General features: G+C 39.6%; 3 protein-coding genes across 5 annotated transcripts; 2 read left to right on the plus strand and 1 right to left on the minus strand.

The window, feature by feature from the left end:
- The first annotated feature begins 3,085 nt into the window (after positions 1 to 3,085).
- On the plus strand, positions 3,086 to 62,940 carry TDRD9 (tudor domain containing 9). Of its 2 annotated transcripts, XM_048949494.1 has the most exons (36): positions 3,088 to 3,400; positions 19,344 to 19,450; positions 23,550 to 23,650; positions 24,121 to 24,342; positions 24,815 to 24,937; positions 26,260 to 26,340; positions 29,460 to 29,624; positions 33,345 to 33,448; positions 34,754 to 34,800; positions 37,053 to 37,107; positions 37,254 to 37,338; positions 37,972 to 38,029; positions 38,574 to 38,678; positions 39,520 to 39,617; positions 39,993 to 40,124; positions 40,779 to 40,941; positions 41,022 to 41,085; positions 41,598 to 41,661; positions 43,344 to 43,388; positions 44,236 to 44,289; positions 44,703 to 44,819; positions 45,773 to 45,880; positions 46,895 to 46,995; positions 47,789 to 47,962; positions 48,502 to 48,613; positions 49,825 to 50,037; positions 50,605 to 50,694; positions 52,417 to 52,677; positions 53,102 to 53,245; positions 54,295 to 54,365; positions 54,777 to 54,886; positions 55,040 to 55,136; positions 55,780 to 55,918; positions 57,470 to 57,579; positions 60,854 to 60,920; positions 62,178 to 62,939. In XM_048949494.1, exons 1-36 carry the CDS (start codon positions 3,246 to 3,248, stop codon positions 62,271 to 62,273), a joined length of 4,038 nt encoding a protein of 1,345 aa, XP_048805451.1. In that variant the 5' UTR covers positions 3,088 to 3,245; the 3' UTR covers positions 62,274 to 62,939. The 2 variants fall into 2 exon arrangements, with proteins under 2 accessions (XP_048805452.1, XP_048805451.1); XM_048949495.1 differs by lacking the exon at positions 52,417 to 52,677 and having other exon boundaries at positions 3,086 to 3,400; positions 62,178 to 62,940.
- Positions 6,639 to 8,087, minus strand: RD3L (RD3 like). The gene is made up of 2 exons (XM_048949516.1): positions 7,789 to 8,087; positions 6,639 to 6,936 (listed from the first exon to the last, which is right to left on the minus strand). The coding sequence occupies exons 1-2, from the start codon at positions 8,085 to 8,087 to the stop codon at positions 6,639 to 6,641; spliced, it is 597 nt and encodes a 198-aa protein (XP_048805473.1).
- Positions 62,941 to 69,259: 6,319 nt separating the features above from the next.
- ASPG (asparaginase) lies at positions 69,260 to 117,343 on the plus strand. 2 transcript variants are annotated; one of them, XM_048949087.1, is made up of 16 exons: positions 69,260 to 69,410; positions 77,780 to 77,909; positions 81,437 to 81,548; positions 84,818 to 84,943; positions 86,419 to 86,502; positions 87,551 to 87,677; positions 94,369 to 94,481; positions 95,952 to 96,137; positions 98,907 to 99,020; positions 101,929 to 102,048; positions 103,112 to 103,207; positions 104,080 to 104,243; positions 109,239 to 109,325; positions 114,764 to 114,863; positions 115,175 to 115,234; positions 116,945 to 117,343. In XM_048949087.1, the coding sequence occupies exons 1-16, from the start codon at positions 69,260 to 69,262 to the stop codon at positions 116,969 to 116,971; spliced, it is 1,797 nt and encodes a 598-aa protein (XP_048805044.1). In that variant the 3' UTR covers positions 116,972 to 117,343. The 2 variants fall into 2 exon arrangements, with proteins under 2 accessions (XP_048805044.1, XP_048805043.1); XM_048949086.1 differs by lacking the exon at positions 69,260 to 69,410 and adding an exon at positions 72,690 to 73,016.
- Positions 117,344 to 133,135: the final 15,792 nt, after the last annotated feature.

Genomic DNA, 133,135 nt, shown 5'->3' on the forward strand with positions numbered 1-133,135 from the left:
TTGAAGGTCCTTTCCAACCTTGGTGATCCTGTGATTCTGCGAACCCAAACTAGAAACAGTTTTGCTTTAACTTCTTTCATTTCAAGCAGAATTCAAAAATTAAATTATTGCTTTCTCTCCAGCTGTTCAGCTTCTTCCATTTACTTATGCTTTTAAGTTTAGTGCTACAGGTTTGGACATACCACAAGTTTTTTGGACAGAGAAATATTAAGGTAAGGTCACTCAGCCGTTCCAACAATGAAGGACTCCTTATCCCTATCAAGTTTGTCTACATTTTATAACATGAAATTCTTTAAGACAGCTAGTAGAGAGTTGGACTTGGCAATTTTTCAGTATAACCCGAGTTGAATAATAGGACCTTTAAAATACCATAATCTGTTGCCAACCTGCCCGACTCAAATTCACTAGCTTTACATTAGATGTTTTTTTCCTCTCAGAAAGTGATCCAGTATCATCAAATAAAATACAACTCAATGTTCAGAGACACGCCTCACATTTTGAGGCACATCAGCCCCAACTTACATTACTTTAATATAGTTCATACAGGAACAGCTTCTCAAAATTGTAATTTTTGCAGATATTAAGCAAAAACTCCATGAAAACAAAAGAACGAAAAAAAGACTCTCAAAGAAAACTTAATCAGAGAATCATAGAATGGCCTGGGTTGAAAAGAACCACAATGATCATCTAGTTTCAACCCCTGCTATGTGCAGAGTCGCCAACCACCAGACCAGGCTGCCCAGAGCCACATCCAGCCTGGCCTTGAACACCTCCAGGGATGGGGCATCTAGTTCAAAACAGCCTTGCACTCATTCAGAAAAAAGCTGAAGGAGAAACCTCTGGCTACACATTGCAAGTTAGATGTTTTTTAAAATGAGTATGAACATTATTTAATCTTCATAAAGCACATACACCAGTGCATGGGTGATTTTGTTAGTGCAGCCTTCTACACTAAAGATGCCAAACTTTTACATTTTTATAGTGAAAAATTGGCTTTGAGGAGAAGCATTAATTTCTTATTTGCTAGACATTTTTCAGGGGGCAGAGTTTGAACTGTGAAAGACATTCTTATCTATATACCAGGGTTTTAACAGCTAACAGAGATTGTAATGTTTAACTTACCACCGTATGAAATTCTGTAATAGGCATAAGCTGTTAATGCTAGACCAACCCATATTTCTTGGTAAACAGTAGTGAAGTAGAACTTCATGGCTCTCCATGACTTTGGAATCATATTTTGCATCATCTGAAAGTTACAAGAGGTACTCCAATGGTGAGTTGTGCAATTACATATTTACTTACATATGCATATATGCACTGCATGCTGTATATGTAACTTTTATAAGCATGTTAAACACGCACACTGTCACATACACACACAGAGATGCATGTATATATACACACACACCCATACCTCAGCAGCAGCACTCTATGAGTTCCATTAAAAAAAAAAAAAAAAAAAAAAGCAAATGTTGAAAAGTATTTATTCCAAAGCAAAGCACTACAAATTCAGAATATACCTTATGGACTAACACACAGATACATGCCTGCTGATAAAAGGATTCAAAGATGAATTAACAGGATTTGCAGTGTAGCAATAGCTGGGCTCCTCTCTACCAGTGATTTGTTTCTGAGTCTCTCAGGAGTAAAATCTTGTTCCAGGCAAACTAGAGAGGCTCCTATCATGCACCACACCAAATTAGTTTCTCTCCCTCACGTAACTTATACCTCTCAACATCATAATTTCTATGACAGCAAAATAGCAAAACATGTGATAAGCTATTTAATTCATGATTTATTATGAAAATACTACTTTTTAAATATGCTCCAGCAGCAGGAAGCCTATTGATGTGTTTTCCTCCCCTGTACCCAGCTTTGTTCATAAAACCATAGAATGGCCTGGGTTGAAAAGGGCCTCAAAGATCACTTGGATTTAACCCCCCTGCCACATGAGGTTATCCAAACAATGGTTGTTATTCAAACCAAACCAGAAAAGTATGTAAGATATGTGTTAAAATAAAACTTACTGCCATTCAACATCTTAGCACACATTTGCACCACACTACATAGCAATACTGCACATTCTATTGTTTTCTACCTGAAACACTTTGAGCACATCACCCAAATAATACAACCCATCAAACTCACCTGTACACTGACATGGACATTATATAATAACTCAGAGCCCCAGAATAGAAATCTTGGTACTTCTCCAAGGATAAAAGCATCTCTATGGAATTTAATGTCTTAATACAAATCCATATTTCTCTTCACCAGTATACCAGTTTACAGCAGTAATTACGGAGGTATTTCCTGAAAGGCTGTGCTTTCACCAGTGCTGTTGAGAACACCGAGACCCCCCCTGCTTCCCAGTGAGTTAATCCATGCTGAACGTGCCTTCTAATCCACCTTCCTCGCCCTTCTCCCAGAACCGCGGCCCGCTCACCCCTTGCAGCGGGTACCTGCCGCCCTCCCGCGGTCCCTTCTACACACGGAACAACGGCCACCAACTCACAAGGGTTGCTCCCCAGCCTCCTCCCCGAGCGACGGCACTACCTACCCAGGCCTGATCCGCAACCCACCGTTAGGCCGGGAGAGCGCGGCTGCCACCGAAGGTCACGGAACGGGAACGGCCTCCGCTGCCGCCACGGGGGATGCCGGGAAGGCACGCACCAACGAGGGAAGATCGCGAGCCAGAGAGGCGGCGGCGGCGCACAGCGCCCCCTGCAGCTGTGGAAGACCAGAGCACCAGCGCGGCCCGCTCTCGGTCAGCATCAGCCGTTCGAGGGCCGTGCTGCAACGTTCAAAGAACTGATTGCACTGAAAAAAATCCATGCTTAGGCCTGTTCGCACTCTGTACTGCCTAGGCATGGAGCGCGCACCGAGACAATACTGGGAAGGGCCGTCAAGGCTCCTGACGCCCGGGGGCAGCCTGTCGCCAGGAGGCAGCCGCCAGGGTGGCTTCTCATGGTGGGCTGAGGCTATACGCCTGCGGGCTGTTTTCTTAGTAAGAGGAACGACAGATTGATCGCGATCCCAGAAGGCCTTTCGGCCATTGTTCTAGGGCTGTAATACACAAGCTGACCGCGCTTCACTACGCCACAAACATGGCGCCGCACTCCCTTCAATGGGTCACGTGCTGTGGGCGGGGCTTTCCCTAGCGCGGGAAGAGAGCGTGGTGAGGGGACGCGGGCGGGCGCGCGCGCTTGCTGCGCGGTGCGAGGCGCTTGCCTGTTGTCGGCCTCATGCTGCGGAATCTCACTATCGAGCAGGTGAACGAGTGGTTCACCATTGGCAAAGATGTGACCGCCGTTGAGTTCTTAGGTGGTCGTGCGCAGGCTACAGCCTCGCGTGATTCATCCTGTCTCCCCAGTCCGTTTGCTGTGCAGGAGTCATTGAGGTGAGTGTGGTTGCTGCCCCTCAGCCTGATAGCGGGGTGTGGGGTTGTGTGTGGAGTGCCTCTCCTCTGTTTGCGCGTTTTTATACGTGTTTAGTGATGTATGCGTGCTGCTACAGAACAAACAGGGCCTCTGTAGGAAGGCCTCTTTTGGTAGGTGGGTTTTGTTTCCACTTGCGTTTCTATTTTACACTTCTGGGACTGTGCTTAGGGAGCTTGGGCATCGTTTGAGAAATTATGATGAGTTGTATGTTCAAGTGGAAGCACTTGGATTTGTATTTGTTGGCCTCTTGAAGGTTTTGGAGGGCTGAAAGCAAAAAACTTTCTCTTACCTTACTGATGTTGCTTGTACTGTAATTATTTCAATATTTTCTTCAAGGCATGTTAAAATTAAAGGCAAAATGATTGACGTTAAAGATGCTTGTTATATATATATAGTTTTAAGCCTCTTATATAACTGATGGTTGTTAAAATTATTTCCAAGTTCTTATCTAAATTGACATGCAAGAGCACGTAGGATTTATACCCAATCAATCATGGAAATAAGAAGTGTGTCATAATAATTACAGTGCTCTGTAATAAGAAATAATACTTAACAAAAGCTTTATGAAATACTTTTGCTAATTGAGTGTCAAGGCTTTGTGCCTTAAGAAGATAAGTAAGATGTTCTTTTTGGTTACCAATGATGCTTCATCTTCTGAGGCTAAGTTTATCATGTTGTCTGGACTGCCTCTAGAGTAACAATATTAGCAGTTGAGCTTAAGAAGAAATAATATTTCTCTGAGGTTATGGTTAGAGGTTTTATCCTTAAATGGCTTGTTAATTTTCTTCTTAATTCCTCTGATTGCATTTAACTGAATGAAATGAAATGACCCTTAAATCTTTCTTCTTACCAAAGCAATTGTGGTTCAGATTAAAACACTTAAAAAGCGCAAACATGGAAAAAGATCATTATTCTCTCTTTGATTTCTTGCATGTTGTAGGTGTAGCATTTGCTGAGTTAGGTTTTTTTTTTTTAAATAGCTACTTTATTTGGCTAAAAACATAGCAAGCTGTTCTGCCTGACACCTGTGCAGGTGGGAGGCTTGCTGCCCTTTGAAGTTGCTGTCACTCACCTTTCTGCCAGTGCAATGATGTGTGCCAGCTGCATGTGGTACCAAAATTACCAGTTCTTACCCTGTCTTTACTCTTTCTATGCTTTTCTTTTTTTTCTAAGTAAAGAATACATTGCACTTTGAAAATATTCTGTAAGGTTACCTCCCATGTTGGTGTTCGAAGGAAAAAGAAATGAAGGAAGGTCTCAGAGGATGGCATTTTCTCAGCCTTTGTATAATATTTTTTCTACCTATTCCCTCTCTACGTCCCAGTTTAGTTTTTTCCTTCCAGTTTCCACTCCAACTGTTAATGTTAGAACTGATTACATAGCCTAGTATCAGTAAAGTGTAAGAAGTATGTAAGCCTTTTTGTGCTTTTCCTATTCATTGTACATGGAATTACTGATTTAGTAGTGATGCCTACATATTTTAATTATTGGTTACAGACTGCCTTTTAGCATATGTTTCAGTTGATATTTCTGAAATGGAAAGACTTCATCTGAATTATAGAATCATTCAGATGATTCCGTAATCCAGCTCAAAAGGCCATCCAGTCCATTCCCCTGCAGTGAACAGGGATGCCCACAGCTCCATCAGGCGCTCAGAGCCCTGTCCAGCCTGACTTTGGCTGTTTCCAGGGATATCCCCCACCTCTCTGAGCAGTCTGTGCCAGTGCCTCACCGCACTTATTGGGAAAAAACTTCTTCCTTATCTGCCCCCATTTAGTTTGAAATCTTTCCCTCTTATCCTATCACAACAAAGCCTGCTAAAGAGGCTTCTTTACTGAAGCTTCTTTAAAAAATATTGATTTATAACCTCTTGTAGTTTTATGCCTTTTATAAAAAAATACATGCAATCTGTTTTACCCAACTGACATTACATTATAAGTAAATTCTGTGTTGGGTGAAAGATTCAAGTGGGGAAGAAGGGAAATATCTTTGAGTTGCATGTTACCAGATTGAGGAGCTCTGAATGAACGTGGTCTTCAGTATGCTTGAAAACAATATCATATGTGACATTTTTTCTCTTGAGATTGCAAAATAGTTCTTTTTGTGAATTGAGGAATAGGAGACTTGCCTGTTTCTATGATGTGACAGACTGATGGAGAGGAAATCTGGAGATGGAGAGTTTAAATAAAAGGTGTGTAAATGTTTGGAGCCTGATGGGAAATGCAGCACATGGCTACGGTGTATGTTTTCTCTGATTTTTTTGCTTTAATTGTCTGCTCTGACCATAACTGCTGTGTGTCCAATCAGTGCTTTAAAACTTTGTTATGAACTCAGTCACAGATAATAGCAACTGAGAAATGGCAAGTTTCCGAAAATTTGAAATGCTCACTTGCTTTTGAAGTGATTTGTTGACCCTCTTGCTACTCCAGAAAGTACTGCGACTTACCAAAATGCTGAAGTTTAGCGTCTGGTTTTCAGGGTAGCTTCAAACAACGGAAGAAGTGCAACCTTTTGAAATGAAATTACGTGAGAATTTCTTAGGGGATAGAGAGCTAATTGTTAAAAGTACTTAAATATCCAAAGGTTACATTTAGTTGTCAGATTTCACAGTATTTCCTCATGTGCAGTGCACAGTTCAGACAAATGAAGAAACTGTTCATGCAGTGAAATGTTATTTTACGTTGCTTTTGCTTTAGGACTTACTCTTGAAACTGAGAAATAAATATTCAGCTCCAAAAGGTACTTATCCATTTAATATAACATCAAATATACTTAAGAAATCTCACATTGTATAAATTCCCTATAAAGCTTAGAAGCTATGTAATAAATACAGCAGTTGTTGTCTAACAGTTTGTGGACTGATGCTACTCCAAAATACAGAAAGCAGTCTTTTCTTGTTTGATTCTATACCTACAGATATGCCAAAGATAAAATGCTTGTTTTATTAGCAGCATCTACGTTTTTGGTTAAAAGGTTCCTTCAAACACAGTAGCTTCAAGGAATGTGGAAGGTAAGAAAGGAGAGTTCATGCTACAAGTTCATATAATGCGTACTAGCTGTAATCAAGGATTTTAGTTTCTGAGCTCTTAAGGTGAAAAAGGGAACATGTCACATTTCTTATTGCTATGTTTCTGGATGGCAATCACAGTGAAGGAAGGCAGACAGCTACAGAGCTTTTTGAAAGCAACACAAAGCAACTTAACTTGATGGGTAGTAGTATGGTAGATTCCAGATCCTATCAGAGAAAGTGGGAAACATGCTTTGTGTGTTTTTGTCAACATAACTTGAGACTGTAGGGATTTCCTCTTTCTCCGATCTGTTAGAACTGTCTCCACGCAGGTTGAAATGTTCAGAGCAATTTGTATTCCACACATTTACCAGTTGCTCTTGTTGGTTTTCTCTCTCCATGGTAGTAAGAAAATCTTTTAAAACTTGCTTGAATATGTAGACTATTTCCCAAGGCAAAACATCATTTTCTGCCAAAACTTCACGAAATCTAGAAACAAACAAGCATTGAAATCTAATCACTGATGCTGACAATGCTCCTGTTTCCTTGCTAATCTGATGAGGAGAGGGAAAGGGGGAGGAAATGACTGTGCTCTTATGTCAGTTATTCCTTGCTGCCACATTTCCCCACACACCTCCCCCAGAAGATTGTAGAGGAAAAGAGCTCTAACAATACATTGGAGGCAATCCAGCTATTTTGAGGATTGTTGTTATTCAGTATTCTTTTGTTTTCCTTTGCCATCTGGGTAACTTGATTTAAACTGACTTTGCCCTTAGGTGTATTCTGGGCTTTAAAAGGCACATAGGATTCTTCTGTCATTTGTGTGCCCCTAGAAAGTGTATTTAAATAGGAGCATAGGAGAATTTTTGATGGTAATCCACTTTTTTTTTCCTTTTGCCCCAGAATGGAATTCTGTTTAACACTGTTTTTTCTAGGGTTACAGGCTTCAAATATTTTGTACAGCGAGGCTTAACGGTACACTGCATTAATTTGAGTTTTTGATTCTTGGATGCAATTTAATAAATGCTGGGGATGAGTAGTGGGGAATTTAAAGTATTGAGAAGTCATATTATAAGCGTGCAAAATTTCCTTTAAGATTAGGCTGGGAGAATCCTGATGTTTAAAAAAAAAATAATAATGAACAAAACCAACCTTCACGTACAATATAATAAAGCACAGGTGTAATCTCTAACACACATATAAAGATACATTCAGATTGCTGCTCATTCCTAAATTGCAAAGAAGATCACAGCCGTATATAAGCTTGGAATAGGCAAAAGAAATAACTTAAAACTTACTGAAAATCAACCACTCCAAGTAAGAGGAATAGGAAATGGTTACCTGCTGAGAACAGTTCCAGTCTGGCACGGTTGGATTTGGGAGCACAGAACTTCGAGCTGCCGCTGCTCAGTAGCTGGAATTGTGGCTTGAGGATTTTGGTAGTTCTTCAACCAGTTGTAATCCATGCCGGTTTTCTGGACTTTTTGCTCGTTTTCAATCTCTTGCACTAACCTTTCACGCTCCTTCAGGTGCCATTTCAATTCCCTCAGCAAGGTTTTTGTAACTAGTTCTGATCCAGGATACCTTGAGGGTTTGTAGGAACCATTTTTTGGCCATTTCATCCAGCCAAAAAGCGGCATCTTTAAGCTTGTGAGGGGGAAAGAAAAAGAAACTTCGCTTATTTCTGTTAGGCAGGTAGCATTGATGCCAGGGACTTCTTTTTAAGCAGGTGAGTGTTTAAAGGAAACTTTGTTCCTCGTACTAAAATACCTTGCTGCAGAATAGGAAAAAAAACCATAATCACCAAACTGGTATCAAATGTGACAAGGCTCACATTTTACAGCATTTCTCATGTTTTCTGGATTAACACTTACGAATCTAAAGCTCATTTGAAACTGCATATTTATCATCTTGAAATCACTTAACTTTCTTTTTATGGATAATATAGGTGATGTTTATAAAAAAAAAAAATTAAAAATTTGAGGTAATGCTTACATGTTAAGTGAAATAAAATAAACAGTTCAGTGCTGCAACTCGGCGCCTATCCTGTTCTTTAAAACTTCTGTATCACTTATTATTTTAAGCAAATTCTTGTTAAGCAAATTCTTCTGGAAGCAGATCTAGTGGAATAGATTTATAAACTGCAGCTTGTTACAAACCATGCGGACAGAAGAACACAAATTTGAATAAAAATAGAATGAATTACCTTTGCAGTTGTCTGAACAGTGTTGTTTCAGGTGAGTTTGCTCGAAGGTCTCTTACTGTAGCATTTCCTGTTCCCGGGCTGTTACTACTGGTGGAAGAAAACAAAGTTTTTTCTTTTTTTATTCACTCAGACTGTGCTTAAAACGTCTTTCTGCAGTGCATATGAAAGCTTAAGTTTTTTTGCTTTTAAGGTTCTTTTTCATCCTCTGTACCCAAGAGCAGCAGTAATCCATTTAACCTAACGTGGTCTTCCTAGTACTTCTACAAAGTCCATTAAGGTTTCCTACCTTTGATTTGTGTTCTGCCGATGGCAGCAATTCAAAGAAAGATGGTCGCAACTTCAGATGCTTGTTGCTAAAGCCATCCAAAGGTATTGTTGGCAGGGAGATGAATAATGATTGTCTGAAGCAACCGCAGACGTGCTTCTAGCTAAAGTTAAGGCTGTCGTATGATGTGATGCTTGGCTGTGCATAGCTGTAGGTCACAGTTTAGAGCTGTATTTTTATGCCTGTAGAGTGCTAAAAATAACTATGTTGCTTTTATCATCAAACTAAACTTCCAGGCCCTTGAGATGCTGGAAGACTTTTCTCCCATTGGGGAGGGGGGTCAGACTGTTCTACTGTCACTTTTAAACAGCTAAGAATAGTCTTTCTCTGGTCGAGATCATCTAAAGCCTTTGCTAACAGTGTTGATGAAAGAGAGCTATTTGACAGTTGCTCGGGATTTTGTTGCTACATTAAATACTTTCTCTGGCTGAATTTCATCCATCTCATGCTATTACACTTCTTGATTACTGTGCATAGCATAGCTGTTAGCATTTTTAATTAACATCTCAAATGTGTTCGAAGAAGCCAGTCTGTAACACCTACAGTGTGCCACGAAAGACGCATTAATCTAATTAAAGGAATAAAATGATAAAGAAATGCAAATTGAAGTCAAACTGCTGTAAAAAGCCCAGAATTTTGAGTCTTACCATAGACTTTGCTTCGGTCTCAACTGGCTGTCAGTTGCCTTTTCTCTCTTTCCTTGATGAGTTTTTTGAGCATATCCATTTTTAAGGTTCATTTTCAGGGGTGGCATCGCGCACGCTAAAGGTCGCTGAAGCAGCCATTTTCCATTCCAGTTATCTGGTCTCTTCCTATTAATTTTAAAAGGTGGACACACTAAGTGCCTTCTCTTCTGCTCTTTCTTGTTACAGTGACTGTCTTTGCTCCTGTGAGTATTTTTTTGTTCCTACTTTTTTGCCTCCCCTGGTGTGTTGAGCTGTTGAAGGAACAGGGCTTCTGTAAATTTGTTCTAGATGTCATGCAACATAAAAGATGACGTGTAGGGCTGTTATTAAAACTGATACCACTTATACATTGAAAAAATTCAAATGTCAGTATTAATCCTCTTCAACTGGAAGGTTTTCACATTGCATTGTGTGTGGTACTATGAAGAAGGAAGGAAGCTAGGTTTATGATGACAGAACTGTCCTGACAGATTTTCAGACGAAATAAAAACGTTCTTTGCCACCTCCTTTACAGCACAGTTGCCGTGTCACTGCTTACTTTCCAATTGGATACAGTGGGGCGGGGGGAAGGGAACTGCTGCATGGCATAAAACCTCTAAAAATTAAGGACACGTACTGAAAGGTGTGGAAGTGAATTAAATGAGAAAACTACAACAGTGGCTTTTTTGGGTTTTGGTTGTGTCATAAAGCATTGAGTGCCAGGACGCTGACGATGATGCTTTCCTTTCCACTGGAAGGGGAGCAGTTAATTGTATTGCTTCTAGTTCTGTGCATGTTTGAGGTCTGCCTTCAGGAAGAGATGACTGCTTGTGTGAGTTTGACATTGGGAACTGGGAGGTGAAGGAGAGCAATAGATTTGCAGTGCTGTATTGGGATGGGAGTTTTGACTTTCACAGATAGCAGGGCTTTGATGAGGATCATGGTTAGTACTTGCAGTTGTTATGACTTAGCCTGGGGGAAGAAGCCTGTATTTTGATTCCTCTCATTAATTGCTAGGCAGTTTTGTAATAAAATTACAAATGGCATGAAGTTGTTACTGCATACTTATGGCAGTCTTGAGTGAACTCAGGGATGCTGTGTTTTTTGAAAACAATTTAGGAATGTAAGGTTCTGAATATCTTCTCCTTGTTTTCATTTCCCTTTTCTGAATCTTCCTCTACTGGTGTTAGTGTCTAAAACCAAATATAGTACTAATATACTAATATAGTACTCGAATGAGACCGTAATGTTATTTATATAATGATGAGTAACTTTTCATCTTTAAAGAACCTTAAGTTACTCTGCCACTGTAGCAGAACAGTTCTTTATAAAAGTATCAATTAGTAAATTAATCCTAATGACTTGTGTGTATAATATAAAATGCCAATTAAAGAGTATTTTCTGTTTTATTTTCATTTAATATCCTGAGTATACTTTGTTTTCTGAACTTTCTAGGCAAGGGATGTAATGAATTTTGAAAGCTTGTTTCTGCTTTTTATCCTATGGGCTTCCTGGTATCAAATAAATTTGTTCCAAAACCTTAATACATCTCTTTCCTGCTGTACTTATTCTACCCCCAACCTCAGTTAATTAAGAGGTATGCAAAGAGTTGATACTTCTTCAACCACCTGGGCAATCCACCAGTTTACAGAAATGTTTTTATATAGGCAGTGGATGAGGAGTTTGTGTAACCTGGTTTGGGGAGAAAAGAGGGACATCTGATTTTCCTCTGTCTTGAGAGAGCAAAATACTTCTTTCCTGTGTTCCACAAGCAATATCTGTGTATGCAGCTTCCAGAGCAGATTACTCTGGCTGTGTATGTTAAGAACTTGCATGCTTCCCGAAGCCCTTCTCAGACTTAGAAATGGAGTCTTGGAATAAAGCTCTGATTGCATGGCCTTGTGGCGGGGTTCACTTTTCTCCTTTGCATTCGGACCGTATGAAGAAAAAATGCTTCATCTGAGACTGGCTGAACAGAGCTAGGAAGTCTAGAACAGAAGTTTCTATGGAAGAGCCTTTCCTGCGTAAGGAGTCTAAGCTTCAGCACCCAGCAGAATAGCTGAAACCCATCTCTGCCGTACTGGCTTCTGTGCAGAGTTGGATTTGTTCCTCAGGGATGTGGTGGGTGCCTTTGATTTACTCATGGCTTTTAGCTGTGCTAATTTCATAACATTTGGGTTACAAATACAGAAGGAAGGAATCATTGAGGCAGCTTAACTTGTGGTTCCATACTTCTGTGCACAAAATCAGTACAACTTGCATGAAAATTCTCTAGAAAATATTCATGTGTTTTTTTCCCTTCAGCAGACAGATGCAGCCTCTATTTAGAGGGTGGTATCTGTAATGGTGGGTTGTGGATCACCAGTCAGAAAAATGAGCATGCCTTCATGCATAACCAGGGCCTTTGTTCAATGTATTCTAGTATTTTATTTACCCTTTTAGAATGAAATATGATGCATTCTAATCAGTCTGATTAGGAGGAGGCTTACTTAGGGGTTGTGCTACTAATTCTTACTTGATTGAGAGGGAGAAAGGAGGGTCATTCTAGTGCAGTATCAGCATAGGGCATCTTTGAAGAATTCCTGCAAAGACAGCACCACACCTACGATGATGGTTATGTTCTCTGGGTATCGTTTGCAATGAAGAGGTGCAGCTGAACCCAGTGCTTGCTGTCAGAAGTCTCACAGTTGCTAAGCAGCTTTGTTCTGCTACATGTGTGGCTTCATGGATGTCTAGTTCATTGGTCTCATTTGCAGCCTGAAAACATCCGGTACTCAGCATGTTGTCTACTCTGGGAATTCTTTTGTCTCTTTCTGCTTGCCCGCAGGCTGTGAGGGGAGCCTTGACAGTGAAATAACAGGTGTGTGACTGTGAAGACTTAACGCCTGGGTAGAAGCGTTGTTTGCTTTTGAAGGTCTACAGGTTGGAGACCTGGATCTCCTTGCCAATACTCTTTCAGCTTATGTTATCAACGAGGAGCCCTCTGCCCCGTGTTAAAGGCACAGCACAGCTGCAGAGGAAGGGTAGTTCCATGCACTTGTGGTGCGAGTGCAATAGGCAGCACATGGAATTTACATAATTGATACTTACTGCAGGCAAGCAGCATGAATCAGTGAGATGTGTGTTCTGAGGGTGTGGAATATACTTGGTTTTCGGCTTTGTTGGTGCAATGGCGAAACAATTCTGAAGAAGTACTTGCAGGGTAGTAGTAAAGTGCTTTCATGGAAGTTTACAGCAATTTCCTTCGAGGGTAGGTAGTAGGGTAAGGGAAATGAGGTGGATTCTTGCTTGAGAAGAGTGGAATACGGCACCATGAGTTAATCATGACTTACTTAGATGTCATCTACTGCAGGAGATGAAATAGTTTGTGGCAAGATAATATTTCGTAGCTAAGAAGAAGTGACTGCAGATGTTCTTTTTATTCTATCCTGTGCTTTCCAGAATCTTCAGAATCTAAATAAACTCACCTCTTTAGCATGGCAGACTTGGATATTTACATGGTGTGTGGCTAATTAAGTTCTAAGTTCTTATTATGAGCTTTCATTGCTCCTGCAATGAGTGATTTGCTCTAATGCAGAAGACATAGTCTTGCTGCAAACTAACACTCTGCCCGAGGCTCCATCCAGCCTGCCCTTGAGCACCTCAGGGATGGGGCACCCGCAGCTCTGGGGCAGCCTGTTGCATTCTGTGACAGGTTGCAGTTTCATATTATATAGGAAGGTCACCAATGCTAATGGTCACCTGAGAAAAGTGGTCTATAGTCAGCAGATAGGATGGCGTGCTTCCATTTGTAAGCACTGTCCCACTACTTGAACTTCATAATAAACTTTGCAGCATGTTTTTCTTTTGATATAACAGAATAACTCATTGGAGCCATTTCAGGCTGCAGACCAACAGTGTGTCAGCCTCCTCAGGTGGCACTGAAATGCTTACACTTATTAACAGCTGTGAACAAAACTTGCCACAAGCCTACATGAGGCCTATTGATAATGTTCCTCGTTTGGTCCTTTGCTGTGACAGCTAACAACAGTAATAACTGACTTTTTAGAATGTTAACTAAGTTGTTTGCCATTGCTGCATTCCCATTCATGTGATGAATAAGACCAGGATGTGCTTAAAGCTGCTGTCTTCCAGTTATACTTTGTGTAACAGTAGTGTCCTCAGTGCTGCTGTTGCATCACCAATAGGCAGGGGAGTTACAGGTGTCATTTGGTAATTGAGGCGATCCTGCATTTGATGCTGATCTTAGTGGGGCAGTGAAGATGGTGAGCAGTCCAGAGGGCAAAGGGCATGAGAAGCAGGGGAGGCCACTGAGTTGCTCAGAGCAGAGGAGCTGAGGGGAGGCCTTATGGCTGCAGCTCTTCACAGGGAGCAGAGGGGCAGTGCTGAGCTCTGCTCTCTGTGACAGCGACAGGGCCCGAGGGAATGGTGTGGAACTGTGTGAGGGGAGGGGCAGCTGGGGGTCAGGGAAAGGCCTCAGGAGATGGAGGGCACGAACAGCCTGCCCAGGGCACTGGGTACGGCCCTGAGCTGCTGGATTTTAGAGTGTCTGGACAGTGCTCTCAGACATAGGGTTTGGATTTCGGGTAGTACAGTTTTAGATTAGATGATCCTTGTGGCTCATCTTAACTTGTAATCCATAGCTACCACAACATTAATTTACAGAACTATCACACCCTGAGCAGTCAGGGCAGTATTGCTGTGTAGCTTGTCACCATGTGCTCTGGGTACAAGTTGGCCCCTTCTGAACAGCCCTACTTGAGCTTTCTGTGTGGAGAGGAGCTTGTAGAACTCATCTATGGGAGAGTCCAACTCTCTGAAGCCTGACAGTTTGTCCCCATCTTCTGACTGGCAGAAGATCTTAGTCCCATAGTGACAATAAATTTCAGGACTGAGGTGTTTTTTTCCTGTAATTTGTGGTTGTTACTCTTCTTGGATTTTGACTGTGTATGAAGTGGGAGACAGAAGTTCTCACTGAGCTTTTGGCTTAATATAGTGCAAATATTTCTTGAAATATGAAGGTCACAGTCAATACAAATCTGCATGGTTTTTTTTTGCAATTTTTTGGATTTGCTGAGCAGTTCAATTGTGCTTCCTCTCTCTTTAGTTCAAATTTTAACACAGGTGTCTGCTGTGATGAAGAGCTGTTGTGTTTGAGATACCTTTGTATGAAGACTTGATCACTGAGTAGCTAACCAGGTATTTAGAACAGACCTCTTCAGTGGGTGAAAAAGCAAGTATCGCATCGATTCTTAACAGGTCAATGTTTTTAAATATGTATTTTAGTATTCTGTGGTTAAGCTTCACTTTGAATTCAAGTAATCCTTTTTTTTTTTTTTTTTTAATGAGTGAAAAATAAATACTTTTTTTTGAGTGACTGTACATTTTCATTTTAAGTTAGTGTATTTCTGCAGGTAAGGCCAGGCTTCTGAAAGTCCGGAATGCCCACTGTCAGTTAAAAGGAGTCATTTTTAGGATGTCCTTCAGTAAAAGCAGAGGAAGGTTATTTACTGTCATGGCAAATGTTCAGTTATGTAAAGTGTCACATTATTTTAGTTTCAGAGGAGAGACTTTGAAATGGTCTACAGTATATATTGTACTAAAATAGTACAGCAAAATATTGCTCTGTGTGCTCAGTGTTCTTTAAGTGATCTTTCCCCCGTGTTCTCTCAGTAGATGGTCAGCTCATGTGGTAGGAGCCCTGACTTAGGGCACTCCTCTCATCAGCTGTGAAATGAGTGACACAAGTTTTACATTCAGCTCCACTCTTGTGTGAAGGGAGATTTTCATGGCAAATGAGGTGGAATATAAATGAGCAAAAGTGCATATTTAAGAATCTTTAAAAACTTCCGTCTTAGAACATTCTTTTACCTTCCCTTTTATTTGTCTTCCTGATAGGAGCTTCTACCCTGAAATTAAACAGCCAATAGAATTACCTGATTTTTTTTTTCTTATTTGATAAACATCCATTTGAATCTTTCAAGCATCATTTACGTATTTGAGTATTTTCATACTGCCCAGTTTGCATCCAGTGGTGTTCTCTTTTACAGAGAGCAACTCGAGATGTTTCTCCTCATTTTTTTCTTTCCAATCATCACTTGTAGAGATGTCAGTTGTTCAGTGCATACATTGGTTGGGTGGGTTGTTTGTTTTTTAGTACATGTTGATGGGAAGAGCCAAGTAAATCAGCTGTCACCTGTGACTGAGATTGGGCAGCTGTCTCTGGTTTTGAGAAATGAGTGAATGCAAGAGTGCTGTTTAATATTCCAAATTATGTTCAGATAGAAAACTTACTGAGTGTTATTCCGTTATGATAGCCTTGTTGACTTATTAGAAGTCATTCTGTAGCTTGGAGAAAAGGAAGACCTTTCTCTATCTGAAATTACTTAAAGAAAAGCACCCTTAGTATATTTGAGAGCCCTTAAAATTGGGTATGCCAACAATTTCTGGTGTTGAACTGTTTCCCTTCTATTAATTCTGCCTGAAGTGGCAGCCACATTTAATGTTACATTCATTACACTGATTGAACCTTTTGAAGTATTTTCATTATTGGCTTTAAATATTTTCTCGCAATCAAATCCTGTAAGCAGTCAGATGTGCAAAGATCAGTCACACATCAGAAAAAGGTTATGGCGGTTAAACTGTGTGGGAAACAGTATAGAAAGCATCCCATCCTCTTGTAACAAACAATACCAATTGTCTTTCATAAAGAGGCTTGGTAAGCACTGCCTCTTTACTGTGTTGGAAGGCCTTTTACTGGCCACTGCTGCTCAGGCTCCGTGTTCCTGCATCTGCTACTTCTGGGTATGTGTAGGAAAAGCGAGATGTCTTGAGTTGGGTACAGCTTTAGAGGTAGCTGATGTGTTTTGCACAGCTGTTAGAACGTCTCAACAGCAAGTAACTCTTGATAGTGACATTACTGGTTGATTATGTTCTCAGTGGTTTGTAATCTTGCCAGCTTTCATCCATTCAGGATGATGATTTTTCATGTCATCTGTTTGCTGCAGACTCTGTTGTAGAAATCTGTTCACATCTGAGGATGGAGTGTGCAGATGTGGTCTGAATTTGAATAAGGTCAAACTCACTTTTTTTGTGAGGGGAAAGGAAGGAAAAAACAGCATCTCAAGTCTTCTGATTTTTCTTTAAATCGAAATAATGATTTGATTTTTTTTGTCTATAATTGTGTTACAATGAAGAGAGTCTGGAAGGCCTGAGGAATATATGCTGTTTTAGGGCAGGTATCCTGAAAGGCAGGCATTCACTGCATCAGGGGGAATAGAAGTGGGGACAAGAGATCTGATGCAGTGGACAGGCACGTGCTTTATAAGGAGTATCTGGCAAAGCTCCTTCGTTAGTGGTGTCCTCTCTTATCATAGAATGGATTTGAATTGTCTGCATCTCAACTTTCTTCTGCTGTCAGCAAATGCTTGTAGAAACTCCTCAGAAAAATACTCCATTCCTTTCTGTCTGTGTAACAGATGATGGCTTACAAATGATTTTGTGAGTGACGTTGTTCTGATGACTTAGAAGGCTGCCAGAGGGCTCTGGAAGGATTTTTTCTCAATTTACTTAAACCGTATATGTGTATGTGCTGTAAGCTTTTTGCTTTATTAAAGTTGCAAAGTTCAACATTAAGATACTGTGAAATGATGTAATTAAGGTTGTTTGTTCATTTCATATGCCCAGATGCAATTTCCCAATTACATATGATTTTCTCCAAGACTGTAGCCTGAATGAGTGCACAGACTGAGCAATGTTCATTACTAATGAGTGGCTATTAAGCATTTTCTTTATTCATTGCATAGCCTGAGGTTTATTTACTGCATGCTGCTTTCTGAAGACAAAAGTCTTAATGTCTGAAAGAAAATAGCCAGTTACCCAAATAAAATCTCATGTAACCTCACTGAGGTCGCACTGTCCTCGTTTTCCTGGAGTTACATAGGCAGTGATCAGGAGCTTGTTCTCTGAGCCCAGAATCTGAGTATATGCAGTATTATTTAAAACAGGGTTTATTGAGTCATTTCAGCTGCAGTTTAAGTACCCGTGCTCAATTTTAATTGCTTTATCATATTTTTGGTTTTATTTGTTTAATTATTACTCAGTAGAAGAACCTAACAGGTGGGCTGACTGTATTCTATGAACTCTTCCAAATAGTGCCTGAGGGGCTGTAGCAGAGTATTCCCTCTTCCAGGTATTTGAAAAGTTAGTGTGGTCAGCCTGCTGCAGCCTGCTTTCTGTAAGCTGGCAGCTGCTCCTCACGTGGCAATTGTGTGAATGTGTGCAGTCCTGGTGAGCTCTGTGCTAAGAGAGATTCAAGAGCTCGAGAAGCACTGCCTTAGCTCTATCAACAAAATATCATTAGGACAGGATATGAAGTCATTATGTAGGCTTTTGTGTCCTTCCTCTCATGTTTTGTTGACAGCAGTATGGTGATAAATGCTTGTTGTTTCCTGTGGGAGGAATAGTGACTGATTTCAGTGAATCTAAGTGTCTGTAGCACAACCAGGCTAGCAGAGTTTATCTGTCTAGAGAAGATGGGCACTTGTGGCATCAAGACAGGGAGCTGTTGGAGAGGGTCCAGAGGAGAGCCACAAAGATGATCAGGGGACTGGAGCACCTCCCCTATGAGGACAGGCTGAGGGAGCTGGGCTTGTTCAGCCTGGAGAAAAGAAGGCTGCGGGGTGACCTCATAGCAGCCTTTCAGTACCTAAAGGGAGCCTACAGACAGGAGGGGAATCAACTCTTTGAAAGGGTAGAAAACTGCAGGACAAGAGGAAATGGATCTAAGTTGAGGGAGGGCAGATTTAGGTTGGATGTCAGGGGGAAATTCTTTACAGAGAGAGTGGTGAGGTGCTGGAACAGCTGCCCAGAGAGGTTGTGGATGCCCCGTCCATCCCTGGCAGTGTTCAGAGCCAGATTGGATGGGACCCTGGGCAGCCTGGGCTGGTGTTAAATGGGGAGGTTGATGGCCCTGCATGTGGCAGGGGGTTGGAGCTTCATGATCCTTGAGGTCCCTTCCAACCCTGGCCATTCTGTGATTCTGTGTGACTTAGGCTCATTTATGATTTGTTATTAAATACAATTGTTGTATGTCTACTTCTTTATGTGTATTTCTTCATGCTATGCATGTAGAACAGGAGTTTTTTTTACCCCCTATTATTCTATTATGTTATGTATAGACTTTGTCTTATGTGTAATGGCATAAGTCTGAATTTACATAATGTTTTCTTTTTTGGTACCTCATTCCTGCCCAACCATCATCTCTTGGCTCAAAGACAAAAGTTCTTTCCTTAAAGCAGTCAGGAGATTGTATTTATTCCTTCCTACCTCTGCTGTCTAGGGAATCATGCCAGAATTGTATGTATTCTCTGACAAGGACTTGTGAAACTGAACGAGTTAATATTTGTTCAAAAGTAATCTTAGGCTTTCATCAGGAGAGAAATTCCTGGGTATTTAAGAACTTACAGGAGGATTCTTTGGGAACTTAGTTTTTTAAATCCAGACAAGATTTAATGTGGCATTTTCCTCAGGCTGGTATCTTAATGCAAGGACAAAATGAATCTCTGAAACTTGTTCATTAAGGTAGGTACTACTTGACGTAGTGTGTCTGAATGTACTGTGTAATGCTGTTATTTCTAGAGAGATCTGCGACTACTGAATTAGGAATTACACATTAAATTGGCATTTCTTTTCTGCTTAGACTGCCTGTCCCTGAGAGAAGTGAAACTAAATGTGCTGAAAAATACAGACAAGTGGGGGCCCAAAAGCGAGATGCGCCTGGAAATGATCAGTTTGTCTGTGAACAAGGTAAAAGCAAAGCAGGGAAAATAAACTGCTTCCTACTATGTTTTCATTTGCACCTGTCCTTCTTCCATCTTCTTCTTCTGTCTTCCCTCAAACAAAACTGAACCTCATATACTTATTTCCTGCTTATCTGATGCTTTGTTTGTACATTTGTGCAAGAAGTGGTTAAAAAGAAAATAGCCACCTTATCAGGCACTGCTGTTCTCAGAAAATGTTATTGCATAAATCTGTGTGTGTAAATGTGCTTTATTGCACTGATAAATGCAGCTGTGTTAGATAAATATCTGCAAGAAAAACCACTCTGCATTCAGTGTGCCTTTTTCTTCTCCCATTTTTCTCTTTCTGTTATTTCTGTGTGTACTTAATGGTTGTTTTGTTTGTCTTTAGAGAGAAATTTGATTGCACCTCTTTCCTAGGAGCTTCGGTAAAAGCAGAATGAGGCTGGCTCAGTTGTCAGGGCAGCTTAGCTTCAAACTCTTAACTGTGCTTCTTAATTTCCAAATTTGTTAATGTAGTTGATTTCCCAAGGAAAGGACATCTTTGTGGTTGGTTTGTTCTGTGTGCCATTGTCTGATTATTTGCCTTTTTTTTTTTTTAAATCCCTTTGCTGATTTCCCAGAATTTGGAACATGGAGAATTTTATTTTATTTTATTTTTTATAAAAGTGTCCTCTCATGCCTTTGCAAATTGCACGACCTCTGGAATTTTGGTAGATCCGGAGCTAGCTGACTAATTACCAGCTGACAGGAAGCAGGTGTGGCTGGCCTGTCCTGCATGTGCAGTGCCCCTGTCCGAAGCACAAAATATTGTCTCTTGTTCACTTGACGTATCATAAAATTTGTGGGAGACTCTGAGGCAATGAAAACATTGAGTAATGGGATTGAAAAAAGCCTAGGGTGTTGTGGTTCAGAAATGTGTTAATCTGTTTTCTTTTGTGTACTTTGCTAGGGAAGCAACAAATTCCATGCATTCCTTTATTGTTTAATTTCTGAAAGTACTTTGGTTATGATTAATTTAGGGAAATGCCATAAATCTGGCTACTAAATGAGACTTATAGGATAGGAGCTTAATTTTGCAGTACTGGTGGCCTGCTTAATTATGAATGGAATTGATATTTGCAATGTTTCTGTAAAAGAAAAGGAGTTATTGTTAGGAAATACTGCTTGAATATGAAGTTGATGTGGCTTTAAAGTAATTAAATAAACAACAAAACCAGAAGAAAAAGTTTTATATTTATTAGCTGAAGAAGAGAACATCCAGCAGTAATTCTTCTTTGGCCCATTAGTTGGTGCAGGCCATCTGAGTCCAAGAACTGTTAGTGCACCTTTGATGTAACGAGGTCCCAGAGTGCTGTATGCTATAAATACCTTATGGGCCTATGAATTGGTTTTCAATGCATGGAATCACAGAATGGTTTGGGTTGGAAGGGACCTTCAAGATCATCTGGTCCCAACCTCCTGCTATAGGCAGGACACCTCCCTCTAGACCAGCTTGCTCACAGCCCATCCAGCCTGGCCTTGAATGCTTCCATAGAGGGGGCATCCACAACATCATTGGGCAACCTGTTCCAGTGTCTCACCATCCTCACAGTAAAGAATTTCTTTCTGATTTGAATCTGCCCTCTTCTAGTTTAAAGCCATTTCCTTGCCTCCCCTTGCCTGTCACAATCTGCCCTTATGAAAAGTCCCTCAGCTTTGCTGTAAGCCCCTTCAGGTGCTGGTAGGTCACTGTTATGCCCTCCCCTTCCCCTCAGAGTGTTTTCTTCTCCAGGCTGAAGAGCCCCATCTCTCTCAGCCTGTCCTTACAGGGGAGGTGCTCCTGCCTTCTCATAATCTTCATGGCCCTCCTCTGGACCTCCTCCAACAGCATGAGACATGTTCTTGCATTAAAGCATGCTTTTCTAAAACTTTAGTGCACTAAATGTAATTGTTACCTGGAAAACATGATAAAGCAACACAGCCTTCCTACCTCTACAAGATTATGCTGACACCGAGATCTTTTCTTTAACAGCTTGAGATTTCTTCCAGCATTGGTCAAATCCTGCAGTTACTGATGTCTCAGCACTGACATGTTTGTGCCAGAGGGAAGCCCAGTCAGCCTTTGACAGTGTTCCTGTGACAGAATGCTATATATGAGTTTTGCTGGAGTATATATTTAGAATCTTTACCAAAAACCTTTTTAAAAAGACACTTTCCATACTTTCCAGGGATGGTGATGTTAAGTTCTTTCATATATTTTGTAGTGCTTAGTAACTGCATAGACAGTATTTTTTTTCTAATTACCCAGATTCTAAGTAAACAGTTGTTCTTGTTGGAAAGTTTTTTTTTTTTTTATGCTTTATCAGAGTGCCTGAATGAACTGTCCAGCATTGGGCATTTTATATTTGGGTTATGACCTTCATTTTACCATAAATATTTCCCTTCTAAAAAGATGTAGTAAATTTCATTGCCAGTACTGTGTATTTTTAAAAACAAAACAACAGCAACAAAAAATCTCAACGTAAAGTGAAGTTTTTAGCTTTTATTATTTATATGCAAAAATGTAAGTAAATTTCACTGCTACACCTGGAGAAAGCTGTTGAAATACGTAACGGTTCTAGAAATTCTGCTCTTAATTTCAGTATCACTTAAGCCTAACTTTTTCATTACACGAAATTACTGGGTGCCAAACCTTTCCCTTTGTTTTCTATTTCTCTCTCCCCACCTACTGAAGTTGTTTTCTTTCTCACAGGCAGTCTGACCATGACCTTCTGGTCTTCATGGTAGCACTGTAAAATCTGGTGCTGTATTTCCCAATGGTAACTGTGACTGAGCACATGCTGCAGTCTTTTGGCAACAATGTCACATCAAAAGGTCGTACTGTTACTGAACAGTATTGTCTTGATTGTAAAGAGGTAGAAAAATAATGATCTGCACTATGTATCACAGAATCACAGAATTGTAGGGGTTGGAAGGGACCTCCAGAGATCATCGAGTCCAACCCCCCATGGCTTACTTTTTCACCGTGGGTCCAGTGGGCGCTATGGGAAATGCAGACAAATTTGAAAGTATAAATAAGGCATGGGTTTTTTTCAGTATGTTTTTAAAAAAAAGAAGTTTGAGGGAACAGGGGTAGATTTTGCACTTGTAAGGTAAACTGTACACAAACGCTGTTCTTTTAAATTAAGAGGAAAGCACAGAAAACTACAGCATTGCAGATATCCTTGGCTGGGCACTGACCTGCTGGAAAGGAGCTCAGCAGAGAAGGACCTGGGAGCCCTGGTGGACCTGGCTAACTATTGGCCAGCAGTGTACCCTTGTGGCCAAGAAGGCCAATGGTAAACTGGGGTGCATTTAAAAGAGTGTGGCCAGCAGGGTGAGGTAGGTGGTCTGTCCCTCTACTCTCTTCTGGTGAGGTCACATCTGGAGTATTGTGGCACTTCTGGGCTCCACAGGTCCAGAAAAATAGGGAAATTGTAAGTCCAGCAGAGGGCCGTAAAGATGGAGCCTGGAGCATCTCTCTTGTGAGGGCAGGCTGAGGGCTGGGGCTGTTCAGCCTAGAAGAAGACTGAGATCTCGTGTATAAATAAGGGAGGGTATCGACACGATGAGACCGGGCTGTTTTCTGTGATTCCTGGCAACAGGACAAGAGCTCAGACTGAAACACAGGAAGTTCCATATGAACATAAGAAAAAGCTTCTTTGCTGTGAGTCTGACAGAACACTAGAACAGGCTGCCCAGAGAGGAGGTGGACTCTCCTTCTCTAGAGATACTCAAAACCTGCTTGGATGTGGTCCTGAGCAATGTGCTCTCGGTGACTCTGGCTGAAGTGGGAGATGGGACTGGATGATCCCAAGTATTCCATTCCCCCCTCAATCTTCTGTGGTTGTGACACTGATGGTGGTTTATACACCAAAGCAACATTCTCCCAGAGCAGCTGCTAATTAAGCAACAGTTACTTAGACACAGAAAATCACTTTAATTCTAAAGATGATTAATTCTGTTATTTTTTTGTGCGATTCAAACTTTGTGGAAGTTAGGCTTTCAAATACCGTAATTATGTTCCTACGTTCATCCTTCTCATTATGTATTGTTGTAACTTACTTTTGATTATTTTTTACTAGATGCTTCAATGTCTAATTGTGAGCCACGTGTTTGGAATTCTATACCAATGACAACTAACCATAAATATGCTTGTATGCCTGTAGCCAGACACAGGGAAGAGGTAATCATGTTGTACTTTCATTGTGGAATAAATCTGAGACTCACGGTGTGTTTGTCTTTTGTTGTCTGTTGGTTGTCTGTTGTTTTTTTTTCTTTAGGGTGGGGGTTTTGTGTCTGTTTGTTTTTTATTTTCTCAGAAGGGAACTGCTTTTCCTGTTTTAAGCATTGTAGAAGAGGCTTTGTTTAGTGTGCAAAAGCTTTGTGCACTGTACAAACCCATTGCACAGAAATCCTTTCAGGAAGAAACATTGCTATTATGTTTTGTTCATAGAAATATATGTGAGGTACACAAATGTGAATGTGAGCCTGTGATCTTTTCTGTGACCTAATGCCTTAGACACTATAGAAATATGCCATAATAATCTACGAAGGTTTGTTAAGCTTCCTGAAAGCTGTTGATAATTCATGTCTGTTTGAAATCTGTTGTGAGTTCTTTTGTAGGCTTACAAGCTTTTTGAAAAATTGTTTCAGCTCTTGTCTCTGATAAAAAGCAATTCAGTTGTGATTATACAAGGAGCAACGGGAAGTGGTAAGAGCACACAAGTTCCACAATATGTTCTGGATTATTGCACTGAGCAATCTGTCTACTGCAACATTGCTGTGACCCAGCCTCGGAAAATTGGTGCCAGCAGCATTGCCAGGTGGATTAGCAAGGAGCGATCATGGACACTAGGTGGATTTGTAGGCTACCAGGTATTAAAAAATAATAATAATAATTCAAATTGTATTTAAAAATAACAAGAAAAAAGCAAAAAGTACCTTATCTTGTTTCTTGGTTACATCTTTTTTTCTTAGTTACTTATTAATCATATCTAATGTGCTGAAGAAATTTTAAGAAATCTGCTTTTAAAATGGAATTGCAGCTTTTTAGCTACATGCTGCTAAACATTCATAAGCAAATGTGTAAGCTTTTGAAGTTAAACAAATAGAAGTACTGGTTGGATGCCAGCAGAAATTTGTCTGTGTTCCACTAATTGGATGCGTTTATATCATCAATTACTGAAACAGAACATAATTCTGAAACAATTTATGTTTCTCTTCAGAGGCTTTTCCAAGCTTGAATGAGCCTTTGTATTTTATTTCATTTTGAATTTCTTTCAGATGCAGACTCCTGGAATACATGTAATATTTGTTCATGTCTGTTTTATTCTTTTCGTCACGTTAGGTAGGTTTAGAGAACATATCCACAGCGGAGACAAGGTTGCTGTACATGACAACTGGAGTCCTTCTTCAGAAAGTGGTTACTGCCAAAAGCCTAACTGAATTCACACACATCTTCATTGATGAAGTAAGTCAGTGGAAATACATTCCAGTTTCAGATTAAGAAAACCTTATCTTTTGTATCTCTTACCATGCTAAAGAAATCAAAATGCAGACACCTACTTTTACAAATAAGTAAATATTCTTTGTAAAAGTTGTCCAAACTAACAGTTCTTGAAATGGCCTTGTCTTTGAATTCTTTGAGCACTGAAATTTAGAACTGAGGGTTTGTATACCACTAGGCTGTTAAAGTCTAAGATAAGGAAATGTGCATTAGATGGAAGATTCAACAATTGAACAATTAAATCTGCTTGGATGAGTGAAGTTCTGTGGCACTTCATACAAAAGAACAGATTGAGATTTATTTTTTTTTTAACTTAGTTTATTTGAGTGCTCTAACCTGAACTGATTGTATCAGCATGTACTGCTTTCAGCAGCTTTCAAGTCCTGGCTCTCAGGTTTTTGCTTTTTGCCTCCACATCCATATCTCTAGTTCCTAATCCTTTCCTTACTCTTACCCCATAGATCTTGACTCAGTAGTCGCTATTTCAGTAACCCTCAACTTCATACTTAATTAAAGGTCCCAACCCAATCAGGGTACTGAAGGCACATTGGAATGTACTTAATTAGATCCAAAAATTCTAACCCCACAGCAAGTCCTAGCAGTCAGTCTAGGAAGTGTCTCAGCTGACTGTTTTTCATAGTGAATATGAGCATATGTATTACACTGAAGTCTGCTAACTACCTGAAAAGAATGAATGTTCAGCTTTTGAAGGTTGAGATCTAAAAAAACCCTGCTGTTCTTAATTGTACATAAACTAATAAGTATAGAAAAGGATATGTTAATCATTGATAATGTTGAGTAAAAGCCATCATTGACCTGTACAAGAAGTAACCAAAATAGGTCAGGATATAAGAATTCATAAAGAATTGGAGAAAAAGTAATCTAAAGAGGTGTTGTGTATTTTGATCCTGACTAGAAGCCATTGGGATCAAGAGGAATCTGATTTGATTTGCTTAGTTTTTAGACAAGCAGAAGATCTATTTCCTGCTGGGATCAGTTTGTATCCTGCCAATACAATTTGCTTAGCCATCCTCAGAATCCTCACCATCACTTCAACTGCTGTTAAATCTAGAGCTCCTACAATGGAGGTTATTCTTGTCTGAACAGCTGTGTTGAGATGTAAAATGAGACTAAATTGCTTAGTCCTAAAGGTGTATTTTCTGCTATGGTAATGTATTGTTCAAGTTACAAAAGTGTATAAAATGTGAAAACAAGCAGCATGGGGAGAGACATCCAAGAGAAGAACGTGAGCTGATGAGAACTGAGCTGTGGATGATGTCTTTCAGGTGCATGAGCGTACTGAAGAAATGGATTTTTTGCTCTTGGTGATCCGTAAACTGTTGCGTACAAATTCACAATCAGTAAAGGTAGGTTAAAGCATATTCTACTTCTTTCTTGCAAAAATAAACTCAGTTTTTTATCTACAGAGAGCATAGTTTTAAAAAACTTACTTTAATATTAGTCATTATTTTTAAGTATTATTTGGTTTGCTGCTTTTCTTAAGCAAGTAAGCTAAAGGGCATTCTCTTTCTGGCCAATATGTGTTCTAAGAACTTTTTCTTTTCCTCTTGTTAAAATGAATTAGCTTCTAAACTTTGCTTAAGGCTAAAAATGCAAGATGGAGATTTTACTAGAGTTATGTATGGGGTATTGAGGGCAGTGCTTATCCTTGGCTAAATATGGTAGCATTAACTTCTGGAAGTGTTAAGAAAAGGTAGAAACGTTGGATTGTGTTTTCCAGACAGAACTGTTAGTATCATCTGACTGAGATCTTTCTCTGCATGCTAGGAAACCACAACAGTTTGCTGAGATTTAGCGTGACATATTTAGTCTTTGTGGTCTCACAGTAACAAACTCGTGAATTGTAAGAAATTAAATACAGGAAATAGGCTGATGCAGAGCATCTCTGTGCAGCTCTTTGGGACTGCAGAAATTCTGCAAGGCTGATGGGTCTCTCAGGAGCTTCAGATAATGTTATCCTAATGCTAACTATTCTCTTCTAAACAAAGGTAATTTGAACCTGTATTGGCTTTCTTGTAAAGGAATCTGTGTCTGATTAAATCTCCCAAAGTAGTCATTGGATGGCACTGTTTTATATCTTGCTCTGCAGCTGATTCTTCAGAAGACATCTTCATATTATATAAATACAAGGCAATTTTAAATTTGTGGGTGCTTTCCATTCTCTGACAGTTTTCATTTTCTCAAAATTTTTTATGCTGGGGAGAGGGGAACTTGTGCATGTAGTTGTTGTTTTAGCAGTATGGAATGGGTCATTCATTTTAAAAATACTTGTACAGTATGCTAAGCACAGTGTTTCCTGCCTCATTCCCTTTTGAAAAAAGAAAGGGGCTTTTATAGTACAACTAATTCATTCAGAGAATGAAAGATTCTCTTCTTTTGTGCCTGGATTCATGGAATGAAGGAGGCCTGTTTCAGGGGGAAAAAGTGCTTACAATTCTTGATAAGACAGCAAGATCTCCTGTTGTGATTCACCTATCAGCAATTCTGATTTTTCTGGCAGATTGTTGGTATTACATTGTAGGGCAGATATTAGATTGGCTTTAAGATTTCTTTTTCTGGAGTGGGATTTTTGTAAGAAAACCTGAGAGTTTTGGAATGGTGTTAGTGTCTAGTAATGGCTGCTTAGGTTTTTTTTTAAAAAAAAAAATAATAATAATAATAACAACAGGATAAATGTGGTGGTAGTTTCACAGAACACAATTCAGGGTTCTAATAGTCCATTTGAGGGCATTTGAATCATAGGATCATGGAATGGCCTGGGTTGAAAAGGATCACAATGATTGTCTACTTTAAACCCTTCTGAGATGTGCAGGGTCACCAGCCACCATACCAGGCTGCCTGTGAGAAGTAGCCTCACGGTGCGTATTTTAGTATGAAATTGATGGGACTGTAGGCATATCTCTGCTGCACAAGTGTTTCCAAACTGCTTGATCCTGAAGAACTGCCTGCTTCAATAATTCTTTCCTTCCTATCTGTGTGTTGCTTTGTGCTGGTGATGGTAGATGCTTCTTGCTGAGCTTCCACTTGGAGAGTAAATGGGTTGTTTGGGTTTTTTTTATAGTAATGGGGGATCATTCAAGTGTGCTGTTAGGAATTTGATATTTTCCTTCCAGTTAGTGATCTAGATGGAATACTTCCTATTAGGAAAAATTAACAATATGGTCTGAAGAAGAGTTAATTTAATACTCCTTGCCTGTAGCTGAGGTTAGAATAATTTAGATTGGATTTAGCTTTAATAGCCTTCAGGCAGGGTTGTATTTAGCCTGTTCTAGCGAAGGTAGTCTCAGCTATGAGGCAGATAATACTGTAGAGAGACAGATTTCAGATACTGCTTGCGCAGTTGCATGTTTTCAGATTTAATCTGCTTTTTATATTTTCCTTATTCCTTTAAGAGGATATGCTTTGGAGCTTTCTGAGCTCTGGGGTATGATGCTCACCTCAGTAGTTACATAGCTCTTTGTAGGAGGAATGCTCTTTCATTGCATTTTTGTTTAGAGTGTTGATTTGTACATTTTGTTGTTTTGTTTTTGAATTTATGGGAGGTGTCAGGGAAGAAAAATTAAAAAAAAAACAAGGCTGGCAGCGTCCCAGTTTACAAGTAGTGTTTACATGTGGCTCAGAAGACCTGAGAATAACTATATACCAGGTTCTCTAATAGCTCCTTGCTTATGTTATTTTCCTAGTTTAAGCGGTCTGATCTACTCCAGCTGGCTGTGCTGAGCATTGGGTTTGCATTTGATATAGAGAAGCTGTATGGTAAATAACCACAGCTACTGTTTCACTGTTCTCCCCTCTCATCCTGCACAGGTTACGAGTTTTATATTGCGGTTTTTAAAGAAAGGCTTTTGTCAGGTAGCAGGTGTTCTTCTGTTTGGCTGTGAATAGAGATTAAGAATTTTAGCAGTCATCTACTAGCAAGCAGCTGAATGTGATGCTTGAGAGCTTTAAGTCGAATAAACTTAGTGAAAGTCAGGGAAAATTTGACATATTAAAAAAATGAGTCGCATTTTTAAGGCCCAGGTATCAGTACAGCTATCGGAATCTTACACAGTCTGACAGGACTAAGCTTATCTTTTGATTTATCTTTTGATTGAAGTGAAGATACTAATATCTAACTTCTCAGTGAAACTAGATTTGGAAATAATGAGTGCTTTCTTGTTTTGAGGTCCATGAAGTGATCTTAAATTAAGAGAAAGCACTAACTGGTTTGGGGGTTGAACTTTAACAGGAAAAAATCTTCACATTTTCAGACCCAGATGTCTGGCCTGAGCCATTCTTTTTAAAGGTGCTTGCCTTTTTCTGTATCTCATCTCTATGGTTTTAAAGTATTCAGTTTTGATTGTCTTAAATTTTCCTAGAACACATGACAGCAGAAACCAAATTAAGACCGTTGTAACATAAAGAAGTAAAGATTCTAAGATTCCAATGTAGTTTGTTTTACATTTGCTCTGCAATTTTTTAACAGATCATATTGATGTCTGCTACCATCAACTGTGAAGAAATTGCTGATTACTTTGCAATTCCAACTCAAAACGGTCTGAATCCAGCCTGCATTTTTAAGGTGGAAGGCAAACCTTACGCTGTTAAAGAATATTATCTTGATGATTTGAAGCATATTGTTCATTTCCAGGTATGGGAAATAAGATTTTACATCATTGGACATAGTAAGAAATTAGAATAGTCAGCTAAAAGCTATGTAGCAAAATTATGAATAAGTGATTTTTGCCTTGCAGTTTTAGACAGAAATTAATATATGTTGACACAACAATTTATTTAGCTTCCAGTATCGTTATCTGAGGTAAAGTTTAACAGTTAGGGTAAATAAATACAGTTAGGCCTTAGTCACTGAGATATGAGAGTAATTATTTGGTCTTGATAATTCAGAACATTTTAAAAACACTGATACAATGAAAAGAACAAGAGATGAACCTGAACAGTAGCAGTTTGTGAACATAATGTTATCTTTTAGACTTCAGAAACTGTGACACATCTCAGTTCTACGGAAACTATTTAAAAACAGAAAAAAAAATCAGAGAAAGTAATTCCTTATGCTGTGCACAGGGAAGGCATTTGTTACGCTTGAGCACAGGCAAGTCAAGCTAGAAGGCTGTCAACTGCTGAAGTTTTAATGCAGCCAAAAAAATATACAATAAATTTATGTAGCACTTGGCTTGTCAGTGTTTGTACATTTGGCAACTCAGACAACATGGGGGAGATTACATAACATGAGAGTTTTTTAAGTAATTTTTGATGATAGATGACAACAAAAACATAACCAAGAAATTTAGTAAGAAGTCTACTTCAGTCCAGTTGTATGTCAAAGCTTTCAGCTGGAGATCAGCTGCCACATCTTTCAGCTCAGAGGTCACAAACAAAAGGAACTGCTTTTAGTCCTTATTCTTTTTTATGTTTTCTTTATTTTTTTCTGTGTATAGGAGCATTTAATTTTGATTTTTAAGTTTACATTTGTTTTTATGTTATGTTCTCCTGGCCATAGCTGTTTTCCTCTTTAGTAAGAGGGAAGAAATATGATTGCCCAAGAATTTATTTGTGCCCTAATGCAACTGAGAAGCAGAGAAACACTATAGAATGATTTTTAATATTTAAATAAAAAAAGCAATTGAGTAGGAAAGCACTAATATGTGCTTTTGCATCACTCTTCTTATGGTGCTCTGTGTGGGGAGATTCTGAACGTCAGACTTATTAGAAGAAAAACGGAAAGTCTAAGAAGATTTATGTAACAGGAAATTGCCTTGACTCTCAGGCTCTAATAATTTGAGCATTACCAGATGAAGTAGGAAGTCATCTTTCAGGATGTTAAGATTCAGAATCTGATAGCTGCCTGAGGTATAGGCTTCAGGCTTTAGTTCTGAGTATTTCTGTTTCAGGGAAGTCACACAGAAGAATACAGCATAGTTGAGAGAAAAAATTCTGTTAAAGGTGAACAGATTTTCTTTTCCCAAGCTGCTTCTTGATTTTGAAATTAATACTAAAAGATGGGGTATCACAAATCAACACTCGTTGCTTATAAAGCATCTTGACTTGAATCAATTCAATAATTCCATTGTCTTGTATGCCATGAGGTCTGAACCTTTGTCCCTTCTCCAGAAAATCTCAGAATAATTTGATGTTACTGGATAAATGTAGAATTGTTTTATTCTGCAGACCTCTTAGCTACAATATTGTTGCTCAGTTTTGCAGGTGATAATATTTTAAAACTACCCTTGAAAATAGTTTGTTTTCTTTGAGCAGTTCTGACTCGAGGTAATTTGGAAATTCACTGATACTAATTGTGACCTGGACGATAACCAGAAATGCCAGTCATTGTTTTGTATTCTTCTCTCTGCTTGTTTACAGTAATCACTTTTCTATGGTAAGATAGATGTTGCTGGATGAAAGATAAAGCTTTTCCCTTGAACAGCACCATATTTAGAAAATCAGAAAAGGAAGGGGAAAACGTTTTTCATTGTAGCCTTGTTGAATGGATATTGGGTCATTTATAGGTTTCAAATATATGTAGGTCATTTATACTGATAAATTTTGAGTATAAGTCTGTAAATGCAGTTTCTTTCCTTTTTGCATAATGACCTCTGAGCACATTCTTCTGGATGCTTAAATAAATCATGTTTTGTCATACCTGCACAGGTTTTGATTTAAAAATGCACAAAGGCTGTATCTGTAGGCAAACTTAAAGCTATCTGTGTTCTGTAAATGCATACCTGTTGCAGCAGTATGGCACTGGTGATATCAAATGCAAATTAGAAATGAGTTAACAATTAGTTAACTATTAACTTAGTTAATTGTGAGGTCAGACTTTTAAAAGTTAAACAAGTAGGATGTCTTGGTTTTAGTCTTTGGTATCTGTGAAATTCTGTGTATCTAGTTAGACCAAAGAAAGAGAGTTCCATTTTTGTTTTGCAAATGTAAAAACTCCTTCATATCCAGACAACTGAAGTCATAGTCCAGATGAGAGATAGTAAACTGCTGTCAAAAGCAATTCTGATGATTCTGTATTACTTCAGTCAGTTCTGGCTGGGTTTTTGGACTTTAGGTTTCACACGTTGTTACCTTTTATTAAGAGTGATGTGGCAGCCTTGTCACGTTAAGGAATACTAAAGGTACAGTAGGTAACAAAACCAATAAGACAAACCAGAGACAATTATTTAAGCATGGATAATCTCTAAAGTTTTGGTTTTAGAGACAGAAAATAGAAAGCTTCTTAGATTATTGTGTATTTTGTATTATGAAACAAAATTAGCAGGCTTCAGTGAGAAGGTGTGAGCCTGGTGAATGTGAAAGGCAGTTGAGAAGCTCAGGGACTGCCAGTGGTACGCCTGAAAAGTTTACCTGGACTGATGGCTGATTAAGGGAGGGATGGGAGATGGAGAAAGTACTGTTGAGCCATCTTATAACTCTTTTGTGGTCAGGCACTGGCAAACCCTGCCCAGGGAGGTGGTGGAGTCGCCGTCCCTGGCAGTGTTCAAGAATTGTCTGGATGAGGATCTCTGAGATACGGTTTAGTAGCTTGTGGTAGCAATGGTAGTGGGAGGATGGTTGGACTAGATGATCTTGTAGGTCCTTTCCAACCTTATGGTTCTTTGATTTTGATCTTCCAGTCGGGCCTCTGTCAGAACAAAGATATTTTCAGGGCTTTTATGCAGCAGCTTTTACGCAGATACCGAGGTTACCTAGAGTTAACAGAATATAGTGTTACAAGGAGGTTGTTCTGCTGAGGGTTGGAAAGCTGAAGATGGGTTTCAGTACTGAAAACTAAAGACGAATTATTCTCAAAAGCCTTTTTCTCTGAGGGCGAAATGCATGATGTTGTAGACCATTCTCAGTACATGTCGTGTTCATTAAGCAGTTTTTTAAAAACTGATACATCATTAAGTCATTGAATTTTCTCTGAGAACTTGGTGGTTTGTGTTCTTAAATATTAAAGCCTTGAATATGTGACAGAATGCTAGAAAATGTTGTGGATGAACTTAGTTGCAGTTACATTGTGTACAATACAACTGTGGTTCCTTGGCAGAATACGAAATAAAATGCAAGGTCTACTGAAAGTAAAAATAATTTAAATGAGAAGAGGTGCATGAATTATTAGCAGTAAGATTGAGGTGTATGTTATAGGACCGTGGCTAGAACTCATCGAAGGTAATTAGTTATCAGAAGTAATTTTATAGCATTAGAATAGCAGAACACTGGAAGGAAAATGTGTTTAGAACATAACTAATGTTCCTTGTGCATCTGCTGTTCTGCATGGGTTTTAGTTGAAGAGCATTTGGCAGATTGACTTGTGTGATCTAGCTTATTTTACTGTGTTAACCTTAATACTTCCTTCTCCACACAGCTTCCTTCTCAAAGAATTGATAAGCCAATGATAGGAAAGGAAATATACGAGGTAGCAGTGTCTTTGATTCAGTCATTTGATGAGTTGGAGATGCAATGCAATGGGTAAGATACAGTCCAAATTCTGTTATCCGTGGTTCTTTGGGGAAATGAGACACTAATTAAGGAACAAGACCTAAAGCAGCCTGCATGGTGTAATTTTTAGTGGTCCCTCGCTTTTCCACATACCACTGCTTTTATTCTATGAATCAGTGTGATTTCTTCTCTGTACTGAGATTCCTTGTAGGTCTTACTGAATGGTCTGTGTTTCTGAAATAAAATTTGTGCCCTACAGCGTGGCTGTCCAAACAAGCCATTTCATACAGAAACGACTTTCTTTGCTGCCAATCACAGCTGAGTTTTTTATATGAAGAATAAAAAAAAAAATACATTTAGCCATGAAAAAATATAAGCAAGACTATAATTTCCACAGATTGTTTATCTAGTGCTTTATTTTACTTTCTTTTGAAAGAAGTGATTTTTTTTATTTATTTATTTTTTTTACATACTCCATAGATTTTGTAAATTGATGGTTAGTTTCTGAAAAAATGCAGTAAAGTAGCTTGTATAAGTTTAGTGTAACACAGATTGGTTATTTGCTAGGGATCTTTTTTGGTTCCGTGTATTGTAGTTGACTGTAAATATATACTGAAGAAATGATTTTGTTTTTGAAGCTTCACCTTTTTTTTGTTGGAGTGGGAGAAGGGAAGAGAGCAAGCTGGCTTTATTTTCAGAGCTGTAGATACATTGGTGAACACTTTGTTGGTAGTATTTCTCAACTTTTTTTCTTGATTATTGCTTTTGATCTTTTCAGTGAAGCTGCTTTATTCTAAAATAGAACAGCCAAACGTAGCATTATTAATAGGCTAACTTCTACAAGCAAACATGAAAGTATTAGCTCTCAAGTACTGACAGGGCTATTGTGAACATCCATTGCCACCTTCCTCTGAAAATTCTACAGCTCATTATCTGGTTTGATTGTAGAGACTGTCAAAATGCATGAGGCATTTTACATCAAGTATGCTGTTAAAATAAAAGTTCTGTATGTTAAGGCAGTTTTATCCTTGTGGCTTGCTGTAGAAACTTAAAGAAAGGCATCTCTTGATTAATACCATGGCCTGTAGTGTAATTCTTTTTCTAGTTTTTAAATAACCTAATTGATGAATTTAACTGGTAAATAAGAATGTTTCTAAGACAAAACTAAACCTAATAATCTAGACAAAATTTTTATATTTTTATACATAGTTTTAAGCTCTGGTTCATGAGGGAGTTTGAATAATGCATGTTATAGAAGATGTACAGTTTTGCTTGCTCTTTCAAGATATATATTGGGATAATAAAGCAGCTTAAAGAACTGCCTGTTCTTTTTAGGGGGAGTTTTACACCAGACCGTGGAAGTGTACTTGTGTTTTTACCAGGTGAGGATAGATATTCATAACTTTGTCTCCTTACTTGTCATCCAACAAGATTTTTCTTGTTATTTCTTTCAACTGTATCTTAAACACATTTAACTCAGGCTGCTTTGTTTATTTGGATGTTTTTCTTTGAACTTAGTTAAATTAATTAATTTCACAGTTAATCTAGAGAAATTGATTTGAAATAACTATTTACTATTTTGTGAAGTATAAGTTTGTAAGAACATTAAAAAAAAAAAAAAGAAAAAATTACCAAAAACAACCACATGGAACAACATAGTAACTAATTATAATGTTACATGTGGGTTTAAATCCTGTTCATACAGTGAGCTGAAGTTATCTTATGCTACTTCTGAAATCTAGCTAAGGGCCTCAATAATGACAGCCAAAACAAAAGCATGTGGTAATCAGTACTTTTTTTTGTTGTTGTTACTCAGCTGCAGCCTAGAATTTCTAGCATCACAAACTTTAACTGCCTGTTGGTTTCAAATTTTCTTTTATTTAATCTAACAAAATTTCACATCTCTGAAAATTTCAGAAGCCCCTGGATGCATTCTATTGGAGAGTCACAGTGAAGCTGGGGTAGCTCTGTTCTTTGGGTGCAGAGATGTTTGTCCCTACCAGAACTTCATATCTACCTGTAAATCTTTCTGAATCTCACTGCTGTGTTAAGCTCAGTAGTAGGCATGGAAGCTCTAGGGCTGGAAGCACAGCGCACCAACACAGCAGTACAGCACTGATATTGTAGCTGCAAGTGGAGATTTCTCCCTGCCAGCTAAATGGCATTGCAGCTTTCTTTCTCAGTTGCTTTTTCTGTAAAAGCCCTCTAGGTAGAAGGAACTGCTTCATTGTGTCAGTGTAGGACTTACTCCATTTTCTCATAAGGCAACAATTTGTTGCTTCTGGCTTTCTGTTTTAGTGTTTATATGGTATGCTTTCAGACTTTCTAAGGTAATTGTGAGTATGCTTTAGCCTGAACTTATTCCAGCAGTTTCAGTTCCCATATTTTTACAGCAGGTGGTACAAAGAGCCAGATTAAACAGTGCAGTTGTTTTTTCTAACATAGGCATTTAAAAGTTCCCAGTAGGGCTATGTTGAATTTGCACAACCAATCATAATTCCGGTACTTTTTCATCTGAATGCTGGATGTAGCAACCTTGATCGTTTCTTGTTTATGTACTTTGATATATGTTATTTTGATCCTTCACAGAACAAAAAAAATTAATAATAATAAAAAAATTGTTGAAGAGCTTAGGCTGTGTTGGTTGAATCATCGCTGAGCAAGGCATTCCAGTGTGTAATGCATCCCTGCAAGAATAGCTGATGGGCTAAATGAAAGCTACAGTAATTTATCATCCTCTCAAGAGCTTGAACAGGATAAGAATGGCTTTGCTTCTGTTCTTCATATTTACTTGCTGGTGACAGGAGTTGCGTGACTTCAAGTTTATGGTGTCCTATCAAAGGGATTATGCTGATACTGTCCCATCTGTTGTAATATCAACCTCTCTGTTTGTTTGTTTTTTGTTTTCCTGCTTCTTCATACCCCACTCCCATTATTGTAGTTGTTTGGGTTTTTTTTGCCAGGCTTTGTTACTAGAAACTTTCACATTCAAAGATCTGCCTCTCCTCTTGACATCCCTTTTTTCTGCTGGAGTCTTGCTTTTTCCAGAATTGGTCATCAAGTTCTACTTATTTGTCTAGTAGGTAATTGCTAGATTTGATTGATTAATTGATTAATAACTACTATTAATATTGTTTGTACAGTCTAGTTCTATTGATCATGGAAAAAGTCTCTGTAATCACTAACGAGCGTAAGTTGAACTCGAGTGGTGATTTCAATATTCAGATTTGGAATCAAGGGGTATGGCAGATAGGAAGCATTAGGCAGCAGGATGGTCAGGCAGTGCGTAGTGGGGCCGAATAGGTGTGGTAGGAGGTGTCCAAACAGGTCTATGGCTTGATTTTTCTTGTCTGTACCTTTCCGTGCCTTAGTTCCATTCATGAACAGATAATTTTAAAGTTATAATTATATAGTATAATGTTTGTGTGTGTATGCAAATAGAATTCATGCTTGTTACTGTCTCCAGCGCTAAAGGTATTTTGCTCACAAAGCTTGGTGCTTTGTTAATCTCTTAGACTACAGGTTCTTTGTGCTAGTCAAGAAAGGCACTGGAACACCTGAAGATGGGAGTTAAGTGGGAATTGATATTAAAGTTGTTAGTGATGACTGAAAACTCTGATTATTCTTTTCTTAGGTTTCAGTGAAATAAGATACATGCACTCGCGTCTCACACGTATGTTTAACAAAAAGTAAGTTAAACCACATTTATTTATTAAACTTGAATGTAAATCCTTTAACTATGAGTGTCCTACATAGAACAGGTGATTTAGTGCAGAAATATAGTTGTTTCTTATATGCTTGTATCAGTAAATATTCACGAATACATTTTCTTTAGGTGGCAAGTGTACCCTCTCCACTCACGAGTCTCCTTAGAAGAACAAAATAATGTATTTTTGAATCCAGTTCCTGGCTACAGAAAAGTAAATATTCTTAAGTCTTTTTTGTTGTTGTTGTTGTTGTTAAGCCTGTAAAACTTTTTTCTGTGAAGAATATTATCTCTTCCAAGTAAAACTGCTGCATGAAAGCAAAGGATGCTTTTCTGTGTATTTTCCCCTCAAAATGTAAACTCTTATTGTTACTAAGCTGTTGACTTTACTGGTATTTAGACCTGAAAGAGATGTACAGATTGAGGCAGTTACCCTTAGTGTATCATGTGACACTGTTTTTATCCTTCAGGATAGTTTGTGCATGTTGATTCTTCCACTTGCATGACAGGACATTGCAGAGCAGAGTGGCCCTCCTGTATCTGTGCATTTTTGTGCCCCACTTTTTGGTTGGGATCTTGGTTTGCTTTGTCACTGCTAATAATGTGATACTTTGTTATGACAGATGTGTAAAGAAATATTTGTGTACTTTATGTTATATACTGTACTACTTTACAGTGCATTTTTACTAATAGGACAAGAAAATGCAGGCTTTCTGGTGTTACACTGTATTTTGCATGTAGAGCAGAAATACTAATATTTCTTCTCCTTATATTAGATATTTCATGCAGACATTAATGTGTGTAGTTCCTATCTTTATACAGTTCGTGTTCCATTCTTACTTGAAAGGTTATTCTGTCTACAAACATAGCTGAGAGCTCTGTAACAGTTCCTGATGTTAAGTATGGTAAGTCTTCTACATTTTCAAGCTGTGCATACATTGTATTTGTAACATTTTCTTCATTACTACTTGCCTAAATCTTTGCAGCATGTCACCCCTTTACAAAGCTTTCCTCATGGTGTTTAATTCTGGCAGTTGCTGAATTCTTTCACAGTAGGAAAGTTTTACTTCTGGATATACATACAGATAAAGCTATTGATTAGAATGTGAGTTTTAATCCTGCACTAGAGAAAAAGCTTAAGTTTTTTATTTCCATTCTGAATATATTTTAAGATACTTGTGTCAGATTAACAAATTCTGTTTTAGATTATCTGTGTGCAGAATGATTATCTTATAATGCATTTGCATTGTTTTTGTCTGTGTAAAAATCTCTTTGCAGTTGTTAGTATTCTCAGTAGCTTAAGTCTAGTTGTTAGAAAATCAACAAAGAAAATATTGTTTATGAAAAATAAAATTTTTCCCTTTCTGGTTATATAAAATCAAGCTGTGTATCACCGTAAACATAAACGACTACTTAATGTTAGTAAGATGATATTGTTTTTCATTGCAGTGATAGATTTCTGCTTAACTAGAACTGTGGTCTGCGATGAGGAAACTAATTATCAAAGTTTGAGACTTTGCTGGGCATCTAAAACAAACTGTTATCAAAGAAGAGGTAAGGTGGCAGTAGGGAATGGAAAGGAATTTGATGAAGAATTCCAGATGAAAAGTACTGATAATTTTCGTCGTGAATGATTTATACAAAAATGTATTTCCTTATCAAGTCAGGTATTAAAGGTATTAAAAAGTGATTAAGCTACTAGGCCTGAATGTTGCATTTTGTTGAAGTATTTCTTTTGGAGGAGAGTTCTTTTTATTTTATTGGAAAATATTAAAATTAATGGGCCATAGAACTTTAAATGATTCCTTGTTATTTAGTAGTATTTTTTTTAACCATACCTTATTTTTTGAAAACAGGGAAAGCAGTGGTTAGTTGTTCATTGACTGCAGGAAGAGAATCGTGTCTATTCATCACTCTTAAATTATTGAAAGATCCACAGAAGTATCTTTACAGTGTTTGTTGTAGCATGAGGATAAATAGAAACTCAGATCACCTTTTCTTATTAGTACTCTTTGATATCAAAGTCTTTATTTCCAGTGGAAAGGAGTACTTAATTTAATAAGTGAAATCTTAGGTATAAAAATATCTTCATTGTTTTCATACTGTGAGAGCTTCACAGTTACAGCTTTGATTCCATTTGGTTCTGGGTCGGTGTTGGTTATGGCAGCTGACCAATATACAGCTAATAGCAGCAGCATCTTGTGTAGCAGGAAGCTTTGCCTTGCTGAGTGTGTGACTTAAAAATATGGCTTTACTTTCCAGTGGAGTTATCTCACACCAAATAGAGTCTGCTTGAGTTTGCTGCTGTTTCTCAGCTGTTCTTGATGCTTGTAGATGTTTTTACAGTGTGGCTTGGGCAGTTCATAAACTGCTAAGTTTGTTTTCCTGTTTGAAGGTCGTGCTGGACGTGTTTCCAATGGGTATTGTTACAGGCTTGTACATAAGGACTTCTGGACAGACTGTATCCCAGAGAAATCGCTACCTGAGATGCTGGTAAGAATTTTTGGGGTTACTGATGATTTTTTTTTTTCCGTGTGTCGTTGTAGCACAGACTTTACCTGAAGTGAATGCATTATTTGAATAGTTATTAATAGCTGTACAACTAAATGGAATTAAGTTGGTAAATAATTGAGAAAGACCATTCATTATTGTGTTATTCATAGGAGATGAATTGCAGCAGTAAAATAGATGTGACTTTGAAAATCAACGTTCTGTTCAAAGGAAAAGTATCCTTAGTTATGCAAAGTTATTTTTAGCTGTTACTGAATTATAAACTTGAACTGATCTTAAGGATCAGTATCTTCAATTAATTCATAAATTAAACACCTCCCTTGGGGAAAAGTAAGAATAACGTTGTCTTCCCTTCAGACTTGTCCACTGGGAACTACAGTATTAAAAATAAAAAAGCTTGATATGGGAGAACCAAAAGCTTTGTTGGCAACAGCTCTTTCTCCACCCAACATAAGTGACATTGAACGTACCATTCTTCATCTGAAAGAGGTAGGCATTTTTTCTAATGCTGCTGAATTCCAAGTAATGAAAATTATGACATTTCTTGTTAGTTAAGATGCTAGTAACCTTAATTGGAACCTGAAATTGAGAACAATGTCTAGGGAATATTTTGTCATGTTAGGCTGTTACTTGGTTGCCATACTCTTCAGCATAATTTCTGCTGCTACTGCATTTCAAAGGGATTGTGATTTCAGCAGAGAGTAAAAGCAGAATCCTGAAGAAATTGTAATACTTGTGAACTAGCATTTGTGATGAGAAAGAATAAGAAAAATGTTAGAGAACTTGAGATCTGTAAGTGAAATTGTTTATTAAACAAGTAGCACCTTACAGTCTGAACATCTCCCTTTCTACCTGGAAATTAGCAATTTTGCTTTCCAATTATAAATCAGGTATGTGGTAGAATACCAGTTATATTAAAGTACTAAGGCTTTTCTTTTTGAATTATAGAAGAAATTATATTTGTATGCAGTAGCTTGGTTTTATATTCAGGTAGTAGCTTTTTCAAATTGATTCAACTTAATTACAGTTATGGCTCAAATTGATATTGCTTTGCAACTGTTTATTTCTTGTATTGTTTTCTTACAAACCAATCTTAGACTTACTTGATCAGATCTTACATGCAAATAATTTAAATTTCTGTAGCTAGGAGCACTTACATCTTGTGTGCAAGCAGAAGAAAATCCGCATGATGGTGAGCTGACTTTCTTAGGAAACGTGCTAGTACATTTGCCAGTGGATCTGCATCTTGGAAAATTGATCGTCCTTGGTCATGTCTTTGGATGCTTAGAAGAATGCCTTATTATAGGTAAAAGAACAACATGAGAACTTCTATATTTCCATAAAAACAAGTAACAAGGTTTTCATTTTGATTTCTTTTTATTGTAGCTGCAGCACTCTCTTTGCAGAACTTCTTTGTAGAGCCTTTCAAGCAGCCTATTGATGGATACAGGTATTATAATCTTGATGTTTTATATCTTCCTGGCTATTGTTGGAAGCACAGAGCAAAGCTGATCACAAAATGCTATTTTTAATGTCTTGAGTTTAAATTCCTTCCAAAACGCAGCTGACACTGAAATATGTGAACTATATGAGCTATATTAGCTATATGAACTAATCAGTATCACAAATTAAAGTCATCCTTTTCTGTGTGGAAGACCTGATTCTTCAGCTTTGCCTTCCTGATGTGAACATTGATGTGAACAGTGTCTATTAAAAATCAGTTAGCGTGCTCACACAGCTTACCATCAGAGAGGAAGTGTGGGAAAAAAACAATTACCATAAACGTATTAAACTTGTTTATGAATGTATTGGAAGATGCTGATAGTGTAGCTGGAGTAATACTGCATATTGTATATAATATGTATACAGTTTTTATTACTGTATTTATTATAATAATTATAGTTCAGCTATATGAATGTTATTGAAAATCTTTTTTTTTTTTTTTTTTTTTTTTTTTGCCAGGAGCAAACTGTTCTTTTCTGGGAATAGTAAGAGTGACTGTATTGCAATTGTGAATGCATTTAAGGTAAGTGTTTCTTCTGTCTGATTTTTCCAGTGAAGTCATGGACCAAGGTGAAACCTTCTCACTTCTCTGTGATCAGTGCAGTATTTTTGTTTTGAAGTTGTTAAAAACTTCATGTTATACTTAGCTATTTTGAATAATTTTAAGGCTATCTTGCACTATGTCACACAACTGCTAGTACTGACTGAGTCAATTTTTAGTGCTGTAAAGGAAGTGTGTAGTTTTTCTCCAGGGTAAGGCAGCAGGAAATGGGTAAAAATGAATTGCACTGCTCATTTTCTGAGTGTTTTTTACTGTTCACCTGAGCAAGTGAAAAACAGTGTGAAGAGTGGAGAAGGACAGAAAACACACCATTTCATTTCTGCTTGCCAGAAATAGAAGCAGATTTTGAGCAAGGCGTGGGCATGAGACTTAGGTTTTCTTGATGCCCTCTAATCATGAAGAAGCTGTTTTATACGGGATGCAGATTCTTTCCAACTGATGAATGTATCTTTAAAATTGACATCTGATTGCATCCAGCAGAACAAATGGTAGTTAAGCAGTAAGAAGTTACTAGTATTAATCATATGAAACACAAAATGATTTATGTTCTTTTTCTTCAGAGCGATGTAACATTTTTGTAACCCAGCCAGTTTTTTAGACCCTCAGCAGTGCACTGTTAAAATTATGTTTTACAGCTGCACCGCTTTGTGTCCTTGCATAAGCCAGAGATCCAGAGTTCATGCCAGTGCTCAATAAAATCAGTGTAAGAGTGTTCTTAAGAGTGAGAGGTGTTTTTTTTATCTGCTTAGGAGGAACCATCTTAAGACTTAAAATCACAATCATATCTTAAGAATGAAATCATAAAAACACCTCATGATGTCTGAAGTCCAGTCTTCTGTTGATGACATCAGTCAAGGTTTTTCAGGGCTTTGTTCAGCTTAGTACTTGAAGTCTTGGAGGAAGGAGACTGCAGAAAATGTATGGGCAACCTGATTTACTGCCAAAGCATCCTTTTTGTGAACAAATTTCTTAATACCCAATTGAGTGTTGCAAGTAATGCTTTAGTAGAACTAAGATTCCTGTCACTGGCTCACTTTTGAGTACAATGTCAGCTTCTGAACTCTGTAGTGCTAAAGAGACTTTGAATTACTGGAAGACATGGAAATACTAATAGTCTCACAGAAGACCCTGTGATACTTAGGGTGCTGGAACATATGTGGGAAGGCCTTAGAGGTGAGTTAGTTCAGCCCTAAGTTGAGAACTTCTACTACACCTCATGGCAGAGTGTAGGATTAGGGGGTGGGAGTCAGGCCTCCTTTTGGACGTGTGCAGCCGCAGGGCAAGATGTTGCGGACACAAGTTGCATCAAGAGTGGCTCTGCTGATATACTGCAGTGGAGAGGGCTGGAAGTTGTCTGTGAGATGTAGTCAAACAACAGAATAGTTTGTCTGCAGTGGTTATGGAATCTCTGTCCTTGGAAGTATTGAGAACTTCTTAAAACATCAAAAATGTCATCCAAGTTGGCCCTGCTGTGTATAATAGTGTTAGCTGAAGGACATCTCTGATTTCTAAATTAGTATTTGAAAATGATCCTAAGCATAGGATAGCATGTGGAAAATTTTCATAGTTTTCAGTGTGGCATGTTTTTTTTTGTTATTATTATTGGCAGTTTGTACTTGAATACTAAACCACTTCTTTCTTAGGCATGGCAGATGTGCAGACAGAATGGGGACCTGAGACATCCCAAGGTTAGTTTAACTTTTTTATCGCTTCTGTCCAATACTGAACCTGGTGACTTGAGTACTGGAGTATTCTGCCAGGAATTTAGACTGGCATTTTTTCTTTACTATGATTGTCATTGTCGTAAGTAAATAGAAGCACAGGCTTTGAGGTGTCATAGTGAGTCTTTGGATCTAGTATTTGAAGAGAACGTCTTACTTAGTCCCTATATTAGATGGATTGACAGTGGCCAGAATGTTTGAAATTAAGCTGAGAGAGGAACTTGAGCTGTAGTTGAAAGACACTTCTCAAATCATGGGTGTCTTTTGGGGCAAGCATCTGGAAGGATGGAAGATCTTGGTGTATCAGTCTCAAAAGTCCAGTAGTATGCACACATTAACTGTCTGTAGTCTTTTTTTCTGTGTGTAAGACAAAATGCCGTTGATTTCTCACTTGCCAGACCATAGTGTGCTTTATGAATATCAGCGCACAACGTGCACCAATTTACAGTGAGTATGTGAAGTTCTAGATCTTAAGAAGTTCTAGATTGTCTTCTGTTTTGAGGTAACCATCCTCTTAGATTAGATTCTGTACTAGCAGCACAGAGGAGTTGATCATCTGGGTCTATATGAGAAGTCTTAATGCTCCACAGCTGCACTGCTGATAATCCAGGTACAGTTGTAGTCAGATATATTGTCATACATTATCAAAATGCACAGTCAGAATTAAAGAGAGCTGTGAAATGAGGTAAAAATCTTTTTCGTTGTCTGTAGCTATTATTTGTGTCTACACTAAAGAATGTGAGAGAGCATGCTAGTTATTAGGAACTTTTTCTCTATATTACTTTTCATTTGCACTTTTCACTTTCTTCTCCAGGATGAGCTTGAGTGGGGTCAATTAAATTATGTTCATATCAAGAAAGTCAGAGAGGTGAGCTGAAATAGTCATTTTTATGAATGTTTTTAAAGATGGTAATATCGTGGATAAGCCTACTTCATGTACAACTGTGTGTATACATCTAGTTATGTATCTTCTGTGAATATGTGAGATCATCTTCTCGCTCCCAGAGGAATAAACACTGTTGAAAGCAGCGTTAACTTGAACACTGACAGGCACTTGGCTAGGTGTCACATGAGAACTTAGAGGTGTGCAAAATAAAATCTACTACTACATGTATTTTAAAAGTACTAGTGAAGATGCTAAGCAGTATATTAGATGAAATGCATGTTAACGTCTCTTAAGAAGTAAGAGGGCTTACCTTCTTGCTTAGGCTTTTACTAAGCTTTTTTTCCATTTGGGTTGGATTTGATCTGTTGAATGTGTAACTAGAGCTGGAATTTCAGGTGGCAGAGTTAATTGAGCTTCTGAAAGAAAGAGTCAAACAGTTTAACATGCACGTTAATACTCAGCTATCTACGATGGATCAGGAGTATGCATATAAACAGCATTTCATTTTGCAGGTAATTATTGAATAATTCTTTGGGTAGAGATATTGCTTCCAGACTTTGTAATTGGGTTTTTACATACCATTGACAACCTAGTACTTTGAGATACCCTGTGTTTCAAATTTCTTGTAAACTTTTAAGATTGCAGTTGGAACTTCTTTTTTTTTTTTTTTTTTGATAATTTAAAAGCACAAATAATGTTATGATTAGAGTATTGGACCTTTGGCAATCCCTTTGTTTCTGACAGTTCATTAAATTAAAATGAAGTGATACTGAGATTAACTAAACTTGTATCTCAGTTAATCTTTGTTTAGGTCATAAAAAATACTCTGAAGACAGATGGTTTGAGTTGAAATGATAAAAACTAACATGTATGAAAAAGGTGTTTTTGCTTGTTTTGAATTCTCTGTTGAAATTTCCACTGGCTTGAGTAGTTACTGGAGGGAAAAGTAAGATATTGCTCAGCTACTGTAACTTGCTTCACGTTTCTAGTGACATTTCTTCTCTTATTTGGACTGATTAGTAGTGATTTTGTTTTCACAGACTTACTTCAATAGCAGTTGGTTTAACTGTGTAAATAGTGAACTTTTCAGAGCTGAATTGTTAAATACTGTGTGATGTAATGTGGAAATTGAACAGCTGTCATACAGTATTGTATACAGATTTCTTTAAAATTGACATTCTTTTTGAAAGAGAAGTTATCCATTGAAGTTTTGACTTAGTCTGCATGCAGAAATATTAAAATGCTGTTCCACAAGCTGAAGTCATGGAGGGTATTTTTTAAGTGGGTAAGATTTGCATGAGTTAAACTTCAGTTGGAACAACATTAATTTCTGATGAAAGACAGGAAAAAAAAATCATATTAAGATGTGCTGGTATCACTTCACGTTGCAACTGTATTTCATCTTGAGAAACTGAATATTATAATAAGCTGTAATTAAAAGAAGAAAATATTTTCTTGATTTCAGGTTGTAATGGCTGGTGCTTTCTATCCGAACTACTTCTCTTTTCAAAAATGTAATGAACAAGGTGCAGTGAAGGAGCTTGGTGGCAAAGATCCAAAAACCACTGTGTTGGTATGTTATGAAGTTGAATGATGTAATCAAGCATCAAATAATAGGAATATGTAGTGTTAGTGGTATTTTTCAAGGTTTTTTTCTGTCTAGGGACAAGATAGAATAAGTATGTAAGTATTTCTCACTTGGTATGTTGTCATCCTTTTTTCTGTTACAGTGCACATTGTGTGGGTAGGCAGTTTGAAAAGGATTCCGACTTCAGCCTCTACACATTTGATTGCTGGTCTTTCAGAAAACTGATAAAAGGTTTTGAGAGAGCATTTTTGAGTTGAAAGAGTTGTTACAACTGCAGTGTTACTGTTTTGTTATCTTGTACTTAGTAGTATGTGACAAACATGCCAATTATTTTAAGGTTACTTGGATGTTGCATTCTCTTTCTTCTTTTTACTCTGTAGACATTTTTATCTGATTGAATAAGTACAAGTTTGAAATTGTCTTCACTTCTGCAGAATGGCTCAGATTAGCCAAGGAAAGTGTTTGGGTGTCTGATTGATCAGTGCTTAGTCTGGAGGCTGTAGTGAGGCTGACCTGCCTGTAGTTCCCCAGGTCATTCTTAAGATTTTAAAATCTGGGTGGAACGTTTCCTATTATTTTGTCAGGGTCTTGTCCCAAGCTCTGTGACCTTCCATGGTGATACAGAGCAGTTTTGTGATCAGGCAGCTGTGTTGCAGTACCATTGAGTGCAGTGCAGCCCCTGGGGTCTCATTGGGTTTTATGGATTGGTTTCTTTTTTCTTCATGAAATCTTCACGTCTATCCTTTCCCACTATTGAGAACTTTTCTTGAATCTTGGCTCCAAGAGGAAGGAGGTAGGACAGTAATTAGCAACAGAAATTTTTTTCAGATTTTTTTAATTTAATGCAGTATGGTTTTTTTTCTTAATTTGGCTCTTAGATAATTGCTATTGCAGCTCAAGTGAAGGAGGAAGATAAGAGCTAGCTAATTATTGAGATGAAGTTAATAGTGTATTAAAGTGGTTGAATGTGTCCAAACTTAACTTGACTTTTCTCAACAGCTGAAAAATATTCCTCCCTATGGCTATCTATACCATAATCAGTTGCAGTCACAGTTTAGACAGTGTGGACAAGTAAAATCTGTTACGTATGATGGATCAAGGTAAGCACAAAATATTTTAAGCATCATGCTTGTCTGTTGGTCTTAGTTGTGAGCCTGCTCATGATTTCTTTTTATGTGGTGTAATGACAAAATGAACATTTCTAATTTAATCTGTCAGAAATCAAATTGTTTTTGATTTATTGACTAGAATAAAAAGGGGAGCTTTGAAATTGAGTATGTATTGATTGGAATAACATTTGATAAGCTAGTGCCCTAGAGACCAATTTCTCCTGTGTTTCTTTTGTTTTGTAACAGAGAATCTTAACTGCAGCTGATCTGTCTGTATTTGTTTCTCATTCATATAGTGAACTCAGTTCATTGGTACCATCAGATGGCTTCCTACAACATGCATGTGACTTGGCAACATTAGCTGGTCTGCAGGCTGACTGTGGACTAAACTGCCCAAACATCATTCCATGTAGACCTTTTTTATGCCTTTTCCCTTAAAAAAAACAAACAAACAAAAAAAACCTCACACGTATCTTCACATTCTTTCTATTTGTATTAAATGTAGTGAATATGGTACGTTCTTGTGAGACTGCTAGAAAATGTTTCTTTTACAAGAGCAATTATAAGAAAAGTTTTCAGGCACATAATCGAGACCTGTGAGGGAAATACATTTTGTAGTTCTCTGACTTCCCATGATATGGGCAGGGAAAAAAATGATAGCTTTTCTGTTTTTATAAGTGTTTTGGTTTAGTTTTGATTTTCCCGTCATGTATTTATTATAAAATATTCTTGTGTGTCTTGGTTGGTTGGTTGGATTTGTTTTGGATTTTTATTTTTTTTATAGGGCTTTGATAGAGTTTTCCCATAATCCTGTGGAGGGTTTAAAGGTTCTACCTGCAGTGTACATGTCAATCAAAATGTCACAGCTGAAAATTCCTCTTCAACTGGATGTTCATTATCCAGATGATATCAAAAAGGAGTTGCAACATGTGACAGTTACGAGCATGGACTCTTTAAGGTAACCATGTTCTGTAGGGAATCGGGGAGGGACGATATGCTGAATTTACAATTGTGCTGTAATATATTCAAACTGTTTTTAAAAATAAATGTGTAAGTCATACCACAGAGGAAAAAAATCCGACAACCTCCACTATTTAACCTTCATTCTTTGGATTTGTAGTAAGCTGATGACACAGTTGATTATTGGTATGTAGCTTCCTGGATCTTTCTGTTTGGTCATAATTGCATCTTAGTTTCTCCTGTGGAATGTCGGCTCTGTGTAGTAATTTTATGGTCTAATCAAGTAAATGCATCTTCAAGTAAAGGTGAAATACATAAGTGAGTCTCAGGGCTTACCTTTACTTTACAAAGTGTGATTGTCATGACTTTTGTCACTGGACTTGTTTTTTAATTCCACTAATTCCACTCCCCCCATTTTCTACATGCATAACTGTGCGCCTCATCATTGTAAGAAGCGGTGAAAGCAAGCAAACAAAAAAACCCTTAAACTTTCACTTCCAAGTGAAGTATTTAATGTTTTAATTCTATGAACTTCAGAGTGAATGTGGACTATCTGAAGCAAACAGTGGAGCCCATAGAAGTCTCATTTGGTACTTCACAGCTGTTAAAGACGATTCCAAGTCATCTTCTGTCCATCAGCGTAACAGAGGTAGGAGTGTTCTGTATCTGAAGAAGGTCGTAACAGTAATCAGACATTAGAGATGTATTGAACAAGCTTTAGTGAAAAGAATGGATGCTAATACCAGTTGATAGCTGAAAGATAGATTAAATGTAGAGAAGATGAATGGTACAGGTGTAATATTTGTGTACTCTACAAAAATAAGTATCAGTAGATATTTGTGCATTTATTAGGTCTGGTTATTATTACCTGATAGTTTTGTTCAGAAGTTGCAGATGTGAGAAATGACTTATAATGGGACTGTGTGATCATTTCAAGAAGACACTGCATGCATGAAGCACGTTAAAGGAAGATGATATGTATATTCCAATATTCGTGAAATCTGAAGCTGAAAACGTTTAGATCTTGTGTTAACTATTGTCTCTTGAGCAGTCTGAGCAATATAAAGCAATATATATGTTGCTGAAATAAAAAATCCTAACAATTGATGGAAACTAGAGGCTGAAGTATTAAACTGGCTCTTGGTAGAACTGAAATGTTGTGCAAAGGCAGAAAGGAATAATTTCTGTAGTTTATTCAGCTAAGACTCTTAGTTCAAAAATGCTCATGGATTTGATGATCAAACATGTTCCAATCTGTGCAGTGTCTCTTTTTTATGCTATGTCAGCAATGTGGTCATTTATTTTGATCCACAGTAAACATTCTTCTTCAAACACATGCAATATAAAATCAGAAGTAGTAGATGAGTACAGAAAGCAATTGGAAAGAGGGTTGTTCAGCTTGATTGAAATAGTGATGTTATCGGTTTCCTGAAGAATGGCTAATTGTAATGTACCAATGCTGATTTGCTTACATATGTAGCTAACTGGTGTTCTTTCACTAACAAGAACATTGTGCTGTAGCTGTATGCATCTGTTTAATGTCATATACTTAAAATTTTTCATGTGTTGATGTTATTTGTAAGTGTTCTGCTTTTCTGTATTTTAGAAATACTTTTATCAGCCTACTTAGGTGAAGAGTGTATTGTAATTACGCAGCAGAGAGACATTTAAAAACATGATGTTATGAAGAATAACCTCTTATGAGTGATGAATGCTTCATCACAGCATTGCAATGTGAGAAAACTTCTGTGTGTGTCAGGAGTAGGAGTGCTTTCACATATTTTGCTCAAAGCTGTTTTGTACTTGATGTGGATGAGTGTGATGATGTGATCTGATATTGTCTAATTTTCCTACTCTCAGATAGTAGAAGTTGGACACTTCTGGGGGTACAGGATAGATGAAAAAAACAGGTCTGTACTCCAGACTCTGACTGCTGAGTTGAACTACCAGAACTTGACAGATCTGTCAGTGTCTCCACATCCAGAGTTGGTTTGTCTAGCACCATTCACTCGTCTTGAAAACACAGGATACTACAGAGCTCGTATTCTGTATGTTTCTGGAGATTTTGCAGAGGTACAGTAGTGCATTATATTCTATCAAATTGCTAAAACCACATTAACTGGGTTTAACTGTAACTATCTTGGAGGTTTTTGTAGTAAGAATTTTGACTGAGGATTATTTTCATGACAGTTATATTCCACTAAAGAGAACAAATTTAGAAAACTAGAACTAAAATGAAATGAGCATATTGTATGGCCAGAATAGGGTGAACTAGCAAATTGGTGTACTTTTTTCTTTGTTTGTAGGGGCTGAAAGGTACCTCTGGAGATCACCCAGTCCAACCCTTTGTTAAGGCAGTTCCCGACATTAGGTTGGGCAGGAAAGCATCCAGATGGATTTTTAGTATCTCCAAAGGAGACTCCAATACCTCTTGGGTGTATGCCAAGAGATCAAATAATACATGTTATAAATATTGGACCTGTTATTTTCAGGTTGTCTTGATTAGCGTATTTTCCAGACTCTGAAAATGATTCACTTGATAAGATGAAGCTCAAGTTGTCACTTTACTTTCCACAGAAGTATGATTTCTAATGCTGTTGAGACTCCACTGATGCTCCTGGTTCTTTTTTTCCCCGTCAGGTTTTTTTTGTAGATTATGGTGATAGATCAAAAGTGCCTTTAAAAAAACTGAAAGAGATTCCAAGCAGTCTTCGAGAGCTTCCTTTCCAGGTAGGGATTTTCTCATGTCTCATCTGGGAAACAGAATTGCACATCAAGTCATAATGCTTTTCATAATAATAACAAATTAATGCATGTGCTAGTAATGTCCTACATCTTACAAATCATCTTTCCTAATACTACAACTGGTTTGACAAATGTTTTCCCAGGTATGTATACACAGAGCAAGCAATTCTTGTAAGTGAATTGCATTGTATATGATTGCAGAGAAATGTTATCCACTCTTTGTCTTTAGGAGCAGTGGGGGGGAAGGGGGAGCATGTGAAGCATAAAAAGCAAAACGAAAACACATGGACTTGGTGCCTGCCTTAGGCATTAAAAAAAACAACATAGAAACAACAACAACAGCAATAAATAAAAAAAAAATCTCAACAGCATTGTGTTATTTTTGTAACAGTGTTTGAATTAAGTTTCCTTTTTTGTTGGCAATGTATTGGGTTTTTCTCTCGCACCTGTAATCACAAGAGCAGTAGAAGATGAGAGGGAATTGCTCAGACAGCTGACTTCTGCTCCTTCTTGCTTCATCATGATAAGTTTATTTGTCCTTCAGTTCTGTGGAAAGAAAGACAATGTTGTTCTGGTTCCTCTAGCTTGTTTGAAGCTCAGGACTAATGGGTTGAGCAGTAGATTATAGCAGGGCTTTGGTTTAAGAATCTCTGAGCAAATGACAGCTTCCATTTATAGAGCCCAGAGAACAGCCCAGAGAGGAGAAACAGTTAGTTATTAGTTTAATTACTTACCCTCTGCAGAATCTTTGTTATCCCCATCACAAATAAGATATCTTCTTATTGTGTGGTGGAAGTCTGCACTGTCTTCTGTATTGTTACTGTACAGGGTATTTTTGTTTCTCTTCCTGTGCTATTCTGTTAGTCACAGGACAAATATGTATGAGAGAGCTTTGCTGATTTAAACCAGATAGAAGTGTCTGTTTTTACTTTGTGTTCTTTTAACTACTGTCTTCACTTGCATTTTTTCAGGCGGAATTGTTTTGAGAATTGAATGGGGACCTGTAAAGCAAGTCTGAAGGACTTTATTCAGTACCTAGCTTTACATAAAAATAATTCTTTAAAACTATATTTACATAGACATTAACTACTTTAACTAAAATTCATTTTTCCAGTCCTCATTCAGGTGTTCTAAATTCATTGAAACAAGCGTGTCATACATTGTTGTTGTCTGGAGTGTTTGAATAAACCATCAGAACTGTAGCTTTATTTATTTCTGTTCTTAGCATGCTAAGTAATTTCAATACCTCTTTTTCAAAATGGCTAGGAAACAAGGGTTTCTGTTTTAAATTCATTCAAGACTATCATTACAGGTAGCAATTCTGGAAAAGGGTTAAATGAGAACTGACTTTTCTGCTATTATGTATGATCTTAGTTAAAAAGAGCTGCAGATAATAAAATTTTTCCAGAGGAGACATTTCTAGACTAGTAAGATTTTGATATGAATGGTAAATTAATACCGATTTGTCTTTTATTTATGCTCAGTTGGCAACTTCTTACAGCATTGAGTTGTGATAGAAGATTTAATGTGTAGCTCTGTTAGCAATGACAGAATAGGAATTGGGACAATAATTTTGCAGCAGTCTTATGAATTAACATAAGCCTTTGGAATAATTATGAGGTCGTTTTATAACGCAGTCAAACTGTTGAGAAAATGAAGGATTATCCTTTACTTGGGCAAACGTTGCTCTTGATGTTTTTGCTTTAGGCTTTGGAATTCAAGATATGCAAGATGCGACCATCTGCAGAATCTCTTGTATGTGGGGAACGGTGGAGTTACAGTGCTAGCAGGAGGTTTGCCTCGCTAGTAAACGGTTATACTCTTCTAGTGGAGGTGTATTCACTTGTGCACAGTGCTCTGCACGTTGATGCTTTCCACTACACAAGACACAGGGACCTTGTGAATATTCGAGATGTGCTTATTGAAGAGCGTTATGCTGAACTAGCAGAAGAGTCGTATGAATCACAAGTACGTATTCATTCAGCTTCTTTGACTCTGCTTAGACTGTTCTATTCAGCTCAAACTATCTGCAGTTGTTAGAAGTTGAGCTGAAGCCTTGGGACTGTGCCAGATAATGCAAAGTTAATGCTTAGTGCAATGATGTATAGTTTTTTACTTCTGTGCATAATTCATACTGTGCTGTTAGCCAAAGGCATTGGTGCTTTGAGACACCCTTTGAAAGAGATACTTACCCAAAGATAATGGAATCATTTGAGCTGCTCCACTACTCATTGAAACTCAGTCTGAACTGCGTTTTTGTGTTCTGTGTAAACAGAAAGGTGAAAACATCATTGTTGGTTGTTTTTTTTTTTGTCCTTTTAGTGGATGATTCTGTGTAAAATTTAGAGAAACATACTATTTCATGTTGTAATTCTATTCCATTTTTATGTAGCAAAGCCATGATTTGCTGAAAGGATTTTTTTTTAATGGAATAGTGGAAGAAGAGAAAACATCTTCAAGAGAGGAGGAAAAGGATCTCATTGAAAGGTTATTAAAGTGGTTTTCTGACAACAAATCTGATGTACCAACCCATAAGGTAATGCAAGTAGTGGTGGTTTCAGTATGGCATTACATGTCCTTATTCTCATATTATTCAAACTATAGACTGAAATTACCTTAAATAACCATACCATGTTGGTGCTGTTCGTGGTACGTTCTGTGAGTAGAGAGCTGTAATGGCAGCACTGCTGTGAACTAATCTGCTGCAGCTTTTAATGAAGTTTTGAATTATAGCTTAAGAGCTAACTGAACCAGCTGTACCATCATGTTCCAAGGTGGTATATCCAGCCTCTGCAAAATGAGGGTAAAATTGAGAAGCTGAACACTGCACACAGTCATCTTCGTAATACGTGTGGCAGCAAAAAGCAAAATTGTGGCTCAGTTTTTCAGGAAATTACTGGGGAGAAAAAAAAAACGGAAGCAAAAAAAGTGTTTGGTTCTTCCTTAGCTAGGTGATAGAAAAGTAGTTCAGAGAACAACACAGCGCATGATAGTAGTGAAACAGTGAGAGTTCCTTCAGCTGCCAACTGCAAACTCAGAATTCTCTCCTGCTTAAGTAGTTTGAGACTTCTACTCACTGCTGCCCTGGAATAGGTAACAAAAGATTTTTGTCCCTTTCCATATTCTGATTCCAAGTTATGCCTGGTTTACATTATAATTCTCCCCTTTTGTCACCTGACAAAATTTAGGCTTTTGGGCTCCTCATCATGCTCATGTTAACCAGAGAAGCAATCCTGCTGAATTGCTTTCTTTTCTGAAGCGTAGTGTTTTCTAATTTAAAGACCTCTTGTAAACAGCAATGGCTTGGTTTTGCTAGATGCTCTACTAATGGTTAAACTATGCTTTTTAAGCCTGTGGAAGTCATGGATTCCCAGCAGCTATGGAAAATAACATTATGTTCGTTAAGATGTCTCAGTGTGATAAGTTTCCATGAGATGGATGGTGATGAAAGTGTTGCCTGTTTATCAATTCAGTGTTGCTCAGTGCGTGCACAAGATCTTTAAACCTTTTGCTTTTTTACTTATAAGTGTTTTTAGGAGAGAAGCATATGCTGGCTAAATAGTGACATTCCTTGTCTTTCCAAAGGTGACAGTTAGTGGCCCGTTCAGTCCTTATGAGGTGAAATGCCACGGTATGACTCGGGTATCCCAGTTCAGGTATGATAACACTTTTATTGTGAAGCACGGACTTCTTAACTGTTACTTTTCATAAACTGATAAAACTTAACCTAGTTAATCGTAGAGAATTTCACAAGGCTTTTGACCATTGACAATAGAGGAATGGTAATGGGTGAATTGCATTTAAATGCATGCTATTGCTGTGTAAAAAAAAAAAAAAATATATATATATATATATATATATATATAGGAAGAATAGTTCTATTTAAGGATGTTTTAATGTCTTACAGAGAAATTATTATTTAATTCATATACATCTGCTAATTGAGATTTTACTCTCTGCTCAGGTTGTGCTCTGAAATGAAAAGGATTCTATTTTTCTTGTTTGTATGCTTTTTCTGATGTTTTCTGTTGTTGTTTCTATGTTGAAAATACTTATTTCCTCTCCAGAAATACTGTCGTGCGAAAGGGAAGCATAAACTCCATTGTTGTCCAAGATGCTCCAGAACATTCCTCTGAGCAATTTCTGGTTGCTGCGTTTTTATCGTTAAATGAAAATGGTAATGCTTAGTACAAATGTTTTGGCAGCTTTTTCAGGACTTGTTTTTATGTGAATAGCTGTGAGTAAACATGTTGCTGCAGTTGTGTATTACATCATCTTGAGGTTAGCAACTTCTTTATGTACTCTTCACGTTTTTTTTGTGTGCTTATAGGATCTACCATGTTTTTAGAGGAAACATCTTTGATGCCTCCAATTCCTGGCCTACTTGCTCTCCTTAGTATGCTGTTTGCTCCTGCCATAGAACTTAGGTATTCACGTGTTTTTAAAGTCTCTTTATTTACTTTAAGGCCCTCACAAATTTGCGTCAGTCTTCTTTGCTTTCTTTCCAGCAGTTAGTATGCTTTTATACAGCTCTTGTATCATCTTTTATTAGCTTTAGTGAAGTATTTGCTAAGATAATTTATTTTGTTCAATTACATACTGGCACTGCAGGCTTTTTCTTATATTGAAGTAATACAGTTGACAATCATGCTGTAAGTCTAGGAAGGTGAACTGTAGAACTGGGTAGGTTTTTAACTCTGTGTGAGGAGAGAAACATGCATGAGTTTTGTAAAATCTGAATTCTGGCAGCTGGATTACTTTCAAGTTCTCATATCTGTAAGCTATCACTTCAACACAGGGATATCGGGTTCCCTTGATTTAAGTTCCTTTTTGCACACCTATGATTTTTTTCTCCCAAATTTTAATTGTTTACATAACTTGAAATCCAGCTTTGTTTCATTGCCATATTTAAAAAAACAAAACATTTTGACAAAGTATGAACATGGAACAATTGCTTTTACTTCTTAAGACTGCTGTATATTGCTTGGCATGGCTTAGTCAAATTCATTTATATTCATATGAGTTTAGTTTCCTAATCTGTAGGTGACACTGTTTTCTTTGTTTGTGCAGGGTTGATAAAGCTTGCAAGTATTTTACTGGTGCTCTGTGCGGTTTGGGTTGGAGTCAGACTTGTAGGGCTCCACTGCTTCCAGAAAATGACATGGAACTGACATTTGATGTGCATTTTGATGTAGATGATGTATTGGAGGTAAAAATTCGTACCTTACTATTGTAAATTATTACATAACTAGAATTTAGTGCATCCCAAGTTGTTAAATGTTGTACTAGCTGGCGTCCTAGCAGCCTTTGCAGCAACTGAAACTTTATTATGACTATCATTTTTTATTTTCAATGTGCACTACCTGTTTAGAACCTTGGACTTCTATCAGGCAGAGTTACTGCCGGTACGTTTTGATGAGTAAAATCAAATATTTTAGTATAATACTCTGTAAACTTCTCAAAACAAAAGCACTGATTTTTTCACTAATAAGTTATCAGTATTTGATTGGGGTTTTTTTTTGTTTTTTTTTTTTTGGGGGGGGGGGGGGGGGTGTAGAATTACTGTTTAGTTGTTATTTTACAGATCAGTGTAATATTTTCGCTTTGCAGTCTTCAGTTTAATTTTACAGTTCTTAGAGATAAACTGAATCAAGCTCCTTCTTCCAGAACAAATCAATCAAACAGTAAGAACCCTTGTGGACAAGTTAAGTGAAAGTTTACTCTGCTGTCCAAGATCACGTGTGAGCAAACGTCCTTCTGACAGATATACAAATTGCAGAAATGTTCTGATGAGGAGTACAAGGCTGCTGTTTGACTGATCTGCTCTGGGAATTTGGCTCTAGACAATGAAAGACTTCACATGCCTCAAGGAGTTCTGTGTGCAGAGTAGGTATGGTAGGTTACCAGTGCATTCTAGAGGTTTCTTAAGGAGGTAGTGGGTCATTTTGGTGTGCAGATACAGTAAACTTTTCTATTTTGAAGGCATTTATCTGTGTAATATCTGTTTGAATTACACCTTAGCCATAATGGTACCATCAGGCCCTTGTGTGTGTAAAAATTATGGACAGATAGAGAAAATCCTTGAAATGTTTTAGAAGGAATTCTGTGTTGGTACCCTTTATCTTCTGAAGTGTATCTGATTAATCTTGAAGAGTGTCATTTCAGTGTGTCTGGAGCATTAACCTCTTGTACCAGCAGTGGTGCATCTGGAGGAAGAATCACAGAATGGCCAGGGTTGGAAGGGACCTCAAGGATCATGAACCTCCAACCCCCTGCCACATGCAGGGCCACCAACCTCCCCATTTAACACCAGCCCAGGCTGCCCAGCACCCCATCCAACCTGGCCTTGAACACTGCTATGGACAGGGCATCCACAACCTCTCTGGGCAGCCTGTTCAGTACCTCACCACTCTCTCTGTAAAGAATTTCCCCCTGACATCCAACCTAAATCTCCCCTCCCTCAACTTAAAACCATTTCCTTTTCATGATATGTTTCAAAGCTTCAGGTGTTTTGCATATATTAATATTTCAATTGCAGTTCAATTTTGTGAGTGCCACAACCACCTTTTATACATGTGGATGTAGAGCAACACAGAACTAGGACTGGTTTAGATGCTTGGTTGGCAACTCTGACACCCATGGGGGGTTGGAACTAGATGATCTTTGAGGTTCCTTTTAAACCCAAGCCAGTCTGCAGTTCTAGAGTTGTATTTTTTTTAATATATTTTATTTCTATATTCTGTCACTGTTATTTTTACAGATCAACATCCTAAGGGCAGCCATTAATAAGCTGCTCTGTGAATGTGCAGTGTGCTCAGGAAAAGAGAAGATGCCAGAGCTGCAGGAAAGTGTTCGTCAGTTACTTCTACGGTAATCATTTGGTAGAAATGGGAACATGCGTTCTGCTGTCTCGAGGGAGGGGAAAAAAAAAAGTAAATGATTGCTTGAAGCATAACTTGAAAGCATAGCTCAGATTAGGCTTTGGGGAAATGATAATATAGGATGTTTTCATTCAGTAATATTAAATTTGCTTGTTTTAAAAAGCAGTGTGCTCAGCAACTTTAGACTACTTGTGGATGCACTGGTTCTTCAAGGAAGTTTAAAACCTGTTCTACAGAATACCAGTTCTGTGGCATCTTTACTTTTCTGTATTCAGACCTGTGGCATGAAAGCACAGAAAGACTTAGAATTTTCTGCCTCTAAATTAATTTTGAGTTTTCTGTTGCTTTCCCTCTCTACACAGGTATCAATAGGAGAGGTGCTGACCACCTTAATTGCTGGAAGTCCTAAGTTACTGAACTTAAGACCACCTGTCTTTCTCAGCAGATCTCCCAGCTTCTATAACTGGGACATTGGCTCTGAAAGAGTGTCATGAGTCAGTGCAGCCAGTCTTGAGAATTCTTTCAGCATGTGGCATGTGTTCAGGCTAGCCTGCCCAATTAGGTGTCCCTGTAGCAGTTCCTTCTGTATGTTACAGAATGGCCTGGGTTGGAGAGGACCTCAAGGATCATGAATCTCCAACCCCTCTGCCACATGCAGGGCTGCCAACTTTCCCATTTAATACCAGACCAGGCTGCCCAGGGCCCCATCCAACCTGGCCTTGATCATCTCCAAGGACGGGGCATCCACGACCTCTCTGGGCAGCTGTTCCAGCACCTCACCACTCTCTCTGTAAAGAATTTCCCCCTGACATCCAACCTAAATCTGCCCTCCCTCAACTTAAAACCATTTCCTCTTGTCCTGCAGTTGTCAACCCTTTCAAAGAGTTGATTCTCCTCCTGTCTGTAGGCTCCCTTTAGGTACTGAAAGGCTGCTATGAGGTCACCCCACAGCCTTCTTTTCTCCAGGCTGAACAAGCCCAGCTCCCTCAGCCTGTCCTCATAGGGGAGGTGCTCCAGTCCCCTGATCATCTTTGTGGCTCTCCTCTGGACCCTCTCCAACAGCTCCCTGTCTTTCTTGTTCTGGGGGCTCCAGACCTGGACACAGCACTCCAGATGGGGCCTCACAAGAGCAGAGTAGAGAGAGACAATCACCTCCCTGTCCCTGCTGGCCACCCCTCTTCTGATGGACCCCAGGATACAGTTTGCTTTCCGAGCTGCAGGAGCACACTGCTGGTTCATGTTAAGTTTTTCATCCATGTGTTATTATGCTGTCTAGTAGTAAATGGGACATTTTTCTACAATAAGCTTTTCTAAAGTGACAGCCAAAATGAGGCCATTTCTCATGCTGTTGTGGATCAGAAGCTTTTAAGCTTAACTGCTAATATTTTAGGTTATGAAAATGATTATCAGAAAAGCTGTTCATGTTGAGTTTTCAGGTGTTTCTTGGTTTTGAATACAACTGTTCAGTTTTTCTTCCATCTGTGACAAGAATGCAATGTACTTTAATTTTCCAGTACTTGAAAGGAAGTTAAATATCTGTCATTGTATAATAAATGTGCAAATGTGGGGGCAGTCAGCCTTAACTTTTGAGGCAGTGGAAATGAAATGCAATTAAAAAGCCATAGAAAATTCCCAGATGATGTGGGGATACCTAACAAATGTCAGCTGACCAGCAGGTGTTGGATCAGGCAAGGTGTCAAGGTAATTATTTTGGATGCTATGCCATGCATGCTGCTGTCTTGAAGATGTGCAGCAGGAGCAACTGGCACAGAGACATGGCAGCTTCAAGCCAGCTGTTGGTGTTTGGTTTGTACATCCATAAAAGGGTGGTACAGCATCATAGTGGCTGTACCTTAGATGCACTTAAAAGCACTGGTGCAAATTGCCAGCAACGTGTTGGCATTTCGCATCGGCAGAATTCCAGGTAAAGTACCAGCTGTTGAGTGCCCTGCTGATGCAATATTTCATTTCTTGTTTGTTTCCAAGTACCTTAGGCCAGTTGGTGTCTGTGTTGCCTTTGGACACCCATCTAGTACCATGTTTAGTCTTCAAATCTAAGTGAAGCTTGCTCGTGTGATTCATGTAGTAATAACTGTAGGGAAGTAAGGGGCAGAAGGAAGTGGAAACACAAAGCCTCTCTGAAGGTGCCTGTTTGTTTGTTTGTGGCAGTAGGAGGAGGTTATGCTTGGATAAAAACTCTCAGATGTTAAGTTCAGGGCATTAAAATGTCACTGCTATTTTTTACCTCCTGAAATCCTTATGCTGCTACTAATGCTGTCCCATGATCCTACTGTTAATTTTTCTACTTTTCTTACCTGTCTGCAAGTTTTTCACCACTCTTTCTTGGCTGAGCCAAGGTTACGTAGCCATCCTGTGACCTTGGGACACAGGCAGCTGAAGTAGGGGTGGGGAAGCTTACGGCAGGATTCTGCAGGATGGGGAGGTGTCAAACTATCAGGAAAACCAATAATTGTTGAGTTTATTCTGGATTATTTTTTTCAAACTTTCTAATGCAACACATCTTTCTGTCTTTTAGAAGGAAGAAGCAGTCTGGTTGTTGTCATGTCTCTTTCCTGTGTTAAAAATCTGTCCTAATTATGAATACTTTTTAATCTCACTTTAATGCCTCGGGGGAAAAAAACTTTTATTAGTAAGAGTAAATATGTAAAAAATACAGGTTCAGTAATCTTTCATTATCTTTTCCTTTTTTTTGAAAGCTAATTATGTATACAGTGTGTCACCACTGCTTAAGACTAAAATGTGTGTTTGAAAAATACATCTAGACAGAATTAATTAAAGTCTGCTACTGTTGTAGGTTGCACGGCTTGAGGAAATAACTGGAGCAGGCAGACGATCTGTAGTAATTGAGTTGTCATGCAAAACAAAATGCTCTAAAAATAGCTTTATTATATGTTCTAGTGAATAAGAATGCATAAAATTTACAGATTAAATGACAGTTGCAAACTGTAGTTCTGTGTCAGTTTAAAAAACAACTTCCTTCAAAAAAAAGAAAAGAAAAAGCAACCAACAGAGCAAACAAACAACTGTGGTTACTGTCCCTGTGAGTTTATCTTTTGACTTCAACTAAAGGGGCAAAGTCCAGGTAAGTGAATTAATTAGACCATATGCATATTAACATGTAAAATTAAGATTCCCTTCAGCATGGACATCTTACAGATACCCAGTAGTACCTGCTTTAAACGTTTCTTTATATTTAATTAGTCGAATACAAATATATTATGGTTATTTTTATGTAATTTCAGTTTGATCTGCAAACCGAGATCTGGAGTTGTTCCTAAGTGTTATGAGAAGCCATATGCATGGAATCAAGTGAGTGTAGAAATATGACTTGAAAAAAAGTAATTAAAAATATGAAAAGGAACATGGTACCCCAGCATGTTCAGTTGAGGGATCAAAAGTAGAATTTTCTTTGGAAAGATGTCTCTTGATGCTGAGGGGGAAAAAATGCATTGAACTTAAAGATTTGCAGAATCAAATTTCAGGCATCCACAACTGTTGTGTTTGTTACCATAGTTTTGTAAAATCAGTTTTTTTTAAAAAAAAAAAGTAGCTTTATGTATATAAAGATTCAGACGTTTCAGACAGAACACTTCATGTTTGTATCTCAGTTGAGATTGTAGGGGCAGCTTTACCTCTGAATGTTTGAATTTTGTATTCTTCCTATTGAGTGGCATTACAATTTTTTCTTCATTTTTCTTGTTTAAGGCTTACTGGATACAGTGCATTTTAGTTTTGTTTTGGATTCCAGGTGATTTTCCCTCTTAAGCTGACAAAAATGCTGCTTGTTTTGGAATTGGTGTGATGGGATCAGAAGGTAGTTTCCTCAAAATCTGGGAGGGTTCCAACTGGAAAGTATATCTTCCTAATCTATTAGGAGTCTTACTTACCTTTCTAAAAAGACATCTGCAGGTCGCTAGATTCCTGATGTGGGTGCCATAATAAACAACTGCATTTTCTTACCTAGAAGGAAGTGATGTACTGCTGAGTGCAGCAGTAAGACTTCCATATGCACCCTCCCAATCCCTCTTACAGCCCAACGCTTATAAATGAGAGCTTTAGGTTTCTTTGAAAAGAATGGGCCCAGCAGCAGTGAGTGCTTGTCCACTGTTGTCGAGTTTCTAGTATGCATCCAGTGAGGGGTTGGAGTGTCTTGATATTGTCTTGTGCCAAACTATTTTTGGTTTTGTATCTCAACCTCGTTTTTCCTTGTTGTATTGCCAAGACAATCTCCTACTCTCAGCCATGTTAGAGTTTAGCTTTTTATAACTGGGTCATGTATAAACCTTACATCAGGATTTTCCCCATTGCATCTCAAGTGTGAGGGGTCTCAGGACACTGTCATTACATAAAATACTACATATAAAGCCTTGGAATTGGTTATGGAATGGTTTTCTCATTTCAGAGTAATAGCTCTTATGCTGAAATGTGTAGCATGTTGAAATGCCTGTATGGTTTGAAATAGTCAAAACTTTTCAGAAGCGAAACAAGAATGTATTTTATTTAACTGTGTTTCGTAGGAGAGCACTTACAGGACTGAATTCTAACTTACGCATTTCTTTTGATTAGGTGGACTCACATTATATTATTGACCAACCTGAAAAGAAGCATAAAAGAGGAGATGGTCTTTATCAGCTGCATCGGCTTGTCATGTTGAATGTTTAAGTATTGCTGAAGTCTTTCAGAGGAAGAAGTAACACAGCCGGTTTAAAAATGTTCTGTCTTCTATATATAACTGTTAAACATTTGTTTCACAAGATTGTTCTTTAAGATTGGTGGATCAAAACATAGTTTGGCATATTTGTATTTTAAAAGCAGAGGTACAATGACCTCAAGCAGATACACTTATTTCATAGAGCAGGATGCAATTTTCTGTTTAATAATAGTTCTGAGCTGGTTTGTCACGATGCATGTGAAAGACAAAATAAGTTAGCTTTAATTGTTCATTTTGTCTGAAAGCTCATGAGCCATGGTTTATGATTCAGTCTTGCAACTGAAAGTTGCATTTTCTTATTCTTTTTGTCGTTGCTTTTTGATTGATTTATTTTTTTTAAACCTAAAAGCTTGGGATCAAAGGAAGCTGAATATTTAGGTTGTATTCCAATCGAAAGTATAACTTTATGTCAGTTGCAATCTTTCATTAATTTTTCTTACAACAAAATATAATGCATGGTTCCTTTTCCTTTGTGGCAGAAGAATGCCTTTGAATTACTGATTATTATTATTATTATTCTTTTTCTGATTCGTGAGATCTTCAGCTCTAAAAATGAGGTCAGTGGTTTCAGAATAAAATGTTGAAGTGAAATAAAATGGGTTTATCTGTTCTGTTGTGCAGTCGTGCTTAATAGAAACTAAATCTAGTTACTAATGCTGTGTGATTGCATTCATGAAATACATTAATACAAAAGCAGTATTGGAGAGAATATTCATCTTTTCAGTCTTAACTCAGCGATCTGAGGACCATTTAAATGCAGCTGTCTTCTGAAGAACGGACATCATCAGTGGTCACTGTTCTAAATAAAAGGCAAGCAGATCTGGGGAATGTGAGGTGATAAACCATAGGATCATAGAGTGATAAAATCATAGAACGGCCTGGGTTGAAAAGGACCTTGAAGATCATCTAGTTTCAACCCCCAATGCTTAAACTAAGTAATTATTTTAAGCTGCACATGGAGTCAAGAGGGGCAGCTGTGTATTGAACAATTTCAGTAGCTGCTTATAAGCAGTGTATATACTGCTTATAAGCAGTATAAGTGCTTATAGCAGCTCATACTTCCTCATCCATTGTAGTGATACTTGTGAATTATAAAACATCACACTTTGTATTGTGATGGGTTTAATATGAAGACATTTATTAAGTGCTTTAGATGGTATTTCTCAACAGTGTTGTATCAAAAATCAGTGTGTTGCAACTGAGCACCCTGAGGGCAAATGAAATTGAGCCATGTCCAATCTTTGCTCTGCCTGGTTAATGGTAGGAAGCTCTGTAGGAAAATGCAACGTTGCAGTACCAAAATGGATGGTGTAGGTAGTGTGATTTCTTAGGATTCTTCATAAGTAACACTGAATTTAAAAGTTAACAGAGGAACAGTGTGTATCAGTTATATTCTGACTTTGTTTTTAATACATTGGTCGTCTGTCTTGCTGTCGTGGTGAGTTTGTGTGCACGTGCTGCCATCTGCTGGTGTTACTCGTGTGCTTATTGTTGCCCTTTGAACTTCCACTTGTGTGATGTAATGCCTACACAAAGAGGTAATGGCTCGTGTCCTAAAGAAAAAAAGCTGAGAGGTTTCTGCTCTTGTTCTTATGAGTAATGGAGTAGCTAACTCCCCTTCTTCTCAGTCCAATAACCCATAATCTGCCTGAGTAACTGAACTGGCTTTGTTTGGCTGGGGTTTTTTTGCTTTTTTTTTTTTTTTCTTTTAACTCCTATAACAATTGTTCTGAACTATAGCAGCTGTTATTCCAAGTACACAAGAATTGCTGAAAGGCCAGAGAAACATAATCTGTGATTCCTAAATTGGTTCATTATAGTACTTGTAAGCACTTGCTTTATGGTTATTTCAAGATAGAAATGTTTTACAAAGTGAAGGAGAAAATTATATAATTATTAAAAATAAGCAACAAATCTGGACATTCACATGGCCCCCAGTGAATTATCTTCCTTTTTGTTAACTGTTCACACAGCCATGGAGATGATTTTTTCAGGGAAAAGAATTGTGGAGAGACAGCACAGATGTTGCTGCTTATAACTGAGGGTCAAACTTCTGAGGTTTGTGGATAATCTATTTGATCTTGAGGAAAAGAAACACAGTCATGCACAACCAGTGCATGTGAGACTGTTCAGGCCTTTTCAGTTGTAATTTTACTGCAGAAGAAATAGCATTCACTCAAATGAAGGTAAATTTAGAACTGTAGCTCTGATCCTTCAGACTGCTGGAATGTTTGCACTGTAAACAAGGCAGTCTGTTCTTCGGGCTGCATTATCCTGTGTATCTTTAAAACAGAAGCAACTCGCCGTGCTGAGGGCTGTGTACACTTGCCATACTCCTTAAAACAGATTCGGATGAAACTCCACTCTACATACAGATGTCAGGGAAAAAAAGCCATGTAAATTGGGATTCATGTTAGAATTACAGTTTGAGCCAAGATGTAAGCATTAACATAGGCTTGAGTGAGTTATAATCATTTCCAAAATGAGTAACAGCACCATTTCAAGGTGTAATAGGTACAATGTTTTTTTTTCCATCTACCTTAGTGCTTAGAAAGGATCAGAACTCAAAACAGCGTTGCCTTCAAAGCATAGTTGGAGTTTTCTTTCTGTAAGGAAAGAAGGCCAGTGTGCTTCAAACACTGGTAGCTGCTTGCTCGTACCCTCCCAAAAGAACAATGACTGCTTTCTCCTCCAAAGCACTTTTTCATGCAGTGCTTATGAAACTTGTCTCGAGTCTCCTTGCCCTGAGTGCTGCATAATAATTGTGATGGGTTTCTTTTTCTCTGCTGTGTTTGCTCTTTCCACAAAGGATTTTTAAGTCTTACCTCACCTTTTTTTTTTCCCTCCCCAAAGACAGAATAAAAGACCCAGGAGTGACTTTCTCCTTGAACACCTGTGCTTAAAAAAGGAAAGATGCCCCTGTCAGCAATGTTTAAGCATTAAGACACACACACACACACACACACACACACACACACACCTGTAGATAGTTGCTTTGCTTTCTCTAGTTAAAACCATAGATCTCTGTGAGTTTAACTTTGCCAATGTTTGCTGTCCAGACCAAGTTTTCCTTCCCACTCACCAGTGAAGATTGAAGAAACCTGCTTTAAATCTATTTCATCTGTTCTTTAAGAAATAGGTATTTCTTGGATTTTATTTATGCCATAGAAGTTAAGGCTGAGAGTATACTAGGAAAAAAATGTGATTGCTTCCAATAGTTTTAATAATGACTAAGAATTAATACTAATTAATACTTAATAACTAGAATATTTACTGAAGGTAATGTATTCATACAGTAGCTCATAGTGACACTCATTCAATTCAGTGGCAGTGCTACAGGATGGAGAAGTGTACAGAGGAAAGCCTGGTACATGCGAGCTTCTATAGAACACAGCAGTGCTCCTCTAAGTAACAGATTTTTACTCTCTTGCTAAGTGGACACTTCCAACAAAAGTATTCAAACGATCCTAAAATGATTTTAGAAATGAATGTTCTGCTGTACTGTGTTATAAATGTTTGTATCAGACAAACTGGAACAGAAAGGGCTTCTTGAACAATTACTGATGCATGTATTCAAGATGGTAAGTAATACGCAAAACTGTGTTTCTGGAGCTGACCACGCAATGATGATGTGATGATTATTTTAATATTAAAATGCAAGCTTTTGTCTTTATTGCTGCCCAACTTGAAATTATGGCTTTTCAGTTTGTTTGAACTGAGATTTTTTTTTTCTGCTACGTCAATATTGACTATTATGATTGCTTGAAAACTATAAATCCAGGTATTCAGACTCTCTAGCTTTTTTTTTTTTTTTTTTTTTTAGTTTACCTCATGCCTTACAAGTATTGATGTGCTGTCAAATTTAGCTGGCTGTCTTTAGTAAGTTTTTGCAGTTTTGAATCATTTCAACCTTTAGTTTTAAAATCTGCAGTAGCTTTTGTCTGAAGGAAATAAAAAGCTGCTGCAAACTGTTCTGAAACATACAGAGACTGGCATAGAGTTACAATCAAAAGGAACCTTGAGTCTGAAGGAGGTATTTGCAGAAGAACTACTATTGACATCATTCTGTTCTTCAGTTGTTATAAAGCAAGTTAGAAGCTAAGGGAAAACTGTGGAGTCTGTTACAAAGGAGCAGGTGCAGAGTGGCTTTCTGTCTTTCTGTGTCAGGAAAACAGGTGTGAATTCCCTTGATTCAAGCAGAAGTTGGATGTTGCACAGGAATCCGTGTCTTGTGGTGCAGTGCCCCAGGTTATCAGGTGGAAGGAAGGACATGGGTGGCCACTGGCAAGCAGTCCGGTTCATTATGCAGTTCTGAATTGTCAGTGGCTGATGGTTAAACACCAACTAATGGTTTAAACAAACAAACAAACCCCTACAACCTCCAGCTTAGGAGTGCAGTAAACACCCTAACAGCTGCAATTAAACATTATGCTGCTTTTAAGAGCTTCAGCCACCTTAGAGCCCTGCTAGTTGTTAAAGAACAAACTGCCAGCAAAGCGGTCTATTGGTTACAGTACGCTCCACACCCTCAGTGGGCTGATCGCATTCATGTGCCTTATGAACTCACTCTGGCACTAGTTCACTTTTACTGGTTGTATGCCTGAATGATTTTTTAATATTACTCTGTTTTTCTAAAGCCTTGAAAAAAACCAAGTCAGTAGTTTATCCTGCTGGCAGCCTCTGGGGTTTTGTTATCATGAGGCCTCTGACTCATGCCACATGGTACTTGTGTATCTTGTTTGCTTTATTCTAGTTGTGTTTTAGCCCTTAAGTCAAACCATGTACGTTACGTTGACTGCATCTATATACAGCCTTGCCAGCACGTGCAGCCTGCTGTTAGGTGATGGTGTTGAGTTCTAGGATATGTTGCAAACTCAAGCCTAGAAGCTTCTTACTGAGTCATTTGAGCACTGCTTTAGACTGTCTATGGCTGGTTGTTATGCTTTGTATCACTGGTGGTCATTGCAGCCATATTCCAGCAATACCCTGTATTCCATCGTGTGACCATTTCTTTCTTGTTGAGGAATGAGGATGTACGCTTCAGGCTTGTAGATGTCCTCTTGAACTGATGTGGTTACAAGGCTCATGGCTGAGGAGGGATGAGAGTACCAATGGAAGGGGAAAAGGGAGTATTTATAGCATAGCGAGTCAACCATTCACAAACAAGATTTCCGTAAGGTCCAAGCCCTCCTATGTACTTAACTCATAGAAAAGAATAATCTTGTCTGCAGTCCAAAAAAGAGTAATAGAATCGTAGAATAGTTTGGTCTGGAAGGGACCTTTAAGATCATCTAGTTCCAAGCCCCTGCTGCAGGCAGGTACACCTCCCTCTAGACCAGATTGCTCAAAGCCCCATGTGTGGAGATGAAGACTTTTCCAAAGCAGTCTGTGTGTATGTATCGCACTGCTTCAATCCAGTGATTGCTGAAGAATCAAAAAAGATCACCAAATTCCTCCTTAAGAGCTAGTAGCCATAGAGATGATTGCAATAATGTTTAAAACCTTGGTTGCTCAGCTGGTCTAAAAACCAGTATTTTTCTTCCCAGACTTCAGCCAACTACCATTTTGCCATAGATGTTGGGTAAATGGGAGCAGCCAGTGTTGTGTTGTTGTTTATATGTAGTAGGGGTACAAGAAGGTAATTGTTTTGGAAGGTATGTATTTCACTTTCATATGTCTGAACTAAAGGCTGAATCCTAGATCTGCTGAGGAATGCCTTTTTTTTTTGCCTCATTTGAATATCCTGAGTATAGTCTTATATTAAATGCTGTTTCATATATAGTGAATGGTACAAAACGCACTTGAATACTTCTTTCATTGATGAAGGCTGTGTGACCTTTGTGTTACTACTACGTTTGTTGAATATCCTGTGGTTGCAGATCAGAAGTCTCATGGCCAAGTGCAGCAGTTTACATCATGCTGATACGGTGCTACTCCACTGAGGAATGCAGTCCAGTTAAACTGTAAAAAGGAGAATGAGGGTTTGTTTGTTTTTTCCTTTATGAGACTGCAGTACAAAGAACTGATTTACAGGATATGGGATCCAGTTTCAGCTTGTCACAGGTCAACCTCATTTCTAAAAAACAATAAGGTGTTGAGCCCTGGTGTTACCCACTGCAGGTACAGTAGTTTCAAATAAGTTGTGTGGGTTCTAGGGCAGTTGAAAATATTCTCTAACAAAAATAGCCTTTTTGGGTGAGTCACATTTTAGTCATCTGACATAACAGAAGCCTATCATCAAGTTTAAAAAAAAAAAATCATTAAACTCAGTTGAAAGAAAATTTTGTTTTAGTTTCATATCCAGAAATAATCTGATTATTTTTTTTTTCTGCTTTGCATGTGTTGTCCTATGAATGGAGTTGTTGGGTGAAGGACTGCCCACCCAGTCCAAGTGCTGAGAGCTTAACTCCAGAGTATTTACCCAGGTAAGTTCCTCAGTTTCTTCAGCTTAGAATGGTGATAACACTGACATATCTCACAGGGTGCATGTATAGGTGTTTTAGCAGTGGGTAGTAATATGTGAGAATATTCAAGTGATTTTACTGTAAGGCAATACAGTAAAGATGATTTGAGCAGTAGATATTTTGCATTATCTTCCTTAGTGAACTGTAATGAATATTTTTTGTAGAGTTTGAAATGGGGTTCAGGGGTAAAAGCCCGTATGGTTTGTGCAGTGAATTGTTGTACTGTTACTTATCAGAAAGCAGTGACTGAAATATGTGAGAAGTCTTCACTTGAAATTATTTTTTAGAAAGGAAAACTGTCCTGAAAGCCTGCTAAGTACTACCTTGTAGCAGCGTTCTTTGCTGTCTGTTCATGATTTGAAGTTTTTTGGTGTGTGTTGGTTTTTGTTGTGTTTTTCCTCGGCTCCCACTTAGACTCACTTGGCAGACTTCCTAATCCTGTTTGATTCACAATGTTCGGAACAACTGTGACAATGCTAACTAGCAGGACATTGCGTCACTGGGCTGATTTTTATTATTTTTCTCTTCCCAACCTCAGAGCTAAAGGTCATGTTGACAGATTGCAGGGCTGGTACACGACTGCTGGAGCAAACCGGCTGCGATGGCAGGAACTCCTTCCAGCTAGTGAGTGTCACTGTGCTCCTTCTGATCTATTGGATGCTATTAGCTGTATAATATTAAATTAACTCTTTAATGCCCCCTACACTGCATGATGTTTTGATGTGGAATACTGAAACCCGAAAAAACAAACAACGTAAAACCTTTTCTGATTCCAAAACTCCCTGCTTCACACTCCTTGCAGTTTCGGATCTTGTGTCTGTTAAGTGACTCAAGGCCATTGTTCCTCTCTGCTTACAAGAATATTATTTGAAGTGTAGTCTTGCCAATTAAGTTTCTGGGGAGACTTTCTGATCCTTCCAGGTTTACACTCTTAAGACATCTGGGAGCTTTTGTTGAGCTATTGGAAGAGTTAGAATAAACCCATCTTGGAACGGACAGCTTAAGGTTGTATCGCCTCCCCTGTGATGTTCTGTTACTTGTGACATCATTTCAGGGAAATACATGTTGCAACTCTTTGTGCTCCATGATTGTTTTTCTATTGTCAACATCTTTTATTTAAGTTGAGGTGTTATTCTTGTGTTTTCTTTAGACTGTTTCTATGGAGCTGGTACCCATCCACCCATCCATCCGTTTATGCAATGAGTCATTCTTATGCTAGTTTTCAATTTACTTTAGATCCATGAATATCATTCTTAACGGTGCAGTACAAAGTAAAAAGCGATTATTAGGTGCATGCAGCTAACAGTATACAGTTGTTGTTTTATATATCTATAATGCGTAGATACAGGCTTTTTCATGGTGAGAAGGGAGATGAGGGCTGTGCCTGGCTCATTGTTCTGTGCAAAGGGCTGACTTGATTGCACAGCAAGGATCTGTCTCAAGGCTTTTGGAGAGCTTTCCAGTCTGTATCACTGACTGTTGGGTCACATCCCCATGATTGATAGCAGTAGGCACTAAAGGCCACAGGAGGGAGGAGGGGGTGAAGCTGCCTTCACAAAGTGAGAAGTTTTCATCATAGACCTGGTTCTCCTGAGGGACTTCAACAACCCCAACAGCTGTGGGGAGGACAGTGTGGGTGAGGGACAAGCAACCCAAAAGATTTCGTGGATGCCAGGGACAGCTTTTTGAAGGGAAAGCAAAGTTACATACTGAATATGTTTATTTTATTCTACCTGCAGCACAAGCATGGCGCTGTGCCTGTACTTGCCTCTAATGTAATAATGCACTACTGCAACTGCATTTTAGGTGAATCGTTTCATACTAAGTCAACTTTGAACAGCAGAAGTAATTCAAAGAGCATTTAAGCTCCTTCTCCACCCACTTCTGTAAAGTAAAGATGTCAATCCAATAGATTGCTCTTCTGATTGCTCTGTTTGGTTTTTAAAAACAAAAATCTCAAATGCAGGGAATGGCACTGAGAGACGTGGTTAGTGGGCACGGTGGGGATGGGTTGATGGTTGGACTGTTTGATCTTGGTGGTCTCCTTCAACCTTAATAATTCTATGAATGCTTATACTATAGGAGACAGAACTATGCAGTGAAATTTTCAACCATATTACTGATTTCTAAGGATAAGGACAGTGAGTATCTGAAAGACGCATCTTACCTGTACCAGTGGGTATGCAAACAAGGATGTCAGATCTGTGGAAGTGCAGATCACATAAATCATACCTCTCTAGCTCCTTTACCTGTACAATTGCTTTCTAGTGCAGATGTCAACTAGACCTAGACACTAAACGCTTAAAAAAAATTGGCCTCAACTTGTATTTAGCTTTGAAGCATAATGCTTCTACTTCAGAGATGAAGAGGGGCTTGTATGTCTGGAAGCTTAAGAGGACTATTACAGGAAATTGTAGGAGAACTTGAGAAACACCTAGCCTGTTGTTGGTCACAGGTGATGTGTAAGCTGAAACTCAAGTCTATAATGAACCAACCAGAATAGGTTGGAAACCAATTTTTTATGATCCCTATATTGGCAGTTCACCAATATTTCACTGTTAGGATATTTATTACAAATACAATGCTTGGTTGCATGTATGGAAACAACCACGCTATGCGCTTCACTCAGAAGAGAAAAGCAGGAGTGTATTTATTGATATAATATAATGTAGTGATTTAACTGTGACGTAATCAGGTTTGACCAACCAGATGGCTGGATACACCCAATTATTTACTGCATAGCAGGTCGGGTTAAACACACACATAGAAAACTGTCCCACTGAGTCACGAGGGTTAGAGTGGACCCCATTGCTTTCAAAGCCCCTGCAACCACAGAGGTGAGGAGTCTAGGTGTGGCTGGATCCGCTCCTAGCCTCAGACTTGATCAGCAGTTTGTGTCTAAGGGATCATATGTGCACAAAGATACAATATTAGTAAAGCTAACAAAATCTAAAACAGTCACTTGCTGTGGATCTGTATCGGCAAGGTGTCTTGACATCAAGGTGTCAGGGATCTCTGTGCAGGTGTAACCTCAGAAGGTGTCCATACTTGAGGGGAGATCCCATCGTGCAGCCGTGGCCATGCAAGAGAGCTCAAGGGGACTGACTGTTGGGCTGCTCACTATTTTTGGGGTAAGATGATTGACTCATACTTTTGGGTGCCTGCTCAGATGGCCCTCAGCTCTTGAACCGGATGTCTGCTATCACTGCTATCAGCCCTCCAGTTTGAGACAGATCTGTGCTTGTTAATTTGTTTTAGAAAGTGTGTTATCAGTGCTGTCCATCATCATCTTCCTGTGCAAGGTGAAGGATGCAGTTGGGGAACAAGGAGGGGCAGCACTGTCACACCAAGCATCTGTGCTGACCGTGAGCCTGGTTTTCCCCCTGTACTTTGGGAGGGGCTGAGCAACAGGCGCTGTAACTGGTGTTCCGGGATAACCGTGTGGTGATGGATTGGCAGGAGATAGCAGTCCCTTAGGGTGAATGTCCTCAAAGGAACACGAGCTCAGATGCACGAGTTTGCGGGCAGAGGTAGAGAGGGATGCTTGATTTAACTGAGAGACCTATCTGGTTTTGCATTCTTCTGCTGTGCTGCTTGTTTCGCAGCTCTTACCTTACTGCAGGGCGAGAATTCCATCCCAACCCTGCCCGCTGTCAGCAGGCAGTACTGCCCCAGGTCTCCTATTTGTCCTGCGGCTTGATGCGCTGCTTAAAGGTGGATCTTCATTCCTTTCTTGCGAGAAAACTTGCATGAAAGCGATGGGTCCACGTTAGGAAGCGGAAACGGACGGCGTAAGCAGACACTGGGAACGAGCCAGGTAAGCACAGAGCTTCCCGTCCTCGCTTTCCGGACGGACAAGGGGAAGATCCAGCCCTCCCCGCCCGTACCCCGCACCAAAGGGGCCGTGCCGCGCCTCGCCCCCCGCAGCCAGGCGCGCTCCGGAGGCGGCGCAGCTCTCCCCGCCTCTCTGGGCCCCACCCCGCTGCCTGCCCGGCCGGCGGGGGGCGGGACGGAGGCGTCCCCCGGGCCGCCCTCTATCTAAGTCCCCTTTTCGCCGGAGGTAGCGGTTTCTCGGGGTCGGGATGGAGGCGGCGGTGGCGCGGGGCTCGCTGGGCAGAGCGCTGTCCGGCACCCACCGCCAGGATCTGCCCGGCTGTAAGGCCGTCAGCGAGGCGCGGGTGCTGGTCATCAATACGGGCGGCACCATCGGCATGGTGCAGGACGACAAGGGTGAGCGGGGCGAGCCGGGCTGCAGCCGTGGGGAGCAGCGTTCTGCGGGCGGAGGGCAGGAGAAGGGAAGGAGGCCGCTCCTCGCGCCAGCTAAAAGCCCTTCTTCCAGCGGGCGAGCGGCACCAAAACGGGATCCTTTCTCCTCAAATCCCGCGTGTGTACCGGTGGGAGCGCATCCTTGTGAGCAGCGGCCCCTGGGCTGGGAGCGGCAGGGCACAGAACAACGTGTTTCCTGCAGCGCCAGTCCTTTCTCTCCACGCTCGCGCGCTGAAAATGAAACCAGCTTCGTTCCACAGCTCACGTTGCGTATTTTTTAGCCCCAGAAGAATCGTCCCGGGCTCCGTGGCACGTAGGGTGATGTCGGGTTGGGGGTGTGGAGAGAATGGGAGTAGTTTGGTTAGGATGAACATAAGTTCTCTTTTCTTATTTCATTACTTGGTAGGCAGCGCAGCGTCCCAGGGTGGCTGCAAGCTTCCAGCAATAGAACTAGGGTGCTCCTGTTACCTACTGCAGAGTTTCACGGTTGAAATAACATCTCTGGTACGCATCTGTAGGTTTCAAGCACTTAGGGTTTCACCTCTGAGTTTCCTACACTATATTTGTTTCCTTCCTTCTTAGGCAGTTGCTGTTTTTTGTTACTGTAGGGCACATGCTTCACAGCATTGTTGTGCTTTGTTTTTTATGGCTGTTGTCACTGTGTTTAACCCATGAAATGAGTCTGAGGAATGACAGCTGCAAGAGGAATCCGTGTTTCGAGTGACACGTGGTCACTTTCCTCTATTTGCACTGCTGCTAACATCATTTCCTATTTCTGCTGGCTCAGTTTCCCAAACACCTTAAAAAAAGTCTCCATTCTTTTATGAATGAACTCCACAGCCTCTTTGGATCGTGTGCTTTATTTCTGTTGCCCAACATGTGTCAATCATTACAGCACATGCAAACAATCTGACAGTACTGATCCAATGCTGCCGATGCGCTGCATCCCGCTGAGGGTTCTGCCTGCTTCTTCTGCACAGATCCAGCAGCAGAGCAGCTGGAGTGCCTCTAAGAATATTTGCCAGTCCATCGTGTTTAAACTGAAGCTGGTGAAAGGGCATGAGAAAAGCAGCATGCTTAAAAGGTTGGAAAAAAAAAATCCTCCACAATATGCTTGTTTCTTTTATTAATCAGTACCTAGAAAACACCTGCTTAGAACCATAGCTCAAGCTGTGTTTTATTTCAAGCAAAGTAAACAGCAGTGAGTTCCTTGAGCAGCATGAAACTTTACAGCAGCAATTGAAGGGTTCAAGTAAGGCTCCCACCTAATTCCCATATAGGCTGCTCTTTTATGGCCTTTCCTCTTACTAGAAAAGATGGTATCATTTGTAAATGCTGACAGGAGGAGCTTACTCTCTGCAAAACACATCAGGCCAATGTAGAGCTGCCTCCATGTGTAGTGCAGGTTACAGTCACATTCCCTGGGCTCATTGTGCATGTGTGGATGATTGTTGATTGCTGCCTGGTCTGATGGTAAGATGGTAAGCCCACTGCAGGTGCTTTGCAGTTGCTGTGTGCATGTGGCAACCTCAGCGCCTCTCAGACCTCTTGAACTCCCTGTGGCCCTGGAGCTTAGCCCTGAGGGAGGCCTTTTCAGAGGATGGGTGCTCTCTGTTCACACAGTGAAGTGACAACCAAAGTCACTTGCAGCCTCTCCCAGCATTCCTGCTTTACATTCAAATAAGCCATCTCAATGCATGTTTTAGATTTCTTCCTTTTGCTTCCTCCTACTTCATTCCTCCCACCTCTTTTGCCTTATCAGGAGCTCAGTTCAGAAGGATAATCCTGCTGCTCTGTGCAGTGAGGTTATTGTACCACTGATCCCCACGTCAAGCCCTGCTCCTCCTGGATTGTGCTTTCAGGAAGATCTTTTCCTCAGCCTTGAGTACTGCTCTCTTTCATAGCTTTTACCTCAAAAAATGAGAAAAGAAATCCTACCTAACAAACACAAGTGGGGCTAAGCTAAATCCCCATAGAAGGATTACTTGGAGTAGTCTTTCTGGGTAACATGGTTAATTTTCTGTCTTTTCTAGATGTAGTAGACTGCTGAAGGTCTGACTGCTGTGGTCCAAATAGGACCCAACTCCTATGGTGGGTTCTTTGGGTGTCAGAAGCCCCCAAGACACAGCTGAATTGGAGTCTTTCAGCTCCCCCTTCTCTCCAACACAGGCTATAGGTTAACGAGACTGATAAGTAGCTATTGCTATATTAGCTTTAGTACTGGAGCGAAACAGAGACCTCGGCTCCAGGTGAGACAGAATCATCCTTGTTCTTCTCACCATGGGGTTGCCCAGCTGCAGAGGAACAGGTCAGCAGCTGATGAGAGGCGTTTGGATGAGTTGCATGACTTGCCTCTTCTCTGCAGGGGTGAAGCTGCTACAAATGCTCGGTTAATGAGTTTGGCTCACAGAAGATATTTTCCGTGCATAATAAAGTAGAAGTGTTCTTAAAACTGTCGTGCTTGAGTTCCCCTGCGTGGCTCCTTGAAGCAGTGGAGCAGACAGTACTGCCAAATGTGGGTGCATGCAGGGGACGGCGTTGGTTGTGAGCCAGATGTCTTTGGTGTGTCTGCAGAATCTCTGAAGGTTTGATCACAGTCAAGCAGGCACAGGAAATCCCATCGGATTTGTGAGCCAGAGATGAGGAACGTTCATTGGGAAGAGATTTAAAAATATTATCGTTTGTCAGCTCTCCCGCTCTTAGAACAAATAGGAGAAATAAGCTCTCTAATCCATTGCCAGTATTTAGAGTAAGGTGAACAAGGGAAAACAAAAAAACACTGTGCTGCTGTGTGGAGCTTCAGAGCCAGGATGACTCTATATCCAAATGCAGTGGCCATTTGTGAGTAAGCTAGGGACAGCTTTAATAGGAATAAGCAGGGGTTGTAACTGAAGCAACAAAACATCCAAAGCTGGAAGCACGTTGAGTATATTTTGTAAAACAAAATGTTCCAGTAGGAATCCAAGCAAAGCCACTCAAATGCTGTTGCCATCCTGCAAGAAAGCTGGCTATGAAAAGGCCTCGTACTTCATTTAGGGCAAGCCAGCAAAGAGATTAGGGCATTCTTAAGGGTTTTCCATCAGTTTGGAAAGTAAAGCAGGCTGCATGCACTTCAGCTAATGCTATTACTGTTTCTCTGTACTTTGGAATATTTTAAACAAACTTGTTTGAAGATGAAATAATAAAAAAGATGTGAACTTGTGTGCAAATGGTGTCCAGGCAAACTGAAGAGCTGGGAAGTGGGAGAGAATTCTTCTAGCTGTAGATGTCCCCGTTCCTTGGAGGGGAGTTGAACCAGGTGGGATGATTCTCTGATTATTTAGCCTCAAACTGTGACTGGCTGGCACTGGCAGAAGTTGAATTATGAGGTTTGAGAATTTCTTCGCTGTCAGAGCAGGGGAGACTGCACAGAGCTGGACAGCAGTACCAGTAGAATCTTGGAGTTCAGAAAGAAGTGCCTCTGCTTGAATACTGCAGTATAATTTTATAACTGGAATTGTTGTAATCTAATTGGAATACTGCTGATCCAGAAACTCCTAATGTGCTGCTGGCACTTAAAGATATAGGAGTTAATAAAATATATAATGTTTCACCTTGCTAAATTCAGACCATCTTCCTCAGCTTGTTTCAGCAGCCAAATGCAGACAACCTTCATCCTACCACTATCAGAGCAGCTGCAGGCTGAGTTTACAGTGGAACTCAGCTCTGTCAAACCAAATGTAACATTAAACATTGAAGGCACCTTTTTATCTAGCAGAGAGTAGCATTTGGATTCCTTTTGAAATACCTGGTTGCCCTCAGAATGCCTGCAGGTGCAGCACACCATTCATAGGCTTGGGCTGGTGTGGGCCTCAGCCATCTTCAAGGTCACTTCCACAGAAAGGAGGATGTCCAGGGCAAGGAGAGGGTGAACAGAGCTTAGGATGCATCCACACTTCCATAGAATCATTAAAGTTGGAAAAGACCTCAAAGGTCATCTAGTCCTCACGTACCTCCACTGTGTTAAGGTGTTCAGTCCTCAACCTGCTGGTGGAAAGCTCATGTTTCAGGGAGGGTGATGGGGAACTCAGTATGTAGGACTCATCTGGCAAGCTGCTATTTCTGTCTTTATAAACAGAGATCTTTTTCCGTGTCTGCCTATGCTCAATACCTAGTGTGGGATTTGTTCAGGCTTTCCCTTTTTTTCCCCTTTGTGCAAATACTGTTGCTGCTGACAGTGAGACGTAATGCACCGCTTTTCTATACAGCCATACTGGCACCTTGCTGTCTGTGCCAGTACATCCGTAGGACATCAGCTAAGGAGCTTAGGCAGAAATATCACAGCTTTGTAGTGCAAAACAACATCCGTGTTTGGTAAATATCCTGCCACTGGCTAGAGGGTAGCTGTGGAAAATGCTGAAGAGAATGGTAGCTTTTTGCTATCCGTATTAGCACACAGACAACAATTTAGGTAAAACATAATCACTTGATACGCAGGGGATTTATAACCTTATTTCTGCCAAATAAAGGATTTATTTATTTATTTAAAGCCTGGAAAAGAGTAGCTGCACAGAGAGTTATTGATTACGTTGTTTTCACGTTCTGAGCTGGCAGCAGACTGTTAATGTTTCATGTAGGACAGGCCACAAGCTGGATAAACTGATTTCTTCCCCCCTTTTGGTGCTACTCACTACCTTCCATCCTTTATTTACTTCATTTATTTATTTATTTATTTATTTATTTTCCAGGACTTGCTCCTGAGGCCAATAAGTTAGTAAGCAGCTTGAAGACGATGCCAATGCTGCATGATGATGCATATGCCCAGGAAACAAAACTGTGCAACCTCCATGAATTTCCGGATGCTACATTGGTGCTCCCGTAAGTATTTCTTCCCTGGGGAGAGGGAATTGTGTAGATTTTAAAATAATTGTCCCTGCAAACAATTAATATGGGGATTCTGCTATGAAATCAGCAAAAATGTTTATATTGACTTAAAAGTGGGTGGTGGGAGCGGGTTGATGGTTGGACTGGGTGATCTTAGGGGACTCTTCCAACCTTAATGATTCTGTGATTCCGTGATTGTAAAAGGAAAAAGCCCAGGGTGCCTGGTACTATGTGAAATATGAAGTGTCATAAAACTACTTGAGAAATTACTTATGAATTTGTCAACAAGCAGACATTCCGGACAGCTTAAGTCCTACATTTTTTCTGGATTTTTATATTAATGGGCTACTATGCAAGCATACAAATATTCCCAAATAGCTAGGAAAGCTGCAAATACAGCTCTGTGTAAATTATCTTTGGCATGCCTGATAAAGTAGCATCTAATTAATGCATCCATGAATGGGCCTCATGCTTTAATTCTGCAGGCCTTCTGTTGTATTTTTTTAAAACCCAAAAGCTGATTGTCTTTCCCAGATTTATGCAACATTATGATAATAGCTGATGGGCTTACAATTAATCTGCATTACTTCTTAACTCTTGGGCAATGATTAGTAAGCTTTTAGGTTTTATTTGGAGGGCAGTATGCTAATTTGAGATATTCTACAGCTGTGATGAATGACTGCTTCTGTAAACAAGTTAACTTGGCACAAAGGATGATTTTACAATCACTCAAGAATAAATGGGACTGTTGCTGTTTTGTTATAAGAGTGCAAATGGATATTCCTTAAACTTTACGGAAAAAATCAGAGCATAAAAACAAATTGTAAGGTTTGTTAATTTCTTTCTATTTTGTACTAAGGTCTCTGTGCTAAAAGTAACTTCTTAGAAGGCAGACAGCAGGAAGATGAATGAAGGGAAAATAATGAACTCCCAGCTGATTAATATGGTTGTGAACATACAATTTATGTTAAATCCAATGACTATAACAAGAAAATTTGAGATTTGTTCTGGTACTGTTATAACTGAATGGCTTTTAAATACTTCAGGGGATTTAAAATGTAACTGCACTGATATGCACGTTGGACTCCCAGATAACTTCTTTTGGTGTATGTTTTCCATGAAGTGCAGAAAACCTTGAAACAGCCAATTCAGATCAAGAACTGAAGTTTAAAAAACAGTCCTGTCCTCTTTTTTCTGGCACTGCTCTGTGCCATTTGTGGAGGTCAGTCGTGGCAATCTGCCACTTTCTCTTTTGTGCTGGCTGAGTGATATTTTAACCAGGCAGCTGAGAAATAATGCAGCTTTCTGAAGGAAGAGAGTGGGAGTATTTTGTGAACTTTGTGAAACCGTGTTGTAACTGTGACGTAACAACAAAGATACCAACCAATGATCATCCTTCTTGGAGAGAGGAGTCGAAAGCAGTGGAGTAGGCTGCTCTTGGTTGTGATATGCTGTGTGTTATTTAAGCAGCACTTCCTTGAGAAGCTCTTTTCACAAATTTTCCGCTGTCTTACAAAGTTGCTCTTAGGCAACACGTCAATAAAGCAGTTTTTCGTATGATAACTTAATTACAGTAAGTCAGTTGTTTTTGAGCGATAACCCCATGTTGATTAAGTACTTTCTCTACTGTAAGCAGCGCTCACACAGGCTTCGTATGGGGAGTGGTTGCTCAGATTTTGTTAGGTGATTTATTTTTTTATTGCATGTTTTATGTTGTTATAAGCAAGAATAGCAAGTAGGGAAAAAATAGCACTTGCAGATGCTGAGGGAAGGCAATGAACTCCGTGCTCTAAGCACATCCAGATGTTGTGGAGTATCATGGCCTTTGACTGTCTTACATTCATAGGAAATAAATGTAGAAGCATCAGTCACAGTTAAACAAAACTTTGCATCGTCATCAGGCAGTGGAGTAACATTGAGAATGCTCTGAAGGTGATGCTGTTGGCCGTGCTCCTGGATGGCTTCGCTTGGAAGGGAAAGTAGGAAGGGCTGAGCTGGCCTGCTAGTAGTCCTGATATGTTAGCTGCTTGTTTGTCATCACATTTCTAAAGACAAACATATTCTGACTGCTAAGTATATATCTGTTTCTCAGGGTTTTTTAAATGCTTTTTTTCTTGTCATTTTAACCCTGTAGCAGACAGTAGGTCTGTAAGTTTTAGTGACATGAGCTGTGGTCATTCTCATTCCTAGCTTGAAAATTTCCTTTAAAATGCTAATAGAAAATAGTTGCAGTGTTCTTTTTTTACCCCAAACCTTGTAAGTAGAAAAGCTCAATTTATATGCACTTGGCTATATTGATGGGTTAAAGAAGGTGGAGAAAAGGGAAGTTTTATGGGGGTAGAACACCTGCTCTGTTTGTAGCCTGTGTAGCTGGCAATTCAAAGCTCTTGGAAGAGTCAGATTTCAGATGAAGAAAGGGAGATGGATGGTCTTTGGAGGCAGGGAGAGCAGACAGCTATAACAATCCCACTGGGATTACACAGTCATTTTCTCCTTAGACACTGAAAATTCACAGAATCACAGAAAAAAATTCCCCTCTAACTTTGGAATTTTGCACTTCTAGATAGCTCTTTTTTCTGGTCGTCTTCTGCTGGGCTTCACGCTATGTGAAGTTTGAAAGCATTGCATTCCTCAGCCCCACAAGTACTTGACTTTTTTTATACTTGCACAGTTGCTTTGTCTCATCTGCCTTGCACTGTGAGAAGTCTCTTCTCAGTTATCAAGGCTGCACTTGTGCAATAGACAATGACTGATTACCGGTGGGGCCACTGTTTCCAACTATGCCAGTATTTTAAGGTCTTTGATATTATTTTGTGCTTAAAAGTCCACATCATTCACAAGAGATGTCCGGTACCAACGATGTCAGATGTTAACAGGCCCGATAGGCCAGGACTTGAGGAAGGTAACCTAACACTAGGAAACTGTGGGTCATTTGGCAACAGTTTACTTGATGGTATTAGATAAAAAAGGAAACATTTTCTGAAATCTGAGGTCAGAGAAACCAAGGGAAGTAAGCTTTGTAAAAGGTGTAAAAATAAAGGGCAGTCCTAAGACTGAAGAGAAGACTCCCTTCGTTGCAAGGAATTTGTAGCTATCACAGCATTAAGCAGTTGTTGAAACTCATCTGTGAATCCTCTGTGTATCTGGGGAGCTTTACAGATTCCTCTCAATAGCTTAGGAAGCATTTTTGAAACCATAAGGCTAGATATGAACTTACGTTAGAACTCAATTCCAAACTTAAACAAAGTGACTCTGCATTATTCTTACCTGCCTTTGTTTCTGCCAACTTCTCCCCACCTCCCAAATTCTAAGTTTAGTAAATTGAAGTGTTTGTACTTCAAACCACATCAAGTCATGAGTTTCTACACTTGGAACTTAATGTTTCAAATGTAAGACCATTTCCTTGGCTACAGACTTGCAGATACAGGGAGAAGTTACTGCTTTAGTGAAAAAAATGAGAGGCTATGAGCTGCTGTTAGCCCAAATAGTGATTTTTTCCCCTGAATTATCTTTCTTTTTAGTGTCTCTAAGCAAAACAAAAGAATTTTCTACACAATCCTGGAGCTGTCACCACTACTTGATTCTTCAAACATGACACCGGAGGACTGGGCCAAAATTGCAAAGAAACTTGAGGTATGGTGGTGTGGGATAAAACTTCATTTGTTGCTAAAACAAAACTGGCACTGTGTTTAGTACACTTAGCAAGGTATAACAATGTGGAACTCCTATAATTAAAGTTTTAATGTCATCCCTGTTTCTTAGTTAACTGTAAAGCAAGAAGTACTGTGCTTGCAAAGCATGCATTTTGAAAAGGCTGCAGACTCATTTGTTACGTAGCTCTTCCTGTGACAAGCCATAATTCTGTAAAATGAAAAGAAAAATTGCAGCTGTGATTGAATAAGATATGTAATATATAGATTAATATGTTATAAAATGTTGGCTTCGATTCACTGTGCCAAGTGTCAAGTAAAAAGAAAAGTGTCAAGTAAAATCCTTAGGTGCAGGTAACTTAGCAGAAGGTTGTATAGTTATACAGCATTTGAATGTTCTGCTAGATGAATGGTTAGCTCTCAGTGTAGGAAATAATTTCATATGCCTTTCTTACTCAGACACTGTCCTGACTAGCTTTGGTTTTGCAACCAGGAGAAAAAACATTACCAAGGTTGGCTTTCACACACTGGGAAATGATCAAAGCCCTAAATATTTTTGTATATACAGATAAACTCATTGTATACTTCTCTAGATTAAGAGCATTTCTCTGCTTCTGTTCCCATTTCTTAACTAGGTGCTTTAAAGAAAGCAGAAATATGAAACATTTCAAATAATTCATACCAGGAATTCATATGTAGCTGTTAGCAATAAGTAACCTAAGTGGGCCTACAAAGACTCTGCTCTTCCACTCCTCCTCATTCTGCAGTGGTGTCTTTGTGTTGTAGGTCTCCTTCCACCAGGCTGTACCCGTTTTCACTAAGGGTATAATAATACTGGGAATGCTACTGAAGGTTATGTAACAGTCTTTGACCTTTAGATCCTCTAATCCTGAAACCATCAAAGTAAGGGAGATGCTTCACTTATGGAATGCATCTTGACGGTTCAGAGAAGAGATGGAGAGGGTATGGAACAGGGATGCAGCTGGGAAAAGCCCAGGGCTGAGAGTAGGGTATCTTAAAGAAGGCAATGCCATGTTGAACAGGAGAGAATTTACCTTTCTTCCTTAATGGGACATCAGTTTTTTTACAGCTTCTCAAAAAATGTGTGCAGAATACGGCTTCTTTAAATCCAGTACATGCAATCCAAGTGAAAAGTGCTGAGAAGGAAAAAAAATTCCTCAGCTATCCAGCTTGTGGCTAGACACTGCCACGTTGTGTTCATCCTCAGTGCTTCCTTGGTGCAGCTGTAACACGTTGGAGACTTCTCAGAATGGAACACTTTTCAAATGGAAAGTCATTTCTTTGGGATTTTTCCTTAGTGAACAGGCTGATCTTTTGTATGGTGAAGGTTAAGACAAGCTGTGTTCTTTATCATTTAATAAGATTCACAAGGCTGACAGTATTAGTGAAGTGTACAGACTGAATTAGATAGGACAGGCAGCTATTTCTGTGATTTTAGCCCTTGGAATTCACTTATGTTGATTCAGCATTAATGAATACAGCAGCACGCTTTATGCATCCCAGTTCCTGGCCTGCAGAAAAATCTTGCAGCGTTGGTTGTTCTGTGGGCTAACTGTTGAGAAATAAACAGAACTCCACTGAAACTTTCAGTAGATAGCAACATGAAGGGATGAGTATTGGTGAGGAAATAGTAAAGGACAAACAGAAATGTATGGGTGGATTAGGAGCTGACCATAATAACAGGAGATGCCAAGTGTGTGTGCCCATTGAAGTAGATTTCTTATGCTACAAAAGGAATCTGATTTAATTCTATGGAAAATAAAAAAAATTCCCACTGGAACTTTTTTGTATTTGCTCAGACTGCTGTATAATCATGTCCATGTAAACCAAATTACATTAGAGACATCAGTTCCTTCGACTAAAGTGTTTACCATGTGCATCGCTCTTAAAATAGAGGAACCAATTCCTTTCTCCTCTGAAAGCCAGCTGATGATTTTATCCCATCAGGATGAAGAGTAATTAATGGTTTTGCATTAAAAACTTCCTGTGTAGAACTGTACGTAGATTGCATCACAGAATTGTAGAGGCTGGAAGGGACCTCTGGAGATCATCCAGTCCAACCCTCTGCTAAAGGAGTTCCGTACAGTTGGGCAGGAAAGCATCCAGGTGGATTTTGAGTATCTCCAGAGAAGGAGGCACCACCACTCCCTGGGCAGTCTGTTCCAGTGCTTCGTCACCTACACAGTAAAGAAGTTTTTCTCATGTTCATATGGAACTGCCTGTGTTTTTCAGTTTGAGTCCGTTGCTCCTTGTCCTGTCACTGAGCATCACCCAGAAGAGCCTGGCCCCATCCACTTGACTGCCATTCATTATTTATAAGCATTGATAAGATCCCCTCTGAGCCTTCTCTCCTCCAGGCTGAACAGTCCCAGGGCTCTCAGCCAGCCCTCACACAGGAGATGCTCCAGGCCCCAGCCATCCTTATAGCCCCTGCTGGACTCACTACAAGTTCCCCATCTTTCTGGAACTGAGGAGCCCAGCAGTGCCACAATACTCCAGATGTGACCTCGCCAGGACAGAGCAGAGGGGCAGATCACCTCCCTCACCGTGCTGACCACACTCTTTTTAATGCACTCCGACTTCATAAAGTCATTATAAAATGACTTATTTTTTTGCATCTGTTCGTGCCTGGTTCTAAGGCAAGCACGTGTACCTTACCGTCAAACAGAAACAGCCTCTTCAGCTCGGCAGCTGCAGGAATGGAGTACTGCTTGAGAAGTGATGACGTTGAAACAGAAGAGGGCACTCTTACACTGGCAATCTGCCTGGCTGCCAACCGGATTACACGGGCTGTTTTTTTCTATATGTACATCATGATAGCCTCGATTTGCCTCTTCTGTTCCCGTAAATGATGTAATCCCCTCAGTGAAAGCAGCAACAAGAAATCAGACCATGCGACCGATTTGCATATGTTAACATTCCTGTTTCGAGCCATTGCTAAGCTTTTCTTAATTAGCAGTCTTCTGGTTTAAAAATGCTGCATTAATATGTATACATAGAAAAATCTCTTTGACTGTTCCTTAATTAGAATTACAGCTGTAGTGTTTATTGTCCTATTAACCCTTAATTATGTTTAAACTCAAAACGTGGATATTTGAGGAGGAATTACCCATGTGGTACCCTTTAAAGTATCACACTGTTGCTTGCATCAGTGAAAGTCGTGCAGTCCATCCGTTGCTTTGATGCCAGTGCATTGTTCTAACAGCATGAAAAATGTCTCTCCGTCTCCAGGAGCACTATGAAAAGTATGATGGCTTTGTGATCCTCCATGGCACTGACACAATGGCATACACAGCTTCAGCCTTATCCTTCATGTGTGAGAACCTGGGTAAAACTGTTGTTCTGACAGGATCGCAGGTAATGGGCTTTATTTGAAATAAAACTTCATTTTCTGTTTTTGTATGCAAAGCTGCATTGAATCTTGACTGTCATTATGGCTTTTAGTAGTGCAGGACAGGCCTCTCGCCAGGGTGATGCTCACAGTGCTGTTAGAAATCATTGAGAATTGACAGGCTTACCAGCTGAGGATCTGCCCCATAATTTTATCATTAGTGACTTTACAACTCCATACCACATCAGACCAGTAGTTCATTATGGTCGGAGCCAGATGCTTCAGAGAAAGATATAAGAGCCTGTCATTGGCCATTGTGTAATAATCTGTTTATATGAGAGGCATCCTTCCAGCCTCAGGTGGCTGCTGGTTGTTAGCTGTCTTTTTTTTTGTTGTTTGTTTTAAAGCCCTGAAGCTTATTACTTTTTACTTCATCGTTTCTTAGCCCATCTTATGTTACTCATTGTTGCGTTATTTCTCATTTTTTACAGTCTCTCAGCATTGTATGCATTTTTTATCATTTCTGTTCCACGAAGCATCTCACACAGTCTGTCTTTGCCTCTAAAGACAAGATTTATTAATTTTCATTCTCTTAGCTGGAGATCAGACCTTTGCATATTGTCAGAGGAGGAGGGGTTGTCTTACTAGAATAGCTTGCTTGAGTGTAAAATACAGCTCTAATCTAGTCACAGAAGAGAGATGAAACATAGCACTGTAAAACCCTTCTCCAGCATCTCGTAACTTCCCTTTTACTTGTGGTCTATTTGAAGTCAAAATACAAAAGTCTAGGAAGGAGTAGGCTGCCACTTAGTGACTTGACGTGGAACAGTCGAGTTGTGGTACATCATATTCAAGGTTTTACTATTTTTTTTGCTTAATTATTTGGGGAGCTGCCTGGCATGATCTAGCAATAGAGCATGTGACTTTTTTTTTTTTTTTTTTTTTTTTGCTGAAAGAAGCTCTGACTCTTTGTTAATAAAGACACAATCTGCAAAGGCATGGAGGTCATCCCTGTCATTCAGCAGACCAGATTTCTGCTTTTAATCTTGTTCATTTCCGTCAGTCACAACCTGCTGGCTCAGGTCTTGTATACTACTATGAGGAAAGATGGTGCAAGAGAGCTGTTCTGAAGCCATAGAGGCAGTTCTGTATGAAATGAGACTTGTTTCTGTACTAGCACTTCTCCCATGTTCAGTCACGTAAACTGAGCTTGCTTGCTTTATATTCCTGATATTTTTCCTTCTAAAAACAATTGCTTAATCATACTAGAATCATCTCTACATTATCTTTAAGCACTTGCATTATAGAAGCAGGATAAGCAGAGGGAAACCCCACCTTCTGCTGTAGTTTAAAATAGTTTGGATGAAGAAGTAAACTTGTCATAAATCATTGTTGTATGAATTATTCATGTATCTCTATTGCATAAGTTGGATTCTTTTTTTTTCCTGCTGTGTAGGCTTTATGAAAGGGATGGGGTTTAATTTCATTCTCTACTCCTCAGGTGCCTATATACGAGTTGCAGAATGACGGCCGAGCCAACCTTCTGGGGGCACTGCTTTTTGCTGGGCAGTTCGTGATTCCCGAGGTCTGTTTGCCTGTGAAGACCATCTTGACAGCTGCTCTTCTCCCTCTAGTTAGGAACTCATACTTAAATACTCAAAATATCTGGTAGGATTTGCACTTGAAAGGGGAAGGAAAAAAAAAAAGATTCTGCTGAGGTAACAGCCCCTTGCATGGCAAAGCACACACTGTTTTCTCAGGATTAATGCCTCATTTTGCCTGTGTGCAATCTATAAACACTATCTAGTCTGAATTTTAGCTTGCAGCAGACTTGAAATCAGAGATTCCCTTACAAACGCGTGGGATCTGAAGCATTTCTAAGTCAGTTTTTGAACTGAAAGTTACTTTGAAGTTCTTGAGTTGCGCTAGAACTGATAGCAATATCTTCTAGCTCTAGTACCTGAAGACTGAAGTGTCAAGGGTGATACACATAATAAACATGGGAGCATCTCCATGGTCTCAGCACCCTGCTTTTAAAGACGATGATGCTATGCAAGCCAAAAATCTGAGAGAAATCTGGTCAGGTTATTCCTTATTTAACTTCTGCCATGCTTACCAGTCTTTACAGGATATTACAGCAAGGCCAAGATCTTCATAACTAACAGCAACTTTGAGGTATCTGTTTTTGTTCAAATTCCAATTGACTTACTTTTAGGGGCTTGAAAAGAAACCAATATTATTTATATTTTTGGAAGTTATCCTTCATTTCTACTAGGCCTTTTGTTAAGATTTGGGACTCTGAATTTAGATGTAAGTGTGCACAAACTGTCTACACTGTTCCTTTCCTCTACCTCTGGACTCAGGCAAATTTGCTGTCTCCTAGACTCTACTTCATAAGAGGATTATGAAACTAGTTAGCTCTTAACCTATTTTCTTCTTCTTAAATTCTTAAACCAACGTGCAACAGATGAGCCAACTCTTTTTGAAAGGGTAGGAGTTGTAAACATCTACTGGCCTCTGAGTAGTTTTAAAGATTTAGAAAACACTTTATAAAGGACAGACTATAGTATTTATCTACTGAATCTTTTAATTACTGGCTTATTCATAGACCTGTTTCTTTACTTGTTTTGCAGGTGTGCCTGTATTTTTATAATAAACTGTACAGGGGAAATAGGGTGACTAAGGTGGATGCTGGGAGTTTCAATGCCTTTTCCTCACCTAACCTGCCTCCACTTGCAAATGCTGAGGTTGATATTACAAGTAAGCAACATCCTCTCTTAAGCCTTGTAATTTATGCCACATGTAATAGAGCTGTAGCTGAAAAGAATCTGTGCCTATGTAGTTGAAATGCTGTTTTAAAACTCAAATATATTTGAAAGCACTGTATTTTGACTCCACTTTATATGCTCTGAAACTTCAAATATTAGTAGGACTGAGAATTTGTGAACTCAACTGTATTTATCTCTTGAATATAGATGTGAGCTGGACAGACTTTGACTCAAGATGTAGACTAACCAAAGGGAATTTTTCCCTTGTGTCATGAAAATGCTTGCTCTGAAGATAAAAATGAGTGAGTGAGGATTGAAAGAACAAAGAGTTTACTCTCATTAATGACTGTGCTGGGCTCTGAGATCAGGCAAAAGAGTCATTATTGAGTACATGCCGTTTCAACAGATCGTCTGTTTGATGCATGACATTTTGTAAGATGTTTTACTGGATATTTAGAACCTGTCTAAACTGCAAGCAAACTGAAAATTATGCTTTGTGTGAAGTTTTTTTTTTTTTTTCCCTGACTTATGAAGACTCCTTGTAATTTGTATGTGTCTGCTTTAAAAGGAGGAGAAAAACTACAGAAAGATTTCATTACCTGTTTGTAAAGGCGTTAGCATTCTGGTGTTGGTTCTTGAACGTTGGTTCTGTTTCTTTGGAAAGGAGAGAAAAGAAACCCATTTAGAGTCTCACCAAATAAGGGGCTGTCAAAAAACAAACTAAAGGACATTTTTCAAAAATAAGTTGTGCTAGCTGCTTTTGGATATATTTTAGAAGGTAGAGTCCTTGGTGACAGTCTCCATTATTCCCACAAATAAGAAGTAGATGGAGGTTCACAAATTCTTTTGCTAGGAGCTCTAGATTTTGCAGCATGGTGTTCTGAATGGTGTCTGCTACTAGAGAGGGGCATTCTGTAATTTGGAAAAATAAATGTACCCCTTCAACCAAATGCATGGCAGTCACTTTAAAAAGTTCTAGGCTCAAAAGGGCTATGTTTATAGCAGGGCCAGATAAACTAAGGAAACCTATAAAATACTGTAGTGATCTGTAAGACATCTCTCTGGTAGAGAGTTTGCCACTGTAGTTTTACTGTGCTGCGTCAAACACTGAAATGCTGTCAGCTGATTGTTTTAGGAAATTGAGGAAAGTCTTCTTTCTTGGGTTTTTATGGAGTGCATCAGATAGGTTATAAATAAAGTCAGTTTACTGGCTGATCGATAATGAAATCAGGCTGCAAATAACATGCCATCTTTCTTTTGGATTTAAATGACCTGTTTTGTGATTCCTTGTCTAGGGGAGAAAAATGAAAGTTACTAAGTACTTTGCTTGGCCCATGTTTTGTCCCATTATCTTTTCGGTAGAATGCCCCATTGAGGTCAGTAAGGATTTCTGAGTTAAAAACTGATGGTGTGATAGGCTCTATTTTTATTTGTTTCAGTTGATTACCCAGTGAGGGTAGCATCATTTATCCAAGATGACGGTGTCAGAATTGAAGGATTGTTTCATTCTGGAAAACATAGTGTATAGTATGGGCAATCTACCAGTGCTGCTTTATTTTGTCCAAAGTGATTGTTTGAAACATAGCTGTCTCCCTTGTGTTTGCTCACACAGTCCTAGTATGAATATTTCACAGAGACAGGGAACCACTCAGGGCTTTTAGAAACAAGCCAAACAAATCTAGTGTCTTTTAATTCTTTTTTTTTTTCTAGATCACTTTGTGTAATACCTCTTAATCTTCCTGTAGACTGGGTTGACTCTTGCTGCTTCAGCATTATGTAGAGCAGCCTGGCAACACCAGAAGGAATAGGCCATGTGCTCTTCCTGGGGCTTCCTAGTTTGTAACAAAGCTGGGAATGAAAATTCTGGAGAAGCAGAGAGGGAATGGGTGGCAAGATGTAGGGAATAAGGAGCATGATGGGATAAGAGCTTGAGATCATGGGCTGGTACATAGGAACAAGGAGAGGAGATGTGTTTTAAGATTAGACATACCATGTAAAGACAACAGAGTCAGAGAGGAGAGGGAGAAGCTTAGTTTGTTTCCCCTCCCTGCTCTAGCTACTGCTCTCTTCATTTTTTTTAATCTCCATTTTTCCCCATCTTCCCCCTCAGGTGAAACTCCCAGTTTTCTGTTCCCATCACCTGACAGATTCTTGACCTAAGAGTTCTGTTACCGAATTTTAGACTGACAAGTGTGGCAGCCTGCTCAAGATGTGGCAGCCTCCTTTCAAACCAGCACACAAAACTCTTGACAGAAGTGAAAAATTTGAGCAAACTCCTTAGATGAATAGGAAGCCTCATGTTGGTGGGAAATGCTTTTGCAAGAAAACTGTTGGAAATGAACAATAGAGAATCAAAACCCAATATTTCTAAATGTGTACAACTTATGAAATGAAATACCTTGTCGTATTTCTCTCATGCTTTGAAAACAAAAAGAGATGAGGAGGTCTGTTTCTTATGAAATGTATGAGGAGTCTCAATATATTTCATAACCGAATACTGTCCTCTGTTCTCTCTTGTCTTAATGAGGCAAATATGAAACCTGCTTTGTTACCATGACTGGACTTTCTTCATCATGCATGCATGTAACTTCTGGGAGTGGTGCATATGTGCAGGACCGTATGATTAGAAACATAACTTGTGTAGGGGATGAAAAGAGTCTGTGCCTGTGTGTGCAGGTGTGGTACAGCAGCAGCAGGTTGGAAGGCCTGTAGTCTCGTCTACCCACCAGTCTCATTAGAGAGAAGCTATTTGCCACTGGCCAAGTCTGTCTTGGTTGGCAGTTCTGGTTATTTATAGTAAAAAGCCCAAGTCATTTATGCATTAAGGCAAACGCCAGCTCTGCTCACTGAAGTACTTTTGGTGTTTTTCCCCCTTGTAAGTAGGCATGTTAATGCTTGCAGTTATACCTTTCCATTTAAATATTCATTTCAAAAGGTGTGTGTCAATTGTTTTATAATAAACTGCCAAAAAAGGGGGTCTAAGCTTGCTTGCCTCCATCAGGAATTTCCACCCATAGGTTGGCCTGTGTTCCCCACCCCTTGGCTGTGGCCATGAATTCTAATGAACGCTGGCGTAGCTTATATAATGGCATGGCTCACTGGTAGCCTTACAGAGAGGGATGAGAAGAAAGCGTTGCTGTTTGTCTGGAGCTCTGCAATCAAGAAAAGCTGCATTTCTTGTTTGATTTCATAACTTGGAGTTCAGTCACCACTCATAAGGGAAGTGTCCCTCTGAGTTACTGCTCCCCCATTATAAGTTGAAACCTGCACTGTAGAACAGACACTATTAAAAGAAGGGGTTTGCTGCTTTCTTCACTGTTCGGAGCTGCTGCTGCTTTTTTATTTTGTTTTTCAGATAGGTTATTGTTGCTGGTTTTTTTCCGCACTAGACCTATCTCATGTGTGGGTACGTGTGATGCTGAATAAGATAAGGACTCTAAAGTTGTGGGGCTTTTTTTCTTGAAGGAAAAATGGTTTTGGTTGTTTCCTTCTGCATCACTGTTCAACCATAGGATGTGAAGGAAGCCTGAGATTTTTCTTAGCAGTCCTCTGACAAAAGTTGCCTCTTCATGGACTGCTGGGTACCTTCTGTTCCCATCCCTGCACTAGTGAGCTCAGAAGAGGAACAAAAGCTAGTCAGGCTTCAAACCCCTATTAGTTCACTTTGTGACTTAAGTGTATGCTTCTCTTTCAAATCTGTTTTTTGGCCTGTAATTTGAAAAGCTGTAGTGTTTGGGAAGGAGAGAGGGATTGCGAGCAGCGGAGTATTGTTTGTGTTTGCTTTGTTTGGAAAAACAAACAGAAGGCCTTTAATACTTTGAATATAGCATCCTTGAATAATGCAACCTTTTCTGTCCGAAGCCATTCTCAGTGCAGGATAGAAATAGCCGCTACCTTTCTGTTTTATGCTTTAAAAATGTTCTCTCTGCTGTGCGAGACCAGTAGCTAACTTAGGTTTGTTCCCCAGCATTGCATCCATATTTACATAATACAGCAGACTATACGAGTTAAACTTTTTACAAGCACAGCCCATCCAAGTCAGGACAGGTTACTTTCTTCTGTTGTGCCTATCGTCTGTATCCCTACTTAGTCAGTCTTACACACCTATCCGGGATAAAAACTGTTATGAACACCAACACATAGAGCTTTTTGTACTTCGCCTGTAAGAGGTTTTTTATTTAAGAACTGTTAGTGACTGCTAAGATTGTTATTACTTTTATTTAATCACTACAGTGCTGCCACTGGCTGCAGGATGGCTAGTTTATTCGGTACAATGAAGATGCTTAACTTAATTATGTTGTCTAAATATTCTTCCTTTTGGGGGATATAATCTTTGATGTGGAGAATGCAAAAGATGTGTTCTAAATGTGTCTTTTTTTCCTCCCCTGTGTAGCTTCACTTAGAACAGTCCTGAATAAATCTGAGGTGAAGTTGAGCTTTTATGAAATCTGGGTGGTTTTGTGGCTCTTGCATCACTGTTGCCTTTTGTTCCGCTTTTTAAGCTCATTTGTCTAATGGAAATCTGACATCTGTAGAGTCTGCAGTACTGAGCACATTATGTAAACTGAAGAGATTCACGACTAAGAGAATGTTAACTCAGAGACAATCTCTATTTCTTTTTTAATATAGTTTAGAATTGCATCACTCTACTGCATCTGACTGCATTATATTAATCTTAAAGGCTACGTGTTATTTGGTAGAATGTACTCCCATGAGTACAGGTATAGGCCTGGTGTAGTCTGGCTTTTGAACCTATCCTCTGATCTCTCTCCTTGGTCTTCTACTTTGGGCAGCGTGTTATGAAGTTAAGAAACTTGCCATGCTGGTTTCCTCCATTCATTCCTCAAGTTTGTTGAAGACATCAGGGATGCTAGCTATTGCCAAATGTAGCAGCATGCATTTGTGAAGTTTTGGCAGGGAGTCCCAGCTTATGGGGGATAATGAAACCATTAGGAGTTTTACTGCTGTCCCTTCTTACAGAGAAAGCTGCTTTTAAATAATCAATCTGATTGTTAGAAAGTCGAAACAACTGAGTTTATTGCTAACGGCTGCTTCTTAAAGCACAGTGCTCAGGAGTGAATGTGATTAGCCTATTCTATGAACCTCAGGCAGAATTCTATGATTCTATGCACTTGCCCATTTATCTCCTCCACGTGTCTTAACTTATTCCAGAAAGTTACTGGACAAACTACTAGCTCCAGCCAAGCGATTCCAGAACTGTACTGTCCAGCTTCTCAAAAACGAGCTGTGGAAACTGTCCATATTTCTATTCTCCCTTCCCGGAGCATTAGTGATACACGTACTTAAGTACAGAAGGCAGGGTAAACATGATGCCAAGCCAGCTGCTTTGTATGATTGCTTTTTTGTGTGGGTTTTTTTTGTTTGTTTGTTTGTTTTTAGAAAGAGGCTGTAGTTGTTAATGGGCACCTCGAGGAGGGCTCATAAAGTCTTACAGGTGACTGCTGTTTTTCTGTCCTGGCTGAAAGAACAGTGTTCTTTTCAGTATCTCTGGTGATGGGGCAATAGAGTAGGCTTCAGTGCAGGCTTCTAAATGTGCTTTGAATTCTCTTGCAAACGGCTGTCTGCTGATTGCAAGAGATGTTAACAGTAATTAGTCTGAGTAACCCTTATCGTGGCTCAGTACGCATTCAGGCCTTTTATCTATATTGCTGCTCAGGGATTTTGCCAAAATCTAAAAAGCTTAGATCACAGTAAGGAAACAGGTATTCAGCAGGGTCTGCTTCCACTGAAGCATGATGCACTGAGCTGCTGGCTGTTTGTTAAACTTCCTTTGCAGGCTTGTAGCAGCCGTCTGCACTACTGAAGGAGTAAAATTTTGAAATCAATAATGCATGACTTGGCTTCTAATAATACAGCACAAACAAACTATTAGTTAAACAGCTGGCTTCTAGCTCTAAATGTGTAATCGGAGTTAATTGAATCCTTGCTATTTTATTTAATCATTAGTAACTACATAATAAACTCAGGAGGTGATTAGCAGGAACACTAAATGCATTTCTCATATCTCTTGTCTGAGAAAATGAAGGTCTATTTTCTAAGCTTTAATCCAGGCTGATATCAGTCCAGCTATATAACAGTAGGTTCTGATCAATGTGTGATAAGTCAGTATATATCAGTGAGTTAGTTGAGACTTCCTGACCACTCTGAAATTGGGGAGCTGATGCCAACAGGACTTGTACTCAAATGGCTTTTGCAGCTAGCAGACTTTTCTTCTGAAGGCATTGTAGTTGGATGAGTGGTCACTGAACTAAAATGTCTATTTTGGAAGCCTTAGCTGTAAAATGCTATTAAATTTAAACAAGCGTACTTAAATATCTCCTTGAAGGGCACTAACTTAGAAATATTGACAAGTGATACTGATTTATCTCAGAGTCTACGCTACTTTGGAGTTAAAGCTAAAATATAACACAGTTGAGTTTGACCTGGAAATGGCCTTAAAGACGCATCTTGTGGCATGTAATAGATAAAGCGTGTTAGATCAGCTGCTAAGGCTGCTGTCTTAAATGACTCTTCATTTCCTCTTTTAAAAAATATATTGTCTTTCATGAGTCCCCTATATAAGAAATAGTTTTGAAGATACCGCTGTAAGTATGAGGTGCTACAAATGTACTTTAATGTTATGTCTTCAGTATTATACTGAAAAGGCCACTTCTCTTTTGCAGTAAACTGGGAAACAGTATGGAGAGCCAATACCAAAAAGAAATTTCGAGTTCATACCAATATGAACAGGAACGTGGCGCTTCTGCGAATATTCCCAGGAATAACTGCTGCTGCTGTGAGTGCCACCAGGGAGGTTTGGAAGTGGATGAAATGGTGCTCAAATACTTGATTAGTAAGCTAAGTGGGGATGCTATGCAGTTGTAGCAGTGGTTGGGTTCTAGAAGGAAGGGAAATAATCTGTTTTCTGATAAACATTTTCTGTAACATCAGAGCATTCAAAGACTATTTTCATGGGCTACAGTCTATTAGTAAAACCTTTCAGAGTATCTTTTATCTAAACTTTCTGGGCTCTGAAACTTAAAATTAATTTCTTATAAGGGCTCATAAATGAATAGATGAAGTGTGCTTTTCTGGAGAATCATAAGCTTCAGTGATGGTGGAAATGTTTCTTGCTGCATATTAGGGCACACTAATACATACCTTGCCAAAGAATACATGATTGTGGAGGTGAGTGTGATTTCTTCCACAGCTCATACTTGCTTTTCAAGGTTCATTTCATCTCATACTGGTGGTTAGCATGATTCTCAGCACTCATACAGAGCTCAAGATGAGGAGTAGGATTTTCCTGTTCTGAGCCTTTAAAAATTGTTCTACAGAACTATGGGTTTAGGTGAATTTGTCTTTAAATTTTTGTTTAGTACCACTTCCATTAAATTGATGGGTCTTTCATGAGTGTTGCCAATTGAAATTGAATCCAGTAGTTTAAGAAGCACTCCTCAGTTATATTACCATTCTTTTTAGGTGAATTTGAACAGATGGAAAGGCAGAGAGGTGGTATATTTGCAATAAAACTCCAACAGAATAGCTAGTCTCACAGGGACTCACAGTGTATTGTGTTTAGCATATGTGATCAGCGAGGAAACGTTTAGATTGTATAAAATATATTTTTCTAGGAACAAAAATTAGCAAGGCATTTTCTTAGAAGGAGGCACGATAGCTATCATGTTAACAGCAGTCCCAGAAAGATTTTGAACCTGCATTAAATCAATTGCTTTTTGAGTTAAAAACAAAACAAAACCTCCATGCCTCAGTAGAGTATTCTTTCCTGAAAGGTGAGACACTCCTTCTCTTAGTTAGGCATATACTCGTTTGCAGAACTTTGCTAAAATGAAAAATCTGGGCAGTGGTGGGAGTTCTAGATTGAAATAATTCTGTATTTATTTTGTAAGTGCAAATCTACCCTTTTGTTCCACCGTGGTTCAACGTTATAGCCCGTTAATGGCCCTTAAACAATAGCATCCTTTCTCACACTGAGGTCACAATCGTGGAAAATAGTTTATTTTAAAATCTATCCCTGTAGGAATTTGAAAGGAAAATAAGAATTTGGAATGCACATTTTTTTAACGTTTTTCTTCAGTCCTTGTTATTGCAGACGAGGAGTACAGAAGGGCATGAGAAGACTTAGGCATGACAGCCTATAAGACTGTACCAGGAAAAGCCTACTTTTTATAACAGCCATGTAAGAAAATCTTAATGTGATGTAAACACAGCCTTCATCTCTCTTTGCTGTCTTGTTTTTAAACAGGTGAAAGCATTTCTCCAGCCTCCAATCGAAGGCATTGTACTTGAAACTTATGGAAGTGGCAATGCCCCAAATAGCAGAGAAGACTTGCTAGAAGAACTTAAGAGAGCAACTGAACGAAAAGTAGTGATTCTAAACTGCACCCAGTGCTTGCGAGGGTCTGTTAAAACAGTCTATGCAACAGGGCAGGTGAGGGTTGTGCAATGATTTCAGATTCTACTTCTGTGTAAAAGACATTTTGCTGATATAAACATGATTTATGCGTCTAGTAGTGCCGATGTATGAAGCCAGATTTGTTACACTGTGAAGATACTGCTCGTAATATAACCATATTAGAAAAATATTAAGCTGTAAGCGTGTAAATATATATCTAAGAACACAGTCCTGTTACTCTTAGCCTGAATGGTCTACGTATTCACCTCAAATCCCAAATCACTGACTACTTTCTCCTGTCATGAGCAGCACTCCAGGATACCTTACATTAGATTATTAGTGTCTGTCCCCAGGGCATTCCCTGAGCTAGAATCTAGCTTGTGGATCAGATGATCAAATAGAGTAATACTTGATAGGCCTGTGATTACTTAGTCACAACGTAAGAACAGCAGGAAAGCATGCAAATCCAAGCAGTATTCTAAATAATGAGTGTTTATTTGACTGGAAGTGCAACTGTATTCAGCGGGAAGGGGAACAATGTGTAAGGAAGCATATGTCTTGCAGAGTGGAAATCAGTTGTATTTAAGCTGTCGATGCTCTTACTATTCAGGGCATTTTCTAGTGAGTTTCTTAATTGTGTGTTAAGATATGACATCACTGAGATTAATAAGAGCTCAAAGTTCTATGAGAGTATGTGATACATATGGTGGTGTGAAGGAAGCTGGTTTAGCTGGCCTTTATAACAGCCAGCCATTATGTATCCAGGAGGCACTGCTGTAGGGTGATGCACAGCCCTGTTTCAGGCACCTGCTTTAGTTGGTAGTAGTCACCTGTCCAGCAGAGCGTATCCACTGACTACTCTCATCATTGGTTGCTCTTGACATGACTGTAAGGCAAGCCTAGGTCCTCTGAACTGATGTTGAAACCTGCCTATTTTAACATTGGTTTTGGCACAGCTCTAGGTTATATTTGCTTTAAGAATAAAGTCTGTTTTGAGCAGAAAGAAAAGCAATTGTCAGGGGTTTTTATTTTCACCTTTTTGGTATTCTAACTTCATATACTGTGATATGAGCAGTTCTTTGGGTGTTAGTAGAATTTTAGCGAAGTTAAGGAGGAATGTTTTGAAAGTATAAACTTTAGGAGAGATCTCATGCTTTGTAGCAACTATGATAGAATCATTAAGGTTGGAAAAGACCACAGAGATCATATAGTCCCACCATGCCCGCTAACCATGTCGCTCCATGTCAGGCTTTTTACGTTCTAATCCTGACTGTTGGTTTGTTTAATTGAGAGGTTCTACTCATGTCACTAGCATTTGTCTTACCAAACATGTAGGGCCGTGCAGAAATGTGTTCACGTCTGGTATCCATCTTTTACACTGAACATTTAATACGTTGCTTCAGCACCCATTGATGGAGGCTGTCCTGTTTTCTTGTCATCTTTCAAAATGCTGCTGAGCAAGCCAAATCCTACAGAATTACTTAATGCTTGCTTTTTTCATTGCCTTTTCTTTTTCATGAGAAACTGTTTACTGGAGGAAGTATCGTGGGTGAATGCTGGAAACGAACAATAATACATATATTTTTTTCTTTAAATATAGCCTTTCACAGGTCTTTGCATGTGGCTAGGCTGTTTTTTACTCATCTAGTGTGTAAGCTGAGTCGTTGGTTTTATTTAATGAACTGAATGCCTGGCTTCTGAACCATCTGCAAAGCAGAAACTTATAATTGAGGAGACTTAAGGTATAGGAAGGAAGCCCTTCATCCTCCTTCCTAAGCCTACTGAAAAAGCACTAACTGTTATTCGGTTAGCTCTCCAGAACAGAGAGTATTTCTCATCTTCTTTATATTTGTTTTTTTCCATATGACTTTCATGTTGGTCTGGGGCTCTCAGAGATGTTAATATGCTGATCAAGTCTCTGAAATATTAGTTAAGTCACAAGTTCCAAAGATGAAGTTTATACACAAGGCACTTAAAAGTAGATCAGTGTAAAGAAGCTACTGCAAGATGTTCAGCTGTGAGGCATCATGTAATGGCAAAGCTAATGGCCTATAGTTTATAGAAACCTGAATGTTTGCCCATGTACAATTTACTGATGGGATCAGAAATCTTCTTTATCTCTTATATACTTATGAAGCTTGCTAACCACAGTAAAGATGCTTGAGCTTCTTACTCTGGTTCAGTCGCTGGTGTGCTTTTATTAACTACCAGCAAGATAAATTTAAAATGTTAGGCCATCTTTTTCAGTTGTTCTCATCACAACTGCGTAGATTACACATTTTAGTTGCATGTTCTAAATCACACAATGCTCGTGCAGCCTGAAAGGATTTGAAAGCACTCCTGCTGTGAGCACACTGTAATGCTGGAACTCATCCAAAGATATGCCCCATAAAAGAACGGTAAATATGTCAGAGTAAGAGCAGCCTACTTGGCAGTGTTCACAACGCCACTGGGTTAAAATGGAGTAACTGCAGCTTTTTAGTAAAAGTAATCTGACAACTCTGCGGATAGCCGATGCAAAGCAGTGACCTTCCCATCTGAGCACAGTCAGTGACCGTGGCAAGGCTGAATTCTTCAGTGTTGCTGTGTGAAAAGGAACGTAAAGTATAAGCCAGCTTTATTCAGCTGGCTCTAGTATTTGCCCAGTATTTGATAGCTAAGATTACAGAAATCATAGTGGCAGTGGGAGTAAAAGTGCGGAGGCATGGCTGCATGCTGTATTCTGTATTGCTGCACATTCATGTCCGTCTTCTGTACACACAGATATTTCTGCATGCTATGCTAATATTATTTCTTTTCCTTCAGACTCTCGCTGATGTTGGAGTAATTCCTGGGTGTGATATGACACCAGAGGCAGCCTTAACTAAACTGTCATACGCGCTCAGCAAGAGTGAGCTTAGCTGGGAGGAGAAGAGACAGGTAAATATTTCAGTGTGACCTTGAAGGGCTTTAACTTTCTCATCTACTGTGCTAACTTCTGCTCAGCTGTATGCTTTGAGATTCTCCCTTCCATTTAAAAACAATTGGTTCCAGAGCCATAATGTGAACGTCATGTTGGTTTTTTTTCTTATAGAAAATACTCTTAGGCAAAGAAATGTATGTAGATTGGGGAAGAAAAGAATTATCTGCATAAATCAGTTGAAGGCTATGGCCAAGCCATAAAAATGCAGTAGTCTGCGTTAGAGATTTCCATACAAAAGAATATGTGTGGAAATTAATAAGGGAGGCAGAATCCTAACTCTCCTGATGTCAGCAAAGATCGTGTCATTGATATTAGTGGTAAAGCTAATTTTAAAAATGAATGGTATGTACAGCCTCTTCCTTTACAGTACTACTTCTGTGAGCTTTAGGGATGCATTTTATAAATACATCAACAGTAGAGATCATTTTAAGAACCAATCATAATGTATTTAAAAATCTTAGCCCCTTTAACATAGCTCTTTCTGTCCATCGTTGTTTAATTATGGCCTTTTCCCCTAAATGATAAAGTTCCTTTATACAAGGAACACAGAGCTGTGAATTAGGTGGGGGGAGCAGCAGACTACAGGAATGCATGTGTTTCTGTGCCTGCATGCAGTGAAACCAAAATCATGACACTTTGGGAGATGACATCACAATGAGTCACTCTCTTGTCTTCAGCACTGAGTGCACGTGTATATCTAATGATATTGGTGGTTTGGTTTTTTTTTAAACTAAAATTGAAAGAAATTTGACCTTGATTTCATGCTCAGTAGGAGCTCTGAGACAAGCATGTTAGGGTACCTGTGACCATAAGTGGGTGACTGGAAGTACCACGAACTGTACTTGGAAATACTTCCAGTTTCAGAGCTTTGTGTTGTTTGCTGAAGTCCTTACTCTGAAAAACAAGAGGAGGAGAGGCTGTGGTTTTTTTTCAGTGAGGATGGCAAGAACATGCTCTGTGCAACAACATGCTAAACAGGCAGCATGACGTTGCAAGTTGTGGTACTGCATGTGTTTGTGTATATACACTTCAGAAACCCAGGCTCTTTACTGATGCCCCCCTGGTAGACTCACTGACCCCTGGAATACACGTATACTAGCCTCTTTCTTAATGTAGACTTTAATCTTCTTGCACAGAGGATCATTTGACCTGGAACCGGAGAAACTTTCCGGCTGACATCCTGCCTAGGTGTATGGGTTAAAACTTAATTTGAGATCCAGTTTGCCAAGGCGAGATAGCTGAATTATTCAGGTGAGGACTTGGTGATACTACGTTTTAGGTACCACTGGCGCATGGTATTCCTGCATCATCTGTAACGTGTTACATGGTGTTATGAGGTAGTGCTGCCAGCTCCCTTACACGACTTGAAAAATAAATAACTTTTGCAGTTTCTCTGAGTTAAGCAGGACCGGTTTCCTCATTTGTCTCACTGTACAGACTCACAAACAGTTGTGTTGGCACAACTAAGGGAGCAACATGCTACGTTGCCTGGGCAGGAATGAGTGGTAGAGATCAGGAGAAGAAGAAAGCCTGGAAATATGTTGTCTGTGGCAATATCCTCAGCTAAGCATATCCCCAAACAATGGTCTCCCAAGAGACAGAAGCTCTCCTGAAGCTGGAGTGGTTATTTTAGGATTCTCTTTCAACATGAAGAAACAAGGAATGTGCCCCTAGATACATGCAAATGGCTGCACAGCTGGTAGGTCTGAGTAAGGCACACAGGATTTTTGCATTGGATGCTTTTAGCATCGGTGCCAATTGCTAGGGTTACTTGTGCAAAGTAATGATCTCAACCTGTCAAACTCTAAAAGAGTGCCAAAGCAATTGGTATCATCCGAGTGAGTTACATGTACATGGGACTCTTCCAGCAGACAGCTATAGTGTTGTCAGCGCTTGGGAGCTTTTTTTGTAATAAAGGGCATGCCTAGACATAAGTGAACCTGGGGCATTCCTCCTTCCAACATCACATCTGTTTTTGCAAACTTTCACAATCCTGCTTTTTAAAATTCTAATTGAAGCGACTACGTGCTTTGTAGCTGCATCAGCAGCCCGGAGTGAAAGGGTGCCAATATGTAAAATTGTGAATGGCTTCTCTCCTTGTTCTCCAGATTTCATAGAGCCTGCTTTTCACAGCATTTTTGTTTCTTTATTGTCATGTTCCAGCAATTTCTACACGTGATTTGGCTGTCCATTTTTGTTGTCTCCTGTTTTTTTCCTGCTTGTATCAGATGCTCTCACACTGCATACTATTCACACCTGCTTTGTGATTAAGTAATGAGCACTATGACAGAAGCTCTGCATTCAAAACTGGTTCTATGGCCAAAAATGTTAACAAAATCGGGGCTACTGGAGCTGTTTGAAAATCAGTTGGAATAGATGACTTCCACAGGCAGCACTGGGCTTTGTTTTGAGGCCTAAGCACAGTCTGTGTAGGAGTACCGGGTGTTGGGAATGCTGGCAAAAGGCTATATTTCAAAATATTCTGGTCTTCCGCCTTGCTCTGCTAATTACTCAATATCTTTGTGTTTTTAAGTAGGCTGCAGCATACTCCATTAGGGAACTTCTGTCTGCATATTCTAAAAATGGAGGTGTTTTGCTATGTGCTTAGTTTGGTTTTTTGCTTTGGAAGAAAGTTTTATTTGCCTGTCCCTTCCCTTCCCCCCCCCCCCCCCCCCCCCCCCCCCCCGGCTCTTTTTAAACTTGCAATCTTCATGGGACAGTAACAATTTATTTAATCTTCTGTCTGCGTTCAATTACTTTCCATAATTCCTCCAAACAATTTTCTTAGCTGATCCTAAGGTTATTTTATTAGACTACTACCATATTTTCCTTTGCTAACAAAGGGTTTGATTGCTTGCTTTTCAGATGCTGAGTGAGAATCTAAGAGGAGAAATGACTGTTGTACCCACAGGAGCCAAGATCTCTCTCAGAGATAGCAAGTTTATTCAAGTGATTGCCAGATCTCTAAGTATCAGCTGCAAGGAGGTATATCTTTAAATATTTAAACCCAAACTCATGTAAATCTATAAACTCAGTTAAATGAACCTAGTTTAAAGCTGAAAGAAAAATGGAACACTGAAACTTTTAGATTATTTTTTCAGTGCCAAGTGCCCCAGCTAACCAGCTGGGGTGGAGAGAAAGGACACAATGACAAGCAGGGCATTAAAATGGTTTTAATTAAAAACACATTAAATTTGCTGTTTTGTTAGTTGTTGTTGTTTTTTTTCTTTCTTTGTAGCCCCATCTTGACTTTATTTTCTTGGCTGCCTGGCTACAATAACAAGCCTCAGACAGTTGCTGTAATTCAGGGTATCAATGATATGAAAAAGTGCTGTGTGTTTTTGTGGTCAAATGTATTGACAGTTTGGAGCAAGCCAAATAATAAGGGGTATAACAGCTTAATTGTGCATGCAGTCATAGAAGGATGATACTGAGGAAGCATTACACAAGTATAATTTGTGGTTTTTAATATTAGTCTCAATTGGAAAATCAGAAACTATAGTACTGGTTCTTAGATACAAGCGTTTGCTTTCCTCTTGACATGTTTTGAGGGAAGATGAGATTTTTAATAGCTATACGGATACTGAATTTATTTAGTTCTTTACTATGAGAAATGGGAGGTTTGGAAGTACAGATTACACAAATATCTGAGGACTCACATGACTGAAGTTGATTCATTCTTGACGAGAATAAATGATAATGATCTCCTCTAACTCCTACCAGCCCTGTTTCTCTTACTGTACTGATGTGTAACTGTGGCAGGGCAGAGATGGTAATTAGTATGTGCACTTTAAATGGTATATATAGATACCAGGTAATTGTAGTGTTGCTAGGGAGGAATATAAATCATGGATGGGAGAGATACAAAATGTAAAGTAAACATGAGACTTCTTTCCTTCCAAGAACAAAATGCTACCATTTTAAAATATCCAGATGACTAATTTGAAAACTTTACATGAAAGCGTAAGGGCAGAGTTTTTATGGCTTAGATTTTGATCACATTACAGGCAAGGCTGATATTAAATGTTTGTTTTTATTTGGTTCTCAGGAATTAGAAGCTGTAAGAGATGCATTAATTCCACCTTTGGCTTGTGCTGCAGCTAAACTGGGTGACATAGACGCACTGAGAGCCATAGCAGAAATGGTAATGTGAAATTCACAGTTTGTGAATAAGTATTCAAGTAGAGCTTGAATATAGGAATATTGTACATGATAGGAGGAAGCTAATATGCTCTCTGGGAAGCAACGATATAGGTCTTAAAATCAAGGTGCTTTGACTAATAGAACTAGTTTCTAGGCACTTCAGACTTTGCCTTCAAAACTGGTGTGTTCTTTCCTCTATCTGGTTCTCAGCTGCTTTCATTTTCTTTTGAACTGCAAAAATACAGGTAGATTAATATGCAAGTTCTTATCTGCTAACTTTGGAACGCTTTAAAATGATTTGTGCTGCCTTCTTTCATTTAACTCTCTTTATGCATATTCATAGTATCCAGCTTTTGGATGTAAATCTGTCATGATTTAAAAAAAAAAAAAAAAAAAAAAAGAACTTGGAAATTATATTTAAGTGAAATGCAGTGCAGTGTTAAATCAGGATTTTGGCTCTCCCCATAGCTCTAGCTTGGATTATACTTGAAAAAAGAAATACCTATTACCCTGTATCATTTTCTACACCTCTTTCTTTTAATTTTCCTTGTTCTAACTCTAGTCTAGAGACTTTGATAATGGGTCTAGAAAAAGGATAAATGTATCTTGAAAATAACAATAAACGTAGACAAAATTAGGAGACTCTAGGCACAAAGCTGCTATGTGATGTAGAGCAGCAAAAAGCCTATCTGAGGGGACTGGAATGAGAAAAGGATAGTGAAATAAATACCTGTACTGGTGCTAGAAATATCACTATGAGATAAACTTGTAAGCTTAATATTTTGGCGGTGCAGCTTGTCGTGGTTTGCTGTACCAACAATTTAATGTGCAGCCAATACCTTTTTAGCATGTGAAAGACCTGTCCTTTTGTAGGGTGGAAACCTAAGCTGTGAAGACTATGATGGCCGAACTCCACTTCATATTGCAGCCTCTGAAGGGCATTTACCATTAGTTGAGTATTTGTTAACATCTGGTGCAACTGTTTACGCTAGAGACAGATACGGATCTACCCCACTGATGAATGCGATCAAGTTCAGGTAACAGTTTCTATACCACTTTGTGTTAAGCTTATAAACATTACATCAATTTGAATGTTAAAGTCCATCCCTATTTTTTTGGCCTTGTGTTTTCTCAGCGATCATGCGTAAATGACAGCAGTGAAAATAACACAAAACAGCTTTGTTTCAAAGGATGTGACTAGCCTAAATTAAAACTATTTTTGAAATAACAGAAAATTAAAGCAAAAAGCTTTGTACGCATGTAGAATTTTAGCATAAGGTGACTTATTGCTGCCTTCTTGCCAAGGCTTTGTCCGTAATTTCAGGTCTCCACTTTCTGCTATGAGGCTTCTTTATAAAACAGAGCCAAACTCATTTTGACTGTCAGAAGTGTGAACGCAGGACCCTGGGCAGTTTGTTTTCTTTCTGCCCTCCCCTTTCTCATCAAGACCAGACTGTTTCAATTGGCACAAAATGTACTGGTAGGTTGTCATGTTTTAGTCTTTCCTTTTCACCTGTGATTGCTTGAGTCTCTTGCTGGGTGACTTTTTTGTTATATATATTTTTTTCTCTCTTCCACCCACTCGTAATAATATGAGATGTCTGTGTGGCTCTGCCTGCTTTGTGGATTTCCTCTTCCTGTTGTTCTGAACGTCTGTAGTTCTTGAATGATAGTCATGGACAAGTGATGTACTGGTCTTTTCCATGTTGCATGCTCTTAAGGGACGGCCATGACATAGTGTGTAAAAGTCATCAGTTAGGAGACGTTTAATTTTAAAATAGTTGTTTTTTTTATAGCCTGGGGATTCATAGAGCCACTGGTCTTCCAACGTGTTAGAAGCTGCATGCCCTAATCTCTTGTTTCTTTGATCCACTTTCAGCTCCTTATCTCATATTCAGTCTGTATGATGGCAGGAGAGAAGCTATTTTACATAAAGGAGCTTGGAGTGGTAGAACTGTAATGGTCTTCACGGGTGTCTGTCCCCAGATATTCCTACAGCTTTCTCACGTTGACAAGTTCACCTGGTCTTTCAGGCTGGAGACTGCTCCCTGGCAGGTCTAACAGCCATGTTTTTGCATTGGCTACAGAAGTAACTTTTTTGCCTGTCTCAACCACCAGATGCAAGAAAACTCAACAGGCCCTGTTAACTTGAGATTTTAAGTCCTGTTTGGCCCCACTGTGCTACTGCCATACCTGCTGCATGATCCCCTACGGATTCATAAGTTGCTGCTTAGTCTTATGAATATATGAGCTCTTCAGTGGCAAACCCTTGAAGTCTTAAAGCAAAAACAAGCCCAACAGCAAATCAAACAAATAACCTCATAGCTGAATAGAAGTGGCTCTAGTCCAATGTGAGAAAATGCTAAAACGTTAGATACCATTAGATGTTCCTGCAAATCAGGCACCTACTTTTTTTTTTTACCGCACCCAACTACCGCCTGAGGAATTTCACATGAGCTTGTTGTTTGGATTCTTTAGCATTGCCACTCCTATATTAAGACTCCTGCTATGACTCTTAAGCTCTTTAAAACTGCACACACATTTTGATATTGGGAACTGTAAAAGGAAACTGAACCATAACCATTTTCAGTTTCTCTTTTTGTTTCAACTGCTGTAATGAGAGGAAGAGTTGACTTGGAAGTAATTTCATAATTTTGTGTTTATGATCTCCTGTGTACTCACACTGCGTTTTGCTCTGATAAGCCTGCAAGAAGATGGGCAAAGATCAGACAGCTTTATGTGTGTGTAATTAGATACCCACTAAAAAGATTTGAGCTACAGAAATATTTAAATTCTGTTTATTAAATGGTTGCGTGCTGAAAGTGAAGATTATCCTGATGCAATGTACTGTGTGCAGAAAGGGAAGGGGGAGAACCAACTTTAATGAGCAGTCAGTGCTTTATAATGTTTCATATTGTAACTTTCTCAATTTTACTGAATATTGCATCAGCTTAATCCCATTTTCTGAGAATTAATATTTGCTTAATTGGAATATAATTGCAGTACAGAATCCGCTCATCTTAAAAGCAGCTTTCCTTCAGTTTTCTATGTCACATTGTTCAGCAGCTTGCCTTTTAACCTAGCATGTAAATCTGTGTAATGATGACTGATTTTCCTTTTCCATTTCATAACGTGTAAAGATGATCAGGAGTTATGTCTCTTCTTAAAAGCATCTTAACATAGTACTGATGCTTACAGATCAGCAATTTGATCTATATCAGTGGTAGTCTCTTAAGTTTGTTTGTTGTTGTTTTGGGTTTTTTATACTCTACATGACTCTTTATTTCTGTAGATGGTAAAATGTGGAGTCCAGTTCTAAATGAGAAATAAAGTACTGCACTTCCGCGTTTTCATTTGTAACTGCAATTTACATGTAGTCTCATTCACTTTATGCATGAAGTTAAACAGACCACTGTTAATTTAGGCCAGTTGCTTGACATATCAAAATTAGTAGCGTTCCTTTAACTTCTTAGAGTACCCTCCAGGGATAATTCATTTTCAAAACAATAGAATAATATTTTCTTAATAACAGAAACTTTTCTAAGCAGGAAAATGGCTTGAATAAAAACTGTATATTTTATGTAGTAAAAGCACTTCCATTTACTTATAGAACAGTGGTAAGAGGTTGAAAACAGGGAGTTTCTGGTGTGCTGCTGTGAGAACATCAGATTAGAGGCAGTAAAATTACCTCCCACGTAAATAAAAATTTAAATACTTGATATTTTGCAAGGTTCCATTTACATTACTTCAGGAAATGGAAGGCAGAGCGAGAATTTAAACACTGAAGTTTAGAAAAGTATTCTGAAGTTTGTCCTTACAATCCTAGAGCATAAAATTCCCACTGATACTCTGTAGAAAACTGAAGAAGTGAAACTAAGCTCATCCTGCCATAACCATTGCAGTTGCTAGGGAAGCAAGCATTAAAAAGAATGAAGCCTGTCAAGTTTGGATATACATTACACCTGCATTTCTTTAAAGAGAGTTGGTGGAAGGTGTATACCCTAGGGCCCCAACCTTGCAAACTCTTACATGTGTGTTTGTTTCACATGTGTGATTCATGCCTTTTGAAGTCGATTCCCTTCTGTAAGTGTCTGCCAAGTCAAAGCCTAGGATGATACGTACTGTGCAGCTTCGTGGTGGCTGCAAAGTCAGAGCCAGAAGTTCTGGTGTCTTTATCTGGATCTTAAATTTTGAGCATGGGAATGGATATTTGAAGATATTTGAAGTCATTAAAATACTAGTTTACTTTTTTATTATTGTTATTATTATATATGTTTTTTTAATCTTCAATGTTATCATTAGTAATAGAATCAGAGCAGGGGAGACACTAGAAACACTTCTGGTCTGTTATATTTTCCATTGGAGAGCAAATAAATGTCAGTGGCAATATCAAAAAGCTGATTTCAGTAACATGAAATAGCACTGTTTGTATGGGCTGTGTCTGAGCCAGAGCCATGGTTAGGTAATAGATGGAGCTAAGGAAAGGCAGACAGGAGCAGCTCGCAGGCACCACGCATGCTCATGGTTTTGCTTATTAGATGAAGCTGGACTGGACAAGCAGCTCTGCGCTGCAGGTTAACATGGAGACATTGGTCTTTTCTCTAAACTTATACTTTAATTATCCATCAGTTGCACTGCTCTTGGTTGTGTGCTGTCATGTTAGAAAGGGAGTCGCATTTGAACCATTGCCAGGAATATTATTGCTCATGACATCAGTTAAACCACTGGTCCTTCTGAGGCTTTAGCAAAGCCATAGAAGAGCAGAAACAACGTCTAAAGACAAATACCTCTCTTGTGCATGACACGTATCAGCAAATGCACTGCCAGCCTCTTGAAGTCTGAATAACGCTCTTGTGGGTAAATGTAAGAAGTGATAGGGCTGGATAGGGCTTAAGTTTTCTGAGAATATAGATGCCATTTGAACGCAAATAGAAACAAGCTGCTGCACAGCTTAGCCCCGCATAGTTCTCGCATTGAGTGATGGGAATGTGAGTGGTGGTCTATGCTTTCTTGCTCTTCATAGTCACAGTACCAAATATAACACTTTTCAGCTAATTACTGGTCTAAGAATTCATAAATGTAGAATTCATTCCCCTCTGCAGGCTGAAAAATAGGATGCAGTGTCATTATTTACTTTCTCAAGGGGATGCTTGTGGGTGACAAGCTGTGTTATAAGGGACCTTCCTGAGAAAATATTTCAGATGAACAACTTGTGGTGCTTACTGTTACAGCAATGCTTTGCCTGCCATGAAACAAATATATATATATATATATATATATATTGAAATTAAGTACATTTTGAAAAAATACATCTGATAGGGCAAATAACTCATGTTTGGAAAAGCAAAATGATTCCCACGTTGCCACTACAGTGTTTAGTTTTTAATTTATAAAGATAGACCTTACATGGAATATATAAGATTACATAGACTTGATCTGGATAACATTAAAGTAACTTCTCATTCAAGATGCAGTTTCTTAAAGAGAAGCAGTGGAATTAAGTAAGCAGTTTAGTCCAGTTCTAAAATGGGAAGGCCTGTGGCTACCTCCAAGAAAATGCAAGTGATGTAGCACAAATAAGTGAACTTACTTGTTATTTTGAATTAATACAGATGAGTTTAGGCAGTAGCTTGAGAAACTTCAAGTGTTTTCTTCAACACTCTAATTCTCTAAGTATGGTCTAGTAATTTATTTGAAAGAGGAAATAGGAAATCTGATCTGCTGATGCCATCTCGCCCTTTCTTGGAGAAAACAGTATGCTTTTAGGTTTGTGACCTAGATTATTTGTTTGGCAGAGGAGCACAGTCACGTCCTTTTGGAACCAAGTTCCAAACCTTCCGTTAGGCCACTTGTGAAAATGTATTTTGTGATTTTTTTTATCTGTCATGTTATTTTCTGCCCAGGACAGTATCTTAGAGGCTGGCCTTGTCCATGGCTTGGCAGAGTTTCTGTGGAAAAGGGAAGGAAATTTGTTTCAGAAATTTCTCAAAATCTGTGATTGTTTCTTTTTCTTTTCTGTTTCTTTCTTAAAGGCACATACAGGTGATCAATTTATTACGAGAAACAGGAGCGCATCTTTCAAGCCATGACTTGGAGAACACTGGAACAATACTTTGCAGGTAAATGTGATTTTAGGGAAGGTGGGGCCCTAAAATTGAGATGGAAGGGAAGGATTTTCCAGAGGAGGCTCTCAGAATGGAGAACAGCTTTCAAGGAAGTTATTCCCTGTGTCCCTGGCACATGACATGTGACTCCTCCTGTGCAAAACTAATAATGAAGAAACAAGAGAGTGATGAAATTTAGTATCAACTCTGTACTGCAACACCAATAAGTCAAGAGGGCTCCAAAGTAAAGAAATATTGTGAGGATAAGTGACCGAGAAGACAGCACACAGTTTTTTGCAGGCAATTTCAGTCTCAAACAGTGAGAAGGAAATAGATTTTTGAATAGCATCTCTATTTGAAAACAAAGTTGCCCATAGTGCATAGTTTTTATTAAAATAAAATCCTCTTGTTGCTTGATGGGAGCGACTTTAACAAGTGTCTTTCTCAAAATATGTAAGTCAAATGCATTTCACTCCAAAACAGCAAGTGCTCACCACCTCTGTATTTAATTTTAAGTGAATATAATCTTCTATTACGACAGTACAGTTGCAGGTTTTACATACAGTTGCTGTTAATATATCTATGTGCTTTAATGCTAAGGGTACATATTTCAAAAAGAAGTAGATACCAGATTTTGTGTTTTCCCTTCAAGGTTTTGAGTTCAAAATTGTGAGAAGGCTTTTATTAATTTCCTAACATTATTGGTTGTTTTTACTTCATTTCTTCTCCTCTGAAATACAAACAACACAAAAACATCCCTCAATACCAGCCTCTGTATCAGGGCAGGGCAAGTCTCAATTTGAGGACTGCACATCGTCCTCAAATCTGTAAGGTCTGGGTAAGTATGCATTATTGTAGGGACCGAACCCTGTTCTTTAAATAATTCCAGAATGAACAAATACAAGCTGAAGGTTTTGAGTTGTTGTAATTTACTCAGGGGAGACTGGATAATAGGAGTTTTACCACTGATATGTGCTCCACAGGGCACTGCAGGTGATAGCACAGAAGTGAGCCCTTCCTCTGCATTGTATCCATCCATCAAGACGAGAGGAGTGGCTTAGAGAATTCCTCTGCAAATAAGTTGGCCCCTTGCTTAGTGCTGCACCACGTGCAGAACCTGTTTGGCTGCCTGACATGAGTGGGGCATCCGCAAAGAGAACAAGGGGCCTGTAAACAGAAAATGCTTCTGACACTGTGTGTCGCAGCATTTCAGGGACCGTGGCACATACTGCATCTGTATGGCATGATTTCTTGTTCAAAGCTAGTATTTTGCTTTGAGGTTTGGAGATATTTTATTAATGGTGGTAACTTAAATATAAAAACAGCATTTTCACATGGCTGAGCTGCTGGTAGAACGGGCTGTTTGTAACATCTTCCCTTCACCCAATCTGAACTATTTTCCTATGTCTCTTCTGTCCTTATATAATGTACCTTAAGGTGCAGTTTGTACCATTCTGAATTTGTCCCCATGTCAGTATGTCATTGGATTTCATTGGAACAGGTTGCCCAGAGAAGTTGTGGATGCCCCATCCCTGGAGGCATTCAAGGCCAGGCTGGATGTGGCTCTGGGCAGCCTGGTCTGGTGGTTCGTGACCCTGCACATAGCAGGGGGGTTGAAACTAGATGATCATTGTGGTCCTTTTCTACCCAGGCCATTCTATGATTTGTGTCTGCTTCTCGGAGTTCAGTACAACAAAGCTGCTTGCTATCTGATAGTCTCTGGGTTACTGCCCTTAACCAGCTCATCTTTTTTCTCCATACAGTTCTCTGTTACTAGAAGCACGTTCTTGCCATTACTACTTACCTATCATCAAACAAACTGACTTTCCCGTAAAGCCACAAACACTGAATTTTCTGCCCTGCCTCCTCAATTTCCTTATGTTCAGACTCATAATTTTGGGAAGGAGATAAAAATAAATGTGCTCTGTTGGCTCTGGTGATGTTTGAGAGGGAAAGGAGTACCCACCAGAGCTGGGACTTGGACAGTGTACATAAGAACTCATGTATGAAGTGGAGATGCACAAGGATGCAGCCGAAGTGATCTTGTTAAATCTTTCATGGTTTCATCATTTACTTTATTTTGAGGAAGTGAGAGGTGTTAATCTGCTCTTTAGAATCACTCTTGATGCTGGGAATCTGGTCCATAGCTTTGTTTTGAAATGCAAAACAGATCTCAATGTTAGTATCCTATCTATTAAAAATGGCAGAATCTCTTCTCATACTGCAGTAGCATTGGCATCTTTGCAGAAACAGGCCATGATCAGACATACTGCGGCATGCAGCCATACTCTGAAGGCTTGTCATGCTCTACAGTTGATGAACGGTTGCTTTTTGGTTTTGTTTTAGATAGGAAAGAAGTCTGTATAGAACTGAGACACTGTTCAAGGCTGTACCTCACAAAATTAAGTAGAAGCAATAAAACCAAACCAAACTTTCCTATGTCATTTTTTTTTTGAGATTACATAAAATTATATACAATGGAAGTGCAGAAAATCTGTGACATTCTAAATAAGATGCTCCTAGTTTTACATAAATTTTGAGGGCTAGTTTTGAGAGAGAAGAAATAAATGTGTCTGTGTACAAACTGGGGCCAAGCTTACAATGCCTCCTGTCTTACAAAAAGTCTGCTGCAGCTATGAGAGATGTGGAAATACTGGATGAGAATAGCACTCCCAGATATGCTCAGGATGGGACAACCCATGCTTTGTACTTTAATTCTTTTTTCTTTAAAAAATAAATAAATGTTGATGATGCATCCGAAAACAGAAGGTCTTTCCTGATTGTTTTATATAAGCACTGAAATAGGAAATCACCAGAAGAGCAGAGCTTTGTGTTCCTTGGAAAGATGAAATCCTGTTACTGTAGGTGGCAGGAGGGAACCCGAAGTGTCATTTAGCTGCTCACATTCCTTTCCAGGTCTAGAACTGCACTGGCTCTTGTCCTTCTCAGCCCTCTGAAACCCAAGCAGCTTTTTGGTGTAATTTGCCCAACAGCTGTAACTCAGTTTGCTTGGTACTGGTGTGACGGGGAGGCAGAAAATGAGGCAGCATAATTGGATTATTGCTGTTTCTAGTATTTTAGCTCTCCTGTCATCATCATAACTACATTGGCAATGCTGAAACTGCAAAATAGTGCATAATCATATCATTTCTTCCAAAAATGATCTGTCATTGATGCGCAGCATCTCTGTGATTTTTCTGCTGCACATGGTGTGTATATATGTTTATATATGTGTATATATATGTTTGACTCTATGAAGTACGCTTACATTGTGAAGGAATTGCAGATGCGTTTGGCTTGGCTATGGAGATCTGAAGTTAGAGAGAATGCTTCATGGTGTTCTTGATTATAATCAACTTAATGAATGGCCAGTATCTTCTGTTCAGAGCTGTATCTGAATTCTGTAGCTCTGTTGTATTTTGTTCTCTGGTCACAGTCCTCAGAATACGTTTTTAACTTGATCGGTAAATGGCTGCTGCAAAATTGAAGATACTTCTGTGTATTTGGATTGCTCTAAAATATCACAGAAAGAGACCACTTCATGCTGTTGACCTGTGGTACTGTGAGTTCAACTGCTCTTTCTGAAAAGGTGCTAATTAGGTATTTAGTTTCTAAGTGCAGTTTGCTGCTTACAGTGATGAAGCTGAATTGCCCTGTGTTTGTAATAGCTCTGAATGTTCTTGACTTTGTCCAGAGTGGTTTCCACTTTGCAATGACATTCTGAGGCCAAGTGTTTGAGTGCAGCCCACTTGCTCAGCTTTTGGTTTGTTCATTCCTTCATTCTGGGACCTCTCAGTGTCAACAGCAAGTCTTTGTGAACAGTAATTACTGTGTTCTGAAGTGACTGCTAAGCAACTTCTCTGATTTGCTAACACTTCTTTACTAAAGTTTACTTTTCTCTACAGTTTCCTTGAGGGCTTCCCACTGAGTTTCCTGTTAGACTGCCTTTGCTTCCTCTATTTCATCTGTTTTCTGAGAGGCCCTTTTTGTAACAGCAATTGTAATTAATGGCTTACTGGTCTTTTCTTCCTGACGTCAGACCCCACTGCAACATCCCTGTCTCCCTGAGTCCCAGCTGTGGGCCTCAGCCCTGCCCTGGGGCTGGCAGGGTTGCAAGAGGAATATGGAGATCCTCTTCACTCTCTCTTCCTGCACAACTTCTGGGACTGCTGTGAATGAAAGCTTCTCTCTGCCTTTCTCCTCAGGCTGCTGCAATTAGAGGCTTCCACTCCCCTGAAAACATTTTTTCAGGTACTTAAGAGATTTAATCAACATCAGAGGTGATTTCAGTCTAGCAGAGAACTGAAATTATCAGACTTGCTTTTAGGCTTTCTTCTATAAGCTTACCTGACCGACTGCCCCTTGCATCTTCCTGCACACCCTGCTCTCCATTGGTCTGCCCAGGCATTCATCATTCCGGAGCCCATCACTGCCGTTCCTCTACAGCAAGCAGCATTTCAGGCAGCGAATGTTGAACTTAATAGTACTGGGGGTTTCCCCCTCATAATGAGCTACAGCTTCATCTGATGGTTATCAGGGAGCTGTGCTCAGACAGTCCCAGCATGCAGCAAGGAGCTGCTCTCCCTTCTGTGGCCTGGTGTGTTTTTATCCTTAGAAATGCGGAGGCAGCCCTCCCAGCTTAGCCTGCAGAGTTGATAGGGACAGGCATGCTCTGTGCACGTGCAGGCTGTGAGCCCTTTAGAAGAAACAAGTTAAAAAGGAACCTTAGGAACTGCAGGTGAGACCCCCAGAAGATGTGCAAAGAAACATTCTAGCATACATTGCTCAGAAAACGTTAATTCACTAATTTCTATAAGATTAATGTTGAGCTTTACTATTGCTTGTTATGCATGGCAGATAAAGTATCTTCAACAGCCTTTTTCTCTTTCCTTTCCTTTTGTTTTTTTAATGCTACCTATTTAAATCTTACAAATTACCTGAACTCAAAAAAAATCATCGCTGGCTGTCCAAAGGATAACACGTAAATGTGCTGTTTTAACTTCTGGTAGTGTGCAAACTTAAGAAGGGTTTTTCTCAGTGGCTTCAAACGGGGCAGACTGATTACGAACACATCTGTTCCCTCACTTATTCAGCTGCACCTTGATGCAGCCATTGCCCTCCCCCCAACTCACTTCATGAGATAAATACCGTGTTGTGAAATATGAAACTGAATGACTTTTTTTTCCCCCTTGGTCATAGTCACACCCACTGTGTGAAACCAGCCTGTTGTAAGTACTTATAGCACAGCCTTATTAATTTAAGGAACTGATTCATCAAGCTGTGTTGCTTGCTCAGCTATTCAAAGCTGTTGTAATAGTGTTCCTTTCCTTACGTCTCTGTCCTGCAGCCATATTGAACCTGTTCTGGTTCAGCATTTGCTTGTGGAGCTCATAGGCAGCACACAGGAGCACAGTGAAATACACTGAAAGAACCAACATACTTGTTTTTTCCAGCCTTGCAGCTAAAGGTGATGTGGATGGGCTGTACGCCTGGTACCTGGCTGGTGCAGACCTGGAGCAAACTGGTTATGATGGCAAGAACGCCCTACAAGTAGTAAGTGTGCACATGGCCATACTGCATGCAGTGCTCTAACTCTGTGGGTGCTGTCAGGTAATACAAGTTTGGGAAAAGTAAATGCTGCTCTGGAGCTATAAACTGGGTTGCTGTATGTTGTGAACTCAAGTCTGGTGCTGTCCTCAAGTAATAGATTGTTGGAGCCAGAACTTTCTCATCTATCTCAGAGGAATTAAAATTTAAATTGGATTTTAATTATATTGTGGTAATATATTCTTACTTCCCACAAGAAAGTATTTGCATGTCCTGGTGCACAGGATGGCAGGATTTATTCATGTTTCTACTCACAGGCAAAGGCTACAGGGCATAAGGAGGTTCTTGACTTCCTTAGACAGAAGCAACAAAAGAAGGTAAGACTCATATTTCGGGGCCTGGTTTCTGAAATACATGGGTCAGTATATGCTTGTATGAAGGAGGACTTTGTATTTAAGCCTTATCTCTCAGTTGAGCGCGGGGCTCAGCTGCTATCCCTGCCTTGGTCTATGGAATGGAACTAATGCTTATTCTTCTTTTGGCCTGAAACAATAAGTGATTTTTTACAGTGTGGCTCAGAATTTGGTTGGGTACCTAAATGCTATTACAATAAATCTGTTGAGGGCAGCAGTATCTCATTCTCCTGGCCTTCCACACTCAGTAAATTGTTCCTCTGTCTTGTCTGCTTTAGAGAGGAAGTTCCTTCCCTTGGTCACCCTGCCAGGCCTGTTTTGCATGGTGCTGCGCCCACAGTGTGGGAGCATGCCCTTCTCCAGCACAGCCACGGTGTGATCACAGCCTCCCACTCAGGAAACACTGCTTGGTACTGCAGCATTTGCAGATGTGCTCTACATCTGGCTTTTTCACAGAGCACCTTTCACTAGCCCATCTTAGCATTACAGAACATCTGGAGTTGGAAGGGGCACATGAGGTTCATCAGGTGCAACTCCTGGCTCCACACAGGGCGGTGAAAAACCAAACCGTGTTTGAGAGTGTTGTCAAAACACTCCCTGAACTCTGGAAGATTTGGGGTAATAAAGTCAAGCACTGCAGAAAAATAGGCAGATTCTCAATAGGCAGAAGGTAGCTTACACAGCAGGGTGTGGAAGCTCCCTTTCTGCACATGGCTCTCCCACCCAGAGCACAGGACTGGGCAGTGCCGTGGCCTCTCTGATTTATGTATATGGCTTCATGGCTGTCTCTGACTCCCGGCATGAATCTCTTTTGTGCTGCTAATGCACGAGGTGTGTTCTCCTGGCTGAACGCTTGTGAGAAGGGTGTGAGTCCCATGTTCAAAGCATCAGATCTGACAAGTCTCTCTGCAGTGAACTTGTCTGGGCGTTTGACCATCCTCAGTGCTGTGCTGTAACTGGAGACATTTAAAACTTGCCTTTTATTTCTCTGAACTCCTTTCTGATGCAGTATGTTGTGGATTTAGATATCTCTTCTCCAATATATTGGCAAGTCTAATACCAATTTAATTACTGGGAGGAGATGATGTCCTTTATTTAATCAGAAGAACATGAAATTTAGTTAAACGTTTGGTTGCAGTCATGGCTACCTTGCTTCTTCCGTGTCCCATTTGATCAATGTGAGTGAATTCATGTATATAGGTGGGTAATTGCATTTAAAAAATAGTTGTGGTCCAAATGAGAACATGAGACAGAATCAGGCTTTTTTTTTTCCATTCCTGTAAGTTTGGAGGTTTTATTTCTTTTAAACTGTTGAAGTAGGATTAGATGCAGTCACAGTCTCAAGCTTTTGAATGGAAGCTTTCCAGTGCCAGAATGAAAATGTTAAAAATGCCTTCACAATCTGCGTGGTGTTGCAAAGTTATTTCCATTTGCAGTGAAATTTGTCTGCAAAGGTCACTTTTAGTTTGCAAATAGGGAATTAATGTGTTAAATCTTCAGCTCCTAGTTGGATATCTCAGCTCCTTTGGTCTGAGCCATCAGTAGTGCAGGCAATCTCAAGGAAGTCATCAGTGATGCATGAGAACTTGCTTGACAGGCTGCATGGTAATCTATTCCCAGGAAGGTTTTGGATACTGCCAACTCTTAAACATCCATTTTTCTCTTCATCCATAGGCTGTAGAAGATGGTCACTCCTCTTAGAAATACCAGCTCTGAAGTATTAGAGGTGTTCAGTGATTATGAGGAGAAAAAAGGAAAGAAACAACAGAAGCTGCACACGGAGCATGCAGGAAAACTAAAACTGACTTAGAAATGTTCTTTACTTAGGAACACGTTCAGCTCTCACTGATTTTCTAAAAACAATATGCTGCTTTATGTTTTAATCACTTTTTTTTTAAAAGGAAAGTTTTGTGAACAAGTGAGGCTGGAATGTGTTGTCCTTACTGCACAAGCTCTGCTTTTAAGGAGACTTTTTGAATCTTTTTTCATTAAATCACCGAAGGCAGTATTGCAGGCATGGCAAAAGGAAGTGCCGTGGTGAACTCGTTCCAAGAGAAAACAGTGGATTGTACATTTCTGTGTTTCAACTAATAAAATCTCTGTGGAACAATGTTGGTTTCACTTTGTCTGATTTTTGCAATGGCTTGTATCATTTCAGCTGCAATTACAGCAACTGTGAGTGTCAGTGCAAACAATTGAATCAGCCGTGGGCATCTGCCTGCAGTTGTGTACTAATCTTCACCAGTGTGTCACTGTAAAGCCTCACTTGAAATGAGTAGGATGCAGATGCCATAAAGCATGTTTGTGGGACTGTCTGAGAGAACTAGCTGTTTTGTTTCTAATAGCATCTCTGCCACATCCTGACTGGAATATAATCAAGATTGCTACATGCTGGACACTGAATTCTTTGGACTGGAAATGCGATCTTGGTGTTAACAAACCCTAAGTTTAAAGTCACAACACCTTCAGTCTAAAGGGGAAAAAAAAAAAAAAAGTGATACACCCCTTTCCAGCTATGTCCATCCCAGAATATGTAAACACAGAGAATACTCCAGGCAAGTGCATATATTGGCAATGGCAACTTTTAATTTCACCTTACAGCTGCTGCAGTAATCTATGTGGATTTTATATCTATTTCATCTGAAGGGAATCTTTGAAGTGCAGATAGTTGTTTCTTTTCCCTCTTTATGCTGTTCAACCTTCCCACAGCTATTCTTACCATGGAGAAGAGCTGCATGGATGACTTACTGAGCTGGCTGACATTAAAAGATTCCCAAGGTATGCTGCATATCAGATCCCCCTGAAACAGGGCAACCATGAGTGCACTCTGAGAAAATAAAAATGCACAATATTTTAATGTGAAAAGTAGTGCACCCCTTCAATATGGTCACAAATGCTACAACTGTGCAGCCTTGTTATTAAACAATTGATGCTATATAGCAATAAATATGCTTCAGATTCAATAAAACTAGTATTGAATTAAGTAAATGAGATCTAAGATAAGCTTCAAAAATCATGCCTCAAATTCAGTGTCTTATCTGTAAATACACAAATGGAATGTCTGTAACAAAGCCATGTTTGTGCAAATTTCTGCAATTAGGAAGAAAAATGTACAGAGCCTCCTTTTCCCATAGTTTAGACCTAGTATCTGCACTCTTGTCTAAAAGGAGGTGCACTGAAGTAGGAAATCCCTTGATAAACTTCTCTACAAATTACTTCCTTGAGATTAAAATAAATAATAAAAAACTAAATAAATAAAAAATTAAAAATAAAAACTAAATAAAGAACAGATTCTCAGATGCAGTGACATATCTATAGCAGCACATCTCTGTCCCAGGATGGATGACTGCAGCATATACTGAAGCATCCTTATGCCTTTCAATAAGAACTGGTTTGATTACAGAAAACATTCTAAACTATGATGTTCTTATATTTCTAAAATCTGCCTAAAGTAGAAAACTTCGGGTTGGTTTTTTTTTGTTGTTGTTTTTGTTTTTTTTCTTTTTTTCTGGTCTAAATTACTGAAGCAGTAAGTCTCAACATTAGAACTGAAATAGAAGGAAACAGACAACCATTTTGTTTGTGTATGCTGGCCTAGCAGTAAAGACACGAGGGGTAACGGTTAGAAATGTGATCCAATAAGATTGTTAGAAGCTTGAGAAGCTAAAAAGTGTGCTGGGTCATGTTTACAGCAAGAATAAAGAGGTATTAGGTTATTTCTGACAAACCGTTACAAAAGTACATGCATTACTTTTGTACATGCCATTAATGCATTACCTCACATAAGATGGTATTCCTGCAACTTTTTAGATACAATCTGCCCTATAAATAGACTGATATCTAAAAAAGTGCTCATGGGAAATGCGTGAATGCACATTTAACATCTGAGAACTGAATCTTTTCAACGCAAGTCAAAATTTCACTCAAGAACTGCAGCAGTCATCAGGTTTTAAGATAAACTTTGTATAGGGTGCTGTGATCGCAGAAGTTGCAGTGATCACCCAGTCTACTCAGAAACTTCAGCTCTGGATTCTGTTGGGGGCAGAACTCAGTAATGCTTTCAAGATGCTGCATTTGTCTGGTTTGTCTGCTACACCCTTTGCTTTGTGTAGTAGACGTAGTAATCATAATTGTAGTCTCCGTGATAATTCTGAGTCTTGTGATGAACCTACTTGTATACAGTAACACTTCAGCTTTACATAGTGGTTAAAAGCAAAATCTTAATATTAGTAAGGAATGAAAATTGTACCAATTTGTTCCTACCTATTTGTTCCAGTTACTGTAAGCAGCTAGGTGTCATGCATGAGTTAAAATATGCTAAGCATTCTTGGGGCAGCTTTAGCTTTTCAAACATCCTAATTTTTCCCCTTCGGGTCATCACAGAAAGATCAAATGCGCTCTTCTTTCTTATCCAGCAGTTGTCTGCTTGGTAAAGCTCTGTGGGTTCAGCAGCTGTACAATGCCATACTAACACTAACATGCCCATTCTATTGCCCAGGACTAGCTTGCTGGTCCTTTCCTAACTTCTCTAACAACTTCACCTCCAGTCAGCCATGATGTCCTTATACCCTTTCATGTCTGTGTCCATCTGCTAGATCAAACATCTAATTCAAGGATCATTTGTAGATCCCAGCTTGATATTTTGTACACAGTGGAATAGCATGGCGGAAGCTGGATCATTTTGCAGACTTTTGGCACAGAAGAGCTCACGATGTTTTTCAGTATCAGTTTTTAATGCTTAACAGAACATAAAAATGACGTATTCATTTCTGTGAGAAAATGACAGCAGTAATCTGCTGCTCAAATGTTGGATTTGTTTCTGGTACTGGGGCTTTGAAGTGATGCTCTTGAAACGAATGCTGGTGGCGAACCTCTGCTGCCTCTCCTCTTCCATGGAGGAGATGCTGTGAATGCCTCATGTAAAAGTCAAACATTGCATCAATTTTAAAGCTTTCTTCACTTGGCAGACAACACCCAGCTTCCACTTTGTTTCTTTTTCCTAATGATCCAGCAAATACTGCCAAGGGATAGCGACTGCTTGGGCTATGTCAGCACTTCTCTAACACTGCAAAAAGCAGGGATTTGCACAATTAATATGTCTGAGTTCCTGATTTGAGTTACAGCTTTGCTTTCCTGAATGCCACCACTTTCTTTTTTAATGATGTCTGAAAACATTAAGCTTCTTTTTGGAGATTCTCTTATAAAACTTCAGCAGTGGAAGGGTATTCTTAATTATTTGCAAAATCAGCATGTGCTTGCTCTCACTGCACGTTGTTTTGGCTGACCCACTGACAGATTGACTAGCTGTGTCTGATCAGTACTTGCTGAAGGACATCAGCTGTTCACAAGCCTTCAGTATCTGCTCATTCTTCTTCAATTCCTAAAAACTCCACTTCTGCACTTCTTTACTTTGAATTACTGTGCAACAGCACATTTCAGATGTCTCATACGATGATTTTGGTGCTCAGCAGTGAGTGACATTGAAATCTCTTATCTGAAACTAAAGCCTTTAACTTCCTTAAAGCAGACTTTTGCAGTCATCTGAACAGTATAATCTATGGGGATTCTACAAAAAAGACTGTGATATCAGCATTTTTATCTATTTTTAAGATGGGTTCAAGTAGTGAAATGACAAATGAGAGAAATGTATCCCCTGTGCACAGAAACCAAATTTTGCTTGGTTCTAAGCAGTAATGGTCCTATGGTAAAATCATATTCAGCTATAGGTGTAATCCCCTTCTCCAGGCACTTATGCTGATCCCTGCATAGAGCCTACACAGTAGTGTATGAAATGAAGTGCTTTTAGTTTCCATCATTGTAATTTGTTAGATCACTATAAACCTGAAATAATTTTGTAGTAAGTGAAAACAAATTATGAAGAACCAATCAAATGTGAGGGGTGTATGTCATCACAGGCACTGCTGACATGTTTGTGTCTCTTCCAGGCGGGCTGTGTTAGAAGTAAAATCATTAAGACTAGACTTTCCATGATTCTTCTGCAGCTTTAATGGTGCTTTAATTTTAGTGACTCTTTTGGAACAGCTACTAATGTAGAAAGCTTGGGAGATATTTAAAATACCCTACTGAACCATACAAATGAATCTGTTGGACTCAGATGTTGCCATCTTAGTCCATGAGTCAGATTAAAAGCTGCTACTACTAGATTGATTATTTGTGCAAAGTGTCTACTTGAGAATTACTGCAGAAACTTCATTATATGTACATTTGTTTACCTGTGATCAGCTGAATGGGAAGAGGCAAAAGCCTGCATCTCAAAAAGTGCAGCTGAGAAAAGTACCTGATTCATAGCAGCAAAATGCAATGTCTTCTGTAAGCTGCACTAAACAGCTCTCCTTCATTTGTCTTGAGTTGGGAGAGTTGATATAAATCCCGTGGTCAAAGACTTTGGTACTCAGTGTCCAAATCTACATTGACATCTGATCGAACCTGCTGCAGACGTAAGAGAAGCAAATAAAACAAATGGGGAGCACGACTCATTGCTGGCCCAGATGGTGAGGAAGAGGCAGTGTCCCTTTCCCCTCGCCCAACCCTGCCAACACCAGCTGGTTGAGACTTGCTCAGCTGGTGCAGATCTCGTGCTCTCCCACTGGTGTCTTCGGCAGCAGCACCTCCCTCGCAACCGGGATGCTGCGCTCAGAGGGAAGTGGCAGCCAAGCCCTGGGCAGGTGCCAGCCCGCAGAGTCCTGCAGCTCAGCCCAGTTCCAGCAGCAAGCTGATGCGTGGCATCTGGCACAGCAAGATGGGAAGAGGCCAAGAGATTAGTCTCCGAATCAATACCACCACAACAAATAACTGTTCTCTCAAAACACCATATTCCACAGACCCTGGTGCCTTCTAGGTGTCAAAACGGGAGCCCGGTCTAACTTTCTTGCCCAGAAGAATGGCAGAGCTGCCTGCTAACTTGTATATGCAGCATTTCTGAGTGCAAATTAGTCCCACTAATTACATGTGTAAGTGTACAATGTGTGTGCCACCGTCCCAGATCCTGTTAGGTTCCAGTATGTGTTGTTCAGCTGCCACAGATCCTGCTTTTAAGACTTTGCAAGTGAGATTAGGTGAGACTCCATGCAGTAAAGGGTGATAAGAAAGGGAATAAAAGGAATTACAATAATGTTTGTTCTTGTAGGGTGGCTATTTCTACATCCTGATTTCGAATTATTTAACTAATTATTAGCACATAAGAGGAATGCCAGTCCTGGCAATTCAGAAGCAATGGTCATGCATAGCAAAAAGAAGACTGTCAGGATAGAGAAGAAGGAATCATAATGGCAGTCTTTTACTGAGAGATAAGAACAATTAGAACCAAGACAGAAATTAATCCCATCGTGCATTAGAAGCTGCTGTGCTGGGGAGATTCTCTAATGGCGCATGAAAAAATTATACTTGTGTCTCTTAGGGTGTTCAACTTCTTTCCTAGATATATACTGCTGTGGACCTTTGTGATCAGAGCCCAGTAAAAGTGGGGTTTGGGTGCAGTAAATTCTTTCAGTGGAACATCTGATTCCTGCGGAAGGGTCAGTTTGGGCGATAACGATATCCTCAGCACCTTCGAGGTAAGGATCCTGCAGAGATCTGCTGAATCCAGCAGAGATCCAGGGCTTCAAGGCCAAAATGACTGCCTGTCATCTTTGCTGACTGACGGAATGGGATGTCAAATAAGGCACATTATTTACTTGACCACTTTGACTGAGCTCTTTGCCCACAGCTATGTCACCATTTACCACTGTTGTTTGGAAAATTCTGCATTCAAGGACATAAAACCAGAAGTATGACAAGTTGCTAAAAATTACCATACTATTTTATACCACTCTGACTCTCCGTCTTCAACGGTCTGAACCAGCAAACACTTTAAGAAATCTCAGTGGTCAAATCATGAGTAATGATTTTCTATCTCATGGCTTTATGGAGCAGATCATATCATTCTGTTAAGTCTGAAAAGCTATCTGCAGATCACACAACTTGGGGAAGAGTGGCCAATGCACCAGAAGCACATGCTGCCATTCTGTGAATGTTGATTGGCATTTTTTGAAAGCCCAGTCCAAACTTCCTGAATTCGGGTAAAAATGCTGCAGAGATTATGCATCCAGAGTTGACTTCAAAACAGGACTCCGTGGATTCCATTTCTTATACATTCATTTTTAAGTGTCATCTTAATAGCTTGGGTACGTGGTGAAAGTACTGCTGTGGATCCAAAGTTTCCAATGGAAAGTTACAGCACAGTGTGACTACAGAAGTACTCCCTCATTGTTTGCAACATGCTCTTCCTGATGTTTTTTAGAGCATCTATGATAAAGTTGGAAGTTCTCCCCAGTATCAATCTCTCAATGAAGAAGTTGACTCATCTCTTGGGGCTCATTCACTTGACAGCTCACAAACCATCTCTGCAGCACAAGGACTGTCGTTCATCCTTTTTTGTTGTTGGTTTAATTTTGTTTGTTTTAAAATTGCTGATGTACAGGTAATTGTACCCCTGATAAAGCCTGTAAGTACACAAAGTTGTGGTGTTTCCTTACTCTGGACTGGTTATTTGAAGAACTGACATGTTTAACAATACAATCAAAAATTTGAAATAGGAAATGGAAGATGTCTACTATTACTTACTTACTGCTAACTGTTGTGCTACTGCATACAGACAAAGCATGACTTGAAAAATTCTCCCTAGAAGGAAAGAGTACATTAATTTGTACTGCATAATTTACAGATTTAAGTGCTTGAATGGAATGAACAACACATTAAATCAGAGCAAGGAAAATGGTGACATGCAGTATTATGCACCAAATTGATACATGGCCTCTGGAGTGCCCAGGGAGGATGAACTGTTTAGACAGAGCATGTGACCTACAAGCCCATCTCCCACTAAGCTGGTAACTTTTAGATTAATCAAAATTTTGTGCTTAAAATGATGAATTCTTCACTGTTCTCCATATTTTAATTTCTGGCATGTCTGTATCAATTTAAGTGCTGAATGGCAACCCCCAGCAATCTTTCTAAAAGATCTTGGTTGAAAAAAACATCCCAACCCATCTTCTTTCTTTCTAAATTACTTATTGTTATTTAGGCAATAATATGAAAATACTTCCCATTCATGAGGAAGCATTAGGCTCTCTCTCAAGGTGCTTATTATCACAAAGCAGGTTACTATTAAGCTGTTATTATGCTTACATGTGACACATAGTGGGCTGCTATATTGGCAAATGAGTTTGAGTCAACTCAAGTAAACAAGAAGTTGCCCCATCAGTGCTTGCTATGAACATATGGAACGGTGATTTCCCAGGGTGGAAGAAAATCTACTTGCATGGTTTTTGGTCTGTTTCCCAAGAATATGACAGGTATTTTACAGCACATGTCAGACTCCAAGTCTGTGCTTAAGAAACTTCCAACCTAATTTTAGGTAAGCAATAATGAGCAAGAATAGTGAATCAGTGGGGAACTGTTGAGGACAGGGAAAAACAATAGTAAGCTCTGAATCCAAGCTAGTTTGCATGCTGGATTCATTCTGCGTTTAGAATTGTCAGCTAAAACACGTTGTAGTACAAGGAATTGTACTGTATGTTGCTCCACACCCTTCTAGGATATTACCTGCCAAAATACAGTATTGGCAGGAGAGTGTTGGGACTTTATGCCAAGGAGCATGGGGATACTGATGGAAAATAATGATATAATCTTCCAATCATCTGTCATAATGTCACATAATCTTTCACTATCAGAATATGCAAGATCTTATGCCTTCCATATTCTACCATACAATCAGCACATCCTTTTATGTCTTCCATAAGCGTACCATACATCCTTGCTTTCTCCTAGGCCAGCTGTTTGTTTCCTACAGTTATTCCCAGCATTAAGTCTTCATTTGTGCTGCTCCTTTGTTTGACACTATCAGCTGATTAAATTAGTATTTGCTTCCCTACACAAGCAGACTCCACCTGTGTTGTTTCTCCAGTGCAATCAGACAGGTCTCGATGCCTAGCAGATAGCATAGCCCTATTTATTCGGCTTGTGCCCCTGAGTGGCAAACTCAGTGGGTGACATACATGCTGCTTGTTTAACGAGGCCATTTGTTGCACCATGGTCCATTGCAAACCAAGCACATAACTACTGTGGTCATATATATGCAGCTGAGAAGAGTAGGATACAAATGATATCCAGTTTAACCACCAGTAGAAATACAAGCTAATTACTGTTCCTTTTAATATAACCAAATTTCCCCTCTATCCAGTTTCAGAACCAATCCCACTATTTTAATGCCTCAATCACTCTTCATACCTTCACAGAGGAATAACAATTAATACATGGCTTATCCCTTGTATAGCGCTGCCAGTCCACTTCTACTGTTAGGTATCTCTCCTTCCTTTGAAATCTTCATTCTGTTCTGTGAGACTGCCCAAGAGAGATAATGGGATGCTAGCCAGTAAAATTCATCCTAGCCACCCCTGACACATCTACCAAGTAGGAGACCTGTGCTGTCTTTTACTATATTCTTCTCTGAAAATAAAAACACAAACAACAACCTTAAACATTCAATCAGTAAAACCACCAATACATCCTATAAAACACAAAGCAAAAGGTGACTTATCCTGCCTAAACCCAGTACGGAGTTCTTGTACCTCAGTTCACACTGACTGCTCCAGGCAATTCCCCTCCTAAGACTCGGAGCCCTTCTTCAGGGCCATCAGCCATACATGTCTGAACCTGAATCAGACTTGCAGTGGGGTCAGCGGGTGGTGTTACATCTCACCATCACAGCAGTGGGTTCTGACTGGTTTGTCTGGAAAGGGCTTTTACAGTATGGGCAGTAGGGTTATTATTTAGCTGAGTGGTATTGTAGAGTCATGGGTGTGGGTGTGTGTTTGTGTTTGTTAGGGGTGGATGAAAGTTGGCAGTAGTTAGCAAGGAATTATATATAGAAAACAGCTAGCATGGTCATGGTGTGCATGGTGTGTGCATCATGGGTAAGAGAAGACATTGGACACTGTTGAAAAACAAGGGATCTTCTCACAGAGGAGCAGCCTTACTTCTACTGCTGTCAGCAACATGTTTCCATTGAATTAATACAGCAACACTGCATATTCCTGTATTTTAGGCAGGCAAAAATAATTTTGTGAGAAAGGTTCAGAAAGGCTGTAAAGATTGTACTCTCTAGGAAAAAAAAAAAGCACAAAATTAATTTCTGGGTTTGAGTCTGAGAGAGTGGAGAAGAGCAGGAGCTGGTTTTACCAAAGGGAACTGAAACGCCTCCAGCCTGTATCTGGGGAGTTTGCATAGGCTCCTGGAGCAACCTGTCTGCTCCTGCTCTGGTGGGAGTGCCTCAATCACATGCACTGGAGTCCCTTGCTGCTCTGCAATGCCTGTTCTTATGGGCATTTCCTCCAGGACCGGCTTGAGTTGCCTATACATTTATAAAGAGCCAAAGATCATAGGATCTGGAGTGCCAGAATTCCTACACAGCACATATACAGCTCTTTAAACATGCAAAACACTCTATTAACTTTAGTGAAGCCTCATAAGATGAGGCAGGTACGCATTATCTCTCCTCCTCAAGGTGTGGTGAAGTGACTTGGTGAAGGCCTGAGGCTGAGTCACTGGCAGAGCAGGGCCAACCATCCACATCTTTCCTACATCACACAGGCTGCCCTGTCCCACCATAGCAAAGTGTGAAGGCCTTCCTGCCCACCCCAGCAGCAGGGCTCCGAAAACCCAGTGGGTTGTGTTCCATTCTTCACCTATAAAAAGAGTGAAATTGTGAGGAATTAATGGAAGAAACTCAAAATTCAGAGAAAGCGACTCGCAGTGTTCAGGCAAGAGGCCTGATTTATGGAAGTTCATGGAATCAAAGAATTGTTTGAGTTGGAAGGGACCCCTAAAAGGCCATCCAGTCCAACCTCCCTGCAATGAGCAGGGACACCCACAGCTCCATCAGCTGCTCAGAGCCCTGTCCAGCCTGACCTTGGCTGTCTCTAAAGATGGGGCATCCACCACCTCTCTGGGCAACCTGTGCCAGTGCCTCACCACCATTACTGAAAGAAGTTTTTCCCTCGGATCCAGTGGTGGGGCTGTGGGGAAGATGGGGCACAGGCAGCCCTACTTCCACAGCACGCAGCATTTCATGGCATTCCCGAGCAAAAAAAAAACATGCTCAGCAACATGGGGATCGCACCAAGCCCGTGGATTATCGTACGGGAGGGCAGGGCAGCGCACAGCAATGCCACCAGCCGATCCGGGGAGCCACGGAGCCTTTCTAAAAGCGGGCAGCCCCCCACCCCACCCCATATTTGCTGAGGGGAAGGCGCCGAGCAGTGCCTCGACAACAACAAAAATCCCCCAGCGAACACGACGGGCCGGTTTAGTGCTTTATTATTATTATTATTATTATTTTAATCCCATTTGTGTGAGGCTGGCAGCCAGGCGGGGGGAAACCGGGAGGGCGCCGAGGGCAGGCGGCAGCCGCTGTCAGGAGGGCGCTGGGTGGAGTCTGCTCCGCGCTCCCGCAGCCGCCACCTCCGGCTCAGGCGAAACCTGTTGAGCGGTTCCCCCCGGTGACAGGGAGGAGGGCGGGAGGAAACGCCGAACAGGTTTGTCCTTTCTTCCCTGCTGACGTCGGGCTGCCCCAGATGATGATGATGGCTCGAAACAAAACCACCCCGTCAGGGAGAAGGCAGCCTGGAAAAACTGGTCCCGGCAGGGGCGAGGGCTGCATTCCTGGCCGCCGCGGCAGGGGACGGCTCGTGCCCGCGCGGGTATAAAAGCGTGCCCCGCACGCTGAGCCCAGCACTGGGGCGGGTGGCGGAGAGAGCGGCTCCGAGCTGAGAAGAATGGCTTTTTTTTCTTTTTTCTTTTTCTTTTATAAAACTTTTGCTGTTGTTATTATTCTTTCCAAGCCCCAGCGCGAGGCCGGCGGGACGTTGGCCAGGAGTAAGTGGCAGCTCTGTACGAGGAGCGGGGGGGTCCGGGTGCTCTCCAGCCCGACTGCCCCGTGTGTTTTGTCTCGTCCCCAGGTCCGCCGCGGCGAGAGGAAGAGCCGAGGCCGGCTGTTAGGAGAGAGGGGGAAGCGCGTCCCCCGCCCCGCGCCTCCTCAGCCTCCTTGGTGCAGTGGTTCTTAACAGTTCAACAGTTCTCTATCATAATTGTGAAATGTTTAGGACCACTTGACCAGCGAGGTCCGGGCATCGGGCGGCCGACGGAGAGCTGAAGCGCCGCGGGTCGGCGGCAGGGACGGGGCTGAGCCCTGAGGGATGCTCCGGCTCCGGGGGGGGCTGTGGGGACAGGAGGCGAAGGGACAGTATCTGTGGTATCCGTGGGGGTACTGAGAGGGGAAAAAAAATAGTTATTGCTTGTACTGCGCAAATCGAGGGGTGTAATGTCTTTAAAGGAGCAGGTAGGGTCAGTCTGGCTCTGTGGGAGGCGTTATGCTATGTTTGATGTGTAACCATTTGTTCTTTTTATTCTTTTTACCCTTATGTCCAGACATAAAGGAAAACTCATGTTGGCTTTGACCATCAGCGCTGCACTTCAGAGGTTTATCACCTTTCCACTGGTGACATACGTAATCAATGATGGCACTTCTTATATGCAAGTGTTTCTTTTTCTCAAATACCCTTTTATCAGGAGCAGTGCAAAGCTGAAGCTGTGGTGCTTTGTGCTTTATTTTCCCTGTATGTTTTTACTGCAGGCAGTTAAAGGATTATCCAGACCTTCATCAGAATGACTTCAGTGGGTTTATAATAGTTTTAAGACTGTTGCCTTGATGGTCTGATCAAAAACTGTGGGCTTAACCAAGCCTAATGGACCTCCGATAAAAGTGGGTCTTTCAAAATACAGTTGAAGAACTTTGAGTTTTTAAAATGGAATCTGGAAACAATGGTTTTACCAACAGTTTGTTTTCCTTTTAAAAGGATGACTTTGAAAAGTTTTTCCTACTTTCTTATTCTTCTCATGCTTGCCCCACGAGCCAAATAGAATTAGAAACGTTTGGTTTTTTGTTTTCTTTTTAATATTACATCTAAATAAAATGGTCAACGGACTGATTCATAAAGTAGAATTTTACTGCTTTAAATGTAACTTAAGAAATGTAGTGAGCCTGCCTATGTGTATCTCTTAAGCCTTAGTGTACCTAAGCCTTAAATGTATGTGGTCTTGCCATCACTTCTATTTTCTTCCAAAATACACTATTTGGCATGAAATCGGGGCACAGGAGGATAATAGCAGATGATTCTGGTCATGCTGAAGTCAAGAAGAGTTCTGGTGTTGCCTGCAGTCGAGTTGTAATCTTCAGAGGAGGAGCTTCCAGGAGAAGATGAAATATTTGAATAGTAGGCAAGCCTGGTATGTAGAAGTGCTTCTCAGGGACAGTTTAGGCAAGGCATGATGGTTTTTTTTTTTTTTTTAACCTACTGCTGTAACTCAGAACAAGTTAGGCAAGGTTAATTACAGTGTAATAGGGTTTAATTTAGCTGGGAATGAGGGTATGGTGGCTGCTAGCAGTGTTTCTCAAACTGTGAGGCTGGCCTCCTTAGGCAAGCTTAAACAAGCCCAAGGCAAATGGAAAAACACATTTTTGTCTGGGACTTGGCAAAGGTAGAACCCCCACATCTATTAATGATGATTCCTCATTTGCCAAGGCGAAAATTGAAATGTTCTCCCAAGGAAAAGATTAATGACCTGTCCCACTTAAGGGTCGGATGATTCAATACCATTCTGTCTCAGTTCTAATATATGGCACTCATTATCACAGTCTCTGAGCACCTCCCAAATATTTAAAAAGAAATAACACTAGTGTTCTGTACACACAGTTCTCATTAAATTCAGTGGGTGTTGTGAATGTTTAAACACAGCAAAGTAGAGCCCTGAAGAGTTGGAAATAGACTTGCAAAACACACTGTGGGTTTGATCCACAGCTGGCTTGAATCGGCCCAGCTCTGTTAACTCGAGGGGAGTTGCACTCATTTACATCAGCTGGGGTTTGACCCAGTGCTTTTCTGCCCAGTGCCACCTCCAGCTGATAAGCCTGATCCTCCCATCTGGCTCTATCCAAACTTGTTGCTGATTTCAGTGGCAGTGTGAGCTGTTTAAGCAAGGGTTTCCTGATTCCAAGGTATTATCGTTGCTCTGTGTAGGGGGGTTCAAGGTGATGTAAGTAGTGGCTTTTTTCCTCTGAGTCCAGTGTGCCCCTAAAAAGCTTAAGCTCTCTCTGATATGGGTCAGAGAATGTTTCTTTTTTTATTCAAGAATGGCCTCAGTAATTCTGGAAGAACAAACCTGGTGGGAAGGCTCTACTTAGATGGAGAAAAGAGCTGAATCTTCCTGCACCGGGTTTGTCTGTGTTGTGATGAAGCTATATTATGCTTGTATAGAAACTGATGCTTTGTTATAACCCTTCTATGAAATCAGAGAGCATCACAACATTTCTGAAACATCTCTTTGATGTGTGCTTTTTTTTCTGTGGTGCTTTAAAGGTATAGAATAAGGTTGACTTCTAACCGTTGTTTTTCCTCTCTCAGACTGGGTGAACTCCTGATGACAAAGCTTGTAGTTTTCATAAGCTGGCGGTAAGCCATGTCCATGAACAAACAAACAAAAATCCCCAACAAATATGCACTGAAAACCTCTGGGCAAACAGCCTTTCCTTGTGATATTGTCTAAGCTAAGCAAAAGCCCGAGGGTGTGAAGGGAGGAGACTTCTGCCAAACTTAGTCAAACGTTGCCCCGCAGTTGCAGAGCATGTCTTTAGCTCTTACTATTAACATTGCAGACAGCATTTAAGTTTCTTATCACTAGAATCTTGGCCTTCGTATAATAACACTTAATTTTTCTGCTCCCTTTAAAAATGAATAGCAAAAGTATTTTATGGTCAGACTGGACGCAGGAGTGAGTTAAACCTTTGGTCCCCTGGTCAAAGGAGCCAGTCTCCTGTGTGCTGTGCCCAAAGATCAGGAAGCAGCAGTGCATTCCTCCCTCCCCACCCTTTTCTGTAGGCTGCTTCATGCTCTGACAGCACCTTGCAGTTTCAGCACACACACACACACACCATGTGTTGGATATGCTGCTGATTGGTCAGAGAGCTGGGTGGCAACACCTCGTGAGAGATGCATTCAAATCAAATTCACATTTGAAATGAGTAAAGGTGTGTTCAGCTTTGCTCTTTCTGTGTCATCTACTGGAGAACACCTCTCTGTGTAGGAGTAATACAGGTTTTGGTGCTGCTGAGTAACAACGGAATTGGGGCACTCTAGGTATCAGGCTGAAGTTCTTGTTCTTGATCAATAGGTGTTTCTCTAGAAACCCTTAACAGTAATAGCCTAAGAGCTGTTTTGTGAAAAGCTAGTAACAAAAAGGAAAAAATTCTAGGTGCCGATCTTCAGCATTTTCAGGTTCTTGTTCAGCTTCTGGGATGGTGCTTGCAATGGTGTTTGCACAATTTCCATGCTGGGAAACCAGATATTGGAGCATGCCCAATGGAGGGTAACAATGCTGGTGAAGGATTTGGAACACAAATCTTATGAAGAGGGGCTTAGGAGCCCCTCTTGTTTAGTCTGGAGGAGGCTGAAGGAAGATGTTCCTGTGCTCTACAGCTCACTAAAAGGAGGTTGTAGTGAGGTGGAGGTTGGCTTCTCCTAGGTAACAGTAATAGGATGAAAGGTAATGGCCTTAAGTTGCAGCAGAGGAGGTTCAGGTTGATTATTAGGAAACATTTATTCTCAGAAGGAGTGGTGAGGTACAGGCTGCCTAGGGAGGTGGTGGAGTCATCATCCTGGAGGTGTTAAAGAAAAGAGTAGATTTAGCACTGAGTGACATGGTCTAGAGCAGTCACAGGCATGAGTGGATAGTTGGATGATCTCAGGAGTCTTTCCAACCTTAATTCTTCCATGATTTGCTGCCAGCAGAAGAAACATGTAGACCTGATCTGACTAAACTTTAGTGACTGAGGAGGAAGAGATTAACCCATCCCATAGTTGTGAATCAGTGGCCATGCTTTCAGCCTTGGTGTATGGTCATTCATCTCTGTACAACTATACCAGCTTACCCCAATGAGGAAATCATTTCTCCTCACTAGTGTTTTTTTACTCAGAACTGATGATGGAGAATTGCAGATAATTTTTGAAAATGTTTTTTTCCAAATACAGTTAATTGTCCATATTAGCAGTAATGACATCCCCATGAGATAAATGAGGTGACAAAGTCTCTGCTTTAGACTATGAAGAACTGATTTTTTGCTAGCTGGTTTGTTTTTGATTTCCTTTCCTTGGCACAAGTTTATGAGAACCCATAATTTCAGAATGTGCCTGACTTTCATTGTAAAACTTCATGATTTTCAGCAGTTTATACTGGTAGCTGATGAGTGCTGATGATCATTTCACCAACTGGTATTTATTCTCTTTCTGTCTGACAGACCAGTTATTTACATCTCCCCTTAGCTTACATGGTTTCGTATAATCTTTTTGGTGTTCTTAGACCTAGTGCTCGGATAGTATTTTTACTGGTATCTGAGAGTACTGGTAAAGGTGCAAGTAAAGGTCTTTTGAGAACACTATTTTCTTCAAGCATATCCAGAAAGCTTGTTACTTCTGATGTTGGATCATGTTTCTTTCCTCACTTTGGTGTATGTTGAATTTGGGTCTCAGGGTGGGAGTGTAATGGCATTTGAAGTTGGGGTAGTGATCCTTTCATTTACCTTTTATTGGGCACTTGGATAAGATTCTCCTGACCAAATGTAAATGAAATACCTAGTTTTCTGTACTAACTTTGTGGTTAGTGAAGGCAAATGGGCACTCTCAGTTATCTTACCATCTTGAATTGGATGGCTGAAGACAGACTAATTCCACCCTAGAATACACATCTCCCACAGTTTGC

Source organism: Lagopus muta, chromosome 6 (assembly GCF_023343835.1).
Source record: "Lagopus muta isolate bLagMut1 chromosome 6, bLagMut1 primary, whole genome shotgun sequence".
In the NCBI taxonomy this organism is placed as follows: Eukaryota; Metazoa; Chordata; class Aves; order Galliformes; family Phasianidae; genus Lagopus; species Lagopus muta.

Excerpts from the sequence above, each read along its gene's own strand:
- TDRD9 (XM_048949494.1), top strand. The coding sequence starts at position 3,246 with ATGCTGCGGAATCTCACTATCGAGCAGGTGAACGAGTGGTTCACCATT. Across the intron at positions 47,963-48,501 it reads ACGAGCATGGACTCTTTAAG|AGTGAATGTGGACTATCTGA; the intron begins GTAACCATGTTC and ends TATGAACTTCAG. Across the intron at positions 55,137-55,779 it reads GCTCCTGCCATAGAACTTAG|GGTTGATAAAGCTTGCAAGT; the intron begins GTATTCACGTGT and ends TTGTTTGTGCAG.
- RD3L (XM_048949516.1), bottom strand. The coding sequence starts at position 8,087 with ATGCCGCTTTTTGGCTGGATGAAATGGCCAAAAAATGGTTCCTACAAA. Across the intron at positions 6,937-7,788 it reads ACTGGAACTGTTCTCAGCAG|ATTTCGTGAAGTTTTGGCAG; the intron begins GTAACCATTTCC and ends GTTTGTTTCTAG.
- ASPG (XM_048949087.1), top strand. The coding sequence starts at position 69,260 with ATGCTAACTAGCAGGACATTGCGTCACTGGGCTGATTTTTATTATTTT. Across the intron at positions 104,244-109,238 it reads ATGAATGCGATCAAGTTCAG|GCACATACAGGTGATCAATT; the intron begins GTAACAGTTTCT and ends TCTTTCTTAAAG. Across the intron at positions 109,326-114,763 it reads ACTGGAACAATACTTTGCAG|CCTTGCAGCTAAAGGTGATG; the intron begins GTAAATGTGATT and ends TGTTTTTTCCAG.